General features: G+C 44.7%; 1 protein-coding gene and 1 non-coding gene across 2 annotated transcripts; one reads left to right on the forward strand and one right to left on the reverse strand.

Moving 5' to 3' along the window:
• The first annotated feature begins 23,138 nt into the window (after positions 1-23,138).
• On the forward strand, positions 23,139-86,215 carry DHX15 (DEAH-box helicase 15). The gene is made up of 14 exons (XM_062213507.1): positions 23,139-23,380; positions 30,507-30,942; positions 36,001-36,194; positions 52,589-52,748; positions 55,754-55,972; positions 62,497-62,664; positions 68,693-68,779; positions 69,979-70,128; positions 70,504-70,612; positions 71,001-71,192; positions 74,264-74,386; positions 77,453-77,643; positions 80,211-80,380; positions 81,659-86,215. The coding sequence occupies exons 1-14, from the start codon at positions 23,310-23,312 to the stop codon at positions 81,774-81,776; spliced, it is 2,388 nt and encodes a 795-aa protein (XP_062069491.1). The 5' UTR covers positions 23,139-23,309; the 3' UTR covers positions 81,777-86,215.
• Positions 47,641-47,747, reverse strand: LOC133775548 (U6 spliceosomal RNA). Its single transcript, XR_009868276.1, has one exon. It is a non-coding gene; the product is annotated as a U6 spliceosomal RNA (small nuclear RNA).
• Positions 86,216-144,179: the final 57,964 nt, after the last annotated feature.

A 144,179-nucleotide genomic window follows, 5' to 3' on the forward strand; every position in this document is an offset into this window, starting at 1 on the left:
TACCCAGTAGGCATTGCCTGTGCTTCTTGTGATGGGAGCTCCCTGATGAAGCCATTTCTCTATCGGTAAGGAATATCCCAGCATGCCCCAAGTCAGGGACTAAAAAATGACTTGTGTGACAGACTCCTGAATCGTTTGTGGTTTTACAGATTGATTTATTTATTTGAAAGGCAGAGCAACAGAGAGAGAGGGAGAGGTACAGAAAGATCTTCCATCTGCTAGTTTACTACCCAAATGGACAGAATAGCCAGTGCTGGGCCAGGCCAAAGCCGGGGTCCAGAAACTCCATCTGAATCTCCCTCATGGATATCAAGAGCCAAAATACTTGACCCATCACCCACTGCCTTTCCAGCCCAAGTATCAGGAAACTGGATCAGAAGTAGAGCACCTGAGACTTAAACCAGCACTCTAATATGGGCTGCGAATGTTGCAAGTGGTGGCTTAGCCTGTTGCACCACAATGCCAATTCCAGACTTCCAAATCTTCTAAGGTTTGTCTCCTTCAACACTGCATGTGAACTATCAAGCCTCCAACCTCCTAATGCCTTCTTGTTTATATGATCCAACTAGGAATTATTAAAGCCATGCCATGGATTTACTAGACCAGCGTGATATTCCTTCGATATCTAACTGGTCCGTGTCTTTTCAGACTATGTCATGATGGAGGACACCAGAGTGAACCCAGCTCTGCAGCAAAGTGGTAAATGGATACTGTCACACATCCCCAAAGAATGTAAATTTTTTGATTGTACTTTTGACAGGGATAAGGAAAGAGGTTTTTTGTTTTTTTTTAAAAAAAAACCTTTATTTATTTATTTGAAAATCAGAGTTACACAGAGAGAGGAGAGGCAGAGAGAGAGGTCCTCCATCCGATGGTTCACTCCCCAATTGGCTGCAATGGCCAGAGAGGCAGGATCCAGGAACCAGGAGCTTCTTCTGGGTCTCCCACATGGGTGCAGGGGCCCAAGGACTTGGGCCATCTTCTACTGCTTTCCCAGGCCATAGCAGAGAGCTGGATTGGAAGTGGAGCAGCCGGGTCTTGAACCGATGCCCATATGGAATGCCAGCGCTTCAGGCCAGGGCGTTAACCCACTGCGCCATAGTGCTGGCCCCAGGGAAAGAGATTTGCCAGATCCCTGGCCACATATCTAGACCTTAGGCTATGCTAATCTGCTCTTTTTAAGGCTAGCTAACATTGCACATCAGTGTATATGGCTTTGTGTATCTATTGATCTGTTAGTGGATACTGGGATAGTTTCCACCTTGGCTACTTGTGAGTAATGTTGCTATGAATATCGCCGTGAGTGAGTTCCTGCTTTCAATTCTCTGGGAGTATATACCCCAAAACGGAAGTGCTGGATCACACAATAATCTGTCTTGCAATGTTTTGAGGAATCTCTATATTGTTTTGCACAGCAGATAAACCATTTTTCATTTCTTTTCTTTTTTTTTTTTTTTTTTTTTTGACAGGCAGAGTGGATAGTGAGAGAGAGAGACAGAGAGAAAGGTCTTCCTTTTTGCTGTTGGTTCACCCTCCAATGGCCGCTGCGGCTGGTGCATCTCGCTGATCCGAAGCCAGAAGCCAGGTGCCTCTCCTGGTCTCCCATGCGGGTGCAGGGCCCAAGGACTTGGGCCATCCTCCACTGCCTTCCTGGGCCATAGCAGAGAGCTGGCCTGGAAGAGGGGCAACCGGGATAGAATCCGGTGCCCCAATCGGGACTAGAACCTGGTATGCCGGCGCCGCAAGGCGGAGGATTAGCCTAGTGAGCCGCAGCGCCGGCTCATTTTTCATTTCTATGAACAACAGACAAGGTTCCTAATTTCCATACATTCCTTGTCGACACTTGCTGTGTTCTTTTTGAAAAACAGTAGGCCAGCGCTGCTGTGGTGTAGCGCCGGTTCATGTCCCAGCTGCTCCTCTTCCGATCCAGCTCTCTGCTATGGCCTGGCCAAGCAGTAGAAGATGGCCCAAACGCTTGGCCACCTGCACCCATGTAGGCAACCTGGAAAAAGCTCCAGGCTCCTGGCTTCGGATCGGCGCAGCTCTGGCTGTTGTGACCATTTGTGGAATGAACCATCAGATAGAAGACCTGTCCCTCTCTGCTTCTCCTTCTCTCTCTGTGTAACTCTTTCAAATAAATAATTTTTTTTAAAAAAAAGGAATAATCCTCTTACTGGGTGTGAAGGGGTAACTGTGCTTTTGCTGCGCTTTTCATTGATGATTAGTGATGCTGTGTGTTCATGCCTTTGTTTGTCATTGCATATTTTCTCTAGCAAAAAGCCTGTTCAAGTCTTTTGTCTCTCCCTCTCTGTAACTCTGCCTTTCAATAAATAAAATACATATTTAAAAAAAATTTCATGCTATTCTTTGGTTTGTCTTTTTACTTTGTTGATTACTCTTTAATGAATATTTCTTAATTTTCATGAAATTCAATTTGGGAAGTTTTCAGACATTGTTTCTTGAAATATCTTCTGTTTTCTCCTCTGGGACTCCCATAGCATGTATATTGGTCAACTTGATGGTGTCCCAACATCCCTTAGGCTCTGATCATATTTCTTCGATCCTTTCTCTTTCTATTTGTCAGACTTTGTAATAACACCATGCGTAAGAGGTTAAGCCACTGCTTGCAATGCAGCATCCTGTACAGGTGCTGGTTTAAGTCCCGGCTGCTCCACTTCTGACCCAGCTCCCTGCTGAAGCTCCTGGGAGCTTTAACATCTGTGATTACTGCCATTAAACCTCTTTCAAAAAAAGGCAATTTCTGCTGATTTATTCTTTTACCTTTGGGCCATATTTTCCTGTTTCCTTGCATGCCCTGTGGGGTTTGTTTTTGAAAACTGGACATTTGAATTTCATAACATTAACTCTGGAAATCAGATTCTCCCCACTCCCCAGGGTTTGCTGTGTTTATTATTTGTTATCTTTTTATTGCTGGAGTTCCTCTCTGTGCCAGGGACCAGGCTAAATTGTAAATGTATGGTCCTCTCAGATCTTTTCTGGGACTTTCTCTGGGCATATGCAATCACTTTCTACTATTCCCTTGTGTGTGTCCTTTTTAATGATCTTGTGTTTGATCTCCAGCTCCAAAATGGGGGAGAAAGCAAAAGGGAAGGAAGGGCATTGGTGGTCCCTTAAATCCCCTGAAAGTACAACAGTGACCAAGTGCCCCTTGCGCCTCTGTGATCAGAAGCAACAATCAGCAATCAAACCAAAGTTCCTATACTGGGGCCGGCGCTGTGGCTCAACGGGCTAATCCTCCGCCTAGCGGCGCCGGCACACCGGGTTCTAGTCCCAGTCGGGGCGCCGGATTCTGTCCCGGTTGCCCCTCTTCCAGGCCAGCTCTCTGCTATGGCCCGGGAGTGCAGTGGAGGATGGCCCAAATGCTTGGGCCCTGCACCCACATGGGAGACCAGGAGAAGCACCTGGCTCCTACCTTCGGATCAGCGCGGTGCGCCGGCCGCAGCGTGCGGGCCATGGTGGCCATTGGAGGGTGAACCAACAGCAAAGGAAGACCTTTCTCTCTGTCTCTCTCTCTCACTGTCCACTCTGCCTGTCAAAAATAAAAAAATTAAAAAAAAAAAAAAGTTCCTATATTGGAAGACATGAGGCTGTTTACCCAGTCTGGTTACTACAAGTCATTCTAAGCTCTTCTGGGAACTTATGAACTGCAACCTGGCATATGGCTTTGGAGTGAGGAACAGATAGCTACCACCATGGTAATAGCTGAAATTTACTGAAAACAACATCAGCTTACACTCCAACTCTTCCCCGGAAGCTGCAAACCTTCAGCAGACTCCTGAGATCCAAGATAGTTAACATCAGATTCTGCCAGCACACTGTTCTCTAAGTGGAGACACTGATTCCTCAAATTGCTCACTCTGCCGTGTTCTCCACCCTGACCCCAGAGTGTTCCAGATACACCTTTAAACGTTGACTTACTGATTCACAACCGAGAGAGAGATATCTTCCACCCATTGGCATGCTCCCCAAATGTCTGCAACAGCCAGGGCTGGGCCAGGCTGAAGCCAAGGGCCAGGAATTTCATACGGGTGCCCTTTGTGGGTGGCAGAAACCCAGCACGGGGGCCATCCTTTGTTCCCTCCCAGGTGCATTAGCAGGAAGTTGAATCAGAACTACGGAGTAGCCACACCCGGCACCCTGACACAGAATGAGGGCAAGCCAAGCAGTGGCTTCACCCGCTGTCACGACACCCACACCTGCATGTTTAACGAATCTAAATCCACCCTGATTCTGAGGTCAGAGTGCCTTTTAATATTTCTTGCACACAGTTTGGTTGGTAATGAACTACCGTCTTTTTTTGACTATGAAAGTCATTACATCTCCTTCATATTAAAGGATAATTTTGCTATGCCTGAATTTCGAGGTTGGTAAGTTTCTCCTTTCAGCACTTTGGATACCTCCTCCATTCTCTTTCTGCATGCTTGGTTTCTGATGAGGATCCCACTGCGATTATTATCCTTGTCTCTATCAGGCATTTTTTGCCTCTGACGTCTTTCTACATTTTGTCTCTGCTTTTGTTTTATTGCAGTTTGAATTACAATGTGCCTCATTGCATACTTTCAGGCATTTATCCTGCTTGGTGTTCTCTGAGCTTCCTGAATTGCTCCTACCATAAACATGCAGGAACATTTAAATGGCTTTTCATTAATTTGGGAAAATTCACAATCACTTTTACTTCAAATACTTCTGATCAATTCTGTTTTTGTTCTCCTTCTGTAATGCCGGTTACACACATATGCTATACTTTTTGACATTGTCTTACCATTCTTGCATCTTCTGGCTTTTTATTATTTTTTGTTTTTGCAGATCACTTAGGGGAGCCTGTGTTGTCGCGTATTCAAGTTCACTGCCTCTTTCCTTGGCTGTGTCCAGTCTACTGATGCGTCTGTCAAATTCAGTGTTCACTAACGTCACAGCATTTTTGATGTACAGCATTCCTTTTTTTAAATTTTTGTATTTGACAGATAGAGTTAGACAGTGAGAGAGAGAGAGAGAGAAAGGTCTTCCTTCCGTTGATTCACCCCTAAATGGCCACTAGGGCGGGAGCTATGCTGATCCGAAGCCAGGAGCCAGGTGCTTCCTCTTGGTCTCCCATGCGGGTGCAGGGCCCAAGCACTTGGGCCATCCTCCACTGCCTTCCCAGGCCACAGCAGAGAGCTGGAGTGGAAGAGGAGCAACCGGGACTAGAATCCGGTGCCCATATGGGATGCTGGCGCCACAGGCGTAGGATTAACCAAGTGAGCCATAGAACCGGCCCCGATGTACAGCATTTTTTTTTATTGGGTCCTAGAATTTTCTTCTCTCTCCTTGTATTGTTCATCTGCATTTGCACGTTTCCTACTTTTTCCATTTTATCCCTTAACATATTAATCATAATTATTTTAAATTATTGTATAATTTTAAAAATTTGCATCATATCCACATCTAGTTCTAATGCTTTCTTTATCCCGTCAGAATAGATTTTTCTCTTACCCTTTAGCATACCTTGGAATGTCTTGTTGAAATCCAGGATGAGGTCTTGGGTAATTGGAACTGAAATACGTAAGCATTTAGTGTGTGGTTTTATATTAATCTGGCTAGAAGTTGGGCCATGTTTCATGTTTGCTGTGGGTGGTGGTTCTAACGGCTTCCAATTCCTTTAGTGTCCTTGTTTGGTCTCCTGTGCTGCTTAGGGCTTCCCTAAGAACACTCCCTCTATTAGAGTCTGTGTCTTGTAGCGCCGTCAGCTGTGCCTGAGTGTTATTGGTCTAGGGCTGAGTTTGGTATGGTCCTAAGGAGTGGGAGGGGAAGTATTTTGTAATCTTAGGATTACATTTTAGTCTTAATGGACCTATGTCCCTGAGCTATGACCTTCGCAAATGTTTGTCAGTTTTTATTTATTACTTCATTAGGTGAGACAAGAAAACTAGATGGGGTGAGGGTAGGAGAAATGCCCGTCCTCAAAGTCAGATGAGGTTCGGTTAGTCTTCTCCCTGGAAAGTAACTACTCAATTATGGAGAACGGTCCGGCATATTGCATAATGATTCTCCTTCCCGGCTCTGCCAGAGCCCTGAGGGCATCTTCCTTTGCTTTTTGTTGTGAAAACCTGGTGGATTTCCTGGTGGTAAAAGCCAGGAAAGATAAAAGCTTCAAATGCTGTGAGGTGACCCCTGGCCAGGCTTGGTCCAGTTTCTTGTCTCCACGTGAGAAGGAATTCAAGCAAGAGATACAGGCAAAGGTGGGCAGAGAAGCGAGATTCCTGTATGTGCAAAGCAAAAGTACACACTCACGAGGAAGGGTGGGCCAGCTCAGGAGAGAGAGCTGCAATCAACAAGGTTTGGGGCTACCCTTTTATCCCATCTGGAGGCACAGGGGGTGGTGTGTGGGGTGGGGCTCAGTTGCGTATTCAGAGGGCAGTTTCATTCCTGTGCCTATTTTTGGAATTTTGGAAGAATCATGGCATCAGGTGTCGGCCATGGTAATTTTAGCACGAGGACATTACATTGACTTAGAAGTTATCACAGGGATGCAGCCTGCACCCATGTTGTATATTTCTAGCTGGCACTGGTTTGAAGTTGCAAAGTCACAGAACTAGGTTTCCACAAGACAAAAGCAGGGGAGGGGCACTTTCCGGTGCATGCAAAGTGGACTTGGGTGGTGCCAGAGAGAGAGAGAGAGAGAGAGAGAGAGAGAGAGACGGGGTTTGGGTGGCACAGGGCAGGGAGTGTGGGTTAAAGTAGGGGCCTCATTGCCCTTCTGTAGCAGGCCAGGGCGGGCAGCTTCTCCTTGCTAATGTCACCTCCCTGCCTACACTGCTAGGAGCTTCCCACCCTCTGGGGAGTCCATACTCAGCCCCTGATAGTTTCGCAAAACAGTCACTTAAATTTTCCCAGCAGTTGATGGTTCTCATTGCTTCTGCTCCCAGTAAGCAGATCTCGGCTGTGGTTCTTTGAATTTGCCCATCTCCCCAGATTTAAATGTGGCAGTTTCTCCTCCAACCCCTGTTCTCAAAAGCGCTCGAAGGAAAGTTCTCGATGTTCAGTTTGTTCAACGTTTTCTTTGTGTGGGAATGGGAATGACAACTTCTGGACTCTTGGCATGTCAGAGCTGAAGCTGGAGATCCCTCTCTGCGTTGCTTTTATTTAGTGTCTTGGCTGAGTTTGCAGGGGTGGGAAGTGTTTCCCATCGCAGAAGGGAGGGCGGTTGCAGGAGCGAGTTCGTGGGTTCTTTTCCTCGGCTTAATATAGAAATAAAAATCCAGAAAACAGTTTGCAAAGAGGCAGAATCTTTTATTAGACAGAAAAGAAACTCTTATTTGACTGGCAAGCAACAGAAGAAGCGTCTGGGAAGCGTCTGGTCCAGGAGGAGACCAGGTGGAGTGCCCGAGTGGGACACTGCTTTTGAGGAAGCGCCCCGGGTTTTTAAGGCATTGCTGTCTGTTCATTGGGTGATCCTATTGGGGGTGCCCATTGGACAGGGGGTTTCACATACTGTATGTCTACTGGCTTGGGGCTCATGGAGATAGCGGGGGGTCTCCTGGAGGCAGTCCGTCTTCTTAGGGGCTCAGCGCCTTCCGTCTGCTAGCTCCGAGTGAAAGAGTGCAACTACCCAGAGGTGTGATTTAAAGCCACAAGGTCACATGGGCAGCACAAGAAGCTGTTAGTGGGGGAGATGCCGGTTGACCTGGAGACAGGCTTTCCAAGACAGGCTTCACAGGGAGGCTGCTTGTGAAGGACCTTCTGCCTGCTTCTGGGAGGTCCACAGGACCCCCAGCCCCAGCCCCAGCCCCACTGGACAGCCTCAGGAACGTGTGTGTGGTTCACACACTTTTACTTGGCATTCACCAGGATAGCGCATACCTTTTTTTTTTTTTTTTTTTTTTGACAGGCAGAGTGGACAGTGAGAGAGAGAGAGAAAGGTCTTCCTTTTGCCGTTGGTTCACCCTTCAATGGCTGCTGCGGCTGGCGCACCGCGCTGATCCGAAGGCAGGAGCCAGGTGCTTCTCCTGGTCTCCCATGCGGGTAGGGCCCAAGCACCTGGGCCATCCTCCACTGCACTCCCAGGCCACAGCAGAGCTAGACTGGAAGAGGAGCAACCGGGACAGAATCCAGCGCCCCGACCGGGACTAGAACCCGGGGTGCCGGCGCCGCAGGCAGAGGATTAGCCTAGTGAGCCGCGGCGCCGGCCCCGGTTGCTCCTTTTCTAATCCCGCTCTCTGCTATGCAAGCAGTAGAAGATGGCCCAAGTCCTTGGGCCCCTGTGTCAGCGTGGAAGACCTGGAAGAAGCTCCTGGCCTCTGGCTTCAGATCAGCTCAACTCTGGCTGTTGCAATCATTTGGGGAGTGAACCAGTGGGTGGCAGACCTCTCTCTCTCTTTGGCTCTATCTTTCTCTGTAACTCTGTCTTCCAAATAAATAAAAAAAAATTTAAAAAAAAAAAGAATGTAACATGGAAAAAACAAAGAAATTTCTGTATCAGTGTTGCAGCAAATATAGCTTTGTAAAACTTTGTTTTATACGTTTATCAACCCAATGGTTAAAAATGTTATACTATATAGTTTTAATGATCTGTGATTATTTTAAAATTTACTTTTTATGGACTAAAAACAAAATCTAAAAAAAAAGAATTTATATGGATATTTACAAAGAATGTCTATTCTACATGCATTTTTTGTCTTTTTAAAATATTTATTTCATTCGAAAGAGTTACAGAGAGAGAAGGAGAGGCAGAGAGAGAGAGAGAGAGAGAGAGAGAGGTCCTCCATCTGCTGGTTCACTCCCCAGATGGCCGCAATGGCCAGAGCTACACTGATCCGAAGCCAGGAGCCAGGAGCTCCCTCCAGGTCTCCCATGTGCAGGGGCCCAAGGACTTGGGCCATCTTCTACTGCTTTCCCAGGCCATAGCAGAGAGCTGGAATGGAAGTGGAGCAGCCAAGACTCGAACTGGCATCTAGATGGGATGCCGGCACTGTAGGCAGCAGCTTTACCTGCTACGCCACAGCGCTGGCCCTGTATGCTTTCATGCTGATGACATGGCAAGTGAGTAGAACTCCATCCTAGGATCCTATAAGCCCTCATTTTCAGAGAGAAGCCGTAATGACCCTTCAAGTCTATTGATATCGATGTCAGGCCACACTCCACTCAATCATCCTTGAACTATTTAGATGTTCCCTTTTCCTCAGTATACGGCTGCCTAAGTGAATGGCTACAGAGCACCAGTGTCATTTATTACTGTGAACATGTTTCAGAGTCCTTTCTCTTAAGGATTTTGTCCCTCCCTTTGTCAAGGTAGTCCAGGTCCAAAAACTAGTTCAAGTCTACAATGTAGGCAAGTGATTGGGCTTTTTATCAGGGAAACTGCCTCAGTGTCTTGATCATTTTGGTTGTTCGGATTGAAGTCTGCTCATCTGTTTTCTCTAGATGCCTCGTTCTACTTCCCATCTCCATGACTTCTGTGACTGCCACTCTTACATCGTAGTAGTCACTTGACTTTCATTGTTTGAATGTCACCATGTGACTTCCATGTGACAAGGTACTCTCATCGCTACTGCTCCCAGTGAGCCCAGTTCTGCACTGGCATCTTCTACCTTCAGACCTGGATTGTGGGGAGAGCCACCCTTAGATTTCCGAGTCATGTCAGTGCCTCTCTTGCCAGATAATTCCTCTAATGAGTGATCATTAATGCATCCTCTGAATTTTCATGGGAAATACATCCATCTTTTGGTCTTTTCAGTTTTCTGTAAGTATTTTCTTTTCTTTTCCTTTTTTTTTTTTTTTTTTTTTTTTTTTTTTTTTGGCAGGCAGAGTGGATAATGAGAGAGAGAGAGAGACAGAGAGAAAGGTCTTCCTTTTTGCCGTTGGTTCACCCTCCAATGGCCGCCGCAGCCGGCGCATCACGCTGATCCGAACCCAGGAGCCAGGTGCTTTTCCTGGTCTCCCATGCGGGTGCAGGGCCCAAGGACCTGGGCCATCCTCCACTGCCTTCCCGGACCATAGCAGAGAGCTGGCCTGGAAGAGGGGCAACCGGGATAGAATCCAGAGCCCCAACCGGGACTAGAACCAGGTGTGCCGGCGCCACAAGGCGGAGGATTAGCCTGTTGAGTCATGGTGCCGGCCCCTTCTGTAAGTATTTTCAATCCAGTATAGTTACTTCTTCATGTGGCAAAGTCTTTTTTTACACCGTCAACCATAGCCATTCTCACATTTCTATTTAACTTCATGTATGGTAGGCCTTTGATTTATCCTTGCTTCCAGATAACAATTTAAGCGTGCTCACACCATCATCTGGGGCCCTTGCATAAATGTCAAATGCTGTATCCTGGAGGAGTTTTCCCAAATTGATATTCTCCCTTATGTAGTTTTACATTCCACTGGAGAACACCGTCTTCCTCCCTAGTCCACGGATTGGGGAAGATTCAGTCCCATGCATACTCTCTGGCTGTTGCTGGCACCTATTGGCTGGGTCCTATAGCTTTTTTGGGATAGGGTTGTAGTCCCATGATGTCCTTTGAATATCATCTGTTGTGAATTGATCCTAATTATTGCCCAGAAGCCACAGGGGAGAGATGAATGTTATTCTACAGACGGGAGACCTCTGCATGATCTCAGGGAGGAGCACTAGCTCGATATCGGGAGGAGTGGGGCATTTGTCAGGCCTAGCAGGTGAGGAAGACCGAGATTCCAGAATTTTCAGGTACATCAACTCAAACAACCCCATCTCACATGCCAGAGTCCCCCTCTTTTCCAACCAGGGTGCCAACTTTGACATGTCACACCTGCCCAAGCGGAGAGTTTAGTCTTTGGAAGTTTCCATTTGATGTTCTGCTACTTTTATGTTAAGTCCTGGGACCGGCCCTCAGCTTTCTCTGTCTTTCCACTGCAGGGGGTGAGAACTGTTTTATATGCTCTCTTGAAGGACCTCTGGTTCTCACCTTTAACTTTGTGTCACAGATTAATCACACTCAGCATTTCATTATCACTTTCCAAAGTACCACTTAGCAACAGCCATCAAATTCCACTGTGTGTGTGTTTATCATTTTCCCTGTCTTGAGATCTTTCACTCTGTACTGCATGATTTTCTTCAATACACTACGGTGAAAGTTTCAACAATTGCTCTAATTTCTACTTCCCTGAGAAGCTATGTTCTAATGTCTACACTGATTCACCTCACCCACCAAAGGGTGGCCAGCTCCAAAATCCAGTCATCATATCTGCTTTCTTGGGTCATTCCTGGCACCAAATCCTTTAGGTCAGATTCCATGAAAAGTAGACTTGGGGGCAAGGATTTGCATTCTGGAAGTTTAGTAGGGAGCACACTGAGAATCCACACCAGTGGAAAAGCAAGAGAAGAAAATAAGATCGGGGTGGATGAGCAAGGATGTAAGCCTTTAGCTCCTTGCTTGAAAGCAGATCCAATGACCCAAGGGGTTCCCTAGTGCCTGCATTCTTTTTTAAGATTTATTTATTTATTTACTTAAAAGGTGGAGTTACAGAGAAGGAGAGACAGAGGCAGAGAGAGAGAGGGGGGGGGGGGAGAGCAAGGGAGAGAGCAAATAAGAGAGAGAGAGAGAGAGAGAGAGAGAGGGAGAGAGAGTCTTCCATCTGCTGGTTCACTCCCCAAATGGCCTCAATGGCCAGGGCTGTGCCATGCTGAAGCCAGGAGCCAAAAGCTTCCTCCAGGTTTCCATGTGGGTGTAGGGGCTATGGACTCGGGCCATCGTCTGCTGTTTTCCCAGGTGCACTAGCAGGGAGCTAGTAGTTGAAGCATCCATATCCCACTTTAAAGTGTCTGCATTCAATTCCAAGATCCAGCTCCTGATCCCAGCTTCCTGCAAACGCAGACCCTGGGAGGCAGTGGTTACGGCAGTGGGTTCCTGCCATCCATGTGGGTGACAGTTTCCCACCTTGATGGTGTTCTTGGCTCCTAGCTTTGGCCTTGGTCTAGCCCCAGTCTTTGCAGGCATTTGGGAGAGTGAACCAACAGATGGGAGCCCTCTCTTTCTGTCTGTCTGTCTTTTCCTCTCTCTGTTTGTCAAATAAATTAATTAAATTAAAAGGAAAAAAGAAAGTAGAATCAGACAGGGAAAACTTGACTAGTGTTGTTGCAAAATAAAGAATTTGACGGGGCCGGCACTGTGGAATAGTGGGTAAAGCCGTCGCCTGCAGCGCCAGTATTGCATATGGGCGCCGGTTCAAGTCCTAGCTGCTCCACTTCTGATCCAGCTCTCTGCTATGTCCTGGGACAGCAGAAGATGGCCCAAGTCCTTGGGCCCCTGCATCCACATGGGAGACCTGGAAGAAGCTCCTGGCTCCTGGCTTCGGATAGGCGCAGCTCTGTCCGTTGTGGCCAGTTGGGGAGGGGAGTGAACCAGCAGATGGAAGACCTCTCTCTCTCTCTGCCTCTCCTTCTCTCTCTGTGTAACTCCTTCAAGTAAAATAAATAAATCTTTTTTTTTTTTTTTAAAGAATTTGACTCTTTTTATCCCTTGTTTTGGGGAGGTAACTTCTAAGTCCCTGAGATTTCCCAAGTGATAGGTGTGTCTTTTTTATTTATTTGGGGTCCTTGGACCGCATCTGACTCCATGTTGATATGATAACTCAGGAATGGAAACTGGCCATGTCTGAAAGACCAATCAGGAGATTAAAGGATGTTGGACCACATGGTATCAGTCCAATCTCCTGACACCTAAGGAGGAGAGAGGGCTGAGAATTGAGTTCAATCATATAGCCAATTCAAGTCAAATGTGATTGTTTAATGAAACCCCAGTAAAAACTCCAGACTGAAGATCAGCTTAGTTTCCTTGTTGGAGAGGATGCTGGATTTGTAGGAGGGCCATTGTTCTAATTCAAAGAAGCAAAGACACAGACACTCTGATTTGTAACCTGTATAAAGTACCTCTTGAGGCCGGTGCTGTGGCATAGTGGGTAAAGCCACCGACGGCAGTGCTGGCACCACATATGAGCACTGGTTTGAGTCCCAGCTGCTCTACTTCCGATCCAACTCCCTGCCAATGCACCTGGGGAATTAAATAAATCTTAAAAAAGAACACTGCCACCATAAGTATAGTACTGTCACCATAAGTATAGTGCTTTCTTGAGTTCTGTAAGTCATTCAAGCAAATTATCAAATAAGATGGGATTGTGCGAAACCCTGAATTTGCAGCCCGTTGGGCAGAAGTGCAGGTGGCCTGTAGACCCTGAGCTTGTGAATGGAGCCTAGAGTGAAGACATCTTCAGTAGAGACTGTCTCCTTAACTTGTGGATTGTTCGCAGCATTGCAATATAGCAAATGACTTCCTAACAAAAGAAAGCATTAGCCAGTCCTGTAGGGAGTTCATTCAGATGCTATGAGGGGAGAGGGGCCAGGCCTTTATGTCCCTACCTTGCATTTAGCTTGCCAGGCAGCTCTCCTTCCCGATGCTTCCAGAAGGTTGTTCTAGGGTTGTCTCCAGGCACTTCCCAGCAGCTGAGGGAATCTCATTCTGGAGGTGAGACCCCGACGGCAAGTCAGAGTGCCCACTGCTCTTTGTAACTATTCTGTCTCTTAAACGAAGCAGAGAGAGGGGATACAGCGTGAAAAGTAGTGACGAACCTTCTTTCCATTGTGTAAGGATTTGGTAGCCAACCAGAATTCAAAGAGGGAGATTGCTGGATTGCTCGTGGCAAAATCCTCACCAGTGATTACATTATTTTCCCTCTTTTTTTTTTTTTTAAGATTTATTTATTTATTTGAAAGACAGAGTTAGAGAGAGAGAGAGAGAGAGAATATTCCATCTACTGGTTCACTCCTCAAATGGCTGCAACAGCCAAGGCTGGGCCAGTGTGCAGCCAGGAGGCAGAAGCTTCATCCAGGTCTCCCACATGGGTGCAGGGCCCCAGGCACTTGGGCCATCTTCCATTACTTTCCTTTTTTTTTTTTTTTTAAGATTTATTTTATTTATTTGAAAGGCAGAATTCCTGAGAGACAGAGGCAGAGAGAAAGAGGCCTTCCATCCACTGGTTCACTCCCTGGATAGCCACAACAGCTGGAGCTGAGCCAATCTGAAGCCAGGAGCCAGGATCTTTCTCTGGGTCTCCCACACAGGTTCAGGGGCCCAAGGACTTGAACCATTTTCCACTGCTTTCCCAGGCCATAGCAGAGAGCTGGATCCAAAGCGGAGCAGCTGGGACCTGAACCGGCACCCATAAGGGATGCCGGCACTGCAGGTGGTGGCCTTAGCTGCTACGCCACAGCACTGGCCCCTCCATTACTTTCCCAGGAACATTAGTAGGGATCTGGAACAGAAGTGGAGGAGTTGGGACATGAACCATTGCTCACATGAGATGCTGGCATTGCAGGCATCAGCTTTATCTGCTATACCACAAGGTCGGTCTCTGTTTTTCTCTCTCTCTCTCTCTCTCTCTTTTTTTAAGATTTATTTTATTTTATTTGTAAGGCAAAGTTACAGGGAAAGTGTGTGTGTGTGTGTGCGTGCACGTGCGCACGTGTGTGTGTGTGTGTGTATTTGAGAGGGGGGCGGGGAGGGAGAGAGAGAGAGAATTTTCCACCTGCTGGTTCACTCCCCAAATGGCCGTGATGGTCAGGGCTTGGCCAGACTGAAGCCAGGAACCATTAGCTTCATCCAGGTCTCCCACGTGGGTGCAGGGGCTTCTCTGCCTTTCCCAGGCCACCAGCAGGGAGCTGGATTGGAAGTGGAGCAGCCGGGATTTGAACCATGTGGGATGCCAGCATTGAAGGCAGTGGCTTTACCTGCTACTCCACAGTACCAGCCTCCTCTGTTTTCCCTCTTAATAAAATCTACTGTTGAAATCTTTACTTAATATATACTAAATTGATCTTCTGTATATAAAGAGAATTAAAAATGAATCTTGATGTGAATGGAAGGGGAGAGGCAGCGGGAGAGGGAGCGGGAGAGGGGAGGGTTGAGGGTGGGAGGGAAGTTATGGGAGGGGGAAGCCATTGTAATCCATAAGCTGTACATTGGAAATTTATATTCATTAAATAAAAGTTAAAAAAAATCTATTTGCCAAATTCCTATTGCTTTAAGAAGGGAAAAATCTCCGATCCTCTGAAAGGTGTTATGGCCCCTTCCAATGAGCGAGCACTGCAAGAACAGAATTGAAAGAGAAGTTTGTTTTGGTGGATTTCCATGAAATCCCCGTGGACCCCGTGGGGCAGCAGGACCTCATCTTTCCCATCTCATTGCACCCATGCTGTTCTATGAGTCGTACCTGTGTATGTTTGAGGGCCTTTGCACGGGCTATTTTTTCTCTGCCTGAAATGTTGTTCTCCCTCTTTTTTGGCCAGCATGTAATGATTTTTAGGTCTTTTTCTAGATGTCTCCTCTCAGAGAGGCTTTTCCTACCACCTGCTAGATGCTTTGATAGCCCTGCCCTTGCCTTCTGTGGGTGGTGTGGTTTTATTTTTTGGGGGCACTTATTACAGCTGCAACAACATAGTTATTTATGAGTTTAGCTTTTTTTTTTTTTTAAGAGATTATTTAGGGGCCAGCGCTGTGGCATAGCGGGTTAGCACCCTGGTCTGAAGTGCTGGCATCCCATATGGGTGCCAGTTCTAGTCCTGGCTGCTCCACTTCCGATCCAGCTCTCTGCTATGGCCTGGGAAAGTAGAAGAAGATGACTCAAGTCCTTGGGCCCCTGCACCCATGAGGGAGACCCGGAAGAAGCTCCTGGCTCCTGGTTTTGGATCAGCGTCATCTCCGGCCCTTGCGGCCATCTGGAGAGTGAACCAGTGGAGGAAGACCTCTCTCTCTCTGTCTCTACCTCTCTCTGTAACTCTACCTTTCAAATAAATAAAATAATTTTTTTTTAAAAAAAGAAAAAGAGATTATTCATTTGAAAGAGTTACAGAGAGGGAGAGGGAAAGGGGGGGGAGGCAGAGGGAGAGGAAGAGAGGAGGGGGAGGGAAGGGGAGGGAGAGGAAGGGAAGAGGGGAAGGGGAGTGGGAGGGGGAGGGAGGGAGGGAGAGAGAGAGAGAGATCATCTATCTGCTGGTTCATTCCCCAAATGGCTTCAATGGCAGGAGCTGGACCAATCAAAAGCCAGGAGCCAGGAGCTTCTTCCAGGTCTCTCACGAATGTACAGGGGCCCAAACACTTGGGCCATCCTCCATTGCTTTCCCAGGCACATTAGCAGGGAGCTGGATAGGAAGTAGAGCAGCCAGGTCTCAAACTGGCACTCACATGGGATGCTGACACTGCAGGCGGCTGCTTTATCCACTACACCACAGCAGCGGCCCCGAGGTTAGTTATTTAATTCCTGTCTCTCTTCCTTTGGCGAGTTTCATAAAGGCAAAAACTGTGGCTCTTTTTTTTCTTCCCTCTTTCCCCAGCTCTTACACCAATGCCGGACATGGAGACTTAATAGATATTTGTTGAGTGAATACAGAAATGGAGTAATTAAGTAATTAAGGGATGGGTAACCGACACCATGTAGGGGTAAGTAGTGTGGCTCTGGGTTCAAATCTTCAACATCCTGACTAGTCCACTGAGAGGGGTGTGCATCAGTGCTGTACATGAACAATGTCAGGCGAGGAGTCCTTATCTCCATCGTGCACGCTAGGAGAACCATGGGCAGTGAGAACACCTGGTTATCAGCAGCAGCAACACAGCAGAGCAGTTGAGCACACACGCTGCATGGGCTGAACTCCAGAACTGCTACCCTAGCCACAACACTTACCGCTTACAGTGCTGCCATACCATATGGATGCTGGTTCCAGTCCCAGCTGCTCCACTTCCAATCTAGCTCCCTGCCAATGTGCCTGGGAAGGCAGCGGAGGATGGCCCAAGTCCTTGTTCACCTGCACCCACTGGGAGCCCAGGATGAAGCTCCTGGCTCCTCACTTCCACATGGCTCAGCTCCAACTGTTGTGGCCATTTGGGAAGTAAACCAGCAGAAGATCGCTCTCTCTCCTTCCCTCTCTCTCTCTGTAACTCTGACTTTCAAACAAATAAATCTTTAAAAAAATTTTTTTAAAGTAAGAATAAAGAAGACAGGATATTCTCTGGAAACATTTCCAGGAAGTTGAGGGGGACCTGGCTGGTATCTCTTCCCTGGGGGTGATCACCGGCATCCACCACATCCACAGTTTCACTTTCCATGGTTTCGGTTACCTGCCGCCGACAGTGTCATGGCTGGATGATCACGCTTGTGACGTAGTGTCAGAGGGCCCACAGGAGCCTGACGCTACCTTACAATGTGCACATCACCCCTCACTTCAGCTCACACCATCACCGTGAGAAAGGTGACTGCAGTACACTAAGATATTTTGATGGCCAGCGCCGTGGCTCAACAGGCTAATCCTCCACCTGCGGCGCCAGCACTCTGGGTTCTAGTCCCGGTCGGGGCGCCGGATTCTGTCCTGGTTGTTCCTCTTCCAGTCCAGCTCACTGCTGTGGCCCGGGAGTGCAGTGGAGGATGGCCCAAGTGCTTGGGCCCTGCACCCCATGGGAGACCAGGAGAAGCACCTGGCTCCTGCCTTCAGATCAGCGCCGTGCGCCGACTGCAGCGCGCTGGCCGCAGCGGCCATTTGGGGGTGAACCAACGGCAAAGGAAGACCTTTTTCTGTTTCTCTCTCTCTCACTGTCCACTCTGCCTGTCAACAACAACAACAAAAAAAGATATTTTGAGAGACAGATAAACCACGTTCCTAGAATTTTTGTCATAGTATATTGTTACACCTGCTCTCCTTAATCGTTGGTAATTGTTCAGCTCTTACAGTGCCTGCTCTATAAATTAAACTTTACCATAGATATGCATGCATAGGAAAAAAAAAAAAAACCTAGTACATGGAAGGTTCTGCAGTCTGCAGCTTCAGCTACTTGGACATCTTGGAACTTTTGCCCCAAGGAGAGGGAGGATTCCTGCAAGCTTGAAAACCTAGGGTGGGTCATTTAGACTTGGGAATCGGCCCCTCCCCCCAAGGAGTCTGAGCAATCGGGCAGATGCCGGCTCTTTGCTCCACTCACTGTAGATTCCAGAAAGGCCACTGCCCTTTGATAAACGTGGCTTTTTTTCAGGTTACAACACAAATGATTAAGTTGCAGTTTTTGTTAGATATACCCTAGGCTCAAGGAAGGAGTCTCATCTGCCAGGTTTTACAACCAAGAGTGTACGATTGGAGCCGGCGCCATGGCTCGCTTGGTTAATCCTCCACCTGGGGCGCCGGCATCCCATATGGGCGCCGGTTCTAGTCCTGGCTGCTCTTCTTCCAGTCCAGCTCTCTGCTGTGGAATGGGAAAGCAGTAGAAGATGGCCCAAATCCTTGGGCCCCTGCACCCACATGGAAGACCTGGGAGAAGATCCTGGCTCCTGGCTTCGGATCAGCGCAGCTCCAGCCCTTGCGGCCATTTGGGGAGTGAACCAATGGGAGGAAGACCTTTCTCTCTGTCCCTCCGTCTGTAACTCCACCTCTCAAATAAATAAATAAAATCTAAAAAAAATTGTATGATTTAGGCAAAAATGGAAGGTGGGGGGCACGGGACTGTGGGTGGGGAATCTGAACTCTCTTGAGCTTGGTTTTCAGGATTTTTCAGAAGAGCTATCTTGGACATCACACTCAGACTGGGACTAGACCACCTCGTATAAGGAGTAGCTCAAGCAGCAAAAGGGGCTCACTCTGTGGCTTAGTAGGCTAAGCCTCTGCCTGTGGTGCTGGCATCCCATACGGGTGCCAATTTGAGCTTTGGATTGGCCCAGCTCTGGCTGTTATGGCCATTTGGGGAGTGAACTAGCAGATGGGATGTTATATATTTCTGTTAGGCCGTCACAAGGCACAGCGAACACCGAAGGGTTTATTGGGGAAAACCCAGCAGACCGGAGGGAAGGGGCGAAGAGGGAAAAGGAGAGTAAGAGAGAAAGAGGAGAGAGGGGAGTGAGAGAGGAGAAGAGGCTAGAGAGAGTGGCCAAGAAAGAGCGAGGAGAGAAGAGAGAGAAGAGAGGAGGAGAGGAGAGCAGACGAGAGGAGCCAAGAATGCACAGGAGAGAAGAGCCAAGTGAGAGCAGGTGTTCGGGAGCAGGCCCCTTTAAAACTTTGCTGGAGGGCGGCCAGAGAAGCAGGAGCAGCGAATTCCATTAGGGTGGGGGTGGAGCTTGACACCGGTGGTTGGGCCATGTGGCCACCTGGCTTTCAGCAATGGGAAGGGGGGAGCCAGGGCATAGGATGTAAATCAGGGTGCAGATCATGCCATAGATAAAACTGTGCCAGTTTCCTAACAAGGGAGACCTCTCTCTGTCTATAAATAACTCTGCCTCTCAAATAAATAAATACATCTTAGGAAAAAAAAAAAAACCCAGCAAGAAACCAGTTTAAGTCAGACCTTCCTAATCTAAGCTGGATTTTCCTTGGTATAACACTAAATTCTCTGGCTACAGGAGGAATTTTCCACTAATTTCTCTCTCTTCCTTTCTTTGTTTCTTTCTCTTTCTTTGCTTCAAAGTTTTATTTGAAAGGCAGAGTTACAGAGAGGCAGAGGCGGAGAGGTCTTCCATATGCTGGTTCACTCCCCAAGTAGCCACAGCAGCCGGAGCTGAGCCGATTGGAGGCCAGGAGCTTCTTCCAGGTCTCCCACGTGGGTGCAGGGGCCAGAGCACTTGGGCCATCTTCTACTGCTTTCCCAGGCCATAACAGAGAGCTGGATCGGAAGTGGAGCAGCTGGGACTTGAACCGGTGCCCATATGGGATGCCGGCACTGCAGGCGGCAGCTTTACCCGCTATGCCACAGCGCCAGCCCTGCCACTATTTTCTGAACCCGCCATGTATGAAGATGTATGTTTGCTGTCTCCCTCCTTTTGTGCTACATCTTGGACTCTAACTGTACCCTAACTCTTGCTACAAAAGCCCCAGCAAGCTGCTTGTCACCGAGGCAGCTTCCTGCGCAGCTCCGCCTTCTCCCTGTCTTCTTTCCTCTGAGCACCTCCCGCTTGAGGCCGGTTATTTGGTGATCCTCCAAGCGGACGGACCCTTTAGTCCCTAAATAATTCGTTTCTCCTTTCTCCAGTCTCCTTGTTTAATCATGAGAGGCTGACGTCTCTTTGAGAGTTAAGCGGTGCTGCTTTTTTCCCTGATAATTTTTAGGTATTTTTTAAAATGTTAAGGTTTTTTTTTTTTTTTTTGACAGGCAGAGTGGATAGTGAGAGAGAGAGAGACAGGTCTTCCTTTTTGCCGTTGGTTCACCTTCCAAAGGCCGCTGTAGCCGTTGCATCTCGCTGATCCGAAGCCAGGAGCCAGGTGCTTCTCCTGGTCTCCCATGCGGGTGCAGGGCCCAAGCACTTGGGCCATCCTCCACTGCCTTCCCGGGCCATAGCAGAGAGCTGGCCTGGAAGAGGAGCAACCGGGACAGAATCCGGCACCCCGACCGGGACTAGAACCCGGTGTGCCGGTGCCGCAAGGCAGAGGATTAGCCTGTTAAGCCACGGCGCCAGCCAATGTTAAGGTATTTTTACACCAGGTCTCAAGATGAGAATCCAAGACTGGTACCGAACAGTTGGAGTGAAAGTTTGATTTTTGGCCGGCACCGTGGCTCACTAGGCTAATCCTCCACCTGTGGCGCCGGCACCCTGGGTTCTAGCCCAGGTTGGGGCGCTGGTTCTGTCCCAGTTGCTCCTCTTTCAGTCCAGCTCTCTGCTGTGGCCAGGGAGTGCAGTGGAGGATGGCCCAAGTGCTTGGGCCCTGCACCCGCATGGGAGACCAGGAGAAGCACCTGGCTCCTGGCTTTGGATCAGCGCGGTGCACCGGCCGCAGCGCGCTGGCCACAGCAGCCACTGGGGGGTGAACCAACGGAAAAAAGAAGACCTTTCTCTCTGTCTCTCTCTCTCACTGTCCACTCTACCTGTCAAAAAAACAAAAACAACAAAAAAAAAGTTGGATTTTTTTTCTGACTTTGACACTAGTTGGCTGTGTGAACGAGGGCATGGCATAGGGGTTCAGGCTCCCTCATTTTCAGATAAGTCAGCTGGAACTCTTCTCCAGGTTTGCATTTCAGTGATTCTACATTATGAACCCTGACAAGTGTCAGCCTACACGAATGGTCTACATTTAAGGTAGAAATGTGCGCTATCTTATACACAAATACACCTTACTTTGTGTTAACTTTATTTTATTGAAGATTTATTTATTTGAAAGGCAGAGTTACAGAAAGGCAGAGAGAGTGAAAGCGAGAGAGAGAGAGAGCTCTTCCATCTACTGGTTCACTCCCCAACTGGCCACAACGGCTGGAGTTGCACTGATCTGAAGCCAGGAGCCAGGATCTTCTTACGGGTCTCCCACGCTGGTGCAGGGCCCCAAGGACTTGGGCCATCTTCCACTGTTTTCCCAGGCCACAGCAGAGAGCTGGATTGGAAGTGGAGCAGCCGGGACTGGAACTGGTGCCCATATGGGATGCCGGCACTGCAGGGGGTGGCCTTCCCTGCTATGCTACAGCGCAGGCCCCTTGTGTTAACTTTAAAATGAGGATCTGGTACAAAAATAAAGCCCACCTTTATCAGTTGCAATATTTAAGTAGTATTTAATTTTAGCTATCGCAGTTCTGGTTATGTATGACTGAGAACCACAGTATGGGGACTGAGTTGTGGCGTAGCAGATTAAGCCACTGCCAGCAGTGCCAGCATCCCATATGAGTGCCGGTTTGAGTCCTGGCTGCTCTGCTTCTGATCCAGCCCCCTGATAATATGTCTGGGAAAGCAGCAGCAGATGGCCCAAGTCTCTAGGCCCCTGCACACATGTGGGAGACCCAGACAAAGCTCCTGGCTTTGGCTTGATGCAGCTTTGGCCAATGTGCCATTTGTTGAGTGACCCAGTGGGTGGAAGACTTCTCCCTGTAACTCTACCTTTCAATAAATAAAGTGAATATTTTTTGTTAAGATTTTTATTTGTTTGAAAGAGAAATTTACAGAGAGGGGTAGAGCCAGAGAGAGAGAGAGAGAGAGAGGTCTTCCATCCACTGCTTCACTCACCAAATGGCTGCAACAGCCAGAGCTGAGCTGATCCAAAGCCAGGAGCCAGGAACCTCTTCTGGGTCTCCCACGCAGGTGCAGGGCCCCAAGGACTTGGGCCATCTTCTACTGCTTTCCAGGCCATAGCAGAGAGCTGGATCAGGAGTAGAGCAGCTGGGACTTGAACCAGCACCCATTATGGGATGCTGGTGCTGCAGGCCGGGGCTTTAACCCACTGCACCACAGCGCCAGCTCCAATAAAATGAATCTTAAAAAATAAAGAAATAAAAACAGAGTATGGTCTTCTAGAGCAGCTGAACACAGCTGTTGTATGAATGACAGCGCTCACTCTGCTAGAGTTGACCCACAGAAACTTTTCTCTTGCATTTCTTGTGGGAATGAATTTAATCGAGCAAGCACGGAGGATCTAGGGGCAGAGATCCACAAAGGTCATAAGGGTCATCTTTGTCCCATCAATCTTCTATCACTGCAGGTACAGCCCTAACAGCTTTGAAACTTCTTAGCTGCCCCAGCCACATCTCTAACACCTACCGGGCAAGGTTACTTCCAAGAATGACAGTGGTGAGGTTAACACTGTGGAAACACAAAATAGGCACACTGGGAAAAAAAAAAAGGGAGGGGGGGAATTGTGCCTTAACTGCCAATTTTCTGTTCCATATTCTGGTAACATCTACAAGCTGAGTGTACGTTGTCCGTGTTGGGTAAAGAGATCAAAGACATCAGGGCAAGTCTTAACATCTTCTCCCTGCACTTGTGGCGTTAACGACTGCCAAGTTCTGGATCTGGAGTTACAAAATAGTTCTTCCATTTCTGGCTGTAGGAGCCTCATCCATCTCTCAACCTTTCTGGGACCCAGATCTCCCGAAAGCCAAGGATCCATACGATCTCCTAACTGGGACTAGACCCTCTCCGTTCCCTCCATCAGAGGGGGTCACGCGAGCCCCAAGCGGAGCGTAAATACCATCAGACTCATTCCCCACCCCAACCCCCCTCCAGCGGACACAGTTCGGCCCAAAGCTCCGGGAAGAAGGAGGAGGCCGCGGGACGGAGGGAGCTCTGGCCAATGAGGCGCGCGGGCGGGATTGGAGTTCCCGCCTCTGGGCTGCGCGCGCGCGCACGCACGACGCACGCACGCACGCTGCGGAGGCGCGCGCGCAGGCCCAGCCCTCGTCGCCGCCGCCATTTTAGCTCCTGGTTCCGGCCGCACGGTGTGGGCTGTTGTAGCGGGAGGGGTAGGGGTCCTCCAGAGTTAAGTAGCTGTTCTCTACTGTGTGGAAACAGCCGCCAGCCTCTCTTCTTTCTCTTTCTTCCCAACCGCCCGGTCGAAGAGTGCGAAGATGTCCAAGCGCCACCGGTTGGACTTGGGGGAGGATTACCCCTCCGGCAAGAAGCGTGCGGGGACCGATGGGTAAGCCAGGCCCGGGGCGCGAGGCAGCGGCTCGGGCTTTGTTGGGGTCCCGCAGGGGAGCGGACCAAGGCCTGCTTGGCCGAGCGGGCCTGGGAGCCTGCGCTTTTGTCTTCCTCGGCGCGGTGCTCACGAGCGGCGGGTCGGGCCGGGGGGGACGTGTGTGTGTGTGTGTGTGTGTGTGTGGCGGGGCCGCCGCCCGGGCCGGCCGGGAGGGAGGGCGGCGAGGCCTGTCGGGGGCCCACGAGGGCGCCGCCTCCCGCGGGCCGGCCGCCCTGGAGCGGGTCGGGAGGCAGCGAGCCGCCGACCTCGTGGCCCGCGTCCCCGAGCGAGCGAGGCCTGGCGCCGGGGCGGGGGGGCGGGGGGAGGGCGCGGGTGCGCGCCGCCAAGGGCACCCGGGCGGCCGCGTTCTCGGGCGGGCTGGGCTGGGCTGGGGGCGGCCAGCCCACGGGGAGCCCCCGGAACGGGAGGCCGAGCGGGAGACGCGGGCCGCGACGCCGGTGCCGTGGGGCGGCCGCGCTGTGTAGTTCGGCGCCGGGGAGCGGGCCCGGTCCATTCAAACACTTGAGAGCGGATCGCAGGCAAACTTCCGCTCTCGGCCTACGCTCCCGCCATCTCCTTTATTTCCTGCTTGGCTGAGAACCGTGCGCTCACTGAGCATCCTTGCGGGTGGGAGTCGGAAGGCATTTATTCATTCATTTTAAAATTGTCTGCGCCCCGCTTTCCCTTGTGAGCCCTTTTCAAAAACACATTTTTAGTTTTCTATGGCAAAATGAGGTCCACGGGCAACTTGGAAGTTGAAATACTTAAAACAGACTGTTGGTGTTCCGAATTTTCTTTCCATTCTCTTAGCCTTTCCTTAAAGGTACAGAGGAATTCAGCGATTAAGTAGTTGGATAAAAATTATTTCTAGTGCAGGTTGTGTTTTCATTTCTAAAGTACAGAGATTTGGGTAATTTAGACCCCTTCTCCCCCAAAAAGGAGAGGCAAATCACAGAAATCCCAATATCCAAATATGTTGCTCAAGTTTTTTACCGTGTGTGACACAGAATCACTGATAGAAACTTTCTTGAATTTTTGTTCATCTAAACTTTATTTGAATTGATTTCCAGCCATCTAGTTAGTGTAGAGTGCAGTCAGGATCGGTTATTTGTTGGTGCTTTCCCATATATTATTAAATATGGGCAATGGAAGTCTGTCTCACTTTAACTTTGGAAAGTTTTAGTTTGATGCTCTACATTGTAATACATAATGATTACATCATAAGACAGCTGAATGTGACCCCGTTCTGCCCCCCCCCCCCAAAAAAAAAAAAAACAGCAAAACGCAGTGAGTCTGAGCGATAAGAGCTGGAAGTAACTTAGAGTGTAGTGAGCTCTACTCATGGGATGAAAGAGATGACAGTTACGGTGGCTGGTGCAGGTTTGTAGTTTACAGCAGCATCTGGAACACTGCTCTTGATTGTCACTCTCAGTTCACAGCCTGATACTAGAGTTAAGAGTCATTATGGCCTGTTTTAATGACTTCTTTTTTTTTTTTTTTTTAATGGATCAGTAAAGTAGGGAACACTTGGTTCTTGATTCCTGTGAAGCAAAAATAAATTATCTGGCTAAGATGCAATTGATGTCGCTCAGAGGTCAGGTTGGAACAAAGGGGGATTAATTCAATCATTCATATTTGTGCACTGTTTAAAATGAGATCTTTGAGACTACTGGTCCCAACATACTTGTATGTGATTTTTTTTCCTTGTTTTTGCAAAACAGATACTTTTAGTAAAAATGTTAACTTTTGGGGTCTATGCAGGTAATCTTAGGATTCCTTTGGATGTTATTTGAAACTATCCTGTGTGTAAAAATTCATCTTAAGTTATTAAGACATTCTGGAGAGAAGTTTTTAATCCTAATTAATGTGTGGCTTGAGTGCCATTTTCCATGGAACTGGTTTTCTTTGGCGATTTCTTAAAGTGTTTACTAGCGCTTAGGATTTTTTTTCTCATGCCTGATAATTTTGTAATTCTGTAGGATGTTTTTGTTTTAGCTCTGGTGGTAGGTGGTTTTTATCTTAAAAGCATGGGTTTGTTGATCTTGTGAACTAAACCTGCTACCCAGTACTGTCCCATTTCTCCAAGAGAGACAAGGGAAGGTAATTCAGTGGGAAATTTCACTTAGATTCATGTTCCCAGACTATATAAGGCTTTATTTACTACTAGCATATTTTAATTTTGGAGTCAGGTGGAGAAGTTGCAGGTTTCAGTTAAATGTTCAACCTTGTTCCTTCTTCCATCAATTCACAGAATCTTTGGTATAAAATTATTGCTAAGATGACCGTCATGTGTAGAACTATAGAAAAACCTTTTGAAGATGGGGCATTTTTCATTTTGACGTTGGTTTGTGATACTACTTCCTGAAAAGAGCTATTTCTGTTCATTGTGGAGAGATTGAGCTAATATGTTAATAACACAACAATTTTAAGGTGCGTCCTGTGCTCCTGAACTCTTCCAGATGCCTCATACTAGGGGACATAAAATATGCAGAATATGGAATGAAAAGATAGAATGCAAAGAACTTTTTATCCTAACATACTCCATCAAGTTTGAGACACTTTTGTGAACCTAGTTAATCTCTGAAAAACAGAGGTCCTGGCTATTTAAGCATATCAGTGCAGTGTTTTTATGTTAACTGAAGAAAAGTGAGTATCCATTACAATTTTTTTAAGATGATTAAGCAAAAATAAGCCAGGACTTAATGTGGATGCTTACCAAAATCTTTTGAAACTCTTAGAAAATTGCCCGTGTTTGATGAGAGGAATAAGTAAGGAACAACTCTCTGGTGATGTTTTCCCAAATGGCTTTTCGCTAAAGCTTGGGCTTGCCTTCTCAAAACTTTTAAATATGGCATAATTTTCATTGGCTACATAGCAGTTGAAGATGTATCATGGGACTGGTGTTGTGGCATAGCACATAAAAGCTGCTGCCTGCAATGCCTGCATCCCATCCCATAATGGGTGCCGGTTTGTGGCCTAGCTGCTCCACTTCGAATCCTGGTCCCTGCTAATAGCCTGGGAAAAGTAGCAAAAGATGGTCCAGGTGCTTGGGCCCCTGCTACCCATGTTGGTGACCTGGAAGAAGTTCCTGTCCCCTGGATTTGGCCTGGTTGGGACCCGGCTGTTGTAGCTGGGTGAACCAGCAGATGGAAGATACCTGTCTTTCCCTCTCTATCTTACTCCGTAAATAAATCTTTAAAAAACAAAACAAACAAACAAACAAAAAAAAGTATCATAACTTGAAGCAGTAGCCTGTTCATTGATGTTTAGGCAGTTTCTAGTTGTCATTAATTTGTAAGTGAAGAATATGAGTATGATGAACGTTCATGCATGAATATATTTGTATCTGGAAGTAAGATTACTAGTTAAAAAGCTATAGTTATTTAAAATATTCTAACTTTTCTGACCAGTTTACATTTGCAGTACTTTGACATATTTCAAATAAATTTTAACATGGTATTATAATTTTAAAAAAATCTTGATGATAACCAATATTTACTGGGCATTTTGAATGCGCCAGACAACTAAGCACATTGCGTGTATTAACTCACTCTTTTTGATACTTTACAAGACATATTAATAGCTGCATTTGTGGATAAGGAAAGATGACTGGTCATAGAGACAGCTTAAATGCTAAGCCAGGATTGAGCTAGGATTCAGTAGTACAGAACCATGTATTCAACAACTGTGTATTGTCTTTGCCCCTGCAGCATTGTGGCTAATTATAAATCCTGGTTTTGCTTTTATTTGAAAGTCTGAGTGGCTAAGAGAGGAAGAAGCAGGTCTTCCAACTTTGCTGGTTCATGCCCCAAATAACCTGCAACAGCTGGGATAGGAGATGGGCCAGGCTGAAGCCAGGAGCCAGGAACTCCATCTGGGTTTCCCACCTGGCTGGCAGGAATGCAGTCATTGGGCTGTCATCTGCTATCTCCCAGGTACATTAGCAGGAAACTAGACAGGAAGTGCAGAATAGCCACTATGTGACACAGAGATCCCAGGCAATGACTTAACCCACTGTGCCACAACACTTGCCCCTGTTGCTCTATTTTAGTCCAAGAAACTTTTATTAATGCTGTTCACTTGTAGATTGAAGTGAACTGAAGCTTATGCCTTTCCTGTGATTATATAACTGTGATCCTAGTTTATTTATTTATCAAAGATGATTTTATTTGAGAAGAAGAGACACAGAGAAAGAGTTCTTCAATCTGTGATTCACTTCCCAAATGGCCTCAATGGCTGGGCCAAAGCCAGGAACTCCATCCAGGTCTCCCACATGAGTGACGAGGACCTAAGCTCTTGGGCCATCTTCTGCCATTCCTAGGTGCACTAGCAGGAAGCTAGATTGCAAATAGAGCAGCTGTGACTAGAACTGACATTCATGGGATGCTGGTGTTGCAGGCAGCTGCTTAACCCACTGTTCCGCAACACTGACCAATCTTTTTTTTTTTTTTTTTGTAAGATGTATTTATTGTTTGAAAGGCAGAGTTACAGAGAAGCAGAGAAAGAGAGAGAGAGAGATCTTCCATCCATTGGTTCATTCCCCAAATAGATGCAGCAGCTGGGGCTTGGGATGATCCAAAGCCAGGAACCAGGAGCTTCTGGGTCTCCCACGCTGGTGCAGGGCCCAAGGACTTGGGCCATCTTCCACTACTTTCCCAGGCATAGCAGAGAGCTGGATCGGAAGTGGAGTAGCCAGGACCTGAACTGGTGCTCATACGGTATGCTGGCCCCTGGCTTATCTTTTTGTCTTCAGAGTGCATTCTATGCTTCCTGAGTTTTAGTTGTATTTCTCAGTAATAAAGCTTCTAATGAAGCGAAAATCATCTACACATCTTTGTTAATATAGGTATTACTTAAGCAAAGCAATATATTTGATTTACTTTGTCCTCTAAATATTCTCTTAATTTTTATTTATGAGGGGAGGGGAGGATCTCTACTAGTTTTCTTCCCAAACGCCTTAGCTGCAAACTCAATCCAGGTGTCTCATGTGAGTGGCTGGGATCCCAACTATTTGAGCCATCACCTGCTGCCTCCCAGAGTGTGCATTATCTGGAAGCCCAGGAGCTCTGATATGGGATGCTGGCCATCCCAAGAGGCATTTTAACACTACCAAGCAAAATGTGCACTGCAAATGCTATAACTCTTAAAAGGTTAGATGCAAATCTTAAATGTCTGTGCAGAAGTTCATTAAACCTTTTTAAGTCCCCTCTCCCCTTTTCTGTCCTGTGGTGGAGTGTTAGAAACATGAATCCTTTTTATTTAGACCAGATGTTTTTTGAGGGTTTTTTTTTTTTAGCTCTTTGTCCCATTATCTTTAAGATGTTTAGTCTTTGAACCATTTGCAACTTCAGTGTCTCTCTTGCTGGGCATTTTTCTATTTGCCTTATTAAACTATTTGCCATTTGCATTTTTGGGGCAGTTAAATACTTAAATAATTATTGAACACCTTGTAGCAGAGGAGGGATGAGAGAACCAAAGATGCTTGATGGCTTTTTTCAAAGATAGACCAGGATTCTCAAGTTTTGAATTGTGAGCCATTCATTGTATATTTATTAAGTTATTCTTTGGTTTTTCTTTACTGCTGATATCCTTCTCTTTATTAAGTCAGTTGAGTTGAGAGACTTCTATGCCCTCTGATTCGGCAGAAGAAAGGAGTACTTACTTATACATTCATGAAACTCCTGTCCCCTTTAAGTAAATTTATGTGGAATAAAATTACACAATTTAAACACATAGTTGGTCACCTTACCTTTATGTGAATGAAGAACTGTCTTAAAGTCAATGCTGAGTTTACTGTGTTATCTGTATTCTGCTTAGAGGAGTTACTGTTGTTCAGCTGATAAACCATTTTAGAAAATGAGTGTGTTGTCCTGCTCTGCTGTCCATATATGGCGCACAGGAAGCGTATCCTTTTATGTGTTCTAGGTAGGGAATTATGACATATTTCAGGGCTGGTAGATCTCCATGTTGCCTCACTGTTTCAAGTCTGGATCCAAACACCTGGCAAGTTAGTCTGCCACAGGGTTTAGTCGAAAGTGAACTGGGTTGCTAGAGTGAGCAAGCATAGATGATTTTTAGGTACAACTCTGTGACAAGCAGTGCTGCTTGTTAGGTTTCCTAGCATAGGTTATTTTAGAATTACCTTTGTGTTAGGGACCATCTCTAGCAGCTAGTAGTAGATGCCAGAATTGACTACTTAAGATCGACTCAAGTTCAATAAACTGACTACTTGCATAATTTTAACACGTTTTTAAAACAACTTAATAGTGTTTAGTGAAGCTCGTTTTTAACTTGGCTATATTTTGTTAATATGGTTGACTAAGCTGTGTGGGTTTATGGACTGTTTACAATATTCTGTTAAAGCTAAAATGCAAGAGTAATCAAAACAAAGGAATAAACTTTTTAAGTGTTCATTTTTGTTTATTTGAGAGAGAGATACTGAGATCTCTTCCATGTGCTGATTGACTTTCCAGGTACACACCACAGCCTGAGCTGAGCCAGGCTGAAGCCAGGAGGTGGGAACTTTGCCCAGGTCTCCCACGTGGGTGGCAGGGACACAAGTGCTTGAGCCATCAACTGCTGCCTTCCAGGGTGTGCATTAGCAGGAAGCTGGATCAGAAGGCAGAGGCAGGAATTGATAGACACTGTGGTATGGGATGTAGCTGTCCCAAGTGAAGGCTAACCTGTGCCACAGTGACTGTTCTCTGGAATAAAAGTTTTCATATTAATTTTTCTTTTCATAAGGAAGATACATGTATTTTCTTGTAAGTAATATACATGTATTGAGCAGATTATCCATTTATTGACTAAATAGGAGAGGGGGTTTTATTTGCAGGAGTCTGAATTCTTGTGTTTTCCTATGTTAAAGTTTACAGAAAAAAAAATCTTAGGCCTCATTAAGGAAGGAAAATGTTTCTGGTGGAGCTTGGACAATATTGTCATTACTTCTGATAGTTATGTAACCCATTGGATCTTATACCTGTTTATTCATTTAGTTGTTGGACACTTGCACTCTTTGTGACACTAATGCTGCCAGGAATATATTATATAAAAATTCAGATTCTGAACTCTAAATTTTTATTTTTAGGAAGGATCGAGATCGGGACCGGGATCGTGAAGATCGGTCCAAAGATCGAGACCGAGAACGCGATAGAGGAGATAGAGAGCGGGAGAGGGAGAAAGAGAAGGAGAAGGAATTACGAGCTTCGACGAATGCTATGCTTATCAGTGCTGGATTACCACCTTTAAAAGCTTCCCATTCAGCCCACTCAACCCACTCAGCACATTCAACACATTCAGCACATTCTGCTCATTCAGCGCACACCGGACATGCAGGGCACACCTCACTTCCACAGTGCATTAATCCATTCACCAACTTACCCCATACTCCTCGATACTATGACATTCTAAAGAAACGGCTTCAGCTCCCTGTGTGGGAATACAAGGATAGGTTTACAGATATTCTGGTTAGACATCAGTCATTTGTACTGGTTGGTGAGACTGGGTCTGGTAAAACAACACAGGTGAGTTAATGTATGCCATGGTACATAATTCTGTTGAAGTTTACTTATTTGTTGCTTATTTGATCCTAATGGTCATTCCCTTTGTTTGTCTTGTAGTATACCTTGAAGAATAGTTGATTTAATGTTTAGCACTTTTTGTGACTGCACCATTCCTTAAAAGTAGGAATCCTATAAAGACTACCTGTCTTCCTGCCTTTCCTAACTGTAAGAGAATAGCAGGCCTGACTTTTCTGACTTTTTTTTTTAACCTTAAGTATGACAGAGTGATGCTTTCCCACTTCCTTTAAGGGAATGCTGGTGTGGCAGGCAGCCACTTAGCTCACTGCACCACAGCACTGTCTGATCTTTGTCTTCAGAACGCATCATATGCTTCCTGTGCTTTATTATTTCTCAGTAATAAAGCTTCTGATGAAATGAATACCATCTGCATATCTGTTAGAATAGGTATTACTTCAACAAAATATGGTATGTTTGTGGGCACAAAGTATGTTTTGCCGGTGCTAGGCTAAACAGATGTGAACCACTGGAGTTTTTTTTTTTGTATTTGTCATTTCTTAAAATTTTTTTGAGCCATATAAATACTTTTTATTTAAGATTTATTTATTTATTTGAAAGGCAGAGTTACAGAGAGGCAGAGGCAGAGAGAGGTCTTCCATCTGGTTCATTCCCCATGTGGCCGCAATGGCCTGAGCTGCACTGATTCAAAGGCAGGAGCCAGGAGCTTCCTCTGGGTCTCCCACGCAGGTACAGGAGCCCAAGGACTTGGGCCATCTTCCACTGCTTTCCCAGGCCATAGCAGAGAGCTGGATCAGAAGTGGAGCAGCTAGAACTTGAACCAGTGTTCAGAAGAGATGCTGATGTCACAGGCTGTTTTAACCTGCCCTGCCACAATGCTGACCCAATTTTGTATTCTTTGGAAAAAAGAAAGTATTAGAAGGCATACAGTAAAGTCTCTATCTATGATTTCCATTTGTCTAGATAACTAACCCTGTCTGCAAAGCCATAGTTAATATAGTATCTTATTAGTAATTTATGGAATATTTTTCAATTACAAATGAGCTGTTATTAACTAGGCCTCTGCTGAAAGACATCTAGGCTTTTTTTTTTTTTTTTAAAGATGTATTTATTTAAAAGGCAGAATTAGAGAGGGAGATGGAAATCTTTATTCCCTAGATGGCCACAATGGCTAGGGCTGGGCCATGAACTTTCTCCAGGTTTCCCATGTGGGTGGCAGGGGCCCAAGTACCTGGGCTGTCTTCTGCCGCACTCACAGACATAATAGAGAGCTGGATCAGAAGTGAAGTATCCAGGACCCAGCCTGGCGCCCATATGGGATGCCGGCGCTGCAGGCGGCAGCTCAGCATGCTATGCCACAACACCAGCCCCCTGGACTATTCATAATGGTGGTTTTGAATGGGCACATACGTTAGTACGATAAATTCTCAGCAGTGGAAATTGCTGGGTCAGGAGATCATTTATAATTGTGATGCATGCAGTCAAATAACTTCCTACGGGGAGCATATCAATTTACCTTTCCATTAGCATGTGTGAAGACATGTGCAGGAAACTATTACAATGTACTACTGGACATTTAAGTTTTACAAAGCTGATAGTGAAAACTTATAAGTATAATTTTTAGTTTGCCATTTCTTATTGAGTGAGATTAATAATTTTTTCATATACTTGAGTCTGTACCATCAGTTAAACATTTTTTGGTTATAGAAGTAGTAGTCCCTGGCTGTTAAAGAAAATCTGGAAAATTCAGCAAAGCATTGAAGTGGTTTTAGTAATTATCCATCCCTGAGGCTGGTGTTACAGTACAGCGAATAAAGCTGCCACCTGTAGTGCTGGCCCCATGTGGACACTGCTTTGAGTCCTGGCCGTTGCACTTCCAATGCAGCTCCTTGGTATATGTGCTTGGTAAAGCAGCAAAAGATGGCCCAAGTCCTTGGGCCCCTGAACCCATATGGGAGATGCTGAAGTTCCTGGCTTCTGGCTTTGGCCTGGTCCAGCTCTAGCCATTGTGATCATTTGGGGAGTGAGCCAGCGGATGGAAGATTGATCGATCTCTCCCTCCGATCTCTCTGTAACTCTTTCAAGTAAATTTTAAGTTAAAAAATACCTAAAAAAATTGCTCATCATGCCATGTAGAGGTAACTGTTTCCTTCTGGTCTGTTTTCCCTGTTAATATTGCTATGGTGTATTTTTTTTTAATAAATTGTTGCAGTCAGTTTGTGCAAATTACATCAATTTGCTTTTTTTTTTTTTAAAGATTTATTGAGAGGTAGAGTTAGAGAGAAAGGTCCTCCATCTGCTGATTCACTCCCCAAACGGTCACATTGCTGGAGCTTGGTCAATCCAAAGCCAGGAGCCAAGAACTTCCTCTGGGCCTCCCACATTACTTCATGAGCCCAAGGATTTGGGCCTTCTCAGGCCATAGCAGAGCTGCCCCGGAAGAGGAGCAGTCAGGATATGAACCAGCACCCATATGGGATGCTGGCGCCACAGGCAGAGACTTAGCCCACTACGCCACAGCACCAGCACCCTTATCATGCATCTTTATAGTTGAGCATATTTTATGTACAGTCTATCTTTTTAAAGTTAACATATACCAAAATTCAATGTGAATCTTTCATGGAGACATTTAAGCTACAATCGTATCCAAAAGTGGAAGCTTTGATCAAAGTCAGTCTTAGTGGCTATGAGTTTTCTTTTTAAATGAAGAACTCAGTGGAGATGCTAGGAACAGAAATTGTTGAGGTTTTTAAAATGACTATTGAAAGGCCAGCGCCGTGGCTTAACAGGCTAATCCTCCACCTTGCGGCGCTGGCACACCGGGTTCTAGTCCCGGTTGGGGCGCCAGATTCTATCCCGGTCGCCCCCCTCTTCCAGGCCAGCTCTCTGTTATGGCCCGGGAGTGCAGTGGAGGATGGCCCAAGTGCTTGGGCCCTGCACCCGCATGGGAGACCAGGAGAAGCACCTGGCTCCTGGCTTCGGATCAGCGAGATGCGCCGGCCGCAGCGGCCATTGGAGGGTGAACCAACGGCAAAAAGGAAGACCTTTCTCTCTGTCTCTCTCACTATCTACTCTGCCTGTCAAAAAAAAAAAAAATCACTATTGAAATTTTAAAAATTTAAAGGAATACATGAAAGGCTGTGATAAAGTATTTTTATTAATTGCAAATATTTTACCACTTTGAGTAACAGGAGCACCCATTTTAGTAGTGCTTGGATAAAGGTAGGTTCTGCATACTTTACATATATGATTTCAGTTTTTTCTGTAGTCCTGCAAGAAGTTATTAATCACCCTTTTGCAGATGAGTAAAGTGAGGCTTAGATTTTTTGAGAAACTTAGAATTAATGAGTTAGTACATAGTTTTATTGATTTAGGCGGGCTTGGCATTTAAAACTATAGTCAATAATTTTTCGAGCTGCTATGTTGTGATAGGATGTGGTCAGCCTTATTTCAGATATGAGTTTATTAGCAGTTAGTATGGAGGCAGATCAAGGCAACTCACAGTAAGAGATATCTTTCTTCTGTTGGTTCATTCTCTAAATGTCCCTGGCCATTGGGACTAGGCCAGGAAAGGCCAGGAGCCAGAAACTCTGGGTCTCCCATGTGGATGGCAGGGACCCAACTACTTGAGCCATTACCTTTTGCCTTCCAGGGAGCATATTAATGGGAACTGGAATTAGAAGTAGAGCTGGGATATGGACCCCAGGCACTCCGAAATGGGATGAGGGGGTCCCAAGTGGCATTTTAACCATTGAAATGTAATATTAAACTGTAATATTGTAAAACTGTAATTAAACTGAAATGTAATAATGGTACAGCAACCAATGCTCATTAGATGTCATGTTCGAGTAGAAAAATACCCCACATTTCCTATAGCTTTAGTTATCTGATAGTTTAGGAAGCTTTGATGGAGACCAAATACAGGTGTCTTTCCTGTGGCAAGGGGATTCCTGACATGTGGGCATTTAAATTTTTCCTGTTTTCCTTTTTCTAGTTAGTGTCTAATTTCTATTGGTATTGAAACAGGGAACAAATGTCCTGATATCCTGGCAACCAACCTGTGCCTGGGGTGCCGCCCCACCCCCCCACCCCCACACACACTTTGGCTGTCCTTCAGCGAAGAGTTGCTGCTGTATGTCCTATTGAATTTGAGACTAGCAATTACTAAAATTGACTTTTTAAAGATTTGATTTATTTGAGAGGTAGAATTACAGGCAGTGAGAGGGAGAGACAAAGGTCTTCTGATTCACTCCCCAAATGGCCGCAATGGCCAGAGCTGTGCTGATCCGAAGCCATGAGCTTCTTCCAGGTCGCCCACGTGGCTGCAGGGGCCCAAGGACTTGGGCCATCTACTGCTTTCCCAGGCCATAGCTGGATTTAGAGAGCTGGATTGGAAGGGGAGCAACTAGGACTAGAACTAGTGCCAGTATGGAATGCCGGTGCCTCAGGTGAAGGATTAACCTGTGCCACAGTACTAGCCCCCAAAATTGACTTTTAAGACAGTACCTAACGTGTTGTGATTGTTCATACTGCTCCTGGGGGGAAGAGGATATGGATGCTAAAGAGTTAGGTGTTAGGAGTTAGATTCTGCTTGTTTACAAAACAAATTTGAATTGAATGAAAAGATAGAGCTTTATAGCTACAAGGGGATAAGATTTATACTTTACATGTATTTTGTAGCTCAGATTGTATATAAATTTGAGTTTTCCTTTTCATAAAATGTTTTTGGGAACATTTGTTAACAGTAAAATTTATTGTAAATTGGCCTTTGTTTTTTCTTATATAGAGAAATACTTAAATTATATAGGACATTTTACACTGTTGAGCATATCCACTCAGGAGTGAAACTATGTCATATCAGCATTACATATGACCCTTGCCTTAGGGAGCTCAGGTTGTAACTTTTTGTGTCATAAATAACTTTGTTGTCTACGTAATTGAATTTTGTTTTAAGTTATTGGAATGAGATAAAGTGCCTTATGTTAAATATACTTCATTGACAGGCAGAGAAGAATTAACTTTAAATGTGAAATTATTTGACAGATTCCTCAGTGGTGTGTGGAGTATATGCGATCATTACCAGGACCCAAGAGAGGAGTTGCCTGTACCCAGCCCCGGAGAGTGGCTGCAATGAGCGTGGCCCAGAGAGTTGCTGATGAAATGGATGTGATGTTGGGCCAGGAAGTTGGTTACTCCATTCGATTTGAAGACTGCAGTAGTGCAAAAACCATTCTTAAGTAAGTATCTGTAAAAATGGTTGCTTTCTTTGTAGGTTTCTGTCACTAGTTAAAGAGACTGATAGTAGAGGCTGAAGTTAACCAAATTCAAAACAGATTAATCCAAAGTAAGCCTTGGACTTGCTGGATGCTTTTTAATATGTAATCTTTTTATTAGTATTAATATATGTAGCTATTCAGTAGAAATTAAGGTCAGATTTTTGTTACTTGATGTTGTATCTTAGGTGAAATGTTACTGCTTGTTGTAGTTGTACTCTGATGAATTATTTAAATGATAAAAAATGTAGTGATACATAGTAGTAAAGACAGCTACTTTTAGAAAATTATGTGTGGGATGGGATATAACTTATGTGGGATAGAGGAAACAATATTATGCAGCTCCTGTTGTGCATATGTAATGAGCTGAAAGGAAGAGATCTTTGTTGCATAATACACTCTTGGTGCCTCCCTGAAGTCCTGGTTCTTTATAGTGGTATATGCAATTGACTTCCCTGTTGAGTTTCTTTGTAATAGCTTGACATTACTAGTTTTTATTTTTTTGTCACAGTTGAATTCTGCATAAATAGTGATACATGTTGCCTGGTTATTTTAAAAATCATATTTGCTACTTGTTGCTTCTGCTTACTGCCTATTTATGTTAATTGAACATAAAAAATGACTTGTCAGAGTGGGCATTTGGAGCAGCTGTTGAGATGCCATGTGGGATGCTCACATCAGAGTGCTTGGGTTTGTGTCCCTGTTTGGCTTTTGACTCCAGCTTTCTACCCGTGTGTACCTTAGGAAGCAGCAGGAGAGAGCTCCACTGCTTAGGTCCCTGCCACCTATATGGACACTTGAATTTAGTTCCTGGCTTCTGGCTTTGGCCTGGCCCAATCCCAGCTGCTGTAGGCATTTCGGGAGTGAACCAGCAGATGGAAGATAAATCTCTGTCTCTCTGCCTTTCAAATAAATCAGCACATAAGTTAAATTTTTTTTTAAAAAAATTTACCTTTTAAAAAAGCAGTGTGTCTCAATTTTCAAAAGTACATTTTGAAACAAAACACGTGAGCCAGCACATGAATCTTGGATGGCAGAGAGAGCTACAGTACTAGGAGACCGTTGTGAGAAGAGTCTTGCTCATCATTTAGTTTTCTTTAAGCTATATTTTGTAGAAATTTTCAAATGTATGCAGAAGCTGAGTAACAGAATGACTTATGAATTTATCACCTATCTTTACCCATACCAATTTTGTTTCATTCATATCCCAATCTTTTTCCTATTCCATAGTATTTCGAAGCAGATCCTAGACATCATATATTTCACATTTAAATAATTTAGTATGTATCTTTCAGAGATAGTTTAAAATAAAACCATATCACCACTTAAAAAAATTTCTTTAATCAGAATATTGACTTCCAAGATTTCTGTCATTTTTCTAGTTTGATCTCATTCTATTGTATTAATTCACTTTCATATTTAACAGTAGTTGAATTTTAAAATACCTAAGCCATTTTATGATGTTGTGAGGCTTATTTTTGAATGAAACTTTTTTTTTAGCAGTTTGTTTATTTGAAAGGCAGAGTTACGGAGAGGCAGAGGCAGAGAGGGATAGAGGTCTTACATCTACTGGTTCACTCCTCATATGGCCACAATGGCCAGAGCTGTGCTGATTCGAATCCAGGAGCCAGGAGCTTCCTCCAGGTCTCCTATGCTGGTGTTGGGGCCCAAGGAACATCTTCAACTGCTTTCTCAGGCCGTAGCAGAGAGCTAGATTGGAAGTGGAGCATCCGGGACTCGAACCGGTTACCATATGGGATGCCATAGCTGCAGGCACTGACTTTATCCGCTACACCACAGTGCCGGCCCCTGAATGAAACTAATTTCATTGAATAAATCCTTTTAATTTAATGAGAGTAAATTGTTGATCACTTGTAATTATAGAGTAATTTGAAAATTAGTTACATGAGCAAAACCATAACTTTTCTTTTTGAGACGGAAGACAGGGTGCACCTCTCTAGTGCCTCAGTCCCACAAATGTCTGTGATGACTGAGGCTGGGCCGGGGACTGTGTATTTTTGTTGCCTCCAGGATCTGCATTGCAGAAAGCTGTAATCCAGTTCCAGAGCTGAGAATGGAACACATGCACTGTCATGTGGGACATTAATGTGTTAACTGCTAGGCCAAATGCCTGCTTTCCATATTTCATTTCTTTTTTTTGACAGGCAGAGTATAGTGAGAGAGAGAGAGAGACAAACGTCTTCCTTTTTGCCGTTGGTTCACCCTCTAATGGCCGCTGCGGCCGGCACATCATGCTGATCCGGAGCCAGGTGCTTCTCCTGGTCTCCAATGCAGGTGCAGGGCCCAAGCACTTGGGCCATCCTCCACTGCACTCCCGGGCCATAGCAGAGAGCTGGCCTGGAAGAGGGGCAACCGGGATAGAATCCGGTGCCCCAACTGGGACTAGAACCCGGTGTGCCAGTGCCGCAAGGCGGAGGATTAGCCTGTTGAGCCACGGCGCCGGCCCATATTTCATTTCTTAATGCTACTTTAAACTGCAGGTACTATCATAGACTGGAGGGAAATAAAGGATGCATTTTATTCATTATAAGGGATATCATTCTGACATTTCACTTGCTGTGTACTGAATTTGTCTTGGCAAGCCACAGTTAAGAATTTGAGAACAAGATATGAGAAAGTTAGAGTGTTGGGACTGTATTGATAATCACAGGGAGTGGAGAAAGAGTAAGCTTTCAAAAATTGTATGCTTGTGAAAGATCGTGGTTTAGTTAATAGCATGTCAAGTAACATAAATTGACAGGGTTGCTCACAGCGAAAATACCTGTGGAATTGTGTTATTTATTTATTTTTTTAAGATTTCATTTATTTATTTGAGAGGTAGAGCTATAGACAGAGGCAGAGACAGAGAGAAAGGACTTCTTTCCGTTGGTTCACTCCCCAAATGGCCACAATTGCCGGAGCTGCGGAGCCAGGTGCTTCTTCCCAGTCTCCCATGTGGGGGCAGGGGCACAAGCACTTGGGCCATCTTCTGCTGCTTTCCCAGGCCACAGCAGAGAGCTGGATGGGGAGAGGAGCAGCCGGGACTAGAACCATCGCCCATATGGGATGCTGGCACACAGACGGAGGATTAACATACTGTGCCAGGGCGTCGGCCCCAGAATTGTGTTTTCTTAGGAAGCATTTCCCAGAGGTTATAACTCAACTTTTTAAAAAACTTAACTGTGTAAGCATATTGGAAATAAATGTTAGAGGTAGTTGAAGAGCTAGGAGCTAGCTGGAATTGCCTTTAAGTGATATTAGTAAGAGGATGTATTATTACTGCAAGTTATTTCAAAAAGAAGTTTAAAAAAATTTCAGGTGTAGCGCGACCACATTTTTTTTTTAAATTAATTAATTCATTTGAAAGGCAGAGAGAGAGATCTTCCATCCACAGGTTCACTCCCCAAATGTCTGCAGTGGCCAGAGCTGGGCCAGTCTGAAGCCAGGAGCCAGGAATTTCCTCCTGGTCTCCCATGTGGGTGCAGGGGCCCAGGACTTGGGCCATCCTCTGCTGCTTTCCCAGGCTATAGCAGAGAGCTGGATCGGAAGTGGAGCAGCCGGAACTTGAACCGGCACCCATATGGGGTGCCGGCACTGCAGGCCGGGTTTTCCTGCTACACCACAGTGCCAGCCTCAGCTTTTCCACATTTAATAGGAAGAGAGCTAGTAAAGAGTTTTTTTTTTTTTTTGGACAGGCAGAGTGGATAGTGAGAGAGACAGAGAGAAAGGTCTTCCTTTGCCCTTGGTTCACCCTCCAATGGCCGCTGCAGCCGGCGCATCTCGCTGATCCGAAGCCAGGAGCCAGGTGCTTCTCCTGGTCTCCCATGCGGGTGCAGGGCCCAAGCACTTGGGCCATCCTCCACTGCACTCCCGGGCCATAGCAGAGAGCTGGCCTGGAAGAGGGGCAACCGGGACAGAATCCGGTGCCCCGACCGGGACTAGAACCTGATGTGCCAGCGCCGCTAGGCAGAGGATTAGCCTGTTGAGCCACGGCACCGGCCCTTTTGTGAACAGTGAGAGAGAGAGAGACAGAGAGAAAGGTCTTCCTTTTTGCCATTGGTTCACCCTCCAATGGCCACTGTGGCCGGCATACCACGCTGATCCGAAGCCAGGAGCCAGGTGCTTCTCCTGGTCTTCCATGAGGGCCATGAGGGTGCAGGGCCCAAGCACTTGGGTCATCCTCCACTGCCTTCCCGGGCCATAGCAGAGAGCTGGCCTGGAAGAGGTTGCGACCAGGATAGAATCTGGCGCCCCAACCGGGACTAGAACCCGGTGTGCCGGCGCTGCAAGGCGGAGGATTAGCCTGTTAAGCCACGGCACCGGCCAGTAAAGAGTTTTAACTACCGGGAATGCTTTGTAAGTGCAATGTTTTATGGGTCTGTGGATATATTTTGTAGATTTACTAGCTTGCTTTTTTTTTTAAAGATGTGTTTGAAAGGTAGGTTTACATAGACAGGGAGAGACAGAGTGAATCGTCCCCTGATTGACTCCTTAAGTGGCTGCAATGACCGGGATTGGGCCAAGGTGAAGCCAGGAGCCTGGAACTTAATCCACGTCTCTCATTTGGTTGGTATAAGGGGCCCAAGCACTTGGACCATCTTGTGCTTTCGCAAGTACATCAGCAGGGAGGTAGATCAGAAATAGAACACTAGATGTGTGACATGAACCAGCACCCAGATAGGATGCTGTCATTGCAGGTGGTGGCTTAACCGCCTACTCCATGAAGCTGGCCCCTGTTATCTCTTGTGGAGAACCCAGATGTTAAAAACAGCTAAAGCATTGACTTGCTGAAGATCAGTTACATAGTCAGTTGAGTGGGCAGAGTGACTACATCAGGCAGCCACCCTCCATTAGCTGCCTTTGGTAGAGGGCATAAAATGCATAGATGTTCACTGTGTAGTCAGAGGAGCTTTAATTTTCACTGTAGAAGGATACTAAAGAGAACTAGCTTGTGAAGATTCCACTTGAGCTACTTGGAATTTGGCCATAGTTTGGGAGTGCTCTTTATATAACTCAGTGTTATTTTTAATTTGTTCCTATACAGATTAAGGGTACAAAGATAGTTTCTTCACTGTTTGGACACATGTATAAATTCTAGCTTTGATAGTGTGCTATGTACAGAGGATTGGATCTAATATCTTAGTGCATACTGTTGTAGTCTTACGTAGTTGTCTCCAATTAGCATGTTTACAAAGCTGCTGTTGGTAATTTTTTTTTTTTTAAAGATTTATTTATTTGAAAGGCAGTAAAGTTAGAGAGAGGGTTTTGTGTGTGTGTGTTTGTATGTGTGTGTGTGTGTCTGTCTGTCTTCCATCTACTGGTTCACTCCCCAGATGGCCACAATGGCTGGAGCTGGGCTGATCTGAAGCCAGGAGCCAGGAGCATCTTCCACGTGTCCCACGCAGGTTCAGGGGCCTAGGGACTTGGGCCATCTTCTGCTGCTTTCCCAGGCCGTAGCAGAGAGCTGAATCAGAAGTGGAGCAGCCAGTGCCCATATGGGATGCCAGCATTGCCGGTGGAACCTTACTGGCTACACCACAGGACCAGGCCCCCCTGCAGTGGACTTCTCTAAGAATCACTTTTTAAAGACGTTCATTCTTCAGTTTTTTGAGGGCTTCCATAATTCTTAGTAAAGAAGACACGTTGATAATCTTGAGCCTATAGGAAAGCATAGTATTTAAAGATGTTAATTTTAATTTGGTAGCTGATTTCGTTGGTATGTTAGGTGATACTTTAATATTTTTCCCAATCTGAAAAATTACTTGATGTTGAAGGAATCCAATTACCTGTGCTAGTAATGTTTAGTTATTCATTGAGCTGTTGATTGAGTCCTTTGTGTTGAGAAGTCCTAGGGATAATAATAAAAGTAAATCTAGTCTTTGTTCTCAAAACAGATTTGAAACAAAACTATAAAGTTGTGATTAGGCTTCTGAAACAGAATTTTGTGATTAAATGAATGATTCCATAATTCAATTTCGATTGGATAAGAGAAACTGGAATTTAATTTGAGGCCTGAGTTGAAAGTAATGGCTAGTTGGAACAGGGACTAAGGTCCAAGATGAGAACTTTCCAGGCATGTAAATCATTTTCTTTTTCTGAAGGGAAAAATTAGATTTTTTACTTGAGAAGGTATTTTTTAATTTTTTTTTTATTTTTTGGGCCAGCATTTCCATGATAGATCAGTTTTGAGATGTTAAAGGACTAGATTATGGTCTGAGTATGGGATGGTCAACGATAGTTATTTTCTCCCTTACTGACTAGATGATAAATCTTTGGGAACTAAGTTTGTGTCTGTGTACTATCCTTCCCCCTTGTTTTTAAATTTGAGGATATTAAAGGGATAATAGAAGAATGTGTAATTTGTTATTGCAGTGTAGAGTGTAGATGAATCTTAAGCGTAATTATGAGAAACGGATATATTTTTCATGGAAAACGTTCTCTGATTTTGTTACAAACTTAGTGCAGGAAGTTTATAGTGAGAGTGTGATTTAGTGTACTAATTAATTAGCCTTTTATTCTGAAATCTTTGACTTTGGGATACTGGATTCACTTATTTTGGAACCATTGGAAAAGCCAGAGACCCAATGTGGGGTAATGTTTATGAAATACAAATGTTTGAGCTCTTAGGATCATGTGTTAGACTATGCACCATTGTGACATGTATCTTAATGTAATTTAAGAAAATGTTGTTAGAAAGCTAAGAAAAGTTGGACAGGATGTGGCTGAAATGTATAATTGAATGGAGAAATGAGCAGTCCTAGATTTCAGGGAGTGATAACTGCCCCATCTAAAGCTTGAGGGAGAAATTTTTTTTTTTTTGGGTGGGGGGAGGTAAAATAGCAAGGTTTATTAGGAAGGGACATCTGTAAGGACGGATGGGCACCTCTCCAGACAGAGCCTGAGAGACTGAGGAGGAAGGAGTGGAGAGATTACACCTGACCAGGCCAGGCGGGCGGCTCAGCAAAGATGCAGAGAGCTGAGCGCACAGTCCAGTTGAGGCTGGGGGTTTTTAAGGAGATGGGTCTTGCTTCCCCACCTCTGCTCCTCTTGGAACAAAGGGCTTTTTGGATGTAAATAGAAAAACTTCTCTTTAGGTCTGAAACAAAGGACTTTATGAATGCAAATGTTATCAGAGGGGAGGAAGGGAGCAGGGTGTTTGAGATGCAGATACTAGGCTGCACCTGGGAGAACATACCAGTCAAGAATTGCTAATGCACAGAACCCAGATCATAAACCTGGAGATTTTTAGTAAATCTCAAAAAGGCATATAAGGTAAAAGAAGAGAAAAACAAATAGAAGAGGCTAAAACAAGCACTGCTACCTTAGGAGCTGGATAGTACAGAACCTGTTAGGGTTGACGCTGGGAATATTACTAGGGATTGTCATAACAAATTTCCTGGGGGCCCTGGAAATGACATTCCTGAAGCAGTTTTGCATAAGGACTACTTGGAGATTGCAGAGTGGGTTACCAACAGGGCAATCTCCTTTAAAAATTGATGACTTGAGAAGAATAAAAAAGAAATGGGATCGCAGGCCCATAGCCTCTAGGGTTACAGTGCCTGAGCTGTGTCCTAGCTCTACCACTTAATTAACTTTACTATGCTTATTGCTTTTTCAGTAGATGGAATTGATACTAACTACCTCAGAAGGTTGTTCTAAGACCAAATATGTTAATTTGTACAACTCTTGAAGAAATTCCTGGTTCTCAAGTTAGCAGTGTTTGAGTCAACTCTGCTGACTATTGGCTGCTGCTGGCAATAGTATTAGATTTCCATTTGGGAAATTACTGGGTCTTATCAACTCGTTAACCCAACCTGAAAGGTATTTACAAGACCAGTTTAATAAGGTTCTTTAATTGAATTATTACTAGGGCGTGCTAGTTTGAATTCATCCTTGACTTGACTTGTCACTATGGAATGAATGCATTTCAAATATTGTTTCAGGAATGAAGCTAAGAGGTGAAAACAGGTATACTTCATTTACTTTTTATTTTTTTAAAGATTTATTTTACTTTCTTGAAAGGCAGAGCTACAGAGAGAGGGAGAGACAGAGGTCTTCCATCCACTGGCTTACTCCCCAAATGACTGCTGGGGCTGGGGCTGGGCCAGGGCCAGGGCCAGGCTGAGGCTAGGAGCCAAAAACTTCATCCAGGTCTCTTAAGTGGGTGCAGAAAGGGGCTCAGGGACTTGGGCTGTACTCTGCTGCTTTCCTGGGTGCATTAGCAGAGAGCTGAAACGGAAGTGGAGCAGCCGGGACTCAAACCGTGCTCACATGGGGTTCTGGCATTGCCTGCTATCGCAACAGTGCTGGCCCCAACATGTGTACTTTAAAGACTATTAATTATACAAACCATTGTGAGTTAATTTATTGAACATCTAATTCATGTGTGGCACATAAAGGTAGAAAGAGGTAGAAATAAAGGAGGAATATGGTTACTTATCATTTAAAAAGCTCCTGCCAGAGACAGTAAAAAGTTGCTGTAGTTACCCTTGAAGTAGAATTCTATTGGCTTTTTAAATTCGTAGAAAGCTAACTTGATTTTCTGAAGTTCTGCATATATTACTGCATTGACCTTTGTGTTTGTACTTAAGCACTTGCAAAGGATTATTTATAGAAGGCTTTCTTTGTTTACACAGTGCCAGTACTTGCAAAATACTCAGTATAACCATACATGCATTCCAGCTTTCTGTAAATACTTTGAGGATAAAAGCATTTCCTTCAAAATTTGTGAAAATTTGAAGAATGGTTAGTTAGTATATTCCTTTAAAAAGATTTATTTATGTAAAAGACAGTATGACCAGGGAAGAGAGTGTGAACCCATACGCATGCTGTGCTTCCATCCAGTTCATGCCTCAAATGTCTGCAACAGCAGGGGTTGGAGCTCCATCAGATCATGGGAGCATGTAGGCGGCAGGGACTCAAGTACTTGAGCTAACATCTGTTGCTTCTTCCTAGGCACATTACCAGGAAACTGGATAGCCAAGACTTGAACCAGTGCTCTGATATGGGATGTGGGTGTTATAAGTGGCAGTTTAACCTGTTGCACAACAATATCTGCCTCAGCATATTCTGAAACAAATGTTTTTTTTTTACATTGTTAATTTCTGAGGCATTTCTATCTAACTGTGAAACACACGAAATGCATTTTAGCTATTTGCCATAAACAAAGCTGTATGACTAAATGGTCTTGAGCATTTCTGGTGTGAATCTGTACCTAGTACAAATAGGGTTTGATATTTTATTTTATTTTTTTTTTGTCTCCCTTATATTGGCAAATTAAGACACTGGAGATTTCAGAGGACTCAAAATGTTTATGTGGTCATTTACATCTAATAATTCTCATGTATACCATGCTACATACTCCTGTTACACTGGTTGTTGTGGGTGGTTATAGTAAATTAGTGTTGCTCATATTAATGTTGTTGCAATGAATATACCAAATTGATAAATTTGATTTGTATAAATCTTTATTATTCCTTTATCGATGAAAGGAATATTAAGTATAGAAAGGAATGTTAGTACCCTGTTAGTACCCCTGGCTCTTCGCTGCCTTGACTAGGAGGTGAATTCTGATGCTGGTAAGGTAGTTTAAATGTATAAGTGTCATAGGAGGAAGTATTGAAAGGTTGAATAGGATTGAATTGAAAGGATGGAGAGACTTAGAAAGGTTGACTCAAAGTGGCCAATAACATAGAATTGTTTCTTGGTAGATGACTTAGGTTTTCAGTAAGACTGAAGTGCAGGTTCTTAATTCACAGTATACTTAATGTCTCATGAATTTTTCTCATGGTACACCAGGCTGTAAGAAAGAACTCAGGATTTCATTTGTTAATAGTTGAGTCCTTGGAACTTAGTATTTATCCCTTTCTAAAGGAAAAAAAAATAAAACTACACATAGCATTGAGACAATCTATTTCTTGTTAAGTCATGTGCCTGGCTTGGTGAGCACTGTAGTTCCTCAAAGCTTGTGCTCAGATTGAATGCTGCCACGCTTACTTCCCATTGTACATGGATGTTTTGCCCACTTGGCTTTTTATCACAGCAAGTACCAAAAAATCTAGCTTCACAAATATGACATCAGAAAGAACATACGGTCTACTTGTGAAACTCTGAGCTTCCTTTCACTGTAGATTCTGTTTGTCCTATATGTTGAATATGGAAAACAGTCACAGAAACTGTTTCCACCCATTAAGACTAGAAACAAATTTATTCCTCCCTAGATTTAGGTTATCTTTTAACATATTGAGTCAACAATTTGCTGTATCTAAGTAGTTTATTCTGTTGGCTATGGATATGACTTGAGATTTGATAAAAGTGGTGTAAACCTGATATTGGAGGGACTGCAATGGGTGGCCCAGGGTAGGGAGGCGGGCTTGGGGTATTATACATAGATTCTCATCAGGAGGTGTTAATATTGGGAACAAAACGTCTTTGTTTTTGTAAACTGCTTGCTTGCATGGTTCAGGGTCACTGGAGGTTGTCTTTACATAACTTCACATAATTAAGTAAATTGATAAATATATTGTAAACTATAGAGTGTTTCAAAAGTATTTATCCCTTATAACTTAAAGAAGTTATATAACACAAAGCTTGTTTATGGAAGGCAAATTAATGCAAGTTGGCTTTATTTAGTAGAGGCATTCAGATTTGAGTGAGTCAACTTGATTGTATTAATTTAATTTAAAAAATTTAAAATATACCTTAACATAGAATCCATACATTACTTTTCAGTCTTGCCATTTGGCCAGAACCATTTTGTTGAATAGGGGCCCTTTGGAGTTCCAATTTGGTACTAAGAGTCTGGTTGTTAAGCAGAATTAAAAATTTTAAACACAGAAACACTCAGGGTTTTTTTTTTTTTTTTTTTTTTAAATTGAAGAGAATAGAGTTTTTTGTAATCCTAGAAATTCAAACCTCTTCATGTTTTGTGTGTGTGTGTGTGTGACTAATCTTTTTCTGATGTATACAACTTGGGTACGTATATATGGAAAAAATTGAAATCTATGCAGTTTTTTCATACTACTACACATTATTAACTTTTTTTTTTTTTTTTTTTTGGACAGGCAGAGTTAGACAGTGAGAGACAGAGAGAAAGGTCTTCCTTTTTCCGTTGGTTCACCCCCCCAAGTGGCTGCTCCGGCCAGTGCGCTGCGCTGATCCGAAGCCAGGAGTCAGGTGCTTCCTCCTGATCTCCCATGCGGGTTCACGGCCCAAGCACTTGGGCCATTCTCCACTGCCTTTCCAGGCCACAGCAGAGAGCTGGACTGGAAAAGGAGCAACCGGGACAGAATCTGGCGCCCCGACCAGGACTAGAACCCGGGGTACTGGCACCGCACGCTGTGCTGGCCAGGTCTTTATGGTTTTAATTTGCATTTCTTTTGTATGAGACTAAACACCTTCATTTTTTTTTTTTTTAATGGAATGCTTCACGAATTTGCGTATCATCCTTGTGCAGTGGCCATGCTAATCTTCTCTATATCGTTCCAATTTTAGTATATGTGCTGCTGAAGCGAGCACAACACCTTCATTTTTTTACCAGTCATGTGTGAGATTTTTTTTTGCATCAGATTATCGTTTCTCTCGTGCTTCTGAAAGGATTGCTACCTGGTTGACAGGTAGTAAAGCACTATTTTAAAATGCATCTTAGTTTCGTGAGACATTAAGTTTGACAAAATGTGCACTTCTGTAGAATTGACAAAATTTGTAGCCGGCTTTGTGCCCAACTTTGTGGCATAGTGAGTAGAGCTGCCACCTGCAATGCTGGCATCCCATATGGGCACCATCTTGTCTCCTGGCTGCTCCACTTATGATCCGGCTTCCTGCTGATGGCAGGAATGGCTCAAGTGTTTGGGCCAGTGCTACCTATGTGGGAGACCTGTAAGAAGTTTCTGGTTTCTGGCTTCTACCTGGCCCATTGTTGGCCATTGCAGCCATCTGGAGAGTGAACCAGTGGGTGGAAGATTTCTTTCTCTCTGGCTTTTTCAAATGAATGTCTTTAAAAAATTGACAGAATTTGATAGCTTTTCATATTTGTCCTATCATTCTATTGATTGGCTGTACTTTTTCTTATTAATTTATAGAAGCTCTTTTTTAAAGGTTTATTTTATTTATTTGAAAGAGTTATGGAGAGAGATAGAGACAGAGAGAGATCTTCCATCCTCTGGTTCATTCCCAAAATGGCTGCAGCAGCTGGAGCTGGGCTGATCAAAACCAGGAGACATGAGCTTATTCTTGGTCTCTAACATGGGTGAGGGGCCCAAGGATTTGGGCCATCCTCTGCTGCTTTCCGAGGCACATTAACAGGGAGCTGGATTGGAAGTTGAGCACCCAGGACTTGAATTAGTGCCCATATGGGATGCTGGTGCTGCAGGTGGTGGCTTTACCCACTATATCATGGTGCTGGCCCCTGTAGAAGCTCTTACAATCAGCATGAACTCCAGTTTTTACTTGTTTCTTAACTTTATGAGACATGTGATACAGAAATCGGACTTTTGACTAGGAATTTAATTATCTTTTTATGACATCTAGGTTTATTGTCATGTCCTGCCCCAGATGGCTTTAAATAATTAAATCAATGTAACCTATTCTTTTATGTTTTAAACATCTTTGATCAACCTGGAATTTGTAGGAATGGTTCTTAGGTTCAGGATAAGTTTTCAAGGAATTTTCTCTTACCACTTCCCTTACCCTTGCCCCAAATACCCTAACACAAAATTATGGGGAATTAATTCCCTACATGCACAATATCTCCTGTCCTTAGATGTATTAGTGACATGAAACAGGTAACCCTATTTGCATTATCTCAGGAGTAAACAATAATCTCCTTGTTAACTTCAACAGAGCTCTTGCTTCCTTTTACTCCACCCTTCCAAACAGATTGGTCACTGTTAAAAAACAGTATTGATGTGATAGTTACACCTTACTATTCCATTTCCCAGTCTTTCTGTATACTCAGTAACTATTCGTTTCAACATGGAATCCTTGTGCACTATTTTTTAAGACCTCTTAATTAGCAAGTCAGCTTGGTCTGTGTAATCTCAACAATTGGCATACTTATTTAAAGTTAGTATGTTCGGCTAGATCAAGTTCAAGTATTCATAGTATCTATGAATGTGACCTTATTTTAAGAATCTTGGCAGATATAATTAAATTTCACATGAAGGAAGCCTAGATTTAGGACAAGTCCTAAATCCAAAAGTTCGCTGTCCTTGAAAAAAAAGAGAAGAGGGAATTTTAGACACAAATGAGAGAGAAAAGAAGAGCCAGGGGAACCTAGAGGCAGAGACAGGAGCTACAATGCTAAAACAAAGGGATGACAAGCACTGTCACAGCCACCCTAATAAACAGAATCATGAATGGACCTTCTCTATCAGAGCCTCCAGGAGGAATTCACCCTGCCTATCCACTGGCTGAAATTCCAGCCTCTAGAATTGTGAAGGAAAGTTTCTGTTGTTAATTCCAAGCCACTAAAGAAAAAGATGCCTGATGGCTCTGCTATACTGCCAGATGTGGAAGGAAGAAAGGAGGGGAGTCACCTGATAGAGAACACAGGAAAAGGCAGAACCAGGGGCTGGTGGTCCTATAGAAACTATAACACATTTCCTTAAGATTTACTAATGAAACACTGACCCAGGTTAAGTAAGGAGTAAGTCAGGACAATAGAGAATCACAATAATAAAGCTGATGTTTTATAACTTTGAAGTCTGGATAATGCATTAGTAAACAAAAATGTTTCAGGATAGTCCAACTCTCATTTTACTGAGTGCCCTGCCTATTTACTGTGTTTTCTAACAGTTTGGGGGTCAAGATTCACTTAAAAAGTCATTAGCATCATCTGGGAACTTATTACAAATATAAAATTTGGGTCTCATCCCAAATCTGCTTAATCAGAAAGTTTCAAGGTGCTGATAGCAATCTGCTCTAACAAGTTTTCTGGTGATTTTGGTGTTCATTAAAATTTAAGAAGCTCTAGTCTAAATTAAGTTAACCAAAAGGCAGTTTAACAGTGTTGGCTGGCGCCGTGGCTCACTAGACTAATCCTCCGTCTTGTGGCGCCGGCACACCGGGTTCTAGTCCCGGTCGGGGCACCAATCCTGTCCCGGTTGCCCCTCTTCCAGGCCAGCTCTCTGCTGTGGCCAGGGAGTGCAGTGGAGAATGGCCCAAGTGCTTGGGCCCTGCACCCCATGGGAGACCAGGAGAAGCACCTGGCTCCTGCCATCGGATCAGCGTGGTGTGCCGGCCGCAGCGCGCCTACCGCGGCTGCCATTGGAGGGTGAACCAATGGCAAAAGGAAGACCTTTCTCTCTGTCGCTCTCCCACTGTCCACTCTGCCTGTCAAAAAAAAAAAAAAGTGTCTGATGTGGTAAAAACACTGTTCAGCTTTCTAACTGACTGATTAATTAAAAAAAACCAAAAACCCAACATACTTTAAGTATTTTTTGTAATAGACACATGCAGGTTACTACAGCTGATTACCACTTGACATAACCAATTCACATTTGAAAAGCACAGTAATCTCCTGTAATAGTTACTTATAGTTGCAATTTTTTTTGAAACATCCAAGTGTACAGTTCATAGTAAAATCACAAGTAAGGAATAAAGATCACAGAAAAGGGAAGAATGTTTTTCTAAAATGAAAGCCAGAAAAAAATGTTTGACTATATGTAGGGGTCGGCGCCATGGCTCAGTTCCTTTGCGGTGCCGGCATCCCACATGGGCGCCGGGTTCTAGTCCCAGTTGCTCTTCTTCCAGTCCAGCTCTCTGCTGTGGCCCGGGAAGGCAGTGGAGGATGACCCAAGTCTTTGGGCCCTGCACCCTCATGGGAGACCAGGAAGAAGCACGTGGCTCCTGGCTTTGGATCGGCACAACGCAGGCCGTGGCAGCCATTTGGGGGAGTGAACCAATGGAAGGAAGACCTTTCTCTCTGTCTCTCTCTCACTGTCTAACTTTGTCAGATAAAAAAAAGACTATATGTAGGTTATTGCTAGCTTTTTTTTTTTAAATGATGGATTTATTTATATGAAAGGCAGAGTTATATAGAAGAGACAAAGCTCTTCCTTTGAAACATCCAGCCTATGGTGGTGATGATTCATGCAGTGTGCTGCGCTATTAACAATTGAATCGTAGTTTAATGGGCAGTGTTTTTCATTCATGCTCTTACATGAAATAATTTTGCTATTAATACTCTTGTCTACTCCAGAAATGTGTAGTTTATTTTTAAAATAATACCAAAGAAGAAGAAATAGTATATTAGTGGAGTAAAGATGGACTTGTTTGCTAAAAGTCTTACTAAATTTAGGATTAATTTTAGGTGAAATAAAGAAGATTTACTTTTGTATATGGTGAATTTGCTGAACTTTCTGCTCCAGTAGATGAGATTAGCTTAAAAAAAAAAATCAGTTCTGTGAAAGTTTAGGTTAGCCCAATCATGAAAAAGAGCCAAAGTGGTGAAATCATAAATGATGATTTCAGATATTTTTGTGCCAGTTTTAAATCTAAATAAAACTAAGACTTTCTGTTTAGACTCAACATTTTAAGGCATGCTGCGTTGTGTTTTGGTGCCAGACTAAGGGGAGTTCTTTTGTATTAGTTGATGGCAGCAGCCAAAGTGGAGTGCACAGGCGAGGTGACTTACCCACATAAACTACCCTTGGTCTGATTGTTTCATTTTTACCTGAATCTTGCATATGGCCTAATTCCATATTAGCTGCCTTCTCTATGGCCGTTTTTAAGACTGGTTTTCATCTGTTTTTGATTTATGCATCACTCTGATGTCCTTTGCTGTCTGTCTTCCTCTTATGTGGCAGTATTTCTATAGTGTTGATGCTACCTTTCCCTTGGTTCAGGAATTTAATCAGTGCTTTCTTAGGATAGTTTCATGGGGGGCAAGGCAGGTTCACATTCTGTTGATTCTTTTGAACCAGGAGTTGATTGTTAGCTTATTAAGAAATTGTTAGTGCTTTTAAACAAAGTATGTATTCGCATCTGTTAACATTTAAGTAGTGTGATGCTGTGAAGCAGCTTAAGGAGATTATGGGTTTTGTTTTGCAGGTTGAAAACTGATTTACTAAAAAGTTTTAAGAATTTCATTTATTTAAATGATTAATTTTGCTTCAGTATTTCTGTGGAGCCATGTGATCAGAAACATTGGGTTTTCTTAATACATTCTCATGCTAAACTCAAATTTGACAAATATGATGAAGTGTAACTTGTTAGATGCATACCGTTATAAAATGTCTTTTTAAGCTTAATTTTACAATTGATTATGAAACAATTTATTTGATTTACCTATTGTTGTATTTCATTTCTATGGCATGCTTTTAAAATTAACATAAATGAACATGTTCTTTATAATACAGGTATATGACTGATGGAATGTTACTTCGTGAAGCTATGAATGATCCCCTCCTGGAACGTTATGGTGTAATAATTCTTGATGAGGCTCATGAAAGGACACTGGCTACAGATATTCTCATGGGTGTTCTAAAGGAAGTTGTAAGACAGAGATCAGATTTAAAGGTGAAGTAATTTCTTTTGCTCATTTAATTCTTTGTGTATGTGTATGAAGTGAGAAACACTTATTTTATAGTTAATCACTAATCATCCATTAAAAATAAAACAGCCTGTAAAAGAAGCCACCAAAAGTATCTTTGTTTCTAATCTGCCTACTTTGCTAGGTCTTTATTTTAGGATTTATTTCTCCAGAGTGGGGATGAAGAGTGATAGATTGTTGAGTTGTTCATCTGTTGGTTAACTCCCCAAATAGCCACAACCCTGGGACTGGGCCAAGGCCGAAGCAGGATCATGAAACTCCATTCAAGTATCCTGCATGGGTTAACAGGACGCAAATACTACGACCATCTTCCACTGCTTTCCCAGGAGCATTAGCAGGGAGTGGGATCAGAAGTGAAACAGCTAGGAACATAACGAGCACTCAAGTGGGATGCCAGTGTTGGAGGCAGTAACTTAGAGCACATACCGGCCCCAGTAATATATTTTTATGGCATATCTTACTAATTTCTGATCCTTTCTTTTGGCATATTAGTGTATTTATTTATTTGAAAGAAAGTTTCAGAGAGAAAGAGAGTTCTTCCATCTGCTGCTTTGCACCACAGGTGGCTGCAAGGACTGGATAGGCCGATCTGAGGCCAGTATCTTCCAGGTCTCCCACATGGGTACAGGGGCCCAAACACTTGGGCAATCTTCTTCTGGATTCCCAGGCACATTAGCAGGGAGCTGGATCAGAAGTGGAGTAGCTGGGTTTCAACCAGTGCCCATATGAGATGCTGGAGCCATAGGCAGTGGCTTTACCAACCATGCTACCGCCCTGGCCCCTTTTAGCATATTTTTGTAACTGTTGCTCACCTTGCCTTTCATCCCTTCATTAAGTACAAGAGGGCTCATTTCTTTAAGCAGTGTCTTTATTGCTCAGATTCCTGTCATCTCAGCCCTCAAAATCACTGATAATGCTGGAATAACTGTACCAGGACAAGCACTCATCAGAAGGACATTTACACTTGTGTCTTCCTTTTTTTTTTCTCTCTCTTCTGTACCACTTAGACCTTGGCCAGACTTGCCGTGTTAAGGGTTTAAAGCTGACTGAATATTTTCTGACATTTTTGTCCCCAAAGTTTATGAAGTTCCATTTTTCTGTTTTTGGGAGTGTATGTGGATACTATTTTTTGGGAACTTAGACTCTGTGCATTAGAAGTACTATTTGAGTAGTTTTACTCTTGATTAAAAATTAGTGATGAAAGGCCATGCTGTGGCGTAGTGGGTTAAGCCGCCTCCTGCAGTGCCAGCATGCAGTATGGCACTGGTTCGAGTCCTGGCTTCTCTACTTCCAATCCAGCTTTCTGCTATGTCCTGAGAAAGCAGTAGATGGCCCAGATCCTTGGGCCCCTGCACCCGTGTGGGAGACCCAGAAGAAGCTCCTAGTTCCCTGCCTGGGATCAGTGCAGCTCCGGATGTTACGGCTGACTGGGGAGTGAACCAGTGGATGGAAGACCTCTCTGCCTCTCCTCTCTCTCTGTGTAACTCTGACTTTCAAATAAATAAATAAATCTTTAAAAAGGAAATTAGTGATGAGATACCAGGATTTTAGGGAGAAACTTGATCTAGATTAGAAACTTAAGAATATTTTATGGGGGGCAGGGGGCATTCTATTTAAGGTACAGTTTTATTGGGTAGGATAATACAAGGAGTCTTAAAAAATTTTTGAAAATTATATATAGTGAAAACCTTATGCATGAATTTCAAAATTTTTTGCACCAAAATAAACTTGCCTTTAATTCCATTTTGATGTCTGGTGAAGTCTCTGGCTATGATTTATGTAGAAGGAGGGGTGATGGCACTATCATGAGTTTGTGTACTTGAACAATTTCTTATTGCTGTGGCTTTCTACAGCAGTACAGAAAATCGTTTCTGTTAACAATTTCTCAAAGCTGTCATACTCATTAAAGATGGTAGGGAAGAAGCAAGAACATTTAAAACTTACATCAAGTCTGTAGGCTTTTACATTTTCTTTTTGCTTTTCCATTGTGTAAAGTTGGCGGCAATTATATATTTTTTTTATTTGACAGGTAGAGTTATAGACAGACAGAGAGAAAGGTCTTCCGTCCGTTGGTTCACTCCCCAAATGGCCGTTACGGCTGATGCTGTGCCGATCTGAAGCCAGGAGCCAAGTGCTTCTTCCTGGTCTCCCAAGTGGGTGCAGGAGCCCAAACACTTGGGCCATCCTCCACTGCCTTCCCGGGCCATAGCAGAGCTGGACTGGAAGAGGAGCAACCAGGACTAGAACCCAGCACCCATATGGGATGCCGGTGATGCAGGCGGAGGATTAACAAAGTGAGCCACAGTGCCAGCCCCAGTAGCCATTATATTATATATAATTCCCTTATCAGTCCTTTGACATATAATTTCATATGTTTTAGTTTTGTTTTAAAATTTTATTTATTTGAGAGGTAGAGTTCAGACAGTGAGAGGGAGAAGCAGAAAGGTTTCCTTCCCTTGGTTCACTCTCCAAATGGCCGCAACGGCCAGAGCTGCGCTGATCTGAAGCCAGGAGCCATGTGTTTTTTTCCGGTCTCCTACGTGGGTACGGGGGCCCAAGGACTTGGCCCATCTTCTGCTACTTTCCCAGGCCAAAGTAGAGAGCTGGATTGGAAGAGGAGCATCTGGGGACTAGAACCGGCGCCCATATGGGATGCTAGTGCTGTAGGTGGAGGATTAACCTACTGTGCCACCACGGTGCCGGTCCCTAAGTTTTGGTTTTGAAAGTATTGGTTCATGTAAATTTACATATTTAATATTTTACTTAAAATTTTTTAATAACTTGTAATAAATAATATAACTTGCTCTATTTCAGACTTTTCTGCATTTGCTATTTAAATCACAATGTAGTTGAAATTTTTAAGCTTTATAATAGATAACAATGAAAGTATTTTTACCTTTACTGTTCTGTTTTTTGAGACCATGTAAGAACCCTTGAAGACAATTTCAAGTAGTTTACTGTTTTCTTTCAGGTGATAGTTATGAGTGCTACTCTGGATGCAGGAAAATTCCAGATTTACTTCGATAACTGTCCACTCTTAACTATTCCTGGGCGTACGCATCCTGTTGAGATCTTCTATACTCCAGAACCAGAGAGAGATTATCTTGAAGCAGCAATTCGAACAGTGATCCAGATTCATATGTGTGAAGAGGAGGAGGGAGATCTTCTACTTTTCTTAACTGGTCAAGAGGTATTGTCATTTTTTCCTTCGTTAATAGCCTTTGAAATATTATTTCTATCAAGCAGCGGCCTTAATTTAGATATTTAACTATATTTTTCTTATCCCGTTGTTTGAAGTTTTTCTTCAACCTGATTGTATTAACATATAAAACATGACCCTTTTATTTATGTACTCTGGGAAATTTTTTTTCTTCGGCGACTGATTGTGTTAATTATAGCAAGAGTGTTAAGTGCTTTTAGAATTTCAGGATTTAGCAATTGTGTCAATTTTGATGCAGCCTGGGTTGTGTTATTTTGCTGATGCATGAATTGGAATCCCAGCTGCTATGAAATCATGCATTCTTAATTCAAAATTGGTTGTTTTGGTTATGAGTGAAGTTAGGTGTCCATCCACCCTCAAAATGTTTGTTTTCTTTTTGTTCCTTCTTTTGCATGTGCTTAGGATTGAAGAGACCAATGAAGTTTCCTAGTTAGAACTTCATTTTTAGACAACAGATTTTCATGTATAGTGGCTTTTATTTTTTCAAATTTTTTTCATTTGAGAGGTAGAGTGACAGAGAAATCTTCTATCTGCTGGTTTACTCCCCAAATGGCATTAAGGGCTGGGCTAGGCCAGGTGCAAGCCAGATGTCAGGAATTCCATCCTAGTCTCCCACAGGGATGGCAGGGTGCCAGGTACTTAGGCCATCCTCCATTGTTTTCCCAGGCACATTGATGGAGAGCTGGATAGGAAACAGAGCAGCAGGGTCTTGAACTGGCAGTCTGGTATGGGATGCTGATGGCTGCTTCACTCACTAGACTACAGTGTTAGCACCATAAGTGTACTATTTCCATTTACAACAGGGCATTTATAGGTATGCTGTTAAATTCTTCAAAGGCTAAATTCAAGAAAAGCTATTTGGATAAAACAACATTTTAGGAAACCATTTCGTAGAGATTGTTATGAGCTTTTTTCTTTTGATTTCATGGGCCTTGTGAATTTTCTAGAATATAATTTTTCTTTTAACTGTTTCTTTGAAAGGCAGTGTTACAGAGAGGCAGAGGCAGAGATAGAGAGAGCGCGAGAGCAAGAGCGAGCTTCTGTATGCTGGTTCACGCCCCAGATGGCCTCAACGGCCGGAGCTGGGCTGTTCCGAAGTTTGGAGCCAGGAGCTTCCTCCAGGTCTCCCATACGGGTGCAGGGGCCCAAGGACTTGGGCCATCTTCTGCTGCCTTCCTAGGCCATAGCGGAGAGCTGGATTGGGAGTGTAGCAGCTGGGACTCGAACTGGCACTTACATAGGATGCTGTCACTGTAGGTGGCAACTTTACCCGCTATGCCACAGTGTTGGCTCCCAGAATATACTTCTGAAGCTAGTATTCATGGAGACCACCTAGAAGATGTGCAGAATCTGATTTTGTTGGTCATGGTGAGCATGTTTCTATAGGTGTCCAGATAATGCTGATGCTCCTCGGGGTTTGAGTGATTTGCTTCTGGAGTACTGTTGTCCAGCAGAACTCTGCAGTACTGGAAATAGTCTGTGTACGTGCTTTTTACCACAGCAGCCATTCCAAACCCCCGGGGGTTCTGGGCGATGAGATGGGGGTTTAGTATGACGAGGGACCAAACTCTCAGCCCTCTTCTTAAACATAATATTAATTTAATCACAGCCAAACCCACCTCTTAGTTTATTTTTGTGTGATTCACTAGTTAAGTGGTTTGTTGTTTGAAATACAGAGAGATGGAAAGTGATCTTCCCTATACTGGTTCACTCTCCAAATGGCTGAAACAGCTGAGGCTGAGCCAGGTCAAAATCCGGACCCTGGAACTCCATTCAGGTCTCCCATATGGGTGGTAGGAACCAAATACATGAGCCATCACCTGCTGCCTCCCATCCTGCATAGTAGCAGGAATCAAAAAGCAAGGGTGGGAGGTGTTTTGACACAGCAGGTTAAAGCCATGGCCTGCAATGCTGGCATCCCATATGGGAGTCAGTTCTGATCCTAGGTGTTCCTCTTCTGATCCAGCTCCCTGCTGATGGTACCTGGGAAGACCTCAGAGAATGGCCCAAGTCCTTGAAGCCCTACATCCCCGTGGGAGGCCCAGAGGAAGTACCTGATTCCTGGCTTCAGCCTGGTCTAGCCCCGGTCGTTGTGACCATCTGGGGAGTGAACCAGTGGATGGAAGATCTTTCTCTGTCACTTCTCTCTATGTAACTCTGCCTTTCAAATAAATGGAAACAAACAAAAAAATGATTGGGAACACGATTCCCTGTACTCTGTTATGAGATGTGTGTGTCCCAAATGGCATCTTAACTGCTGTGCCAAATGCTGACCCAACTTTAAAAACTTCTAAAGGTTTGTGAATGTATGTGAGCACAATGACTAATATTCTCCTGAAGGAATTTTTTTTTCACATATGGCCAATGGATTAAGTATTAGTTTGTTTTGGTAAAATAGTTTCCTAATATGTGGGAAATCTATTGAATAAATTATGCATGGACTTTAGTTTTTTCCTTATTTGTATTGGGACAGTTGGTATCATTTTGTCCTCCTGTGTCTGCTCTCTGTGGTTTCTCACTTTAAAGTGCATAGTGTTTTCCTTCCATAAATGACTGTATTTCATAGTCTTTATACTTTGATGAAGAAGCATAGGAGAATTCTATCAGAAATACTGCATTGGCTTCATAATGAGGACCTTGAAAGGCTTTTTTTTCTCTAAGCCAACTTAATACAGTTTAGATTTTGGTAACAATCCCGTTGAGGGAAAGAAGGCAGTAAATGCCCCTGTGGCTTTCAGCTTTTTTTTTTTTTTAAATTATTTATTTATTTATTGGAAAGGCAGAGTTACAAAAGGAGTGGGGGAGGAGAGGGAAAGAGGTTTTTATCTGCTGCAATGGCCTGAGCTGGGCCAATCTGAAGCCAGGAACTTGGAGCTTCTTCTAGGTCTTCCTTGTGGTGCAGGGGTCCAAGGACTTGGGCTGTCTTTCTCCACTGCTTTCCCAGACACATTAGCAGGGAGCTGGATGTGAATTGGAGTAGCTGGTACTTGAATGGATGCCTATGTGGGATGCCAGTGGTACAGGCAGTAGCTTTACTCCCTTTGCCACAATGCTGGCCCCTGAAGTGATGTTTTTCGTGAAATGAAGTAGTTATAAACTGTGAACATATATACTGTTAGGTTTTAAGTTTGTTTAGGTGCCTAGTTTGAATCTGAAGATCTTTAGGGGAGAAAGTAATAGAGTACCTAATGTGTATTTTGTGTATTTTATTTTTGTTTAGAACTGACCTAACGATACTAGTTTGTAAAGCACTGCTTATCTTTTTTGTGAAGCTTTGTTATTGTCACTTGATTCATTAAATGGCAGATTCTGAGAAATCATTACTTCATAAATGTGAACAACCTCCATGAAATTTTAAAATGGATTTTTGCAGTCATATTTACCATTTTGATCACTTGTGCAAAAAACAATAGTGCTTCTGTAGTCATCTGTTATCATTTGGGAGGGTGAGCCTAGATTAAAAGACATTTGGCACAGGGGTTCAATTGCCACTTGGGACCCTTGCATCCCAGATTGAGTGCCTGGTTGGAGTCTAGCTCCTCTGCTTCTGATGAGCTCTCTGCTCACCCACACCCCTGGAGGCAGGAAATGATGGTTCAAGTTCGTGGGCCCCTGCCACTCACAGGGGAGGCCCAGATTGAGTTCCAGGCTTCTGCCTAACGCAGTCCTAATGTTCCTTACAGCCATTTGGGGAGTAAACCAGCAGATGGGAGATCTCTGCCTGTCTCTTTGTTTTCCTGCCTTTCAAATAAAAGTGAAAATTATTAAATTTTTAAAAAGTTGGTGGAAGGTTATGGAAGATTTTTATTCTAGAGTGTTAGGTTAATGTATAAGATCTGGATTTGTGATTAAAATTATTCCTTAGTAGAAGTCCTTAGGAAAGGTACACTAAATAAGATATGAAAATGATTGTAAGTGAAATATCAATTATTTAAATATTTGAAAACTATAAGTACTTGAAATTTGATACTGAAACCCTTCATTTCTTACGCAACTTGTTCTTTAATTTTGCTCAGTAACCTGTTTTCAACATGTAATGAATTGATAAGTAAGGTCCAAAGTAATTTATTAATGTACTTGGATAATTTACTTTTGTAGCTGAAAAATTTTTCCTCAATTTAGAAATTCCTGAACTTCTGTTTTAATTCTCAGTATTGCTGATGACAGTAGATAGCTGATGGATGCTTGGAAAGTTCACTTTTAATTTCTTTTTCTGTTTATATTCTGATGAATGTGACATTCTAAGCTGATAGGGTTAATAATAACTTTTTGGAACTTTAAGCTTCAGGTAGTTTTTTTTTATTATAGAATTTTAAGACTCTTTATAGCCTTGTTTATATAAAAGGAAGCAATATGGGATTTTTGTCTCAACAGTTGAGAGGAAGCCATTATGTCCTATGCAGTGTCATTTTGTTTTAGCTCCATACATGCTTAGCACATTGAGTGGTCCACTCCCAGGTAAACTTGGGATTGCCATTTTTTTTTATTTTTTTTTATTTTTTTTGACAGGCAGAGTGGATAGTGAGGGAGAGAGATAGAGAGAAAGGTCTTCCTTTTTGCCGTTGGTTCACCCTCCAATGGCCGCTGCGGCCAGCGCATCGTGCTGATCCGAAGCCAGGAGCCAGGTGCTTCTCCTGGTCTCCTTTGCGGGTGCAGGGCCCAAGCACTTGGGCCATCCTCCACTGCCTTCCCGGGCCATAGCAGAGAGCTGGCCTGGAAGAGGGGCAACCGGGATAGAATCCGGCGCCCCAACCGGGACTAGAACCTGGTGTGCGGGCGCCGCAAGGCGGAGGATTAGCCTGTTAAGCCACGGCGCCGGCCGGGATTGCCATCTTAAAATACTGGAAGATCAAGAGTAAATGCAGGGCCGGTGCCGTGGCTCACTTGGTTAATTCTCCACCTGCGGTGCTGGCATCCCATATGGGCGCCGGGTTCTAGTCCCGGTTGCTCCTCTTCCAGTCCAACTCTCTGCTGTGGCCCCGGAGGGCAGTGGAGGATGGTACAAGTGCTTGGGCCCCTGCACCCGCATGGGAGACTGGGAGCAAGCAACTAGCTCCTGACTTCGGATCGGCATAGCTGCGGCCATGGCGGCCATTTGGGGGGTGAACCAATGGAAGGAAGACCTTTCTCTCTGTCTCTCACTGTCTATCTGTCAAATAATAAAAAAAAAAGTAAATGCATGCTTTCTTCACTTTCTTAATATCTGAAATCTGTATGTTAAGTGACTGTTTATTTTCCAGTCATGATGTAATAAAGTTAGGATAATTGCAGGTATTCTGAGTATTAGAAATTTTGGTCTTATTTTCAAGTTCAAATCTTTTTAATTTGATAATGGACCTGAATTTTGTATTTGCATGCCAGCAGGGGGCATTCTAATCTAGACACAGCATTTGAAAGCAGTTTCTAAAAATATTTGTTTCTTTGTTTTATATATATATTTTAACGAATAATATCCTAATTTCATTTTTTTGTAAGATTGAGATCTCAAAGGGCTCTATTAACACTGAATCCTTAAAAGTAATCTTTTGTATCAGTTTTCTAGACAAATAACCTTATATTAAGAAAACTGGTATGTATCAAATTGGTGAAAACAATCTTTGTTCTTTATGTACCCAAGAACTTTGTACTCTGATGTAGAAGCAAAGCTGAACTTCGATTTAAAAATCATTCTAACAGAAATAATTCTACCTTAATATAATAAAAATATTGAATAACTTAAACCAAAAATCCCTATCCTTATATAATTTTTGTTTTTAAATAAAAGGTTATTTAATGAGACTAATGTTTAATTTGTTCTTTCATTGTACAGATTGCCTAATATTTGTTTAATTTCTGGGTTTAAATGAATTATGTTTTAGAGCAAAGAACATCTGGCCGCTGTGCCTCATCCATTCCCAGAACTGCTGTGGTTCACCATCTCTTTCTTCATTGTGTCTTCTTCCCTCTGAACTTTGATTTGAATGCAAATGCATTTCTGTTGATGGGGGAAATTTTGAAGCTCCTTTAAGATTTTGGGTTAGCCTAGTTGGTAAATATCCATGTTGATACTGTAAAGGTGTTTGTTCTTATTAGACACAATGAAGCAAATCTTCCACATAATTGCATTAGTGATATGTGACATTAAAGCCTAATTGGCTTATTTAAAATATCTAGCACATCAGTTTCCTTTAGATTGTGAAAATTGAAAAGGTCATGAGTGCAGTTAAATATTCCTGGGTGAGAAGTTTCAATTTTAGTACAATTTGTTGAGAATTAATTAGGAAATCTGATTCTACGAAAAGGGGTGTTGAGTGCAAATAAGGCAGTTACAGATTCATTTGAATACAGAAATTTGTTGGGTTCTTTTGAAAATCCTATTGAATTTTGATTATTAAATTGAAAATAGGCTATGTGATGAAAGCCAATTGTATACATAAAATAAACTGCATAGAGCTAAGATTATGATAAATATGTAAAATGTTTCAGCATTTTAAGACTCAACTTGTATTTTGTAGGAAATTGATGAGGCCTGTAAAAGAATAAAGCGTGAGGTCGATGATTTGGGCCCTGAAGTTGGTGACATTAAAATCATTCCATTGTACTCTACGCTTCCACCTCAGCAGCAACAGCGCATTTTTGAGCCGCCGCCTCCAAAAAAGCAGAATGGTGCAATTGGAAGAAAGGTAACACTAGAAACTTCTCGTTAACAGTGAAAGAATTGTTTGAGATATCAAAGTGTATTAAACTATGAAGAATCAAATCGTGGTGCAAGTTTCTGTGAATCTTCTGACTCTAGCTTTAAAAACACACACTACTTCCCTGTTGCATTGCCTGCCACACGGAAACACTCCCTCTTCAGCAACTGGAAAGTGGGTTAGTGCAGATTAAGAAAAAGGGGGAGATGGCCAAGTGCTTTAATTCCTTTTTTTCTGCCTAAAATTTTCTTTGAGGCTTAACCAAATGTCGTGTCTGTAATTGTGAAATGTTGACTCTGTGCAGACCTCTAATGATAGTAGTTTTAATCGCACTGCATAAATATGTGGATTGCTTGAAGGTGGAAGCTACCTCTAGATCCTTTTGGTGGAGATGTGTGGTTGGCACAGGGAGGAGAGCAAAGTTACTACAACTCTGTATCTGAGAACACTTTGTTGGGGGACAGGGGTGGAATGTAAAAGATCCAAGTGCCGGTTTGAAATTGCAGCAATGTTTTTAATTAGTTTTTTAAGATATAAGGGTTCTAATAGATTCTTTGAAAATAGATCACATTGTTTCTAAATTTTAGAAGATCACTGGAACAACAGTGATCTTGACTTTAAAACCTAGCTGTTTATTAGTTTATGTGTGTATACTAGCTGCATGTGAATTTTGGTGATATTCTTAATCTCTGGTCTTTATTATTTTGGGAAATAATTTGGGATTAAGCTTGATGTATATAAGGTACTAACCTACTGGGCTCTAGGAACCACTATAAATTTCTTGTTCATATAGAAAAAAGCTTCTCTGACTTAAACTTCGTTAGTCAAAATTGGAATCCATTGGTTTCTTCTGTATTTATAACGGCTAATGTTGACATTATGTTTTTTGCCTTTTTTGATGATTATAGGGAATGTAGGATGTGATGGCAAATTATATTTTACATGGTTGTGTAAAACTCAAGTGAACCAGATATATTTTTCAAATTGAGGAAAGAAATTAGTGTGTGGATATGCAATACCAGCCTAGTGGAATGTAAATTAACAGAGGTTAAAAAAAAGTTTGGATTTTCTTAGACTTTCAAGTATAGTAAATTGGTATTTTTAAAAAATGATGTGTAACTTCATTATATTAAATTTTTAATTTTCTTATCATAGTGCTGTCTCTGGAACTTGCAAAAATAGTTTTGTCATGTTAGTATATCTACATCCTGAGCTTTAGGGGGGTGCTTTGATACTTTAAGTATCTGTAAAATTTTGAGGTTCATTTGTTATTTTCTTTTGACTTTATTTCCATTTCATATCAACAGGGATATATATTAACTATTTCTTATTTTTATAGTACAGAGGAATTTAATGCCTTCTCCAAGCACCATTTAAAGAGCTCGATTTGTCTAACTCATGTGTGCTTTGTATATCTGCATTTGTCAATGTTAAGTTTATTTGCCATTGAGTAAAATTGGCATACGTAAGATCTGCTGCATTTATGCTTTTCATGTAGTTCTCCTCATTCTGTTGAGTTACTATAATAGCCCATACTTACTAAATTTCACATCTGAGCCCTTTGATTTGTTAATTATTAGTATTTTGGAAATGTAGAATTATTCTGGTGCCAGTATAACAGAGGATGCATTTTGCAGAATCTGCAACTCAAGGGGCCGGCGCTGTGGCATAGCCGGTGAAGCTGCTGCCTGCAGTGCCGGCATCCCATGTGGGCACCAGTTTGAATCCCGGCTGCTCCTCTTGTGATCCAGCTCTCTGCTATAGCCTGGGAAAGCAGTGGAGGCTGGCTCAGGTCCTTGGGCCCCTGTACCCACATGGGAGACCCGGAGTAAGTTCTTCGCTCCTGGCCTCAGATTGTTGCAGCTCTGGCCAATGCGGCCAGTTGGGGAGTGAATTTAACAGATAGAAGACCTCTCTCTCTGTAACTCCGACTTTCAAATAAATAAAAATAAATTTTAAAAAAATTGCAACTTAAGCCTATGAAGCAGAATTTGATTTCTGGCCTTTTTCTTTCTTCTTCTTCTTATTTATTTGTTTTTACTTGTAAATCCTTACAGTGCTGAGGAGAATTTTATTTTACTGAAAAGAATATCTTAGCAATAGCTAGCTATCCAGTGTGGCCTCAGCTGAAGAAACGACCATTGCCATCCCCAGGGTTCAGGCTCATCTTGGGTTCTCTTTCTAATCCCTTAATTCAGAATTAAAGACCACAATGTAGCCTGACCATTCATTCATGATACTTCAGCTAAAGCTGGGAAATCATGCTTTCTCTTGGCATGAGTCAGCTTTATCCTAGAATTTGAAAAGAGCCCTCTGATAGCCTCCCTGGATGATCCCAGGAAGAGTGAGGGAGGATTTTCATGGCATTTAGGGCAACATTATGAGAAAAATCAGAGACCCAGGATGTTTAAGCAGAAAGTTAAAATTTGTACAAGGTATGTCTTTTCAGTGCCTAGAAGGACAGCTTCCTAGACAGAGTTTTAAGCTGAAACCGCGAGGAAGATGGAAAATGCTTCTGTCAAACCATTGGTTGGCAGGCAAGATGGACTGGGCGATTTTGGAAGAAAAGGAGGGGTGCAAGCTCAAATGGACTTAGGTTATGGAGAGAAAGTGGTTTGATAACTAGAGCAGGAAGAAACACCATTCAGTTGCTCTTTTCCTGTTTCCAGTGCTCTAATTTTATAATATCCTGCTTAGATTTTGAAAATAGAGGACATAGGGCCAATGCTTAATTCTGCCGCCACTAAAGAATTACCATGTCTTTTCCTGAAATGGAAATATATATATTATATATAAATATTTTATTTTAAAATAGTATATTTATATTCAATTATTAAATGAAATATAAATATATTTTAAATATATATTATATAAGATATGAAATAATAAAATCTGAGAGCAAAGCATTGCCAGCATTGGTGGCTGCTTTACCCACTGTGCCACAACATTGCCCCTTGCCTAGGATTTAGTTCCACTTTTCCACCTCTGCCTCTCCCTGAACCAGCTTCCTGGTAACAAGCTTGAGAGGCCACAGATGATGGCTCAGTATGAATCCCTTCTGGCAGCCCTGTGGGAGACCTTGATCCTTGATGGAGTTCCTGGCTCCTGGTCTTGGGTTTTCCCCAACCGTGGCTGTTGCAGGATGAACCAGTAGATGGAATTGTCTCTCTGTCACTCTGCCTTTCAAATAAATAAAAATGAATAGGTAAGCATTAAAACATTTTGATGCCTCTGTTATTAAGCCTTGTGGAGAACACACCAAAATCATATATATATATATATTTTTTTTAAGGTTTTATTTATTTTACTTGAGAGGTAGCGTTACAGACAGTGAGAGGGAGAGACAGAGAAAGGTCTTCCTTCTGTTGGTTCACTCCCCAAATGGCTGCAACGGCCAGAGCTGCGTCAATCCGAAACCAGGAGCCAGGTGCCGCCTCCTGGTCTCCCACGTGGGTGCAGGGGCCCAAGGACCTGGGCCATCCTCCACTGCCCTCCGAGAGCTAGACTGGGAGAGGGGCAGCCAGGACTAGAACCGGTGCCTATATGGGATGCCGGCGCCACAGGCGTAGGATTAATCTACTGCACCATGGCGCTGGCCCCCAAAATCATTTCTAAGGACACATTCAATATTCATATTTTGGGGTTTGGTATTTTACTGACATAGACTGTTAATAGTGTCTTGGAACTTGCTGAGTTGGCACAGTCACTCAATTCTTACACACTTGTGCAATCATACATGTACAATCAAATGAAATTGTCTTGTGGAGAGAAATCAAATGCAGTAGTCCCCCCTGCCTCCCCTTAATCTTCGGTTTTGTTTTTCTGGGTTTTGGTGATCTGTGATCAATCACCATCCAAAAATATTACATGGAAATTCCAGAAATAATTGCTAAGCCTGCAGTTATGTGCATCTGTGATGAGATTGTGATGAGATCTTGTTCTGTCCAACGTATCCACGCTGCACACTGCCCATTAGTCATTTGTTAGCATCTTGGTTATCAGATTGACTGTCCAGGTATGTGGCAGTACTTGTGTTCAGCTCACCATTATTTCTCTTGATAATGGTACCTGAAGTGCAAGGGTGGTGATGCTGGTAATTTTATTACAATGTGTTGTCCTAATCATTTTATTTTGTTAGGTTTATTTTATTTGAAAGAGTTACATAGAGAGATCTTCCATCTGCTGATTCACTCCCCAAATGGCCACGACATCCAGAGCTGAGCTGGTCTGAAGCCAGGAACCAGGAGCTTCTTCCCAGTTTCTCAAATGGGTGCAGGGGCCCAAGCACTTAGGCAGTCTTCAGCTTTTGCAGGGCATAGCCAAGAGCTGGATCGGAGCAGCTGGGACTGAAACCGGTGTCCATATGGGATGCTGGGACATTAACCCTCTGCCACAGCACTGGCCCTGTGGATGTTGTTGATAATCTGTTTCAGCACCTGCTGCTATGCAGGATTTCAGACATGTACTAGGAGTCTTAGAATGTTTATATCATGGAGAAAGGGTATTATATGACTTACTAGTTTTTAAATTTTTATTTATTTGAAAAGCAGAGTGACAGGGAGACAGAAAGATCTTTTATCCACTGGTTTGTTTTCCACTTGCCCATAACAGCTGGTTGTTGCCAGGTCGAAGCCAGGAGCCTGAAATTTAATTCACGTTTCCCACTTGAGTAGCAGAAACACAAGTACTTGGGGTTATCATCTGCTGCCACCCAGGCCACATTCTGATCCAGCCTGATCTGGATCAGAAACCCAGTGGCTGGACCAAGTGGCATTATGGTACCGGGTGCAGATTGTCCGGAGCACACGCATAACTGCACCAAACACCCACATTAAATGTTAATACTATTTTAAGTAAAAGAGGTAATAAAACATAAATCCATGAGTTTTTTAAGTCATTTGACATACAAAACTTATTTTTTTTTAATGAGGATAAATGTAAGTTCATTTCCGACATATGCCTGTAGACATTCGTGCCCATAATGCCCTGTTTAGGCTGAACCTTCTATTGCTAATGCTCTTCCCTTTTCTCTTGTTGTGAGTAGTTCTCATCTTAATTGGGAGTACTGTCCTAAATGCCATTTTCTCGGTAAAGCTGTCCTTGTCTTCTCTGTGGTGGAGGTAAACCCTTTTTCAACCTCACAGCACATCTTTGGTGTCATTTACACTCTGTCCATGTCTAATCTTCCCATACAAACTGTAAAGGCTCTGGAAGAACAGGCTATCTGATTCCTCTCCTGTGTCAACTGCTGGTATAACAGGCATCCCCAAGGAATGTCAATAACTTGTTCCTGAAAATCTCATGTTCTGGGTAAAAACACTAATGAGGAATACTTATTTCCCATTTTTAAAAGAGGAAATGAATATATGTATCACATTTTGAAGTCCTTAAACCAAGTTCCTGAACAGTTCTGAAAGTGAAACAATGCATAAGCAATCCTATTATATGTAAATATTTTAACCAGTATTCCATGTTGATAAAAAGTCAGTTGGCCTTGTATGCAATAACATGTCTCATCCATATGAAACTATTATCCAAAACATCTACATTTGATTCTGCTGATCTACCAGTTCTTACAGGATCACTAATTGAGTTTTTCCCATGTGTCATTTTGTTTAAAATGTTAATTTTCTGTGATATAAAGTACAAAGTTTTCCTTTGAATATTACCTTAAATCTGAGATACACATGTGTGTGATGTTTTGATATTAAGGAATGTGTTATATGAAAGACATTCTGTATTAGTGTTTTTCTTTTTGTGCTGTCCTTCTTTTTGAATACTTGACACATAATGTAGTTGAGTGCCAACCTGAAACAAGACTTTGTTGGAAAAGTAAATTGCTATTAGGAGCTAAATAAAAATCTGAATTCTTAGATTTTAATTGATCTTTTAAAATATTGACCACAGAAGATCAAACCTGGTCTTGTTTATTTGCAGATTTGAAAGTCCTAGTGCTAGTGAAGGTAATCTTAAATGTCACGTTAATTTTGCCTGTTGTACCTGTGTTTCTTCACAGGTTGTTGTGTCAACTAACATTGCAGAGACATCTTTGACAATAGATGGTGTGGTGTTTGTGATTGATCCTGGATTTGCCAAACAAAAGGTATGTATATTAGTGACTACATTACTGTTGCTTCCTGATAACCGTTCAATTATTTAATAAGTTAAATTTACTTTTGAGAATTGTTGCCTGTTTCTTTTGTTTTCAGATTTCAGCCATGTGAACCCTTTGTGTTCTAGATGACTCTTAGAAATGAAGGCAGTGTTTATTGTTTAATCTTAGAGTTTTAAAAATGTCCTTAGAGTCGCTTTGTTTTATGGTAGTCTGGATGAGTGTTTTGAAACATTTATGGGGTAAATTGATAGCATTTGTAAGGTTAGTCCTGTTGCTTAACTGTAGAAAGATGTCGAGAGAATTGCATTGTTAGGCAGTTTTGTCATTGTGTAAACATTGTAGTGTGTTCTTAACATAAAGTTAAGATGGTTTTAACATTACCAGGCAAAAGAATCTCACTAGGACTTGTATAGTGTGTGTGGTCAGTCGAAGAACAACATGTCGTCTTGTGATAAGTGATTGTCTGTCGGATTATTGATGGAGATCTTCCCTGGTAAAAAGCCTGCAGTTTGTCCTGGGGACAAAGCCAGAAGTATTGTTCTGTGTCCATTCAACATTAGGTGTATCCTTCACTGTCCAGCATTTAAAAATTGTGACACTAGGTAAAACTAGGTAGAGCTGAAGTTACTTTATTTATTTATTTTTAAAGTTTTATTTATTTGAGAGTGAGAGGAGAGACAGAGACAAATCTTCCATCCACTGTTGACTACCCAGATGGCCACAACAACTGGGGCTGGGCCAGGCTGAAGCCAGGAGCCAGGACCTTCTTCTGGGTTTCCCGTGTTGGTGCAGGGGCCCAAGGACTTAGGCCATCTTTCTGCTGCTTTCCCAGGTACATTAGCAAAGAGCTGAATCAGAAGTGGAGCAGCTGGGATTCCAGCTGGTGCTGCAGGCTGTGGCTTTACCTGCTATGCCACAGCACCAGCCGCTGAAGTTATTTTAAATTAGGAGTAATTTTTTTAGCCATTTCTATGAGAAGTCAAGCTTTTTTGTGTTAACTTGAATCTGTCAGAATACCTGAAAGTTAAGTTTGGGCCTGATACTGTGGTAGTGTGATTTATGGCAGATATCAATACTGTTTTGTTTATTTTGGGACCTATCATGCACTTGGGGTGTGATCCCGAGTAATCATAAACTTGGAAACACTCCCTTCAATAAAGAATCTTGCATGATTTCTGTTCTAATAGGTATACAATCCTCGAATCAGAGTTGAGTCTCTCTTAGTGACAGCCATTAGTAAAGCTTCTGCGCAGCAAAGGGCTGGCAGGGCTGGGCGCACCCGGCCGGGGAAGTGCTTCCGACTGTACACAGAGAAAGCGTACAAGACGGAGATGCAGGTAAGGGCACTGCTGTGTCTTGCCTTTTGTGTTTGCAAGGTTATGTTGAATTTGTTACCAGAAGAGAATTATTTCATTGATGTCTTCGATCTGAGGGCCATGAGTGCCTGAGATTTATGATGATCTACCAGTACAGTTCTTTTTACAGGTCTGAAGTGGGACAACACCAAACACTTAGAATACTGGAAAGATAGTTGAAGGAAAGGTTCTTGATTTCTTTAATATGGCCTGCAAGAATTTTTCTCTTCTAGACAATGGTGTAGAAATAGTGCCAATGTAATAGCTAAGGAGGCAGTAAGCACAGGTTTTATTTTCAGGAGCAGGAATATTAAGGAATATTTAACAAACAAACTTATGTTTTGTTTTGTTTGCTAGGATAACACCTATCCTGAGATTTTGCGTTCCAATTTAGGATCAGTTGTGTTACAGTTGAAGAAACTGGGTATTGATGATTTGGTGCATTTTGATTTTATGGATCCACCAGGTATGACCTATCAAGTACATTTTAACAGATCTTTTAGCCAAAATTGACTCTGACCTTTTTTTCTTCAGAACTTTCTCTGGAATTCAGGTTAATTAGCCATGAAAATACAAGAATTAAATTCTCTAACTTAACTTTGGGAAGAAGTTTAATAAACGGATTGATGAATTAGCAATTATATATTTTGGGAGAAGACAGTTTACAGGAAAATTTTGCAGTTTTATATGATTCATTGTTTGTTATAGCTGTGTAATTGAATTTGATGACAATTTGAATTTTGAGTTTGGTCCACTGTAGAATGAAAAATGAGGTGGCTTACAATCGTTTGTTTTTTTGTCACATTTTTGCTTGCTTAAGGCAAGTTGTCTGACAGATTGTATTTTCCTCCTAGCTCCTGAAACTCTGATGCGAGCCCTAGAACTTTTGAATTATCTGGCTGCTTTAAATGATGATGGAGATCTGACTGAATTGGGATCCATGATGGCAGAATTTCCACTAGATCCACAGCTCGCTAAAATGGTTATTGCAAGTTGTGACTACAACTGTTCTAATGAGGTCCTATCTATTACTGCTATGTTGTCAGGTAATAGAGGGAACAGAACTAAAAAAAGCCCAGCTCTACAAAGTTTGGGTGGACTTCACTTTTATTTTTGTTTTTTACTATTTAGTATGATAGTGGATTTTATAGCTGGCTTTCAGGAGCTCATTTTGTTTCCTAAATACCTTGTAAATAGCTGCATAATGACATAGGATACGCAAAGTCAAGTACCACATTGTGCACAAAACAGAGTAAAACATTGGCTCTCTTGTGAGTGCAAATAAAAATCAGCTTGAATACAGTTGTAGCTGAATTCTTTGTTAGCTCCATCAATGCTATCTTAGTTTATTAGAGTACATAAACTTTTTTTTTTTAGTACTTGGCGCCTATTGAGCCTGTGACAGACTCAAACTAGACTTAATTTCAACTTGAGCCTTTCTTCATGTATAGATAACATATTCCAGTGGCAGTAAAGCATGAATTCCAATAGTAATATGTAATTTCACACTTGATTTTAGTCTAATACCGGTATTCTTTACAATGACAGAAAAACACTTAGTAAAAGAAATGTATCTAATAGATAAAATTGCTAATTTAATAGAAGGAAGTTTTTTCTTTTAAAGATTTATTTATTTATTTGAATGTCAGAGTTACACAGAGGTCTTCCATCCGTTAGTTCACTCCCCAATTGGCCGCAACGGCCAGAGCTGCACCGATCAGGAGCCAGGAGCTTCTTCCAGTTCTTCCACGTGGGTGCACGGGGCCCAAGGACTTGGACCGTTTTCCACTGCTTTCCCAGGCCGTAGCAGAAAGCTGGATCAGAAGTGGAGCAGCTGGGTCTCAAACTGGCACCCATATGGGATGCCGATGCTGCAGGCCAGGGCCTTAACCCGCTGTACCACAGCGTCAGCCCCAGGAAGTATTTTTAGTAGCAATAAAATTTAATCCGCAAATGGGTAGTAACTTAGAAATTAGCTTTTGCAAAAAAGAGAAGAAATAAGTCAACATATGATGATTTTTACTAAGAATAAAAAGTAGGTTTTTACTGTTCATTAGAATGTTCTATGCTACTACATGTACAGCTGAACACAACTGATTCTAATCCCAGAGTGGTTTATTGGTCTTAATTAATGCTGCAAATAATTCACAACCTTCTATGTAATTAAAAAATAACTTGAAAAATTTCTAAATACATCATTATGGCTTAGTGTAGATGTATGAACTATTCTAATGGTGTGAATTTTTTTAATTTAAGAACTAGCTAAAATGTTTTCTTGCAGAGTTATAACTGATCAGACTCAGAGCAGATGGGCAGGGCAGTGTTGAAATATTTTTTTAAATTGTAGTTTTGTTTGCGGAGGTGGTGGTAGGTTGTTGTCTGCCTTTCTTACCAGTTTTGTTAGATTCTCCCAAGATTAGTTTTAGAGAGTGTGGGGCAAGATTATTTGTGTACTTACTTATTATCCGTCCAGTTTTTATTCTTCCAGCTTCTCTTCTCAGACATACTATATAATTGTCATTGTTTCAGTTAGAGTGCTTAGCCCTTTAAAAAATTGGTCTTTGTGTGAGGCTGAAGTCTTCAGCTACATCTTCGTCTTATTTGTAAGAGTAGTTAGGAAAAACAGTTTATTGGTGGTCAGCTTCAGCACATCAAGAGAATAAGCGTTTATGTGCAGCAATTTTTAAATAGGCCATTTGTGGGAAAAGTGTTTAAAAAATAAGGGTTGAGGAAAAGGCATAGAACCAAAACAGTTTGCTGAGCCTATAATGCATTGTTTTCCTTTCAAATTGTTTCTCTGAAGTTTTGAGGTCCTGATATAACCATGCAAATCAGGGGCCTTACGGAGTGCTACTTACGCATTCCCACTTAAATCTGGTGGCTAGTTCACAGTAACATGGCTATTAGACTTTTCTGTACTTTTATGAATTACCTTGCTTCAGTTACATTAAGCAAGACTTTTAATATCCTCTGTGATCATGTCTCGTTGTCTATTTGGCTACTCTGGCATTAAAGGGGAAACTGTATGGGAAAGAGTAACTGGATACTGTATTTGATTTTGTTGTTAATTATTCCCATTATCTTCTATCTGAACTGATAACTTATGACTTTCATTGACAAGGTTTTAAGAGATTTAAAAATGTGTTTAGAAAGTCCCAAGCTGTTAAATATTTTTATTTTCGTACTGCTTTTATGACTGTGGAATTGCTAAAGTGAATTAAGGAAAGTTGTGTTTTAAAAAAATGTAGTGCACGCTTTGTAACAAGTATTTGTGAATCAGTAATGAGGCTCTAAACAAATATTGTAGTTAAATATTTTGATGACCTTTGAAATAATGACTGTTTTAGACTAATTGTCAACCTTTTAAATACTGGATTTTGATTTAATATTGAGGTTTTGATTCAACTAAGTTTTTTTTTTTTTTAAACTTGGGACTTTTTAAAGTGCTGGAACACTAGGCTGAATATCCTAGCCTTTTTGAATTTTATTAATTCAGAGGCGGTTTTTAACCTTCCACCACTACTGCTATCATCAAAACCCAACATTTCATCATATTTTGATGTTTTCATATGCTTCTGCTCACCGGTGCTAATAGTGATACCTGCCAGTTGGTAATAGCCACAGCATTAAGGGAAAAATATTCTAATAGAAATGTGACAGTAGATTGGTTGCAAAACTGTTTTTAGCTTTACAGTGGGCAAGCGTACCTTCCTAACTTTCACAGCTATTGAGTGGATTTGATGAATGGTGTTTTGAAAAATTAGAGTTAGCTATTGATGTTGTAATTGTGTTTTTTGGTAGAGCTATCAGCACTGGTTTTTGAAATAAGTTGAGCTTCCCAGTATCTTGATGGCCTTCAGAATAGCTGTTTTGATGCCTTTTTAGATTTAGTTAAATAATCAGGTACTCTGTAGCTTTGAAACCCTCTTGTCTTACAGATGTGGTTAGGTGTTGATGTACCAAATCAAGGTAGTAAACAGTCCAAGATGCAGTTGGAGGCCATCCTGCCCTGCCCTATGCTCTGTGAACTGACCTAGCTAGGCCTTGTTCCTCTATCTGTGAATGCGTGACTCATCGATATGGGCGTTTGTGTTGGGCCCATACCAACCTTGTTTAGTCCCACAGTGTTTTGTTCGCCCCACGGAGGCCAAGAAAGCTGCAGATGAGGCCAAGATGAGATTTGCCCACATTGATGGAGATCATCTGACACTGCTGAATGTCTACCATGCTTTTAAACAAAGTAAGTGTAAATTAGATTGAAGGTGTACTCTTTTGTCTAAATGTCACTAGCAGCATGCATGTTGTTTCTTCATTTTACTTTCATTTATTATCCATGACAACTTTACATTAGGAACCCAGAGGTACTTCAGAAAAATTCCTGACTAGCATTTAAAATAGAAATTGCTAAATCTTTTTCAGACTTGTTTGTATTTATAATCAAGGAGAAAAGCACTGTTTATAGAAAACCTGGAAAATAACAGAGATAAAAAGGAAAGACTTATATAAAATGTACTACTAAAATAAAAATTTTGATACTTAAACTGATTATTTCCATATATTTTGAATTTTTGCAATCATGCAGTCATAACTCTTTAAAATTTATTTACATTAAAATACAGCTAAAAATAGAAAAATTGGTAATAGATGTGAATGGCAGTTCGTAGGCTTTTAAAAAGTATGGGGTTAAAGGAATCTAATTTTCCTATTTGCTCAAAAAATACATAATTGAAAGGTGTCATTTTCTCACTTATAACATTGAGAAGGGTTAAAGAAAAAAAAATCCCTAAACTGTGTCAGAAGGACTAGTAGAACAATTAAACAATTTAGGTGGAACTCAAAATTGATGTGGTGTTTATGAAAAGAAAATTTTATATTACTGGGAACCTTAACGACTTCGTACCCTTTGATTCAGAAATAACCTAGGAAGTTTTTTTTTTTTTTTGGTGGGTATCATTGTGATCGAAGATTTCTGACCCAGAATTACTTAGGTTACTATGAAGTGGAAACTGCCTAAATAGCCAGCAGTAGAAAGACGTTTCAGTAAGTTCTGCTGTGGATACACAATAAAATATTTTTCTAGCTTTAGATCATGTTATCTGAGTATTTAGGGCCCTAAAAAATACTTAGTTATTTGAAAATTAGAAAACATAAAAATCATCATGTCACTGCTAGTTTTTAGAGTGTATTATTGACAAAAGTTGAGCGGAAAAAAATACAGAATGAATGTGCCAGGATATGCAGAAGGTTTGATTTCTGCATGTCTATAGGCTGACCTAATGATGGTCCCTATTCAGACATTGATTGCCCTGCTTCAAAAGTGTGGTATCACATTCACTCTCACTTTGTGATTTCTGCTAGTTAGAAATTAGCTTATTGATGTTCAGATTTTGTGCCTAGTGATACATTTATAATTGATTTTTATTGTCTCAAAAATTATATTTATTCCCCTAAAATGGAACCTTTTCACTCTGGTGTATCAGGAGAAACTATATCCCTGTTTACTGCTAAGTACCATACTGAGTGGCCATGAGGCACAGTACCTATCAACAGACTATATAAACCAACCGCTCTAAGGGGGGAGACGTTGGGCAAATTCATGTCAATCGTTGTTTCTTAAAATCTCCTTTGATATTAAGATACTGTTTTAAGTGATAATGAACAGCTATTGGAGGGACAAGCATGTTTTTTTTTAACTCTGTAACTGTAAACTGATGTTTAAAAAATTAAGCTTTTGATAACAAAGCACAGCAATATATTTCAATTTCATAATTGTGCTTGAAAGTGAAATTTGAGATTGATCAGGTTTTAGAACTATGTGTCTACTTTACATTAAAATCTCAGTGTAATTAGAAGAATTTTTTTTTTTTTTTTTGACAGGCATAGTTAGAGACCGAGAGAAAGGTCTTCCTTTTCTATTGGTTCACCCCCAAGATAGCCGTTACAGCCAGCATGCTGTGCCAATCCGAAGCCAGGACTAGAACCCGGAGTGCCGGCACTGCAGGCGGAGAATTAGGCTAGTGAGCCGCGGTGCCAGCCAATATATGAATTCTAAAAGTTTAGAACTTCAAGAAAGCTACACTGCAGGCCAGAGTCACAAATGAACAACTTTTCAAAAGCCTTTTTTAGATGCCTTTCAGCTTGTTGCATAATATCAAAATAAACAAACAAACCCCTCAGTGTCTTGTTTTTAAATGCCAACAACTTCAGATGGACACTTTTTACTTTCCATTCTAAGTGGGTTAATTGGTGGATGCTTCAGCATGTAATCATATTCTTTATTTCAAACATCTGTGTCCTTCCCCATCTTTTGTTTCTCAAATGGAAGTGCATTTTATATGGCTAATACCGGATTTATACATTGTTTCTCTAAATTGGTAAGAAAAAGTTGTACATTACAAGGGGTAGAATCCTACAACCAGGGAGAAAGAATATGCCAAAGGTAAGGGTTTATCACAGTAATTGGATAAATATCAACATAGTTTTAATTTTTGTGCCTTGCTCTGTTCCCATCTTAGAATACTCAGTATTGTTTATTTTGAAACCTGAAGCAAATGATGAAGTTGTCTGTTCTGGCTGTCTTTGGGGCTTGAAGATGTCACTACAGTGTTTTTCATGAGGCTACAGTTTGAGCTTTTCCTTTAGATGAACATCACTGGGTTACTTGGAGGCTTATCAAGGATTCATTAGTAGAGAAATACTATCATTTTGATAACACAAAGTGCATAGCTTGAACATGGGGCTTATTTATTAAACATGAGTGGTGGTTCCGGATAGCCTTGTACACTTTATCACTTGTGTTTCAGACCTTGCCTGTTAATTGCTCAGAGGCATGTGTATCACAATAACATTTTAGCCTCTTGAGATTTTGGAGTGTTCTAAGTCAGGCATAATTAAAGTACATACACAGCAGTCCTTTGAAGTTTACTTCATAACTTTGATGTTCTATATGATCTTAATCTAATACTGTGTTTTCTTTGAAAATGAGCAAGACAAACCCACTTCTGTTAGACCATCTATTGGAAACAGATAGATATTAATGGGTAAAATAACTAACTAAAAAAAGTTTAGTTAGTCATTACTTTGCTATATTTAATAGTCAAGAACCTTGATAGTATTTCTGACTTTTGAACTATATTACTGATTTTTAGGAATGTTGGTAATACTATAGTTCATTGAAAGAAAATGATGTGAGTAAATCTACTTTCTGGATTATTTAACTTATTTTTTACAGTAGTTTTCTTGATAATTAGAAAATATTCCTATATGGATGATTCATGACCATTCTCTCCTCCTCTCAACTTTTTAGATCATGAATCGGTTCAGTGGTGTTATGACAACTTCATTAACTACAGGTCCCTGATGTCTGCAGACAATGTACGCCAGCAGCTATCGCGAATTATGGACAGATTTAACTTGCCTCGTCGAAGTACTGATTTTACAAGCAGGGACTATTATATTAACATAAGAAAAGCTTTGGTTACTGGGTATTTTATGCAGGTATGTGGATAATACAGAAATATGTAATGAAATGTTTGTATGGTAATTGTTCGATTCCTATTAAGAGATTTTGGATTTACTTAAAACACAAAATTCAAAACACCTATGAAAATCAATCTTTAATGTTTCATCCAGTTTTTTATTTTATTGTTTTTATTTGAAAGGCAAAGAGATAGAGATCTGGTTTACTTCCCAGATGCCTGCAGTAGCTAGGGCTGGACCAGACTGGACCAAGTACTTGAACCATCACCTGCTGCCTCTCAGATTGTGCCTTACCAGAAAGCTGAAATCCAGAGACTCAAACCCAGGCATTCCAGTACGGAGTGATTGTCATAACCGCTCCATCAAATGCTTGCCCTCCTCCAGTTTCTTTGAATGAGTTAATTTACTCCAAAATTGTATGTTTAGTACATAGCAAAATGATGCCTTTTGTGGCAAAAATTTGAAATCTAGTTAAGTAGGAATCAATTTGAAAACAGTGTATTTTGTAGTAGGTATTTGTTTATTATTGAGGTGGCAGTGTTTGACAGTGTGTACTTTCCTCTTAAAAATATTTTATTTATATTTTTGAAAGAATGATAGAGAAGGAGAAAGAGAGAGAGAGAGAGAGAGGCTACTTCCATTTTCTGGTTCACTCCCCATATGTCTACAGTGGCCTGGGAAGCCAGCAGCGTGGAACTACATCTGGATCTCCCACATGGGTGACTGGGATCCGAGTACTCATGTCATTTCTGATGCTTCCCCAGCATTTTAGCTGGGAGCTGGATTGGAAGTGGAAGTGGAGCAGCTGGGAATCAAACCAGTGTTCCTACATAGGATGCTGGTGTTGCAAGCTGTGATTTAACCCACTGTGCCACAGTAACATTTATAGTTCTACAGACTAATCATTGGCATTTTAAGTGTGCTATTATTGGGATTTATAGGAACTGAAGTAATTCTTTTAAGGGGTTTAGAACAGAATTATATTTTACAAAATCCAGAATTTTTTGATGATAAGGTTGAAAAAAATTCTTTTCTTCTTTATATTCCTGGTGGGTCATTCTCTGTCTCTAACTCTGGCTGTGTCTGTTAAACAAAATGTGACCAGCCATGACCAGCCTTAAGGCCAAATGAGGTCAGTAGATAGAATGTGGACCTAAAGGTATCCTATTTTTGAAAATCAAAGTTCACTGAGAACTCTGTATTTTAAGTAAAATTTTGTAAGAATGTTGATCTTATGCTTGTTACTTAGGAGAATAAAACAATTAGGTATTAAATTTTCCAGTATTTGGTTTTGGTATTCATTTCATATACTAGTATGCATGTTTTTGACATAACTTAAATTTGCTTATAACCATCAAAAAACAACTTTTTAGTTTCAAGTATTATAGCTTTCTAATTCTTGAGATTAAAATTTGTGGCGATAGCCTGCAGATTAGTTCCTGTTAGTAAATTTTTTAAACTGCTTATTATTTATTTATTTACTTACTTTCTAAGATACATTCATTTATTTGAAAATTAAAGAAGGAGAGACAGAGACAGAGAGAGAGAGAGAGAGAGAGAGAGAGAGAGGTCTTCCATCCGCTGGTTCACTCCCCAGTTGGCTTCAACAGTTAGAGTTGGCCTATCTGAAGCCAGAAGCCAGGAGCTTCCTCCGGGTCTCCCACGTGGGTGTAGGGGCCCAAGGAGTTGGGCCATCTGCTTTCCCATGCCACAGTGAGAGCTGGATTGGAAATGGAGCAGCTGGGACTTGAACTGGAGCCCATATAGGATGCCAGCACTGCAAGTGGCGTGTTTGCTCGCTATGCCACAGTGCTGGCCCCAGTAAATTTTTTAAAGTGAAGTTAGTTTTCTATTATTTATGCACATTGTTCATGTAACAGGTTGTAGAATTGGAGAAGACAAATTGTCATCTGTTTCAGTGTTAATTAAATATTAGCTTGGTGTCACCAATCAAGATGGGAAAATATGGGAAAGAATCTCATGCACCTTTTTTCTCCATTATTTTATTTACTTTGTTGGTTGCTTCTCTCTTCATTTTTGCTCTCTAGTTTTCTACCTTAGACATGAATATTATAGTAATTGTTCATCTACTTTGTAGTTGGCACCTGGTGCTAAAGAGCTTGCTTGAGATCGTCTAAGGAAGAATCAGACAGTAAATGTGAGGCTCTATAAACCCATTAGTTCCCTGTCACAACTACTAAACTCTGCCTGCCCTTGTAGCATGACAGCAACCAGTGACAAATGGGTGTGCCTGTGTTCTGGTGAGACTTTGCTTATGGACACTGTAATTTGGATTTCATATCATTTTCATGCTTCATTAGATGTGTTTCTTTTGATACTCTCTTTCTTCCAATTGTTTAAATGTATCTCAACCATTTATGACTCATTTGAAGTAAAAGTTTGAGTTGGATTTGGTGCTGAGGCTGTAGTTTGCTGATCTTGGGCAGTGCTAAATGAGTATAGACATAGAATATAAAACAAAACATGGGACAGGTCTATTTCTAATTATATAGGTTTCTTTATACCACTTTTGTAACCTAGTGCATCTGAGGCATTGCATTAATTTTCCTGGGCTTTGATTTCAGGTGGCTCATCTAGAACGGACAGGGCATTACCTAACTGTGAAAGACAACCAGGTGGTTCAGCTGCATCCCTCTACTGTTCTTGACCACAAGCCTGAATGGGTGCTTTATAATGAGTTCGTTCTAACAACAAAGAATTACATCCGGACATGTACAGATATCAAGCCAGAATGGTAAGCACACCTTTTGTTCTTTTTTTTGGGACAGGCAGTTAGAGAGACAGAGAGAAAAGTCTTCTTTTTCTGTTGGTTCACCCCCCAAATGACCGCTACGGCTGGCGCACTGCGCCGATCCAAAGCCAGGAGCCAGGTGCTTCCTCCTGGTCTCCCATGCGGGTGCAGGGCCCAAGCAATTGGGCCATCCTCCACTACCTTCCTGTGGCACAGCAGAGAGCTGGGCTGGAAGAGGAGCAACCGGGACAGAATCTGGCGCCCCACCTTTTGTTCTAATACCTTGTTAGTGTCTCCTTCAGAGTGGAATCTGACTCTCGGACCTCTGTTCACTTATTGGGGAACCTGGTTTCCTCCTCAGCTAGGGAAATACGTTGTTGTAATCCAGCATGTGTACAGGTTAGGAATTGGCTTGGTGGTATGGCTGGTAGTGTTCGTCTTTCTTTTAAGAGGACAGTTATTAGATACTGATGTTTTAGGAGTTATTTAAGCATAAAAATTAAAACTCTTTGTATCTTTTTACGAAATGTGTTAGAACTGATTATTTAACCAAGTAACTTTTCCTCCTCCATGGTGTTTCTGTTTTTAGAAATTTTATTAGAAATCATTCTGTCTGTAACTTAAGATGGCAAATGTCAGGCAAGAGTTGGTATAACGGAAAGCACTGACTTATTAGGTGATGTCACTGTATACTGTGGGGTTTCTTTCATACACTGATTTATGACTTGTGACATTTAAATTGTGTAGAGTATTACCATTTTATCTTGAATGATTTGTTGGGAAAAAAATTGCATGTTAAACCTCATAAAAGATTTCATGTTTCAATATATTCTTTGAGACTAGAGTTATATTTGTTATTAAAACATTGAAAATGAGATGATCCAGTCATTCAGATATGAAGATATTTCTTATGGAGCCTATTCTATCACCGTAGCAAGTCGGGTCAAAATAGTATGATAGAGTACAACGAAGAAATCAGTGATCCTAGGTATTACTCTCGTTACATTAACATAAAGGAAGGGTTTTTAATTAATACAGCTCTAAGGAGTGGTTTTTTCTTAAGTTTTTGTAAACCCATCAAAAATGCATATCTTAGTAAAAAATACGTAACACATTTCTAAAAGTGGCCTTTGGAAGGATTGAACATTTGTGTTTTATCATTGAATTTTATTTATAGATTTCCTTTTTTCATCAGTGTGTTAATAATGCCTATCCTTTTAGCAACTCCAGTACTTTCGATAAATGTTAATTTAGTAATTTTTCCCCCCCCCTTCTGGACAGGTTGGTGAAAATTGCCCCTCAATATTATGACATGAGCAATTTCCCACAGTGTGAAGCAAAGAGACAGTTGGACCGCATCATTGCCAAACTTCAATCCAAGGAATATTCACAATACTGAATTCAATGCTTAGAACTGAAGTTATTCAGAGGACAGCTTTAAAAGATGAATGAACTCAAAAGTTCAAGTTGTGCTCTTCACGTTGGTTCAATAATGGCCTTTATTTGAAAGCTTTTTAATTTTTCTTTACAGTAAATATTCCATTCTGATTTCATAAATTAAACATTTATGCCTCCCTTTTGTGTTGACACTGTAGCTCATACTGGAAAAGTCGATCAATGTTTTGCAGTTTATTGAAAGTAGTTCTATATATAACAATGTTACAAGCATTTCTTTAGAAATGGTTGAAAATGCTTCTAAAATGTGATTATCGACCATGGTATGCATGATCGTTGTAATTGTTGACATTCCTTTTAGAAGTTGTGAAATGTTACAACTTGTGCTTATGTAGACACAATCTTCTGTCTCAGTACAGAGGCACTGACTTCAATAAAGTCTATTTATACTAATTTTGGTTAAAGCCCCCTGGTATCTTTGTTGTAGTCTCTGTAGTATAGCTGCTTCTCTTCCCTAGAGTGGGGCTTTTTTTTTTTTTTTTTTTTCTTATACTACGATTACACATGTAGCATCTTTCTGCAGAATACCCCTTAGATAGTCATTAAAAAAATATTAGAGCATAGTTTAGTGCTTTGTTAGATAAACCAGGACGTGATATAACGTGATAAGTATATAGTATTCATTTGAAATTGGATCCCTAGAGACTAATGAAAGGATAGCATTTTCTTTTTTGCCTTTCTTAAAGTTCATATTTTAACGTTTGTAATTTATTATCTTGTTGCCACTTTTAATGAGGTCTTATTATGTTTAGATATACATTTTAAGCACTCTAGCCTCTAAAACATATTTGTTTCTATTAGGAGGGAACCACACATAGATCTCAATCTGTTTTATTAAACTCATAGTGCTGAAAGTTGCATTCTATATACAAAATCATATGATGTGTTAAAAATGTGTCTTTGGCCTTCCATTCTCTATATCAGGCAGTAGACAGTTTTGGAACAAAAAAATGGGGTATTTAATGAGGCCCATTTAAGATTTTGTAATAAATCACTTGTTTTCACTTGGAAGACCAAATAATGTGCTGATTGATTTCTGGACTCTATTTAAAAGTTTTTAAAGTGTTAATGGAATAAGATTTAAATATATTCAGAGGCATATAGAATTTTGGATAGGTAGAACAAAGTTTGTGATTTGTAGGTTCTAGGAATTCCAAGTGCTGTTTCCATTTTGAGTGCACATTGGGAGTGCCCATGGAGTCAGAAGAGCAGATGCAGCTTTGTTCTTCATCTACCCCAGTGTGGGCAGTTTTGCTAGGCTGATATTAACCAGGGTATGGATTTTAAAACTTCTGTTCTCCAATTCGGCAGCTGAACACGGTTGTGGCTACCAAATAATCTCTTTGTGGTATAGATCAAGAAAACGACATTTCAAAATTTCTTCTGAGATAATATTTAGAAAATATTTTTGAAGATTATTTTAAGGGGTCTATATCATTCTTTTAGAATAGGCAAGCTGAATTTTGCTGTGAATATGACAAGGAAAGCCAGCTAAGAATAACCATTGAGAAAGCTGAGGAAATTAACACAATTTCTGAAAAATGGGACAAGATAAAACCTATCCTACAAACAGTACAGCCATTAGTTAGCATCCAAAACACAAGATGCAGTCTACACTCAATTCTTATATTCATTATGAGTTATTCCTAGAATTTTAGGTTTATGGCCTCCCTATAAGCATTGGGGAATTACTTTAATGGCCACCTTTCTGCTCAGATACTTAAGAAAAATCTTTCATTGCCTTTGAAGTCTTAGTTCCATTAGAAATTATGAGCTAGCAGTATTTTTCTGTAACTACTTATTTCTGTTTATTATTATTATTATTATTATTATTATTATTATTTTGTTAGAGCAAAGGTGGTTCAGTAAGGCTGTTTGGGGGGTGTTTGGAGGTGAGTAGCCATTCCCTCAACCTTCCTCTTTAACGTGCTTTTAGATCCTCTCCACACTCCTGGTTAACGTTTGCCAGATGGTGTCTGGACTGCTGTCCACGCTGTGATCTGAGCTGGGCCAACCTCAGTTGGACGTATGTTTCCCAGGAGAGCAGGCCTGCCATTGGCTTCTATTACTGCAGCACAATGTGACATTGACACTTCAAGCTACCATAGCATAGTTTTCAAGAGTTGAAGGGATCTAATTACTACATAAAAGTTTTTGATCCTTGTGGCTCAGTGCTGAGAAAAAAGACCTTCACAAACCTTCAGCAGTGTTAATTTTTGGAGACTTCACCCCACATTAAAATGAAGAACAGTTTTAAGAATTAAAGGTGCAATAGGAATGTCTTAAGTATATATGTTTCTTCATAGTCTTGGAGTTCTTATTGTGAGAAACTAACCTACATTGTTCTTAAATACAGTTTTTATCATTAAGTTTAAATGGTTTTGGAAGTTACTTGATTTGAATTTTAGTTTTTCTTTACGTTAAATAGAGTTGTTTCCTAATCTCCGGCATTTTTAGTGGTCCCTAAGAAAACTTACTGAGAACCAATTTCTGTCACTCGTAATTAGTATAACCATGGCTATCTTACGGGAACATTTTTTCATTTATTGCGAATTCTTTGGATGAACTCTTTGTAGGGTTTCATCATTGGGGTACGTGAACTAAATCTAGATAAAGCAGCCCGCTTTAGCCACCTCTTTCACTAGTTAAGTTTAACCCAAACATGAAACATGGGAGTTATGTTTTGGCAAGTTTCCTAGAATTTTAAAAATTTGTTTGAAAGATGCTACGTTGTGTAGAATATTTGTAGGTAATTATATTTGCTGTTTGAGATCTCAAGTCATATATGGGAACACCACATTTAGGTAACCTTGTTGACAGTTTTTATTTTACTTGGTGCTATTTCTTTGTAATATTTCTGTATAAATTCATGAGCGGTACTTATTAACTAACTCTGGAAGGCATTGTGTGAAAATGTAAAGATTGGTAAGTTACTTAAAATCTGGTTGGAGTTTTTAAAAAAATGCAGAGAAATCTGTAAATTAAAGCAAGGTATAATGAATGTGGTCTGAAAGATGAGAGTGCTATTAGAAATTGGGAAGGAAAGACATAATTAGGTAACTCTTGGAAATTCACACCCCAATAGCTGCCAGGACAGTGTTGGAAAAAAGTAACCTAACTTGTAAAGTGTGAGCCATTGAGTTGTAGAGCCTGACTGAGGTCTGGGAAAAGCTTCCATCCCTGTGTACAGCCAGTTGTTGCCCTGTCTGACTACCAGATAGTACTGAAGGCAAAGCTGGGAATTTTTGTCTGTAAAATTTCCATAGAGAGTTGAGATTTTTTTCCAAACTCTTAAAGTTGGATTGTGGGTGGCCATTTGCCATTTCTGGGTTAAGTGACCAGGAGAAATTATGTGAAGAAGGTAGTGCTTTGGTTGGACCTCAAACAATTCCTAGGCTTTCAACAGACTCAGGATTTCTCAGGTGATGAGCAGCATTTCAAGCCAAGACACATGGTTTGGAAACAGTTCTGCTTAAATCTACATACAGTGAACTGTACCTTTTAAAAGAGATTTACTGCTTATGAAGTGTGAGGAAATGTATATGGTTTAATCACACTTAGTACTTCCGTCACCCAAAGATCTACATTTCCCTTTGCAGCTAATACCTTCATGTGGCAATCACTGAACTGCCTGTTAATTTTGCTTTTTCCAGAAGTTCATAGAAATGGAATCAAACTGTGTTTAGTATTTTTGTGTCTGGTTTCTTTCATTTAATAATGCTCTTGAGATTCATCCATGTTGTGTATGTAAATATGTTCTTTTTTATTGCTATATAACAGTACTCCATTGTAGACCGTATTTGTTTATACATTTACCAGGTGTTAGAACGTAGGCTATTTGTGTACAGGTCTTTATGTTGACATCGATTCTTGTTTCTCTTGCATAAATAACTGAATCAAGATAATGAGGTTTTGTGATTTAGTGTGTGCTTATGAAAACAAGCCAACAGTTTTTCCAAAATACTGTACTGTTTTGTTTTTCTATTCCAGCAATGTATATGCTTCCATTTCCTGCATCCTCACCAACATTTCATAATTAAATTTGTTTTATCTTCAGTTTTAGCCAGTGAGTAGGTTTGTGGTTATGCTTCATTGGGATTTTAGTTTACATTTCAGTTAGATTAAGCATTAATGGTGTTAAGTTTTTTTTATGTTTATTTGCCATTCATAGTTCTTAGATTAAGCGATCACATTTCTGTCCTTTTATAATTCATGTTATTGCTGAGTCCAAGGTTGTTTATTCAGAACCTTTATGAGAATTTTGAACCTTTTTGAGATATGTGTTATAGAAAATGTTTTGTAGTCTGTTGGCTTGTGTTGTCATTTTCCTAAGTGTGTTTGGATAACTTTTAAATGCTGATAAAGTCTAATTTTTCTGCTTTTTGTTTACTTGTTTGCTTTCTTAAATAGTTTGTGGTTTTGGGCCACTTTTGGTGTACGTTAGGAGGATAGCAAGGAGTCTAGTGTGACTAAAGCACCAAACCTCACTCCAGAGTGAAGGTGTCTGAGGCTGTGAATTTCGATTGGAATTGAGTGACGGTTAAGAGTGAATCCAGTTTCTAAAAGCAGGACAGATTACAGAGGGGAGGAGACACTGAAGCCGTTAAGCAAGAAGTCTTGTAACAACCCAGGTAATGGGATTGAACCAGATGAGGAATTAGCCAAGAGCAAGAGATGAAGTGGTGGCAAAAAGCTAAGAAGTCTTCCAAGATAGCTGGTTTAGTATTTACATACATGGTATCCCACTCCCAGTTGTGAAGTAGGCATGGAGAAAAGCGTTTCGCCTTTCAAATCTTGCCATTGAGAAGAAAGACCAGGCAGAATAACTGTTCTTTGTCTGTACTTGGGGTTTAATGCACTCAGTGTATTTAGCTTTGCATGGTAATTATACCCGCAAACTCAGCCGGAACCAGGGGCATTTTTATGTCTAGGTTCCTGTGACTTCTGGTTCGTGGCATTGAACACATATTCTCTCATTAATATATATGATGCCTCTGCTGAGAGGTTTCATTTCAGCTCTGGGTTTGCTGTTTGTATAATGAGTTGTTGAGTGGTTTGAAGTAGAAATTTTGACTTAGCCAACTCTTGTAGGATCACAGTGACTTGTAGCACTCTCAGTTGTGGGAAATGATTACTGTTAATGAGTGGAAATTTGTTTTAATAATTACAGAGTTGTGTATTGCTTCATTTTAGGTTGTCTGAAGTACAATTACTAGTCCTAGATTCTGGGGAATAAATTCATCTCTAGGGTACTAGCACCATTCAGAGCCTTAGCAAAGAATCTGATAGTCACTGTGCAGAGGACACTTCCCAGCGTTAAACACACTGATTGTTAAGGAGTAAATAGACAGCTTTGGGCAGTAAGCTAACAACAGTTCTCTGATCTGTGGTGGTAGTAAGCATATGCAGCAGTAGCGTACTTGTTTTTTAGGGTACAGTCTCACTTCAGAAGCCTCCTAAACACTGGTAAAAGCCTTAAAATTCTTACAAGCTTTAAATTTGGCTGTGGTGTGTAGTCACGAAATTTCATACTTTAAGTACAGTTTACATTTCATTTTCTTACTGTTTACCCTTTTACATTTAAGAGAGGCTGCAATGATGATTTTTAGGTTATTTTCTGAGCATTAAGTGTGTGAGTTTCCTACAGATTTCATTACCTTAGGGAAAGAGTTGATGCAGATAGTGCTGACTGCTTAAATGTGTCTCAGAAGTGATACACAGCTCAAAATGTCACCTTTTGTTCATGTGTCAGAGATGGGGAAAGCATTCTGATGTCCACGTTTCCCCCACATTCTGTTTCCTTAGCACAGAAAAATGTAGGTTTAGTTAACTTCTGGTATAGAGAACTTTTAACAGTATTAGTAACTTTTGGGCAAAGTCATCTTCTAAGAAAGATACAGGAATACTCTAGAAGGGGGGAGGAATCGAGAAAGCAGCCCTAGCAGGAAGTCTTCAGTGTTCATCACAGCCGACCCTCTCAGCTCTAGGGCAGGTTGCATTGTTTCCTTAGGCTAGGGCAGGCTTGGCTTTCGGCACAGCAGTTAAACTACTGCGCGTGTCCTGCTGGCATCCCATATTGGAGTGCCTGGGTTTGAGTCCCAGCTCAACCCTAAGAAGTGCTGATGGCTCAAGTGCTTGGGTTCCTGCCACCCTCATGGGAGGTCTTCCCTTTTTCCTGGCCCATCCCTGGGTGTTGTGGAAGTATCGGGGGTGTGAGCTAGCAAGTGAGAGGTATCAAGTAGAAAGAACGGAGGCCCACGACCACAAGGCCGTTTGCCAGCAGAGTTGGCATTCTTTGCTGTACCTAGCTGTTTTCCTTAGGCTGGGTGTCAGCTTGGATCTATGTATGTTGGAGGCTTTGATTGCGTGGTTCTAAGATTGTGATGTTCATCCCAGGTGTAGAAAGGCACATTCTGTATTGAGCATGAGCACTTTGAATAGTGTGGCGCCGGTTGTTTTCCGTTCTTATTTAATGTTAACATGCAGATGGGCGTGAAGGGCAACTTGGCGGTATGTCTGTTTCTTCTCTTCCTTAAGTGGTTCTGCCAGGTTCTAACATGTTTTTGGTACCAGTGACTTGCTTCACTATAGTAGAGGTTTTCAATGCCATCATTCCTTGATTGTGTTTTTTAACATGGAGCATTGATCTGGTTAGTCTGCCAGTGAACCTAATCCAAAAGTCACTCAATTTGGGGGTTAAAAATATTTCCATTCTCTGCTTATTTACACTGTATTGCTTTTACCCATGACTTGGGACCATCATGATGATTGGTGATCTTTTCCATCTCTGTACTTGGAGTCCGTTCAGGTGTTTAAGGCTGTTTTCCTCTGCTAGGCTCCAAGTTCCTTAAGGGCTGGAGCATTGTCACATATCCCTAGTATAGCACTAGGCCTAGTACGCAATAGCTTGTAGCAAATTTTTTTTAAAAGATTTATTTGAATTGCAGTTAGAGGTCTTCCATCTGTTGGTTCACTCCTCAAGTGGCTGCAAAGGCCTTTCTCATCTTCTCTGTTTCTGTCTGTATTTGTTGCTCTTTCAAATAAAACAAAAATAAGCTTTTTGTTAAAACAGTTTTAAAAATGAATGGTGTTAGGGAATTAGCATGTGCCATTTCATATTAAAAAGTGGTACTTTCCTAGGGATATGAGATCTAGAGAACCTCTTTTTAAAATCATTCTCATTGTTAGGAGTTAGATGTCTTACTAATTTTGTCTACTTAGTAATTATTGTAAACAGTGTCCGTTTTAGCTTTATATTGCCATTGAATTATATGTGAACAAGGCAGAGACCTAGTAGAGATCAGAGTTTTCAGTGGTCATAGTTTCCTACAGAATTTATTTGTATGGTAAGTCTTTAACATTTTGTTTTTTACCAGCACACAGGAAACTTAGGTGAGTGGCAGTTCATCATATTCCCCCTTTCATTTCCAAGTTATTCTAAATATGGTATTGCAGCCCTGGTTTTCTACTGTTAGTGCACAAAAGCCTTTGAGATAAGCCCTTCAGTGTTCAAGAAATCCTGGATCCTAGTGCCGGGGCTGCGGGTAGAGAATACAGTGACAGGCTATGAAATAGTGTTGTCATAACTTATCAGTGGCTAGTAAATAGGCCACTATTTTGAGTGAAGGCAGTTTAATTGCATTGCCTCTGTTTAGATAAGCATTTGGAATCCACAATCAAATGTGCGAATGCTGTGGTGAAAGTATGCCCATTATATAAGATTTGATTTCTTAAGTGATTTTTTTTTAAGTTCCACTTTACATCAAAAGTTATTGAAAAATGTCTTCCCTGTGTGTACACATGGAAAAGTTTTGCCTGCAATTGTATGTAAATCCAATGACGGTAAAATATTGCAAGTTGCAGGCCCTTAATTGGTAGCTTGTGATTTATTCCCATTCAGCTCTCCTCTCCCCTAAGAGCTCTTGTTGAAACAATTAAACGCTTCAGATTGACTTTGTAGTTTCTAGTTGTGTTATTTCTTCTTGAAGAAGTCTCTCTTGTCTTCTGGGTGTATCACATTCTTGTTTCTAGCCTCATTGCTTCGTTAGTGTAAACAATAGCACTTGAACTACTGAGCATTTACCAGGGTATTCATATAGGAAGGCTGGAACTTTTGGAGCTCATTTGTGCATGGTTTGCCGAAAAATCAACTTTGATTTCCACTGGTGTTGGGCTTTATCCTCTCATTGGTTTTTGAAAGAGTTTTTACCTCAGCAGCCAAGTTCAAAGCAAGAATCTCATTGACTTAAAATGATACTGTATGCTTTGTTTTTGTGAATGGGAGGGCCAGATGAATAGTTCTTTGGTGATTGGAATAACTCATAAAATTGGAGAAAGTGCTGAAAAGGACTTTAGCAGTCATTGATTTCAGGTTACCCTTTTCAAGGAAAACCAAGGCCTAGTGGTAACCAAGTTTTGTTCAAGGTCACTCCGTTTTGTGTCTCCGAATTCTAAATGGGGGCTTTCCCTCTCTGCGAGGTTTTGTAGAACCACTCAATTTCTTGGATCCCCCAAATAAACAAAAAGTGATTTTGAACTGTGCTAATGACATTAAGATAATGGAGATCTGAAACTTGATGACAGTTATCAAAAGAAAATTTTTTCCTCGTTATTTTAATGACTTAACTATGGAAATGCTAAATCTTTGCTAATTTCAGGCTATTTTTTTTTCCTAATCACTTGATTAGCATCCAGTAAGGCTGTGAAACTCTGGTTCCTTACAACAAAGGTGAAGTACATTTCCTTGTCATTAAATTTGTCTATAATGCATAACCATATCCTGACTTTCTTTGGGAAACATCTGTTGGACTCTTGGAAAAGTACACATTCCCAGTTTTTAGTTGTCCCTTCCATTTTTTTAAACATTGATGTAGCAGCTACTATGCTAAGCACTTGAACATGTACTAAATTTATGAATTCCTTACATTGGCACAGCCAAGGCAAATGGGGCATTCTGCAGTCCTGTAACCTCCCACGGTCTAGGACTAGTGAGGAGTGGGTTTCAAATGTTGGGGACACAGTGGCTGAGATAGGAAAAACAGCCCCCGGAGCTCATTGACCTCAGCAGAACTTGGTGGTCATCCTCTCCCTGTTCCCCTTGCAGTGGGGAGGACTGGGAGGTAGACAGGTCACTTCTTGAAGACCCTGCCTCTGTGTAGAGCGTTGAGCTCTCCCCTTCTGCCCCGCCCCCCTTTATTCCTTTGTCTGTAAGTTTGACAAACATCAAAGCATATCCAGTCACATCACTCTTCCTCTGAATTTTCGGCTCTACCCACCCTGGGATTTCAGCAGCTGGGTTTAAAAGATGGCACATCTGTTTCCCTCTAATTCCAGATGTTCTGTTGCAGGGGCGCTTTCACATCTGTGGCATTGCTGGATAGAGAAGCTGACCACTCCCTCTTAATCTTTAAGTCAAGAGAAAGGATTGCAGTCCTATCACTGTGCAGCCTACTGAATTACTTGTACGGATGTAGGAAAGATAAATATTTATTGATGTAGTCAAATGAGTGACAGTTCAGTAAGCTTTCCCTGACATATTGACATACCTGGCCCAGCCGATTTTCTCTCCTTTAGCAAATCTCACTTGAATTCTATTGGCATAATTAAGTGGGGTTGATAAACCATCTCTATTTATCTTCTTTCCCTAAAGCCTTGTATTCAGTGGTCAGGATCTGAAACCAGAACACTCCTGTCAGGGCAATAGGGAGGGGGTCATTAAGAGGGACAAAGATGTCTGATAAAGCCTCCTGCTTTGTCATTTAAAATATATTGACAATATTTTGACCAGCCGGGGAGAGCCGCGCACAGTTCTTGCGCTACATGTAAGCCAGCCCTTCACAGAGGTTGTGCTTTGAAGAGAGGAGGATTTTTTGGAACTGCTTCCATGTTCAGAGTCCTTACTGCTTGCCTGCAGAGCTGTGTTCATGCCCTCACCTTTTAGGGGAGGGGTGAAGTCACGTGGCTTTCGTAGGGATCAGACTCAGGTTAGCCTTAGGACAGATACAGCCTTCTGTCCACAGTGAATCTCCCCAAGATGTCAGTGTGTTGGAGATGCATGCCTGGACCATTGCGAGGAAAAATTCATGGTCACTTTTCTCTCTGATACCATGGAGTCTTCATGGGAACAGGAATATATCCCCTGAGCTCCCTGCACAGACGACAACACACATCAAGAGGCGAGCGAGTTGAGATGGGTGGACTGCGGCCACCTCTCATCTCACACACAAGAGATGCTGTCACTCGAGGGGGCGGAGTTGCCCAGGCTTAACGTGGAGTTTTGCGTTTTTGTTGGTGTTCACTGACACCTTATAATTGAATTATCACATTTACTGAATTAATTGCTGTCTTGTGAAGATAAAGTTGGGTAATCACTGACAAATGCTTTGTGAATTGTCCTGTCCCTGTGGTAGTCATTCATGCTAGTCTCCAAATATTTCTGGTGTGGAGGTATGTGCTGAGTTTGCACTGCGCGCTTGAAAGTGGGTATGGTCAGGTGACTTTCCTAGGCCAACAAGGACTGAGCAGAGGTGATGTGAGTCGCACCTGGGGATGGGAGGTAGAAAGCACCCGCTGTCTCAGGCCGCCATGGCAGAGCTCCATAAAGCATGCATAATTGACCCTTGGTGGGGCTGGATCTGTGTTGTAGAAATCCCTGGGGTCTGGGGGCTCTCTGGTATTACAGTATAATTTAGACCGTGCTATGCTGTTTGGCCAATCCATGGGCCGCAACCAGTATCTGGACGCAACAGAAGACAGCACCAAGATCATTTGCAGATAAATTTTGTTTCAGTCGAGCCCCATTTCGATTACCCACACATGAACGTTGGTGGACAAGGTGGAGATGTGAAGTGTAGTGAGCCCTTTGTCCGTGCCTGGCACTGTGCACAAATCAGCTCAGTCAAACCTAACTCAGCCCTGGGAAGAGCCCTATGTAGTTGTTGGTTTTTTTGTTTTGTTTTTTAATTTGAAAGTTATGGAGAGAGGTCTTCCATCTGCTAGTTCACTCTCCAATTAGTGTTGCGCCAATCCGAAGCCAGGAGCCAGGAGCTTCTTCCAGGTCTCCCACGCGGGTGCAGGGACTCAAGCATTTGAGCCATCTTCTACTGCTTTGCCAGGCCACAGCAGAGAGCTGGATCAGAAGTGGAGCAGCTGGGACTTGAACTGGCACTCATGGGATACTGGCACTGGAGGCGGCAGCTGTAAATGCTAGGCCACAGCGTTGGCCCCGAGCCCTGTGTATTATTCCTGTTGTGCAGTATACAGTAAGGCTGGGAGATAGTGCGTGTCCCAGGTCACATCACCAGTGAATGGACAGCTGGAGAAATGGCCTGTAGAGATTGCTAAGTGCCCTCCTGTGGCTCTAATGTGGACACTGCCAATTTTGGCTTCAGCCTCAAGATCTGATAGGCGTTTGTGCTTGCTGAAGATTAGCTGTCCAGCTGAAGAGTCACTCGCCCTTCTCTGGATTCTGAAGGGAAAGTACAGGTTTCTCCACTGGCACTTGACCTTTCTCGATGACCATGACCTTGCAAGAAGTCCCCTCAATCCAGCAGAGAGCTCTGACTGGCAAGAGGTTTGAAAGTGTCAACTCAGTCCACTGTGGCTGGACTCTGTTTTCCCAGAGCTCTGTGTTTAAATTGCTTGATTCATTTTCCTGATTTTGTAATATCACATCTCTTCAAAAAGACCCCCCAGCAGTTGGAAGTGATCTGAGTTACAAGTGCTGCACTTGGCAAATTCAGTTTGTTGAAATCGCAAGGTCAGATACATTGATTCGCATTGATTATAAGCGAGAGTAGCTGGAAGTTAGCAACACTTAATTGCTTAAGAATATCATTTACCACAGTTTATGAATCTATCTTGATTGATTCTACAGCTGTATTTATTTTGTGCATTTCTGTGCATGGACATGGAGTGTGAGCAGTTTGCACATTTCAGAGGGCTGGGGAGGCTGCCAGGTGCTTCCTCCTGGTCTCCCATGTGGGTGCAGGGCCCAAGCACTTGGGCCATCCTCCACTGCCTTCCCTGGCCACAGCAGAGAGCTGGACTGGGAGAGGAGCAACCGGGACAGAACCAGCGCCCCGACAGGACTAGAACCCGGTGTGCTGGCGCCGCAGGCGGAGGATTAGCCTAGTGAGCCACGGTGCCGGCCAAGGATCTTACTTAATCTCTGTTTCCGTTTTCTCTTGTGTAAAATGAGGGTAGCGCCTGCATTGTATGTGTTAAGTGTGAGATTATCTAACAGAGGGGGAAAGAGCGTAGGCAAGATCAAGTGTTGAGTAACTGTTAGTGAGGTTTGCGTCATGCGGTGGGGCTGGGAAGAACGCGGTCCCCATGTCAGCCCTGAGAAGTGGCTTGCCCGCATTTCCTGTCTTCTCCAACTTTGAGCCGGACACAGCTTCCCTCCTGGAGCCTCTGGCAGGCGTGCAGGCCTCTGACCTCCGGAACTGTCAGAAATGTTTTCCTCAAGCCCTGATCCTGTGGATCAGGATCTGTGATCCTGTTAGAGCAGTCCTAGGAGCGGCGCACAGCCTGCAGCTTCAGGGACTTGTCCATGGCGTCCCTCTTCCCCCAGGGCCCCTACCTGCTCCGCCTCGGTTCTCGCTCCAGGTTCCTGTTCTCGGAGAGGCCTGCTTGAAATCACATACACCCTTCGAGGTGCTCCGCCCTCAGCCTGCAGTACTCACCTTCCTGACGCCGAAGACCCGCTGACCGGACAGTGAGTGTGTATTTTTGTTTCTCTGTGGGAGCAGGGAGAGCGTTTTGCTCTCTTCACCTGGCACAGAGGTGTCGAGGCAAAGTTAGGCTCCTGTTTGTGGTAGGAATCCTCCAGGGCAGGGGTCCCTCCGTGCCGTCTCCGTGGAGCTGATGCAGCTGAACGAGCACTCCGCGAGATCGTGGGAGGCTTCCGGCATGCCGCAGGTTGCCACCAAGCAGTTGGAGCCCATTCTACACTGCAAGCAAGAATCACAGAAGTGCTGGTCCAAAGCCGAGGACTTTTTAAGACTACTCGTAGGGTTTGGGGCCACCGTGTGCTGGGCTGAGGGTGAAGGTTGAGCGATGAATCTGAATGACTGGCTCACCTGGGCTGCTTCTGGCAGGTGCACGGAGCTGGGCTGGAGATGGGGTCTTCTCTGCGCCCACACCGTGCTTTTGCCACGTTGACTCTTGGAGCCTTTCCTGGGCTTCAGGTGAACAGTAGCCCCTTGGTTGCCGCATCCCCCTCCCATCCCCCTGTCTGGTCCCACCTTTCCCGGGCTGGGATGCTGTCGGGGACACAGTCCAGTCACTCTTGGTCAGCACGAGGGCTACCAGGTGGTCGCGGCAGACCCTGTGGGCCCAGCACCTGTGCCCGGCTGCCTGAGGCTTTCCCCTGTTTCCCAGGGCGGGCTGTGGATGAGCCCTTGGTGGGGATGGGTTCCAGCAGGATGGAGCTCCAGGGCTCTCACGGAAACGGGCTTGCTGACGCCCCTTTCATTAGCTGCTGTTGGCTTCCTTCCCTCTTCTGTCCCCACCTCCCTAGGACTATTTCCAGGGATCATCTCAAATGCAATACTTGCCCTGAGTAGTTGGCTCGGGTCTGCCTGTAGAAACGGAAGCTGGGAATCCTTCCTCGTTTCCACCAGAACCAGCTGGGTTGCTCTGTGCAGCCTGTGAGCGTCTCCTCCTGCCGCTCCTACATCTGGAATGTCACCCCAGGTCTCTCGACCTAGTCTTGCTTATTTGCCAGCTGCCTCAAACTTGTCTCTAAGTCCCACCCTGATTGATGCCCCTCCCTTCCTCAGCAGTTGATAATCCTCTGTGCACCTGACACCTATCCACTGGCCATCCTAATATCATTCAGCTTTTGCTGGTGTCAGGGTGGGTGGCAAAGGCACATCCCTCCCAGTGAGACCATGAACTTGTAGTAGGCACTATGCCTGGGACTTTTTTTGAAAGATTTATTTATTTGAAAGGCAGATTTAGAGAAAGAGAGATGTCTTCTATCTGCTGGTTCACTCCCAGATGGTCTCAATGGCCGGAGCTGGGCTGATCAGGAGCCAGGAGCTTCTTCCAGGTCTCTGCCATGTGGGTGAAGGGGCCCAAGAACCTGGTCCATCCTCCGCTGCTTTCCCAGGCCATTAGCAGGGAGCTGGATGTGAAGTGGAGCAGCTGAGACTTGAACCTGTGCCCACGTAAGGTGCTGGTGCTGCAGGCAGTGGGCTTTACTCGCTACACCAGAGTGCTGGTCACTTGGTGCAAAAATTAAAGGAGGCGCATACTCTCTGGTGCTGATCCTGCACTTCCCTGGTCCTGAGAATAAAGGCCTCCTTAAATGTTGCTCCCCAACTCTTGACTTGAGTCACCCAAGTGCCCACCTTGCAGTCTGGGACTTTGGTTGACTGGAATTTGTTGTCTGACATAGGCCACACCCTGAAATACAGCACCCCTCCCCCCTCCACTCCCCTCATCTGGAGTCTGCAGCTTCAGCAGTTGCAAGGTGGAATTCCAGATTTTTACCATTTCTTTGAATGCTTAAGTTTGGCCCATGTCAAATTCAATAGCATTTTGCTAGCAGCTTCTATTCAGTCATGAATAGAAATATTCAGCTTGACTTTCTTAGAAACAAGAACTTCTCCCACTTGGTTTATTAGGTTTCATAATATGTAATTCAACTCTGGGACCAAGGAAATATAGCTAGAGTAAAGCTCCCTGAGGACAGACTGCTGTTTCCAGAACCTAAAACAGTGCGTACCCCCCCAACACACACACACACACACACTCAGACGTCCGTCATGCGGATGGATAAACCAGCACTGACAGGTGTGCCGGCAAAGGGTCGACTCCGTGGATATGTGGGCGTGCTGAGGTGGAACGTGCTAGCTTCCAGCATTTCATGGGCCATGGGCATCAGCAACATGGCTTCTAGAAGTCAGTTTGGTCTGCAGTCAATCCAGCCAGTTGGTTATGAGGTAGTTGGTTGAAAAAGCTATTACCATATTATGTATATATTTAGGGGAAGGGTTTTTTAAAAATATATATTTATTTGAAAGGCAGAGTTAGTGCACTTCCATCCTCTGGTTTACTCCCCAGATGGCCACAACAACCAGGGATGGGCCGGGATGAAGCCAGGAGCCAGGAGCTCCTTCCAGGTCTCCCACGTGGATGCAGGGGCCCAAGCATGAGGGCCATCCTCTGCTGCTTTCCCAGGTGCATCTACAGGGAGCTGGATTGGAAGTGGAGCAGCTGAGATTCGAACCAGCGCCATATGGGATACCCGTGTCACAGGTGGTAACCCAAGTTGCCAAACCACTCAGGGGCCCCTGCTTTGTTTCTGTGGATAAAGAAATGTCTCTCTTCAGCCAAAGACATACCATGCACCTTGACCGGAGGGCAGAGGGTGGGCAAGGGGGTGACATTTCCATTCCAGCAGGAATATAGAGACAGAGTGTGGGGAAAAAACAACTTTTGTATAATTATCATATATTTGAAACTACATTTAACAAATTATAGAAACCAAAGCTCAGGAAAATACCGTGGTGGAGACATGCAGACGCTCCTAGGCAGCAAGTCCCATGAAGGCTTGTTCACCTGTGGATCCAAGTTCCCTTCAAGTCGAGCTTGCTCAGTGAAGCCTGCAGAAGAATAAAAATTCTCAACAGGAAGTGCACCTTTTAAGGGCCACAGAACAATGAAGGTATAGATTTGGGAAATGTCATTTGTGCTTTTTAACAAAAGAAGACATCTTTTAAAATATTGAACACCATTTTTGAGAAATAAAAATAGCCCTAGCTTTCCAAATAAGTTTCAACAGGATTCTTTTCATGTGTTTCCCCTGTGTCACTTCCAGCGTGGGCTGTGGTGGACAGTTGATCGACCTCATGAGTAAAGCCCATGGGTGGTCTTCCCAGTCCAGGGAGATGGGGTCGCTTAGCACTTGGACAGTAGATGCTCATGGAAATAGGGCACGTGGTGAAGTTCATGGACGCTGCAGCCATCGAGTGACCAAGCAGTTGACACTGTGTGTAGCCAATGCAGACTGTGCAGTACTTTCTGGAAGGGTGGGAGACCCTGACAGAAGAACATCTCTTGTACACGTGACCTACACAGTGGTGGAAGTTGCTGGGTCTGGCTTCCTCCCCGCCCCCAGAGTCAGTCCCCATAGTTTCCTCCCTGCTGCCTGCCGTGGTGGGGACCCGGTGGTATAGCAGGAGCCCAGGTTGTATGATCCTCATGGGAAGTTCAAGTTCTTTGTCAGCCATCAGAGCATCCTCTTCTTTCCAGCGATTTCCTTTTGACCACTCTCCATATGTCTGCCTGTTGAGCTCAGTATTTCTTCATCAAATTGAAACCCCATTTGCTTGACTCTTCCTCAGAGACTCTAAACTGAGGAAGGAAAACAGAATCAGCAGCGCTAGACGTCACGGCGTCTTCAGGACTCTGCCCTTCCCAGGTTCTGTTCCCTGCTGGCTGTGGGATGTGGTCTTTGAAACCTCTGGCCACCCCCAGCTCCTACACAAGCTTGGGGACTTCGCCCAGATGGTGAGCAATGTTGCAGCGAGCTTCCACTGCTCCCCTACCAGACCCCACCGTGGGCAGAAGGAGCTGATGTCTTCTGTGATCCCGCACTGCTCGATCCTAACTGTCAGCGCTCTTAACCCGTTGGAAGATCATTGTTCAGAAACTCCCGGCACATGCTGTATCCCAGTGGCTTTCACAGTCTGGACGGTGACCCACAGTAAGAAACATGTTTTACACGGGAGCCCACTCTACACACTCCCAGACGAGTCCAAAGGGACTTCAAAAACAATCACAGAAAAGTTGAATTAAAGGAAGCTGATTTTGTTGCAAAAAAATTTGAAATCCATGCAGTTTTTTTTCATAATCCACACTTTTCATGAACTTTTGGAAGACTCCTTGTCTCAGTGGATTTTTTTTTTTTTTTGCACTACATTAAACTTACAATCTAATTCCATTTTCCACGAGCTTTATGAAGTACCCTAGTAAATACGAAAAAACGGAAAGCAAAGTTTCACAAAATACTGATTGCCCTTGCTTTGCAGGATGCTCTGGTATGCATCATGTCCACTTTATCTGTTTGATCGTGCTGGGCCCGACCCACTTACAACTCATTTCCCAGCTCCCAGCAGGTGGAGGCTCGTGGTTTAAAAACACTGCTCTTGTATTCCGTGCGTCTGGGCACTTACCACAGCATCTGTCGCAAAGCAGGTACTCAGCGCGCTCTCTGGAACTGGCCATTGAGTGACGGGTAAGTGGCAGGCCCTTGGATTGCCTTTTCTTCTTCTTCTTTGGGTCTTTTCAAAGTTTGCCATGTTGTTCAAAAGCGAACAGCCCCAAATCGACCCAAAACCTCTTAACGTCTTCTTTTGCAATAGCAAGCTTACTTCTGGCTCCGGTGCACAATTTTCTTCAAAACACGGCAGTATCAAGCTGGTTTTTTCCCATAAGCACAGCAGAGCAGGGAGGGATGCACGGAGAAGGAGTCTCTGGCCCCGTGTGCGGTGGTTGTCAGGTATTCTTCCCCATCTGGGTCGTGGGCAGGTCCGGTGAAGGTGGCTTAAACGCTGCCGCACCACAGCGCTCATCCAGGACATCAGTCGCTAGTGTAGGTGTTTCTGTGAAGGTCTCGTTTAGGTTCCTCAGGGGACGTTGAGGTACTGAGCTTCCCGAATGTGATGGGCCTCATCCTGTCAGGTGATGGCCTCAAGAGAAAGAGGTGTCTGGCTAGAAAGCCCGTCTGCAGCACTTGTCTTGGTCCGTGTTGGAAACACTGAGCAATGGAGGCAGGCTACAGGTGATGGGGCTGAAGAGAAAAGCATGGAGGGCGTGTTGGGAGCTTGGCAGGTGCCGGGGAGGGGGACGCGTGTCTCAGACGTACCCTGGAAAAGGTGGGTCTGGCTGAGAAGGAAGCCGCCACTGGGGCTGCCACCAAGCAGCAAGGCTGCTGCTTTGCCAGGAACCTGACTTCAGAGTTGCCACTGTCCCCAACACCAGGGGCGGCTCTGTGCCATGCAGCAGGCTCTGTGGCCACTCCCAAGCTCAAAACCCAACCTCTTCAGCAAACTGGATTCCATGTCACATGTCACTGTCTTGTGAGTGGGAGTCTGTGCATGCATGGATCGGAGGGGCCTGGGCCATCTGAGGAGGCTGGGGAAGTAAGTTTTCAGACTGTGAGCTTGGGGTGGGCAATCACATAATGTGGAAATTGTGTTGCTAGGTGTAGGAAGGGTGTTTGGTGGCCGGACAGCCAGGAAACATGAGGACCATCCGTGATGCGTGCTCAGCGGGTGCCACTCCCCACCACTCACCTCTGCTGGGATTGCTCCAGTCTAGGGGGCTACTTCCCTTGGAACAAAATCTGGCTCATCCTACTTTTTTTTTTTTTTTTTAAGATTTATTTGAGAGGTAGAGATAGCATACACAGACACACACACACTCACACACACACAGATACACAGATCTTAGACCTGCTGGTTCATTCCCAAAATGCCTTGCAACAGCCAGAGCTTGGCAGGCTGAAGCCAGGAGCCAGGAACTCCATTCAGGTCTCCCATGTGGGCAGGTCTCCCATGTGGGCGGCAGGAAGTCAAGTACACGTGCTGCTTCCTAGGCTGCATTAGCAGGGAGCTGGATGGGAAGTGGAGAGGCTGGACCTGGAAGTGGCCCTCTGAAACCCAGGCTGGGACTTAACCCCTTGTGCTACAGTGCCCACCCCCTGGCTCAGCCCTAATTCTGAACAGAAATATGTCTGCTGGGCTCAGATCTGATCCTTGACTCATTCCAAACTGCATGGAAAATGGGTTTGGTGCCGTGCTGCTGCCTCCTGTTTCAGAGTTGGGCAATGAGGGACCAAGTGCCAGCTCCCTGTCTTCCGAGTTGTGTGCTCCTGGGTGAGTCCCTCAGTGTCTCCAACCTGTTTTCCCATCTGGAGCGTGAGGACAACAGTGCACAGCAGGTGAGTGTGGGGGGGACAATGAATGAGCTGCCAAGGGGTTGTCTTAGTGCAGTACTTGGCGCACTCAGAGCCACCATCCTCAGGAGGCCAGTAATTTACCACTGTGGCCACCACCATGGTGCCCTGTATCACTTCAACTCCCACTTTTTATTTATAAAATGTATTTGTTTTCATATACTTGGAGGGCAACACACACACACATAGACAGAGAGAGAGAGCGCAAGAGAGCTATCAATCTTCCAGCCACTGATTCACTCCTCAAATGTTTGCAATAGCCAGGGCTGGGCAAGGCTGAAGCCAGGAGCCAAAGAACCCATCCAGGTCTCCCATGTGGTGGCAGAGGCCCAAGCACTTGAGCCATCATCTGCTGCCTCCCATTAGCAGGAAGCTGGATTGAGAGCGCAGATGCTGGGACTCAAACCAGCCCTCTGATACAGGATGCGGGTGGCGCAAATAGTGTGTCATCCCAGTGTACCACTATGCTCTCACCGCCCGTACATTTTTAAAATTTTTAATCTGTGTCTCAAATACAACATTATGTACATAATTATGTACATAGTAATTCTTTCCACTGTGCCTACCTTCCCATCCTCCCCCATCCTGTTCTCTCTCGTTTTATCCAATAAAGAGAAATAGAAAGAAAGAGTAAAGAAGAACAAATGGAATAAAAAAAACTAAAGAGAAGTGTTTCTCAACTGTCTACACAAAGGCTGATCTGTTATTGCTTCTGGAAGGTGATCATGCTTTTCCCCCCCTTTCCTCTTTTCCCTTCTTTCCTTTTAGAAACTCAATTGTCTTTTTTAAAAATATTTATTCATTTATTTATTTATTTGAAAGTTGGAGTTACACAGAGAGAGGAATGGCAGAGAGAGAGAGAAAGAGAGATGTCTCCCATCGAATGGTTCACTCCCCAATCAGCCGCAACAGCTAGAGCTACACGGATCCGAAGCCAGAAGCCAGGAGTCTCTTCCAGGTCACCCACGTGGGTGCAGGGGCCCAAGGACTTGGGTCATCTTCTACTGCTTTCCCAGGCCATAGCAGAGAGCTGGATGAGAAGTGGAGTAGCCGAGTCTTGAACTGGCTGCCATGTGGGATATTGGTGCTTTAGGCCAGGGTGTTAACCTACTGTGCCACAGCACTAGCCCCCAAGAAACTTAATTGTCTTTGAAGAAGAACCCAAGGATGTTACTTCTTTTGCGAGCACTTGGACATAACTATAACTTCTGAGACATAATAATATCCTCTTAATATACTAAAAGGAAGTGATTCTTGAGAACAAGTTTTACTATTAAATTTTAAAGTAAAACTCTTTGGGGAAAGAGATCCTGCATGGGAAGTTAGTGCACAGAAACTCTTGTTTATTTAACAAGTAACACTCTTAGGTATGACATCAGTAATTGCCCAAGGTTCTTGACATGGTCTCTCTTGGCTATGAAAGCCTTTTGGATCCACTAGCTCGACAGAGCCATAAGCAAAGTGGAAGTTCTCTCCTCCCTTCAGAGAAAGGTACATCCTTTGGTGGCCCCTTCTTTCCACAGTCTCACCCTTTGTGGTCCTTTGTGTAAGACGTCTTTTGCCAATGTGTTGGCTTTCCATGCCTGATATGCTCTTCCAGGGCTTTTCAGCCTGACCCGGGCTGCCTTAAGTGCTGATTCTGAGGTCAGAGTGCTACCTAAAACAATTGCCCTTCTATGAGTCTGCTGTATGGACTGTTTCCCATGTTGGAGCCTTCTCTCCTTTTTAATTCTGTTTATTATTGTTTCCATACACTTAGTCCTATTTATGTGATCACTTGTTCACTTGATTCGATCTATACGGTCACTTTAGTACTTCACCCTATCTGTTTGGTCTTTATAACACATAAGCTGCTATTTTTATCAGCTAGCTTAAGGGATTTTGGCCACTGCCCCTATAAGTAAATGTGTGTGTCAAGAGGACCTCTGCTTCCTTGGTTTGTGTTTACAACCTGCCCTTCCTGACCTGACTACCTTTGTCCCTCTGTGGACACTCCACTGTGGCCTGATGCTAGATTCTGCAGACCCAGTGCCCCTGGAAGTACCCGCCCATGGCCCCTGCATGGTTGTTCTCCTTCCTTCCCCCACGGCACATCCCCCAGCCTCCATCTGCCCATCCAGGCCCAATCCTGCTGATCTCCCTCCATCTTGAAACCATCCCTTAATGCCCTGCTTGCTAGTATCTGCAATAAGTCTTGATGCTTGGTAGGGTTTGTTGTCTTTCATTTCTCCTAAAGTGGGGTCTGGGCACCTTGAGGACTGGATAGTATCTTCAATGGATCATTTTTCTTCCTTAATGCCTATTTGCTGACTTTCTGATGCTTTTTTCTTTTCTTCTGGCTCTTCCCTCTCCTCAGCCTCCTTCTGTTGCTGCTCTTCACTGCTACCACTTCTGAGCCATGTGTTGGCTGCTATGGAGACCGGTTATGGGCATGGTACCATTTCATCCCCAACACGTCTATGGAAGTAACACAATCCTCGTGGAGAAAAGTTATGTGCCTGGCCCACAAACACGTAGGAACATAACAAGGACTGGGTGATTCTATGAGTATTACCCACTCTTAGTCACTTTACTGTACATACAGTCCTTTCATCCATCCACCCATCCACCTGCCACCCACCCATCCATCCATCCACCCACTTATCCATCCACTCATCTCACCAGCAGTGTTTGACTATTCTTTCCTAAATACTACACTTCAGGCTGTTGGAAAACAAAAGAAGCTTATAGGCACATGAGGGCAACAGATGCAAACTATCACACTACAAACTGTTAAGTAAAAGCAAAGGGGAGCAAGCAAGCAAGTGGGGAGGAGGTAGCAAGGAAGAGTCACATTTCTGAAGCACATAGGTGGTGCCTGATAAATATTAATCATTTCTTGATTAATTTGGCCCTGTTTGTTCCCCAGGAAAAGCATCTGCTCTCATGATGAAATGAAAACGGGTGAGTAAATGTACTTTGTAAGCTCTAAAACCCTTAAAAATGTGTAGAAATATGGCTGTGGTTACTTTACCCATAGCAGGTGCTGATCCATGAGTCCTGTTGGTCAAGACAAACACCAAGGGCCCAGCGAGTATGCTGACTTTGCTCATTGAACGGGGAAAATATCTTGGCATTGTGAGAGCATTCCTGTGCCTCTTGGGTCCCGCAGAAGTGATGTTATTACGAAGTGAAGATGGAGGGGGAGCACTTGAGTGCTTTCATGAGCATACTCCATTGTCTACGGCTTTTGGTTTTGTTGTATGCCAGAATCCAAGTGCATTGTGGTACCCACATAAACTCTTCCACCCCCATTTTTCTCTCTATTCCTGGTCACTAATGATATTAGAGATTGCCAAAACAGGGGTCCTGTGTGTGTTAGCTTTTTGTGCCTACAATGAAACACTGAAGGTACTTATGAAGGGAGGTTTATTTCGTGGTCCTGAGGAGACCTGGAGAGAGCATCACAGGGCAAGAGGAAAGGCACCTTTTGTCTCTGTCCTTATAAAGCCACCAGAATCCAGTCACAGAGGCCACACCCAACAAGCTAATCCAATCAAACCGCTTTCCAATGTTAAATGCCATCATGGAATTGAGTTGCCACCATCTCAGTGCCATTCACATAAGACTTTGGGGACCGAGCCTTTGGGGACTGCCTGAGCTAATACCCAAGCCATGGCACTGTGCGACTTTAGCTATGTTTCTTAATTGGCCCAGGGTCCAAGTCTTTATTCTCACACTTGTACAGTTAGAGTAGGTTGTGACGGTTCTAGCAGAGCACATACACTGTCATATAGCAGCAGCCAATGAAATTGTGTCCCCTTATCTGTTTGTGTCCAACAAAGACCTCACAGGTAGTGGCTTACAGCAACTCTTGGGCTGCATTTCATGAAAGTGGAGTCAGGTTATTTGAGGGGCCAAGGAGGCTGGATGGCTCGCTCCGGGCTGGTGAATCCCCTTCCAAGATAGCTCACTCCATGGCTGCCAGGATGGTGCTGGCTGTTGGCTGGAGCTTAGCCAGACTTCCACATGGCCTCTTCACAGGCCTAAGTGGTCTTTCTCACAGAGCAGGGACTGGGGTCCAAGGCTCAGTGCCTCCAGGACAGCAGCAGAAGCTGCAATGCTTCTTGGGATGTAGCCTGGGAGCTCCCCGCAACAGCGCTGCTGCCACGTTTGCTTGGTCAGGTGGGCCCCGAGGGCCAGCTCGCATCCAAGGGCAGGGAAAGTGAATCCCACACCTTGAAGGAGGAGCATGAGAAGTGTGCAGCTGTCTCCAGCCCACGGAGAGCAGGGGATGTCTGTCCGTTTCCACCGCAGGCTGTCCTGAGGCGTGAGGTCAGCGTAAGCCATGGGCTCCTGTGCTGACTGAGGTCTAGTCAAGGTCAGTCCTTGCAGCTGTTCCAGCTGGGGGCACAGCTGGTTCCTTCCTCATCTCCACTGGCCTCTCCCTGAACTGGAGAACTCAGCTTTGGGAGCCAGCCATGGTCGAACCATCTGTCCCTGTGGATTGCACTTTCTAAACTGTTCAGTGCAGCTGCTGCAAAAGCTTGCCTGATGGGGTGTGTGTTAGTGAACCCAGCAAGATCACGAATCAACTAACAGTCCATGCCTAAGATCTAACTCTGAGAAAACCATTTATTTATTTGAAAGGCAGAGGAGAGAGTTGTAGCAATCTTCCAACTACTGGTCTATTCCTTAAATAGCTGCAACACCCAGGCTGGGCCAGGCCAAAACCAGGAGCCAGGAACTCCAGCCGAGTCTCCCACATGGGTGCAGGGGCCCAAGGACTTGGGCCATCTTCTGCTGCCTTTCCAGGAGCATTAGCAGGGAGCTGGATTAGAAGCAAAACAACTGGGACTTGAACCCAGGACCCTGATATGGGATGGTGGCATTTCGAGCAGCTGCTTACACTGCCTTGCCACCTGAGCCTACTTTTGAGCTCAAGAACTCATATGATGGGGCTGGCGCTGTGGCATAGCAGGTAAAGCCTCCACCTGTGGTGCCAGCATCCCATATGGGTGCTGGGTCGTGTTCTGGCTTGCTCCACTTCCGCTACAGCTCCCTGCTAATGGCCTGGGGAAAGCAGTGGAAAATAGTCTGTTTGGGCCCCTGCCACCTGCATGGGAGACCTGCATGAAGCTCCTAGCTATTGTGGCCATCTGGGGAATGAATGAACCAGCAGATGGAAGTCTCTCTCTCTCTCTCTCTCTCTCTCTCTCCCCACCCCTCCCTCTCTCTGTAACTCTGACTTTTGAATAAATAAATAAACCTTAAAAAAACAAAACTCATGAAATACAGACACTGTCTCTTGCGGTGTGGCCCGTCTTGGTTGCTGGAATAGTTGGTCTTCTGGGTTCCTCATGGGAGTCTTCCTGACTGCTGACATGGATTCGCACATCATAAACACTTCGGTTTTCCTATGGCTCTGCGTGTGGTTTTGTTTCCTAACTTAAGACTCTTGCAAACACCATGCCTTGGCAGATGTCCTTCTGTCCAGAGACATGCAGGACAATCGTTCATTCACAAGTGTGAAGTCCCATTTCTTCACCGTCAGCACGTCCCTTATGTTCCCAAGCCAGCATTTCTCCAAGTGACCCCGTGTGTGGAACAACGCAGATGCCACCTCGGCCAGGGGAAGGCTGGCTGGCTTCAGTAAACTCAGCACACTGGTCTTTCCTGCAGGATTTCTCATAGCGAGAACAGCAGATGCCATAGTTCGCGGACTGCTAGGACCCCCACACCCCTTACACAGAGCACCTCGCAGGGCTCGTGTTCTGTGGGACACGTGTTGGGAAAGGCAAACCTTGGGGAAGATGCACGGGGCCCATCGTTTGGTCCCTGTCTGTAATTCTAGGCTCTGCACACCTTGCCTTCTACAGACAGCACGGAGCGCTGTCCCTTCCCGGGACCCTGCGCAGGCTCACCTAACCCCTGGGCTCTCACTTTTCCTCGGCATGAAATGGAGATAGTGCCACCCCTGGGTTGGGGCCGTGGGAGCATTGGAAGTGGTGGTGCACATGGGTTCTGGCGTGGGAGCATGCTCACTTTCCCTCTTAGTGCTGGGACCGACAACCCTCCATGGAGAACAAAGGATGACCGTGCTCGCCCCCTAGTGGGCACTTCTGCCTCTGCCACCTGAGGCGAGGCAGCCCGGCAGAGGACTGGATGGCTGCTGTGGTCCTGAACTGGCTCGGTACCGCGGGCTGCCTGGGCGACCCGGTTCAGACGAATAAGGCAAGCGATTCTTGAAATGAAAGGGGCAGGGTTGAGAACAGGGGTTGCAGGTTCCGTCCCATTTTACAGATGCTCACACAGCAATGACAGGATGCTGTACACGCTTTGCTGCCTGGACCAACGTCCTCTTGCCACGGTAGTTTTGAGAGGAGCAGGGAGGTGTGGCTCGCCTCCTGCTGTCTGTAAGCCTAGCTGATCCCTGAGATCTCAACGCAGTCAGTGAGAATGAGTTACTGTGTATTGTCAGAGCGCGTGCAACAGGCCTGGGATGAAGGTAGATACGCCTCACTCCCGTGCTATGCCTGAGGACTCTGGAGACAGAGCATTTGAGTTACAAGTTTAAGGTCACACCGCTAAGGTGGGTTCAAACCTGCCGCATCCGGTTTTGCACCTGCGTGTTACCCGGTCCCCCAACCAGCCTCACTAGTGGACTCTTCTTCCCCACCAGGGACCAACCACCTGCTGTGAGCCCGCTCCTGTGCCAGAGCCGTGGAGGATACAAAAGATTCATGAGACCATTTGGTATCTATGATTGCTCCAAAATTGGTTTTGACTTCTTAATAAAGGGTAAAATCCCCGAGGAAATACTGAATGATGAAATTTAAAAGAGCGAGTTTTTCAAAGTAGGAAGAAGCTGGTTAATAGCAGGCTGAAGGGCAAACATGCTTTAAAAAAAAAGAAGCGCCAAGCCAGGGAAAATCAACAGTGTATTAGTGACACATATGATTTGTATGCCTGTGAGCAGGAAAATGTAAAAGGGGGAAGCGAGACATCTCCTTGAGTAAATGAAGCATAGAAGTTCATTAGGACTATAAAAAACTATTGAGAGAGGGAACCCTGCCTGCCCGGCATCAAGGGAATGCAGGATCCACTGTGCCAGGCAGGTGCAAATTGGAAACTGGATATGCCAGGCACGAGCTGAGGAATACATTTACAAAAATATCAGATAAATAATAAATTATTAAATATGTTAAAAGCTAAAAGGAGCCTTGTGTCGGCAAGGCTCTTCAATTCAGGAGAAAGCAAACAAGCCAGGTTGGTCTGGTCTGCGAGGGTAGAGGGAGGCATGGAGACGGCTTGGCTGGGTTAGGTCTTCCTGGCAAGGTGCAGGAAAACACCCAGGCAGAACTTGCACGGGAGATCGCGCGGCCCAGGGTACGATGCTCCTTCCCTGGGGGAAACGCAGGAACAAGTTCAAAACACTGGGGCACCGGAGAGATGAGAGGTCCCTGTCCTCACTCTGACCCTGGGAGACAGGGTCTGGTGGGAGGTCCCACTGCCTGGGACAGGGAGATCTGGGCCCCACCCAGGTCCCCCAGGAGGGCTCTGCAGGCCCGCTGCTGCCCTATGCTTGCGGCTGGGCGCAGCGGGCCCCAGGCAAGTTTCTTCAGGCACAGGGGGACTTGAGGGAGAGAGTGTGAGGATGCACCTGCTAAGTGTGTCTCCTCCGTAAGCTGCTGTGACCCCCTGCTGCCCCTCCTGCCCAGGCCACAGGATTGTACCTGCCCACACACAATGAGAATGACCATGACCGTGATGGAACCTCCCTGCGATCCACGGTGTTTGTGCAATGCCTCTGGGGCTGCACAGAGGAGGGTGCTGAGCTTGGGGAGCCACGGCATGGGCGCTGCCTCAAGGAAGGGACCCACACACTGGGATCTGAAGATGAGGCCCTGGTTAACCGTGGAAAAACCGACGGTGGAGCGACGCAGCCTTCTGGGGATGGGGTACATGGGAAACCAAAACCCTCTCTCTAAATTTTCCAGGTCTCTGGTGAGACTCAGCCAGTGATGTGCAAAGTGTTACCTGACTCCAACCGGTCTCTGGGCCTTGTACTACTGTGGGTTCACACTGTTGTCCAGATCTGACCCTTCAAAACCCAGGCTGACTAAACACGCAGCATCCGTGTCAGCAGCAGTGGGAGCATTTGCAGCTTTCCCTGGCCTGGGCGTTCACAAGGAAATCCCTTTTCTTGTGCCCAGCAGCCCAGCCCCGCAGTAGGTGCAGTAGGTGTCGCAAACCCATTGCACAGATGAAGTGACTGAGCCTGGGAGACCACAGAGAACAGAGTGAGCGCCACACCATCAGCCTCCGGCTCTGGGGCCTGCGGTTGCAACGCCACTCGCTGTCTCCATTAAGCTTTAGTTTTGTGCTAAGAGATTTCAATCAGTCCAGTGCTGGGATGCCTGAGGGGTTGCTTCCTGCTTGCTGATTGGGTAGCGCTTCAATTCTCACCTCCTCACACTCTTCCTAAATCGTCGCCATCAGTATACCCATCTTGGCGCGGGGCGGATGGTTTTTCTGGCACGCATACGTAGACGATGCTGCTTGGGATTTTGCTTCCTTACTCTCTGGTGTGTCTGGACCTGCGGACCAGTGTGATGAGGTCCAATGTAGAGCAGCGCTGGGTGTTGGTGATCCAGGGGCCGCGTCCCTGGCGAGGCAGAGGCTGGGCTTGCAAGGAGGAGGTGGTCATCCCACGTACTCTCTTGCCAGCCTATTGAGCTAACAAGCCTCACTTTTCTCATCTGAAAAACGGCTCGATAATAATAGACTGAGTTCTATGCGGCCACCAAACATGACGCAAAAATGCGGAATGGCGTGGACCGAGGTTCGTGGTGTGGCTGGTGGGGCGGTGAGGCCACGTGGCAGGATGAACGCAGGAGGAAGCAGCTCAGAGAGTCAGAGGCAGGGCTGTGCCCCGAGGCTGCCCGCTTTCCAGCCTGAATTCTCGGCTTAGCGGTTGTGCGAGCTGGGGCGAAGGATGCTTTCTGTGCCTCATTTTGTAATTCATGAAATGCGGATGATGAGAGTCCATTTCAAGGTGTTGCTGTGCAAATGAAGGAGTTCATGTGCTCCCAGGGCGTCAGAGGCGTCCTGGAACACACTCAGAGCCCAAGAAAGGCTCGCTGTGGTCGCTGTCACTAAGGTGGTTCCCATTGTGGTTGTGATGAATCCGGTGGAAGTGGAAGACTCCCAGATATTGTGTGCAGTGTAATTCCCCTGGAAACGCACGTGCATAGATGACCGGAAGTGTATGGATACAGAGGATTGTCTCATTTGGTTCTCTCCTCTCTTTCCATCTTTACCCTATCTTCCTTCCATTGCTGCCTTTCCCATACACATATGACTTTGTGCAATGTGAAAACAAAAGCAAGAAAAGCCTAAGTAAGTATGGGGAGGCCGGCGCTGTGGCATAGCAGGTTAACCCTCCACCTGCAGTGCTGGCATCCCCTGTGGGTACCGGTTCAAGTCCCGGCTGCTCCACTTCCAATCCAGCTCTCTGCTATGGTCTGGTGAAGCAGTGGAAGATGGCCCGAGTGCTTAGGCCCCTGCACCCACGTGGGAGATCTGGAAGAAGCTGCTGGCTCCTGGCTTTGGCCTGGCCCAACCCAGGCTGTTGCAGCCAACTGGGGAGTGAACCAGCAGATGGAAGATCTCTCTGTCTGTTTTTGCTCCTCTATCTGTAACTTTGCCTTTCAATAAAAAAACGCAAAGAAAAGTCTAAGTCTGACAAGTCATAGAATCATGAAAGAGGCAAGGCTCGCCACTTCCCAGGCAGTGGAGGGAGGCAGGTTCTGGTCCCCATGATGTGACAGTGGACATGCCTAGAAACAAGAAGCATTTCAGCCAGAGAGTCACCCAGTGTGCCTCAGGACAGGCCCCACCCAGGCCCGTATGCCTTGGGGCCTGCCATCCAAAGCCTCATGGCTTGAACAGTGGACCCTGGGGCTGGCAGCATCAGCATGCCAAAGAACTTGCTAGAAAGTGCAGAGTCCCAGGCCCCAGCCCAGCCGTCCCCAGCCAGAACCTGCACGGTGTGAGCAGGTGCCCGGGTGATCGACAGCCTCCATCCACCCGGAGCAGCCTGGTTTGTGCCACTTGTACGATGTTTCTAGGTTGCTCTGGTGGTGCCAAGTCCCCAATTCCTCCCCCCACCCCCTCTCCTCTCTCTGATGGACCTGACACGTCTCTCCAGGTCTCGGCAGAAGAAGTGACGTTCGTACCGCTCTCCTGAGCGACTCTCAGCAGCTCCTAGACTGACAGTTGAAGCAACGTTTGAGCGGCAGAAGGGATTCTTGGTGGAGGGCACATATCCGTGTTAACCTGTCCAAACAGCGATTGCAAACAGGAGACGTGTTCTTGGTTAAGGACCAATAAACATTGCAGGCACCATAACCATAGGCCTCTCCAATTTACACTTAAATACAGTTCGGGGTGCTCTGATGGGAGAGTCTAGTGACAACTCTGCAGAGGTGAACTCTGCTGGCCCCCGGGGGTGTTTGTCTATGGTGATGGGATTTGAGCAGCAGCTCGGGGCTCCTAGAACAGAAGCAGGTAAGGATTGCATTGCACAGGGCGAAGTGGAAAAGGGACTTTGTCGCCCTGCTGGCTCAGGGTTGGAAACCCACAGGTCATTCCACGTGGAAAGGCATGAGCTTGCCTGAGAAGGAACTGGAACAGAACACCCAGCAGTCATTTTCTGCCTTTTTGGTTGTGTTGTTTGGGACCTGTGCCATGGGCACTCTGTAATGCACAGCTGTGGCCGTGTATGGAGTTGGATAACACTATTACACCCCCCCACCCCCCCCACCCCCCCACAGGGCTCTTCAGGGCATATGGCAGCAAACAACACAATCGAATATGGTAATTTGGGGTTTAATTCTGCCTAGGTAAAAGAAGCATTGGAAAGGAGCATCTTCACCCGCGTTTGTCTACCTGGGTCGTACAAGCGGGTAGGTCGAGGAACCTGGCCATAGCTCTTGCTTTTGCCAGTTTCTTACGAAATATCAGGGCTTTCTTATGGCTGTGTGAGCCAAGGCAGAGAACTAGAAAGATAAATGATTTAATTCGGGCTGTCACATTCTGTTTGTTTGGAAGGAAGGACTCACAAGGAGCGAAGTACATTAATTGAGGTCTCGAGGTGGCTGCAGAACACATTTTCTTTATTACTGCTCTGTGTAGGGGGGGCTGCCTTTTTGTTCCCCCTTCTTCTTTTTAAAGTTTATTCAGTCTTGCTCAGGCAACTTCTGCTGCCTGGTCCTGGGGCATGTGGGAAAAGCCAAGGTAAATACAAGGTTTTGGGCAGGAGGAGGAGAGACACAGGGGATTGCCCAAAATGGTGACTTCCAAGCTAGACCTCTAGGAGGACTTAGCCAGGAGGGGGCGGCAGGAAAGGAATTCTGGGCAGGGGGAAGGGCGTGGGCAAAGTCAGACCCAAGCAGGTGAATCTGATGTCTCTGAGAGCTTGTGCTGCTGGCTGTCCCGGGGCTGCGAGAGAGCTGGGAGGCCTTTGAGAAGGAGGCTGCAGAGGGGCACGGTGGGACTCGGAGAATGGGGTGCCTGGGTGCCAGACCTTGGGTAGGCGCCTGGATTGGAAGAATCAGAAGAGCTGTGTGATCCGAAGGGCTCTGGCATTCACTGGAGGGCCGCCATGACTCCATTGAAATCAGTGTGCTTGCAGGGTGATTCGGGGTGCTGGAAGACCTGGTAGGAGTCTGCTGGAAGATCCTGGTGGAGGGGAGGACAGCCTGGCCCCGGGCGACTGAGTGGCCAAGTGGGACGTGGAGGCTTTGAGGAAGGGGAGATTTGGATGGGGTGGTGAAGGGCAGGGGGCACGGGGTCGGTTCTCGCCACCTGTTCTTCCTGGTGGCCCTCCTTTTATTACGATTTGACATCAATTACGATTGAAATAGGTTCATCAACATTTCAACTACAATTTGACATCATCAGTCTGCCAGGCCCTCCAAGTAGGGTCCACGTATGGCTTCTGGGGGCGTTTCATCCTCTGGCCTCTGAAGCCTCTCATATGTCCACGGACGTCAGAGCCACGTCAGACCGTGGTGGTGACGAACGATGGACTCTAGAGTCCGTCTTTGCCTTTTCTCGTCTCCGAGGCTGCTCTACGGTAGGTGTCTTGAGGGACTCCCTTGGGGTCCACTGCAGCACTCTCTCAGTGACCCCTCAGGTACTTAGAGGCCAGAAAGCTAAAAACTACATTCCCCAGATTCCTTTGCGGTGACTTAGGTGCGCTCAGCAAACTCACTTCTCCAGACCTAGAGACAGCAGTGAGCAAAGGAGGGAGATGGGGGGACAAAGCTGCCTTTTCCCCCAGGGCAGTGGGTGGCAGAATTCCTGGTGTCTCTTCCCTACTTCCAACCAGCACTTGCTTGACAGCCTTCTTCCTATTTGTAGCATCCACACCCAGTTCTCTGATTCTCCAAGGAATTGTTTGACTTAAGCCAACACTACGTGCTTAAAGTATCTTGAGTGAATTCCTTTGCCTGCAAAGAAAAGCCTGCAATGTGTACAGCAGTTAATGTTGTTTAGTAAGAGAGGTTTCCTTTGTTGTTTTTCTCTGTAGAGATACTTCCCCCGGAACATAGCGTGAGCTCCCTCAGGCCAGGAAAGAGAGCAGTGCTCTCCGTCTTGTCAGCCCCAGGGCTGAGCAGGTAGCAGGTGAGAGGCGACACCGCCATTTTTTACCTAGTTGAGGACCCACTGACATTGTTCTGGATTAACACCTCGTGCCCCACTTTTCCTCTGTGAAGCTACATCCTCTTCGCTCAGTTCATTTGGCTTTGTTGGTACTGAATCCACTTCTGGAGCCCAGGGAAGGGGGGGACTTGGGTCCACCTTGGCTACTCAGAGCCTTGCAATCCCCTGGCTTCCATCATTTGGATAAAGATGGGCACATGACCCAACCAGGGCCAATCATTGGAAAGCTCAAGAATGTTGCCTGGACTGCTGAGAGAGTGAGAGCGAGAGCAAGAGTGAGAGAGGTAAGAACTTTCTTTCTGGTAGAATCATTGGTCCAAAGGAAGAGGTGAGCAAGGCACTGCTGGGGGCTCCAAGTAGAACTGAGAATGGGGTCAACTCCAAGGCAGGCAGAGGCAGGACACTGTGCTGTTGATGCTGAGATCTGCACAGACCAGCCTTGCCTCAAATTAGCCCTACTCTTGGGCTTTCCAGACAGGTGAGCCAGTACTTTTCCCTAATTTTTTTTTTCTCACTTTGGCTAATGGAGTTAGGTTTTGTCATTTTGACCAAGAGTCTTGGCTAATACAGAGATTGTTCCTGAGCATCTAACAACCAATTCATAAAAAAGAGAGGCAAGGATTGAAGGTATTAATTTTATATATATATATATATATATATATATATATATATATATATATATATATATAAAGACTTTCTGTGACCTCCATCAGCCTTTCTCCAAGGGATCAAGACTGGCCACACTTTTCAGGATTGGCTGAAAGAAGCAACTCAAAGCTGAGATGCACCCTGACGCACTGTCTTCTTAACTAAACTTTCCATTGCTTCTGGAAGGAAGAAGGCTCCCAGTGAGGCCAGACAATGAGAAGTATGATGTGGCTCTGGGCTCCGTCTTGCTGTAGATGCCAATGGCCACTGTGCAGCATGGAGATCAAGCATGTGAGCCCTGGTGTTTATGGAATTAGAGTTATGAGAGTTTGAGGATTACTCCATACTCGTTAGATCTGTGATCTTGGCCGAGTTGCTTAAATTCTACAAATCAGGCCCAAACTGGCTTCAAATAAAAGCGAAGTTTATTGGCTTGTGCCCCTGAAAAGTCCAGAGAGCTGTCTAGCTTCAGGTTGGGCTGGATCCAGCTGCTCAAAAGCTGTGTTGGGCATCTGTGGTGCTTCTCAGCACTGCTTCCTCCAGGCTGGGCTCACTCTCAAGCAGTTGGCTTCACTCTTGTGGGAGGAACATGGCCTGGAGGGGCTCCAGGCTCCCATTCTCTCAGCTTTGGCCTCCTGGCAGAAAGAGCACACCTGTCTCCCAGCGGTTCCAGTGCAAATCTGGACAGTGCCTTCACGGGGTCAGCTTGGGTCCCCTGTGCATCCCCGGGGCAAGGCAGATCTGTCAGATTCCTGAGATAAGAGAGGGACTTTAAAGAAGAGGAGGGGGCTGGGGCTGCTCCAGGAATTGATGTAAGCTGGGTACCAACAGGTGCAACTCCTCACTTTCATACCAGGTTCTCCTATATTCTCACAGCTTCACTGTTCCCACCTCCACTGCCCCTAAGTCTACCTCTGGCAGGTGCATCCCTTTTTCTGACAACTTTTTCTGGCTGCCATTCTGGCCACAGGCTGGATGTGCTGGGGAGTTAACAACTCCTGGGCACAGCCTTCCTGGGGTCCATACCTCAGCCACTGCATCCCTTAAGTAGGGCAATCTGGAGTGTACATTCTACTCTGCCTCCAGGAGGGTCCCAAGCAGTGTGAAGCCCCCGATACCAGCAGTTGCACCCATTGCAGCTTCCTTCAGTCTTCTTCTCACTTCCACTTTCCCTTCTGTGTCCAATCCTTGTCTCAGGGAAGCCCAATGTAAGAAAGACTGTCAAGTGCTTAACATCATGCCCAGCGTGTTTTAAACATTCAGCAGATGTTTATTATTATTGTTGCTGCTGTTTTGAGGTTCATGTCTACCTTTATTTTTATTTATTTATTTGACAGGTAGAGTTACAGAAAGACAGAGGGAGAGTCAGAGAGATGTTCCATCCACTGCTGGTTCACTCCCCATATGGCCATAATGGCTGGAGCTGGGCTGTTCCGAAGCCAGGAGCCAGGAGCTTCTTCTGTGTCTCCCACGGGGGTGTAGGGGACTAAGCACTTGGGCCATCATCTTACTGCTCTCCCAGGCCATAGCAGAGAGCTGGACTGGAAGAGGAGCAGCCAGGACATGAGCCATATGGGATGCCAGCACTATAGGTGGAGGCTCAGCCTGCTACGCCACAGCGCTGGCCCCTCATGTCTTCCTTTACTTTCTCCATCAGCTGGAGAATCTCCGTCCTGCCCTTATCTTCCTGTGCTTTTCATGGGAGACCCTCTTTTTCTTGGCCACATCATTCCTGCCATGCTTTCAACTCTGTGTCTCACAATGTCTTTTTTTTTTTTTTTTGACAGGCAGAGTGGACAGTGAGAGAGAGAGAGAGACAGAGAGAAAGGTCTTCCTTTGCCGTTGGTTTACCCTCCAATGGCCGCTGCGGCCTGCACGCTGTGGCCGGCGCACCGTGCCGATGCAAAGGCAGGAGCCAGGTGCTTCTCCTGGTCTCCCATGGGGTGCAGGGCCCAAGCACTTGGGGCATCCTCCACTGCACTCCCGGGCCATAGCAGAGAGCTGGCCTGGAAGAGGGACAACCGGGACAGAATCCGGCGCCCCGACCAGGACTAGAACCTGGGGTGCCAGCGCCGCAAGGCGGAGGATTAGCCTATTGAGCCGAGGCGCCAGCCACTATGTCTTAATTTTAGCCTTTCCCCAGGTTAGTTACAATTTTGATGAGAGAACGCATATTTCGTGACAATTGTTTCTTAACAATTTAAAGGAAAAAGTGGCAATTAAGAAAACTGATAGAGACTATCACCTTCTTGAAGGCAGGGGTAATACTGGTTTTCACTCCACCTGGCTTTAACACCTGCAGGTGTGTTCGGAGGGCTTTTAAAAATAAATTAACAGACTTTATTGTAATAAGGGCAGGAGACTAATAAAACCTGCTTCCTCTGTGCATCACAACTTGCTTCCCATCTGCAGTTTTAGCCGAAACAATTGTTTTTTTTTTTTTAAATCCACATCTGCAAGAATTTGGCCTCTCGCATCTGCAGAGCCGGGCAGCCATTGTGTAGATGATACCCTAGTGGTAGAGGCGTGGTACTGCACCTCATTTATAAGCCAGGAAAACACCCCTGGCGTCATCCGTACTATTAACCACTTTCCAACAGGCAATTAACGCAAAAACTTATTTCTTGGGGGGAAAGTGTGGATTTCTCATTCATGGGGTGATATCAAGTCACCAAATCATGCATCTTCCGTGTGACAAATCGTGACTTGGCAGTAAACAGAGAAAGGCACAGAGAAGAGAGTGGAGTGGTTGTCTGGAGAGAGCCGACCACAGTGGATTGGAAATCAAAAGCTTTCTGTCTGGGGTTTGCTTCCTCAGACTTCTGAACACTGCACAGCAAGGAATTGGCAAGGTGGCTGGAGTGATCTTTTCTCAATGAGCTCGCAGCTCCCTCTGCTTCCCCAGGGGCTGCCTCCATCTGTTCTGGCCCCAGTGGAGGTGGGGCGGGTGGCTTGTTTTTATGTTGTTGGGAACTAGCAAACAAATCTCCATGTTCCTGCGCTAACGCCAGGTGAACAAACCTACCGACAGAGGCAGAATTCTTGCAGGGGGTGGCAAAGCTGCCCTGGGAGAGGGCAAGCTAGGCGGGGAAGGAGGCATTGGATCTGAAACCTACTCAGGTGGCCCTCTTTGAGGCGTCCCTGTTTAAAGAAAGAGCTGGAGAATTGATGGGAGCCAACTGTTTGGGGCTGGAAGCCAGACTTGCTCTGTACAAACGTTCTGTTTGTGTTCAGACAGGATCCATTTCACCTGTTTGTGCTTCTGCCTCCCCCTACCCCCATGCCTTTGCAGCCCTGGGCCTGCTCCCAGCATGCATAACAGTCATTTTGCTGTGTGCTTAGCAATGGGGAAGACTAACTTTCTGGGAAGGAGAAGTTACCAGCCGGAAGTCTTCGGTTCAAGTCCCAGCTCTGCCGCTTGCTAGCTGTAGGTCGGATGGCAAGTCCAAGGGATTTGAGCCCAGAGCCCTCATCTATAAAACAAAAACAATAATTGCCTGACAGAACCCAGGGCAAAGGCACGCTTGCTCTCACATTGGTGCAATTAGAAGATTGGGCTTGCTGGCCTCATTTGTGGCAGGTGTGTGTGTGCGCGTGTGGGCACGAGCAAGCTAGTCAGCTAAGAGCAGAGCTTGGACGGGCTCAGATCTGGAGGCGAGAGGCAGGTAGGGCCAACACGTTTGGTTTCAGGTCCTGCCGCTTTGTAGCTGTGTGACCTAGGGCTGGTTACGAGGCATCTCTGAACCCGTTTCCACGACTGCGAAAGGAGGATTCTCCCAGGATTGTTGTGAGTAACAAAATCATTGACTCCAACAGGAGAGGGGATAAGAGACTGACTTACCTTCCATCGGCGTGCAGGTGGGAGCCAGACTGAAATCAGGGAGGCGACGGGTGATGCTAGCTTGGGCTAAGGGACATGGGAAAAGTGTGCAACAGCCTGTATCTAACATGCTCTGTATCCCTGTCCTCGAAAGGACTCTATCGACACGAACCCTAAATCCCAAGCATTGGGCCTAATTTTCTTTTTGCCAGGCCCTTTGCATTTCACAATGTTCATTGGGGGGGGGGGGAGTGGAGGCAGCACAAACAATGCTTGTCTTCTCTCTCTCTCTCTCACACTCACACACACACACACAAACACACAGCCAAGACAAACAAGAAACAAGAGAAGGATGGCCACGGGGAAGCCCCTCTCTTCAGTATTGGTGAGATAAGCACTCATTCTGATAACTGAACGGGATTTCTGAAGGTCTGATACTTAAAAAAAAAAAAAAAATTGTAGTTTTGAAGCTAGGGTCTGTCAGCATTATTTGGACCTGAAAGTAGCCCATTAAATTTTATCTCTCAATGTTCTCTCTAACATCATTTTTTAGGGAAAAAAAAAATCTTCCTTACCCCCTTAGTAAAATCTTTAGTGGCCAGTACTGTTTGAGACTACAAATCTGAAACACTATTCGTCAGGAGCTCAGAAAAGGGGATGTGACCTAGTTTTTTTTTAAAGGGTCCTCGGACATGGGTTTTGAAAAATAAGCCTATCGCAGAAGAAGAAACAGGGCTTAGGCCAGAAACCTAGGACGCCTTGTGACTTTCCTGCCCAAAGCCATGCTCTTCGGCCGAAGCAGGGAGCCGTCTTTCCAGATGGATCCCTTCCTCCTGCTTACTTCCCCCCTAAAATCTGGAGCCAAGGCTCCTGACATCACTGGGTTGCTGTGGAAATGTTTATTTCACAGAGGATTTCAGCCTCCAGTGGGAATTTACGAGAGGAAGTGCGAACCCTTGCAAAACACACACTTGGCTGGAGCCACAGTGGGCAGCGTGTGGAAAAGGGATTCAAAAAGACCATATATGCTGTCCAAAGGAGCCTGCTTCAAGTTCAAGTTCAAGTTCTCCTGCCAGGCTTCAGAGGCTTGCAAGAGCAACTTACACAGTTTTGCCGATTTTTATTTGAATTTTACTTTCTACAGATAGCTCTATAAAAAGTGAGGGACAGCAGTAAAGATTTTTTTTTTTTTTGGCAGAAAAAAAAAATAACTTCCAGTTGCTCAGTTATTAAGACCGAGAGAAGGGTTTGGTTCTGAAATACCATTTCAGGAGGGAAGGGGGAGGGAGTTCTATAGTTCTATCCATTTACATTTTTTTAATAGCCTATCTGGACTTAAGGAGAATTGCTCCCTTGAAAGAATTGTGACCCAAAGGGCCCGAGTGTTCGTGCAGAAGCCGCAGAATCGGTTTTCGTTTTAAACTGTTAAATCAACACAACGCCAAATCAGAGGCTTTCTTCCTGCTGGGGCAGTGTTGTCCCCTGAATCCACTTTCCAGTCCTCTCCGCCTAGCCTAGTTTGATGTAGCATTGACTTAGCTTAACTACAGCAGCCGGCGAGAGGAAGCGGGTTTGCTTTTGGGATGGAAGGCGGGGACGGCGGCGGCGGCGGCGGCGGCCCCGGGAGTGTGTGTGCTGCGTGCGCGCGCGCGGGGCAGCAGGGGCGCCGCGAAAGCAAGCAAATCCAGACCCGGCAACTGTGTGAAGATAATGTCCCCGTGGCTGGCAGACGGGTCTCTGCATCGGAAAGCAATTTTAGGCGTTAATCTAGAAATCTTGCAGCCGGGAGGAAGGCTTGCCAAGGCGGTCGCAGGGGGGCCTGTGCGTCCCCACCCCGTGCATCCTTCCTCCCCCTCCCCGGGCTTGGCGCTCCCCCCTCCCCACCCACCTGCCCGCGGCCGCACCCGCGCCCCCTGCCGTCCCGGGGCGCGCGGGGCCGAGCGGCGGAGGCGGGGGAGGTCTCGCAGGGCGGCGGGCCGGCCGCAGGGGCTGCAAAGGTCTGGTGGCGCGGGCTGATTTAGTGGCTGGGGCTGTAGTACAGGCTGTCCCCGGCAGCCGGCGGAGTCAGGGAGCCCACGTGACGGCCCCGGCTCTCCGGTGAGCTCCCCAAACAGACGCACACCCAGCCACACGCGCGCACACACACACACACACACACGCACCCCCGCGCGCACACGCCGGCCCGCCCGCCCGCTCGCTCCGCTCTGCGCCCTCCATCCCGGCTCTCATTCCCTCGCCCTCCCGCTTCCCCTGCGGTCTCTGGCTCTGCGCGCACACACAGCGCACACGCACACGCACACACGCGCGCACACACGCAGCCGGCACAGGCGGCGGCGGCGGCGGCGGCGGCCCAAGTCAGGACGAACCTCTCTAGGTACCGGCTTGGGAAGGCGGCGGCGGCCCGAGCATCCCTCCTCGCCAGAGAGGGAGCCGCGCCGAGAGTTTCCGTTCCCTGTGCCATTCCCTTCCCCCTCCTTCTCGTTATTTTCGAGAGAATCTCTTCTTGGCTTATGGGTTTCATTTGATTTTTGAAAAAATTTTGGGTTGCTTTTGTGTGTGTGTGTGTATGTGTGTGTGCTTTTTTTTTTTTTTTCTTTCCTCATTTTATTTGCATCCAGAGCATGGCGGGCTGCGGGCTGTCGGAAGATACATTCTCTTCCTTCTTTTACAACTACGGCTCCTCCTGGGAAACCCCTTCCAACCAGGTAAGGGGTGGCTCGGTGCCGGGCGGCGTCGCGCCCGGTGGCCCCCGCCGCTCGCTCACTGGGCACTCGGCGGGGAGGCAGCGGCTCGGGAGGGGGTGGGGAGGATGGGGGGCCAAGTGGGTCGCACTGTCTGGGTCGGCGCCAGCCGGCGAGAGGAGGTGCCCCCTTCCCCCAGCGCCAGCTCTCGGGGCTCCGGGGTCTGTGTGGTCCCTCCCGTGCCCAATCTGCCATGGACACCTCCCCCTACTCCCCACCTCCCAGCCTAGCGGGAGCCCGAGCAGGAGGCAGGAGCCGGCCGCGTTACCCCGAACAACTCCAGGCAAAACCAGGGAACTCGAGCGCAACCTTCCCCAAGTCGCCGCGGGCGCCGCGCCCCTGTGCGCGCGGCGCCCGCCCGCCCTCCACTCGCGCCGAGGGGCTGCGGAGCCGCGAGCCCCCTGCGACGTGCTGTCCCCGCTCTACTCCCCCCGGGGCTCCGAGCCACCTCTTTCCCTAAAATGGCTGCAATCGCAAGTGGAGGCGTCCCCTGACCCGCGGCGGTGGCGGCGGCGGCGGGGGCTGGGGGGGGGGGCGAGTGGAGACTCCGCGCCTCCTGACCCCGCGCCTCCCACGGCGCGCACAGCACCCCACAAAGACACACACTTAACTTTGATGACTGTGCAATGCAGTCCGGCTGCATGGTGCCCTACCCCTTCCCCGCCGCGGGCCTGTAAGTGTGCGTGTCGGGGTGATTCGGGGGGCCTGGGGGCGTGGAAGGAGAGGGGTGTCAGCGACCCACGGGCAACGTGGAGAAGCAGGCATGTGCTCGGGGACCGGGGAGCGGGGTGAAAAAGCTATTCTCGGAGCCGGAGCGAGAAAGAGGCAGGAAGAATGCCTTTTAATTAAATAACTGTTGTAGTCTGCTGCCCCCACCGCTTGTTTGGTGAAAGTCTACAGGCATCTGTCATCTCCAAACTACACGGCGAAGTGGAGCCGGGGTCGAGGGAGGGGAGCGGGGCGTGTGCGCGCGCGGGCGTGTGTGTGTGAGTGTGAGTGTGTGCGCGCGTGCACGGGGCTGGGAAAGTTGGGGCCAGAGGCGAGGTGGATGGAGGAGCGATGGTGAAAGGCAGGAGAAAGCGCCTCGGTGGGCGGTCCGGGCTGCCGGGGATTCCCGGGCGCCTTCCGCGCGCCGCGAGGGGGAGCGGGCCCTGCAAGGTGTGTGTGTGTGTGTGTTGGGGTGGGGTGGGGGGGTTGTCGAGGAAAAGAGCTTCATCGGGCCCGGCTCTGCTGGCCGCCGTGGCGGCTTCGCTCCGGAGCCAGCCCGCCGGCCTCGGCTGCTGGCCCGGCTGCCCGCCGCGCTCGCCGGCGCTGGCGCGCTCCCTCCCGGGCCCCGAGCGCAGCGCGCGCCTGCGAGCTCCGGGCCGGAGAGCCAGCCCCCCACCCCAACCCACAAGCCCACCAGCCGGGAAACGTGCCCGGCTGCCCTCGCAGCACCCCCAAGTTCCCGGGAAACAGATCGGCCAAACTAGTAGCGGCCAGGTGAAGAGCTCGCCTCCCTGGCGTGGGCTCCCGGGAAAGCGCCGCGGCCGCCCGAGTAAATAATGCATCAGGGCAGCCGGGGAGCCCAGTGGAGAGGCTCCCGCCACCGCCGCGGCAGCAGCAGCGGGAGGCGGCGGCCAGCTCGGGCCCGACCTCGGGGGCCGGGAAGTGCGGCGGCCGCTGGCCGTAGGGCAGGGGGCTGCCCGGGCGCGTGCAGCGCGGGTGCGAAGGGAGGCAGCCTGGAGAGCGAGGCCCCACTGCACGGGGAAACTTGCGGGAGCAGCCGAGCTGGTCAGGCCGGCGCTGGAGTTGGGGACCCTGGAGAGGCACAGGCGGAGTTCCGGGGGGCGCCTTGCTGCTGGGGCCCTGTGCTGGGGGGGGGGGTGTCTTTTTTTTTTTTTTTCCTCCCCTCCTCCAGATCACCTCGCCCGCCCCGCCTGGAGAGCTCCAGGTGCTCTCTCCACGCCTCCCCGTGCTCGCTCGGGATTGCCAAGAGCCAACTACCCCACCGGCTCGGCAAACTCCAGCTGTCCAGGAGCGGGCGTCCGCGCGCCTTCGGGAGTGTGCGTGTGTGTCCGCGGTTGCAGAGGAGTTAGGGACCAACCCCAGCTAGCCTCGGAGGACGAGGCGAGGAGGAAAGCCGGGGAGCAACGCGCGCGCTCGGCTGCAGCCGCGCGGGCGCCGGGGATTCCTTGGCAGCGCCGCGCCCCCCACTCCCGGAGTCCGCTGCGCTAGGATAAGTTTGCAGGCACGTGCCTCCGACCTGCCCCCCTCGGGGCGGCGAAACTCGGGCACTTTGGTATTCCTGCAGAGCGAGGGAGGCAGGCGACAGCAGGCACGCCGCGAGACAGCTCCACGGCGGCGCTGGGCGGTCTCGTAGCATCTTTAATGAGATAGGGAACAAGTCGTTGGGGAAGCGGTTAAAAGCGCAGGGCTGCGGCCGATTCCGCTAGACAAGCAATCACGTGCAAACTCCTAGGAAACCGGAGGAGGTGGGCGAGCGCGAGGGGGTGCGGGGCAGGTTTGGAGTAGAGGAGGTGGGGGAGGAGGGCGTTTTTAAAAGAGGAAAACTACTGGTTTCTCTGGGTAAAGTTTCACTTGATTTGGAAAAGCAATCCCTCCCTCCCCGCAAAGGCCTCGTCTTTCTTCTAGAAAAGGAGGCTCACGCTGCCAAGAAAATCGAAAAGAATTTGGGGTAAGGCAGCTGGCGCTGCTTTATGGAGGTTGAGCAGCTCCAAGGCTGGCGCTGGGCAGCCTGCTCCAGTGCAGTGGACTGGATGCTGGGGAGAGGCGGATCATTGCACGGATTGATTTCTCCTTCCAGTGGTGCGGTGTGAACTTTAAGATAAAGTACAGAAACCCACGGGAGATGCCCGTCGCGAGGGGGAGGTGCCCGCGGATGTGCCCGAGGCTCCCGTCTCGGGTGGCAGACGCGCCTCGCCGGCGCAGCCACGATCACCACTGGCCGAGATCAAGCCTTTGCAGTGTGTGCAGAAGGGCCTGGCTGATGGCGGGGTGTGTTTTCAGCGTTGGGGTATGGGCAAGTGACTGAGAAACCTGCTCCTCACAGCCCCTGCAAAGAACAAGGAGATGGCAGAGCCAATACTCTCCATCCCGTGTCGGGCTCCGGCAGAGCAGCTCTGGGGAGGCCCGGGCCAAATTTTTCCGAGAGTGAGACTTCTTTATGATTTTCCCTGAATTGCTGCCAAAAGGCATACAAATCCTCCATTCCCTAAAAATAGCCGTGTGCTTCAAATATAATTTGTTTACTGTACCTCAATTAAAAATAACACCCCTTCCCTAGTGTTATAAAGTGCTTATGAAGGTAAGGGTTGGCTGTGCTAAAAAAAAAAATCAAGCTTCTTATTTCTAGATCAATATGATGTGCTCTCACCATCTAATACCATGTAAAAGGAGCCGTTTTACAACATCAATAGCAGGCAGGCAGGCAGGCCTCCCTGAGAATCTCTTTTCCTGGAATCACAAGGCATTTTGATTACTTTCATTTTCACAAGAAACATGATTATGACACCTCTTGTTATAAACAAGCAGGTGAAAAAAGCTAACTAGCACGGAAGTTCTTGGTGTGTAGACCTGGAAGTATGGAAGCGACTGGGGGCATTTATTTATGACTGGAAGACAGAAAGCAAAACAAACAACCCAACCACAAATCACTCTGGACTGGAAGGATTAGCAATTCTGGGATATTTTATTATGAAAGCTGGGGAGGGGGGGTGGCTTGGTTTTTTGTTTGTTTGTTTGGTAGGTTTTTGGAGAGAGCCCAATGTGTATCGGAGCTGAAACTACATCTGTTCCCACTGAAACACTGGGAAATTCCATCTTCTCTCTGAGTGGACCAGGTTGCAGGTATTTTGTAGCCATTTGCCAGTGTGCAAAACCATACCCTGTGTGTGTGTGTGTGTGCATGCATGCAAGCAAGCGCATGCATGCCTGTGAGCATCTGCTTAGGTGGAATTTATTTCTCCAGTTAGAATGACCCCCCAATCAAAGGGTGTGTGTGAAATGTCTGTGACTTGGCTCAGGGCAGCAGGCAGCAGACCATTCTTTAATTTACAGTTTCACGCCTAGGGATGGCAGCAGTGCAAGCTTCCCGAACCCAGCTTCCTCTTTTTATGTTGGGCTTTTGCAACCTGTGATTTTCCTGCCGGGGTGGTGGCAGCCCTTGGTCTCCATCACGAAGCTGATGGTGGAGCGATCCTTACTGATGGCATTGTGGACCCCTAAACCTAGTTAGCGGTCCCTGGGTGAGCCCCAGTCGAAGCAGGCCAGGTCTGTATGATACAGAATCAGTCCGTGGAGAGTGCAAAGGGGAGCCGATTAGCAGCTTGCTTGGGCATCCCTGAGGCCAGGTATGTGACTTTAATTACCAGATTCATCAGTTCTTTGGTTACAAGCTGGTTTAACCCAAGTCCATGAAGAAAGACTTTGCTGCCAGCCGTGACTATACTTTCTGAACTTTTCTTTCTCTGAAATGCAGCCCATTGGATTTTCCAGACTAGAACTACACAATGGCATCCTTAAGGCTCTCTGGTCTTCTTAGGGTAGGCATTGATTTTTTGAATGTCACTCTGGACTTTTGTTAACCAGGAACTGTAATTCTTGGTATTTACTCTGTCTTTCCAAGCGGGGTGGGCATTTAAATGCAGAATTACTAGTGCCTGTGGCTAAGTTGCTGAAAGCCTGTTTGGCCTGCCTGTTTGTGGTGGTGGTAGGGGCTATGACTTGGCACTTCCTCCGTGCACAGGGACAGCCAAAGCAGAAAGCAGTCCAGGGAAGAACACTTCTTTCTCCATGTAGTCCACGTGCTATGAAGAAGTCAGTATCCTTTCCCTTCCATTCTGTGTACTTCTTGTGTTTCCTTCCATAAAGCAGTTACACGATTTAGATGCACAAAGATGAGCCAGGACTTGGGCATGGTGTCCACTTACACAGTCCTTAGCCAGTATTTCAGGTAGAAATGGGGCTTCCATACATTTTAAACACTTCTGTTTCCCTGAAGATGTGTGTATGAACTGCAAAGATAGTTTTTAAGGGCCTTTCTGAATATTTACTCTCTTTAGAGATTGGGAAATCCACCTGTAAATCCCGCTCGGGGTCCCCAGTTGCGGTGACTTTGGGTTTCTCCCAGGTAGGTGGAAAAGAGAAAGAGCTTTTGTAACCACTTAGGTTTGCTGTGGATTTCCCAGTAAGGAAGGTGCCCTCCTTAAGGCATCGGCTTGAGACTATTACTTGCTGTTCTCTCCCAATTCCTATGCAGTAAACTCGGGAATGAAACAGCAGAGATGGTAACTAGCACTTATGAACGCTGTCCCAAACACTTTCCATGTATGTGATTCGTCTTCATAACAGCAGATGAGGTACAGGCTGTGGTAATCATTCCCATTTTACAGATGGGGAAAACAAGGCACAGAGAGTGAATATCTTGCAACAGTCTCAGGTGGCTGGGGAAACCTGGGTATTCTTCAGGCAGCCTGGTGCCAGCTTCCTCCCACCCTCCCCATCCTGTTGCCTGCTGGTACCACACACAGATGTGGTGTGGCCACATGTACCCTTCTAGAAAGTTGGGGAAGGTGCCATTTATTTGCCAATGAAGATCTACTTCATTTACCCAGGTTTGCCCGTTTTCCTTTGTTTTGTAGAACCAGATGGAATTTTCTTTCGTGAATGAGGTGAAGTTATCTGGGCAGAATCAGCCATAACTACCTGATGCTTTTTTATTTTTTTCCCTTGGTGCTGGACCAGATGTTTGAGGTTAGCATTCATTTGGTTTGAATGGTTGGTCCACCTTGAGAGAGAACAGGGTCTTCAAATCGCCACCTGCCCAAATCACATAATTATGATGTAGTGGACGGCTTATTCGAAATGTATATGAGTATTGGTAAAATAACACTCGATAGGAGAAATGTAATTTTCAGGTACACAAGTAGGGTTTTGATGCATCTGATTTTTATAAAAATTGATCATCTATATAGGTAGACACTGTCATTTGATAACTTATATCGCTTTGTACTTGCAGTACATGTAGCTGGGTTTGAGATTCAGCCTGGAATTTGCCTTTCTGGTCACGACCGTGTTATAACAGGTGTCTTCTGTACCAAATCACGCACCTAACATTTATGTCCATCACGGACTAAGGCCTTTTAGTGCTTCAGCCCTTGTGTTGTGATCTCCCAAAATACAGTTATGGGAAGGGGAGGGAAAACACTAAATGTCAGTAGTTACAGCAAGACAGTCTCTCTGTAGAGGCCAGAGAGTTCCCTGTGCCTTTCACATTCCTGTGGCCCTGGCGGAGATGGAAAAGTGCAGGGTTTGCATTGGAATGAGAACGGGGTCACCTCGCCTTTGTAGTCATCATCAAGGAAGCAGAACTTCCTTCCAGAGAGACCATAGGAAATCAATGATCACACTTTGCCAGCGAAGACGTAAATGTGTACAGCAGATGGCATTAAATAAAAGGGCAGGAGAAAATGGAATCACTCTAGAAGGCACTGTGCCTTTTTTGGTCTCTTCAAAGAATTCATAGTTTGGGTGTCATAATTACATTTAAATATTTCTTTCTGTTGGGTTATTTGTTTTTGAAAAAGCCAGGAGAGGAATAAATTCCATTAAGTGCCGTTACGGTCTTTTTACTGGAAGACCGCTATTTCAACAAAGCAGAGAGCCTAGGATATGGGACCAGGTCTGTGCCTTACCCACCCCGTTTATGCTAAGAGTGGACCTGATTTATGGAAAGTTACTGGGTTTGTGTCCACTTATTTATGGCTTGGCGTATTCCTTGGGGCAGCGGAAAAGCTGTCCATTGGGGAAGTCTTACCCTAACCGCTGCGGGTTGTAGAGGAATCTTTATACCCAAGGATGAGGAAAAGGGGCAGGGGCGGGGCTGATGCGCAGGGAGAGGTAGGTGTAGAAAGTTTAATGAAATGTGCGAAAGCAGGTGTGGGCTCTTCCCCTCTTGAGTGTGCACTGCTGATTGCTTCGTGAACACGTCTCCCTGTAGATTTACGTAGAGCGCTGCAGGAAGCAGCTTCAGGGGCATAGTGGATCTGTGGCTTCTATCTGGAAGAAGACGAGACATCTGTGTCAGCTCTTGCCGGAAAGAGTCCCAGAAAGTGTGTTGGTTGTGTAACAACGACACAAAACGAGCAGAGAAAAAGAAAGAAAAATCTAACCAACAACCCCTACCGCATTTTGTTTCAATTTATTATTTCCAGTAGCAGTTTAGTCCCTAATGTTAACAATGAGTGATTATGATTCTGTAGTTTCGTTTACAGCATAAATTAGCATTTTGTTTTCTGTTACAGCTTTTGAATGAGGAATTATAATGTATAATTTGCTGAAAATAGATGTTATCATCTCTTAGGAAGAGAACAACCACATAAACTTGAACAAATGATAAAAATGGAATCAATTACATTTCAAATGGAAGTAGTTTACAAACCTTCCAATACAAAGTGGCAGTAGTAGCTGGTTATTGTAACAAATAATTAGTTTTTTTAAACAACATTTATTGAATTCCATTGGCAATTTGGTAATTGTTCACAGTTGGCCGTGGCCTCCTTCTTCCAAAATGAAATGTGGCATGGAACAAGTGCATTTTAGAAACTGGTTTCCCTCATTATTGAGTGTGGCGACCAGAATGTGTGTTTATTTGCAAATGTAACCCTTTCTGAGTAATGGGAAAACACCAGCTTGAACAACACTGTGTCACCAAGCGAAAGTGACAGGTGAACACCCAAGGGCCGATGATGGCAGAGTGTTTTTGGGTTCCAAGAAAAAAAAAAAAAAAGATGCGAATACTCGAAATGGGCGCATGGGAGGGTATAGTGAAAGGAAGCACTTTGAAGGGTTTAGTCAACAGGTACATGGTATGTTTAGTTCCGTAGAGACTGACTTCTCTTTCCTGCTTCGGTGACTCGGCTTTCGGAAAGCAGCTTCTGTCCCATTACATGTGTCCCTGCAGCCATTGCTCTTTGTTCCGAGTCTTAGGACGACGAGGACAATCCTGCAGTGTCATTTTTGGAAATGGGACCTTGACATGGCCATGAATGAATCCTGGTTTCCATGTGTGCATTCCCAGTGAAGAACATGGTCGGGTCACCATCAGCTCGCTAAACCTCTTAATTTGTAAAATGAAAAATGAGGAAGTCTCTGCCTAAATTAGCAAATTCAGAAAGGGTGCAGGAAGAAAAGTAGGAATCTGAGGGGTTTTTGCTTTTGGCTTTTGGTAACTTCTGCATGCTGAGTGGATCTTTCATATTTGATTATTTCTACAAGATTAATCTTTTTCTTTAAAGTTAATATGCAAAGAAATATGTTCGACAAGACTTTATTTTTAGATCCCACGATTTAGTCTGAAACAAATCAGTGGTGCATTATAAACACACAAGAATGGATCTAATGACGGGAGTCAGGCAGAACAGATGCTACGAAAGACACTTCGCGTGAAGTTGAGGGAGCTGCAGGAGGCAATGGAAAAAGTCTGGGGAAGTAGGAGGACTTGTGACGTGAGCACCGTGGGGACTTGTCCCTCGCCAAGTAGGGCAGGCCATCACAAGGGCGCTGGGAAGATGCACGCACTAGGCGAAAGCACACACGGATGTCAGTGCTTTTGTGCCCAAGTGCATTGATCTCTTAATCCCATTTTTTTCCCTGCAGACTTTGTGAAGTCCGTCTGTGTGTGTGTGTGGACAGGTTGTAGCAGAAGACGCTCTGCTCCTGTGGGAAACTGGAGGCCATGACGCCGGCCCCTCCAGTGGTGGTGGGGATTTGAGACCTTAGACCTGGAGGCTTTGTTTTTAAATTTCACATTTCATTTATTTTCATTTTATTTGAAAGGTGCCAATGTGCATGCGCACACACACACACACACACACACACCGTCCCTGTCTGTCTACTAGTTCACTCCTCAAAAGCCTGCAATAGTCAGGGCTGGGCCAAGCTGAAGTCAGAGGCCAGAACCTCATTCTGGGTCATTCATGTGGATGATAGGGACCCAAGTCCTTGAGCCACCATCTGCTGCCTCCCAAGACGCACACTAGCAGGAAGCTGGACTTGGAAGTGGAGCCGAGACTCAAACCCACACACTCTCATGTGGGATGTGAGCATCTCGACTGGCACCTTAACCTCTGTGTCAAATGACCTTTGTTATTGGCTAACAAAGGGCTCAGTCAATGTTAGATCTTCTCTGTCATGATTCAGATATTTTTTGATGTGGCAGGTTCCGTACATAGTAGATGCTCAGTAAATTACATTGAGTCAACTGTGATAGGATCCATGTATTCAACACTTAACTATTATTTCCAGAAACCCTTGGAAGTGCCTTACATGGATCAACTAAATTACTGATCAGATAACCCAGTGAGGTGGGTACTAGTACCAGTATTACAGATCACTAGTTGGGGAGCTGAGGCACAGAGAGGTGAAGTGACTTAACAGCAGTCACACAGGTAACAAGTGGGAGAGCCGGGATTTGTATCTAGCATATCTGGCTTCCACACCCATGACTTACCTGTCAGCCCCAGCTGCCCTCAGGTGCACGAACTGATGGATGATTGAGTCCATCAAAGATGAATCAAAGACCCTGTGTTTGCCAGGGGCCTGGGTTACCAGGAAAGCTTCACCTTGGTGTGGAGAAGGGAGCAGGTGGCTTGTGCTTTTAGGAAGGAGCAGACAGCAGCACTTGGGTCAGTTGGAGGGGAAGAGGGTTCCTTTTATGGGTGAAGAATCACAGAAAGTTTTAAGAAAGTATTTGAGTTTGTTCTGAGTTTTGAAAAGTGGAGAGGACGTGGGCAGGTGAGCAAGAGGGTGGGAAGGGGCCAAGAGGGGGTCTTCCAGGCGAGGAAGCGATTAAGGAGGACTTGTGAACTGTGGTCTGAGTCTGTTCTGGACAACTTTTTCATTCAACAAAATGTGTTGAGCACCTGCAATGGGCTTGTCCTTGCCTTCAAGGAGCTTTAAGTTAGCTGGAAGTAAAGAAGTCACATTATTTATCCATCTGTAGATGAAATTATATATCTATACATATTGCTGTGTATCATATCTAAATGATAGGTACATGGATGATAAGTGTATATATGGAGATGTATATATATATATATACATACATACACACAAAAAGGTCATGAATATACACATACTATTTGTCTATTAGCTATATTCCTATCATATTTATTTAAGAAAAACCATTAGGGAGAGAGAGAAAGAGAATTGACATCCACCGGCTTATTCCCTAAGTGGGCCTGAGATTAAAGCCAGGAGCTGGAAATGTAATCCAGTTTTCCCATGTGGGTGGCAGGAACCCAGTTACCTGAGCTATCACTGCTGCCTCCCGTGGTCTGCATTAGCAGGAAGCTTGTATCCAGCCTGAGCCGGGTATCAAATCTGAAGTGGGACACGCGCATCTTAAGCAGTAGTCTTTTAAACCATGTGTAGTACCAGCATGGAAAACTGTAGACTGTGCCTAGAGAGAACAGGTGCGCCTGGAGCACTCAGCCTTACTTCTTGTTTTGAGTTTGGAAATGTGTAAGTAGGGACTCTCAGGGTGAATCTACAGGCCTCCTTTGATGTTTGCGATCGACCTACCAGCAGTTCCTCCTGCCTGCCCCTTACTTATTAGAGGGAAGGAGCGAGCAGGGCTGGGATCGTGGGACTCGATGGCATTTACTGGAGAGTACTCTCCATCCTGGTGGTCCATGACAAGCCAAAAAGAAAGTTAAGATCTTTGCATCATTTAAGATCCACTCTGATGACAATGCTGTAAGAACAGTTTAATTAGTATATTCAACATGAGAGTTTGATTTTGGATTTTATTGCACTTCAGTGGATTACTAAACTTTTACAGGATTATAATTAGTCACTTCATGGGGGTGACGCTTGGTGCAGTGGGTGAGCTGCCCCAGGGGATGTCCTCACCCCATAGCAGAGTGCCTGGTTTGCAACCCAGCTACTCTGCTTTAGATCCAGCTTCCTGTGAGTGCAGCAGATGGTGGCTCAAGTCTCTAGGTCCCTGCCATCTACAAGGGAAATCAAGATAGAATGTTGGGTTCCAGGCTTCGGCCTGGCGTAGCCCTGGCTGTTGTGGACATTTGGGGAGTGAGTCAGTGAATGGAAGATCTCTTTCTGCCTGTCTCTCATCCTTTCAAATAAAAATGAATAAATAAAAATTAAAAAATCTTAAAGTTAGTCACCCAAGCTAGACAGTCTGATAGCATCAAGAGTTGGGGACACACTCTGAGGCCCCTGCAATGGTGCTAATGAAATCTTTGACATCTTTTCCTCGCATGGTGTCAAACCAAATGGGTTACAGAACTTGGTGAAAACAGCAAAACAAAAAAAAATTATGAAAGGGAATGCAAGCATTTTTACAATATTTATTAAAATATTGTTACTTTAGAAAGTAAGACTCAAGGGTACAGCATTGTGGTGTAGCTGGTAAAGCTGCCACCTGTGCCGTAGGCATCTCATATGGGTGCCGGTTTGAGTCCGGGCTGCTCCACTTCTGATCCAGCTCCTTGCAAATGCTCCTGGGAAAGCAGTGGAAGATGGCCCAAGTGCCTGGGCCCCCGCACCTGGCTTCGGTCTGGATGAAGCTCCTGGCTCCTTGCTGTCTTCTGGGGGAGTGAACCAGCAGATGGAACATCTGTCTCTCCCCTTTATCTTTAGAAGATAAAGAAGAAAGTAGAACTCAATTGCTAATTAATTTTTTGATCTGAGAGAGTTGCATTAGGAATAATTTTTAAAAATCTCTTTCAATTTAAGTGGTCCTGATAAACAAGTGGGTAAGGAAACAATGGCTTGATTTGTTGTTTACACGTACTTGAATAGTCATTGTTTATTTTTCCAAAACGTTGGCCACATTCATTCTTTGACCACACTGGGGTCATCAAGCGGGGTGATATTTTGGGGAGAGTTTGCAAACTGTGCAGTGCTCTCCTACCCATTTTCAGTGTTGCAGAAGAACAAGTTGCCTGCTGACCACGCACAAGGAATACAGGCACAGAAATTCAGCAGGTGTTCAGTAAGTCCACCTTGCACTCATTCAGGTAGCCACGGTGAAATCCTTGTTTACAGTGGGGTCGACTGCACTGTGGTCACCCCTCAACAGTGGCTGAGTTTCTTTTCTGTCTCTGTAACCAGTTCTGTCAAGTGACCTCTAGATGTCTACAAGCTTTGCTGGAGGTCATTCAGGTTAATGATTCTTCCCCAGGCATCACTTAGTTGTGTACAGAAAGTAATGAGAAAATGTTCTGTAATGGGAGAGTCTTTGAAAATACTCAGATATTCTTCCTTTCCAGAGAATTTTGGGGAAAGTCTTGTCTTATGTTTGGGCCACACACTGTTTTCTTAAGGAGGCTTCATTGAGCACTGCTTGGATATTAGTTGTTTTATTACTTTTGTGCCTATTGTATTTAGAGTAAATAACCAGTTATCAGCATCTTTCACAGAGTAGAGTATAAAATAAGTGCTAAGCAAAATCCTTATTGATCATTTGGAGAGTGAATATTTTAAAAAACATTTATTTATTTGAAAGTCAGAGTTACACAAAGAGAGAGGGAGGGAAGGAAGGAGGGAAGGAGGGAGGGAGGGAGAGAGAGAGAGAGAGAGAGAGATTGTCCATCTGCTGGTTCACTCCCTAAGTGGCCGGAGCTGGGCCAGTCTGAAGCCAGGAGCCAGGAGCCTCCTCCCGGTTACCCCCACTGAGTGCAGGGGCCCAAGCACGTGGACCATCTTCTGCTGCATTCCCAGGCACATTAGCGGTAGCTGGATCAGAAGTGGAGCAGCTGGGTCTTGAACCAGAGCTTATATGTGATGCTGGCATGGCAGATGGTGGCTTTACCCGCTATGCCGCAATGCTGGCCCCATAGTAGAGAATTAATTTTTAACTCATTCTGAGGGTTTAAGGACATAAATCTCTAATAGCTATGTGATGAGCAAAGTCTTACAGTTCAGAGGGGCAGGAATATTCTTTTAAGTACCTCCTATGGGGACATTTATTAATTTTTTTAAAAAAGGTGTTTTCCCTTTGAAATTAGGATTAATGCCTCTTTTGTTCTGCATTTTCATGTAGAGAGAATACCATCTTCCTTTATATTTTACTCTTCTTTTAAAAAAGCATTTTTTAAAAATATTTATTTATTTATTTTTGACAGGCAGAGTTAGACAGTGAGAGGAGAGAGATATAGAGAAAGGTCTTCCTTTATCCGTTGGTTCACTCCCCAAGTGGCTGCTACGGCTGGTGCATTGCGGCCGGCGCAATGCGCAGATCTGAAGCCAGGAGCCAGGTACTTCCTCCTGGTCTCCCATGCGGGTACAGGGCCCAAGCACTTGGGCCATCCTCCACTGCACTCCCGGGCCACAGCAGAGAGCTGGACTGGAAGAGAAGCAACCGGGACAGAATCCGGATCCGGCGCCCCGACCGGGACTAGAACCTGGGGTGCCGGTGCCGCAGGCGGAGGATTAGCCTAGTGAGCTGCGGCACCAGCCTATTTTATTTATTTGAAAAGCAGAGTTACAGAGAGGCACTGGGAGAGAGAGAAAGAGATCTTATCTGCTGGTTCTCCCCCTAAATGGCTGCAACGGCTGGAGTTGGACCAATCTGAAGCCAGGAGCCAGGAACTTCCTCTGGGTCTCCCAATTGGTGTAGGGGCCCAAGGACTTGGGCCGACTTCTACTGCTTTCCTAGGCCCTAGCAGAGCTGGATTGGAAGTGGAGCAGCCGGGACTCAAACCAGTGCTCATATGGGTGTCAGCACTGTAGCCGGCAGCTTTACGGGCTACACCACAGCGCTGGCCCCGTATTTTACTCTTTAATTTAAAAAATATATTTAAACTTGGTTTTCTAGGGCACTGCTTTTGAAAATCACATAGCAGGAAATGGGTAAAGGCATATTAGCTTTTCCTATTACAGATGTGACATATTTTTGTTTTAGAATTTTTTTCTTAGCAAAGTTCAAAAGAAATAGGAAAATCCAAGCCTTACCTAATTCAAACTCCTAAGATAATTACAGATCATGTTTTGATGTATATCCTTCCAGTCTTTTTTCCAGGCCTACACAGTTAATGTTTCAATTGGCATCACATGTAAATATTTTTATAACTTTGCCCACTAAGTCATGATGAACTAGCCATATAATACTTTATATGCTTCTGTATGTTCTTTAAATGGTATGATAGTGGGGCTGGCACAGTGGCAAAGCAGGTAAAGCTGCTGTCTGCATGCCGGCATCCAATATGGGCACAGGTTCGAGTCCCGGCCGCTCTGCTACTAATCCAGCTCTCTGCTATGGCCTGAGAAAGCAGTGGAAGATGGCCCAAGTCCTTGAGCCCCTGCACCCACATGGGAGACCTGGAAGACTCTCCCAGCTTCAATCTGCCTAGCTGTAGCTGTTTTGGCCACTTGGGGAGTGAACCAGCAAATGGAAGACCTCTCTCTCTGCCTCTCCTTCTCTTTCTGTGTAACTCTTTCAAATAAATAAATCTTAAAAATAAACAGATAAATGGTATGATAGTATCTCAAAGTATAATACCATTAACTTCCTCAACTTCTTTTATTGAGTATGTAGATGATCCCCAATTATGACTCAGCCTGGTACCTAGCTATGCTTATTTCTTTAGGAGTAAAAGTATGGGATTAAAGGACATGCACATTTCAGACTTTAAGTTAATTTTCTCCCCAAGAAGATGTGGCAATTTATACTCCTGGCAGCTACATGTAAGGGTACCAAATGGAAGCTATTGCAAAATGAATTTTCATACTACAGTGTTTTCTGTTCATTTGAAAACCCTGGAATAAGCCTTTTTGGTGACCATATCAGTCAAGAGGTCATGCTTATAATAATGGGCCCTTTATTTTTAGCTTTTGCAAATTCTTTTGCGAGGATGAGATGTGGGTCAATTGATCCAAGCAAATAGTTTCTGCTAATAGTTTTTTTTATCTCCACGGGCAGGCATTAGGTGCAGTGCTTAAGCCACTCCTTGAGATGCCCACATCCTTTGTCTAAGGGCTTAGGTTCAAGCCCCAGCTCTGCTCCCAATTCTAGCTTCCTGCTAACGTGACCCTGGGAGACAGAGGTCATAGCTCAAGGACTTAGTTCCATGCCGCCCATGTCAAGGACTTGGATTGAGTTCCAGGCTCCTGGCTTTGGCCTTGCCAGGTCCAGGCTGTCGTGAGCATTTGGGAAGTAAACCAGCAGATGGAAATTTGTGTGTGTGTGTGTGTGTGTGTCCCTCCACCCCCCGCCTTTCAAAGCAAATAAATAAATAAAAAAGGCTTTACCTCTGGTTATCAGATAAACATTCTTCTTTTCTTCCAGGCCATAGTATTTCTGCAAATACACATCACCGTATGTTCTCTTGAGATCTGCAGAGAAAAGTCTTTCCTGTTCTATTCATAGAACTACTTAAACATCAAGGCAAGCAATAGGCCTGGACTCTCAACAGTATCTCTTGCTGTTCCTCCGATAATTCCAACAGAAGAAGAGGTTGGCTCTGCACTCATGCATCATTGTTTTAGGTCTGGTCTGGAGCCCAACGTGAAGGATCTTGGAGGTATTTGTGAACATACATCTCTCACACAGGCGAAAATGTGATGAGTCTCACGGTGAAGGCTGTTCTTGTTTCTGTCTGGCTTCTTCCTTTCTCAGTTGACTTCCTCACAACTTTCTCAACAATGCACTTGGCCCCCTGGTCCAGCAAAAATTAGCTACCACCTAATCCCCTGATCTTGCCCTTAGTACAATCTGATTCTCCCCTTTGAACCTGTGTTTTCTTGGGAGCAGGGGTTTTCATCTGGCAACACCTCTTCGGCCCAGAGGGGCTGTGGTCACTGTTGCTTTTCGAACATTACTTTGCCACCACCGCACGTGACTGTGCAGTCTCTGTTCTCCCCCTGAGAGCCCCATACACTCATCTGTCCCTTCTTCCTGGAGGCCTCGTCGTCTCCCTGCTACTTCCTTCTCTCCCCCGAGGGCTCAGCTCCTTGGCTCATGTGCTTTTCTCCACCCGAGTCGCTACCACCAGAGCGGTTTGGAGCATGCGTGCCTAGAGGATGTATCCAATGACCTGGCTTCAGGATTGCATCTTCAGCCTCACTCACTATGCTTCAGAAGTCCAGTCAAATCTCTTACACCCTGGTCTCATCCTTTGGAATATCCCTGCCTCCGGAATCTTAAGCTCCAGTGTAACCATATCTGGTTCGAGCCTCATAGCCTTTCTGCCTATTCTCTCACCTATTTATCTCTAAGGTCTCTGGTCTCTCTACTGCTCTCACTTTTTCCTCAGTTCACACACTATATTCTTCCCTTCATTTCTTTCTTAGTCAATAGAGAGATCCCATGGCAATCATTTTAACCCCTCTCTTGCCAAAGCCTTAAAGCTCTTAATCTTTTACCCTTCTATATCTGTCCACAAAATTCCAGTCTTGGGTTGGTCCAGTTGGCCAGCTCACTGTCTCATTTGTTTCTGCTTGCAAGCTCTCACCTGCTGTTTGAAAAAAGCAATCATGCCAAAGTAAACCACTGCAATTTTGTTGTCCTCCATGTCAGTGGCAGTCATCAAGCTTCTTTTGGGACATTATGCTCACTCACTGTCCATATCTGTAACTTTGAGCTCTGCCCAATGCCCTCAACTGCCCTGCCCACCACTGGGCCTTCTCTCAGGAGAGAATGCATGGTCATGTGCTGTGAATCCCCACCACCTTTTGTCTCATCGGATGTCTCCACCTTCCCATCCACCTCTCCTTCCACCTGCTCTGTGACTATCATCCTCTTCTGTCTTCTCTTCTCCAGGACATTGAGCCACCATTTACAGCTTTTTGACACAAAAAGTTGGGAATAAGTGTGCCGAAAACCTCTCTTAACAAATTCCTCCACCAACTTTTCCTTTCCGTTAGGGGTAGCCCCTTTCCTTCTTTCCCTTCTTGCTTGACTGAGAGGTCTAGTTGATGTTGGGAACTATGCATTGCAATGGCACAGATCTGAATGACTGTGAGGTTGGTTGCTGTCAGTAGCTCACAGATTCCCAGAGCAAAGAGACAGTTAGTGTCCAAAACATGGTGACCTATCTGCCGGCTCAGCAAGAGAATTATATACACTCAGTGTTTCCATATCCTACCTCCAATTCACTTTTAATTACTCCAATAAGAGTTTTGCCTTTAACACTTGCTGAAATTCTCCTGGCAGTAATTTCATAATTCCCAAATGCTGGAGACTTTTATCAGCCTCATATCTTTTCTCTTTAGATATTTCTATGACTTTGACTCTGCAAAAGAATTATTTTGACTTCTGTGATAATTCCCCCATCTTTCATCCTGCCTCTTCCTCTCCCTTTTCCAGACCTTAAATGTTGGTGTTTCTGAGTCTGCTCACCTTTCACTCTCTTCTTGCTCTTTTGTGGCAATCTGTTCTCCTGGAAATTAGTCATGTGGCTTTCAGATTTGTATGTCCAGATAAGCTCTTTCATGAGCTTCATAATGGATTAACCAGCTGGCTTCTCGGCAGTCTCATAGATGTTGCCAATGTCATATATCAAAGACGGAATTTGTCATCTGGATGGCTTTGTTCTTAAATTCCTTATCTGGATAGAAGGCCATAATGCTCACCCTCCATACCAGGTAACTTTTCTAGTATAACAGAAGCCACCCAAAAACTTTGTAGCCTTCTCCAGTAGCTGTGTGTAGCTGAACAATTAGACAGGACAGCAGTGTGGGTTGGGTTCAGCAGGTTGGTTCTTCTGCCATTCTCAGCTGGGCTCATATCTGTAGTCAGCTGGCAGTTGGTGGCCTTGCTCATGTGCCTGGTAGATGGATAGCTACTGGCTAGGAAATTGGGACTAAAGGAATGAGATATCTGTGTTTATATCATCCAGCAGGCTAGTCAAGGTCCATTCACATAGTTGCCATTGAAGGATGACCAAGAAGAAGACAGAGGAAGCAGCATTTGGGGCCTGGAGTAGAATTTGTAAACTGTAACTGCTGTCTCATTCTGTTGATCAGAGCACATCACAAAGCCATCCCACATTCAGGGAATGGAGAAATAAATTCTACTTCCTGATGGGTGGGTCTTTAAGGCCAAATCATGGGGAAATATTTGTGTGTATGTTGGGAGAGGAGAAAATTAGTGGCCACTTTCATAATCCTGGCACTTCATAGCCCAAGTCAGCCCATAGCTTTTGCTTTCTTTCACTTCTGGTCAGTCATTGCATTGTGGTTATGATGCGTTTACAATGAAACACTTTTTGGTTGCTATGTCCAGCTCTGTGTCATTGTGAAGCTTAGCCTCTGTATGACTTATTCAGGCTGCTGTAACCACAAACCATAGTCTGGGTGTCTCACAACAGAAATTCATTTCATCACAGTTCTGCAGGCTAGAAGCTAAAAGCAGTCGTCAGCAGGCTTGGGTCCTTTTCAGGGCCCTGAGGGAAGGGACTGTTACAGGCCTCTCTCCTTGGCTTGTAGACTGGCATTTTCTCCCTTTGTCTTCACATGGTCTTCCTCTGTGCATGTCTGTGTCCAAAAACTCCTCCTCTTATAAGGATACCAGTCAGCTTGGGTTAGGGCCTCCCCTAGTAATCCCATTTTAATGTGACCACCCTGTAAAGATTCTGCCTTCAAATAAAAGTCACATTTTGAAGTATTCAGGGGTTAGGACTTTAATAGAAATTTGTTTTGAGGGGACACCATTCAGCCAGTAACAACCTTCCCCTACCCCATCCTCCACCTCATTCCAAACCAGCAATATTATAGTGATGGGTGAAATCTCAGGCCCTTTGTTAGGGTGGCTAGAACCAGGTAATATTATATTTATGGCCACTATTTTTATTTTGTTTGAGCGGGAGAGGGAGCATACCCATCTACTTGCTCACTTTCCAAGTTCTTGTACTGACTGGGTCTGGGCCAGCTTGAAGGCCAGAGCCTGGAACTCAATCTGGGTCTCCTGTGTATGTGGCAGCAACCCAGCTACTTACAGCATCACTGCTCTCTCCATTGGTAGGAAGCTAGAGTTGAAAGTGGAGCTGGGACTCAAACTAGACACTCAGGTAGAGGATCTGGGCACCCCAATGGTGGCTTAACCACTAGGCTAAATGCCTACTTCTCACACTGCTTTTTATGTTCCCCCTTCTAGGCTGTAATATGCATGAGGACAGCACATTTATTTGATTTTTGTCTCCAGTGCATGGGGCAAGCAGGCCCTTAGTAAGCAGCAATTAACTTGCATGAATTATGAAGAAATTCTGCTTATGAAAAAAATAAGTACAATGAAAAGCCCTGGGGAGATGGTCCTCCAGACACAGTGATCTCAAGATTTGTAGTTTAGAAAAGAGTGGCGAGTGCCTAGCTTTGTGTTGTGTCATTGACCATCAATGATGAAGTGACATGATTCCAGCCTTCACTCATTCGAAATCAGATTCCAACTACTACAGCATGATGGTTGAGAGTAGAACTTCTTAGATTGATCAATGAAATTAGAACTGTTAAGAAGCTGAAACTACACTGCAAATGGTAACGGTGTACTTTTGTGAAATAATCTGTATTGCCAGAGACCCACAAGAGGTGTGTGTGTGTGTGTGTGGGGGGGGGTAGAAGAAGAGAGAGAGAGAAAGAGAGAGTACAAGATTTTAAGGAATTGACTCCTGTAATTATAGAGGTCTGATAAGTTCAAAATCTTCAGGGTGGGTGGGCAGGCTGGAGACCCAGGGAAGAGTTGCTGTTCAAGTTGCAATTCTTCCAGAAGAATTTCTTCTTGTTGGGGGTGGGGTGGGAAGGAAGGGCCATCTCTTTTCTTCAGGCTTTAACTGATTGGGTGAGGCCCACTCCTAGGGCGAGTGATCTGCTTTCCTCAAAGTGCACTAATTTAAAATGTCATCTAAGAGTCATCTTCACAGGGACATCCAGAATGATGTATGAGCAAATATCTGGGCACTGTAGTCCAGCCAAGTTTTGATACACAAAATTCACCACTTTGGAGTCCCATGAGGCACTTTGAGGTATAGAATGTAATGACTGTAACACAGGCAGCCGACTGGACTAAAATAAATCAACAACTGACCTCAGTACCTGTGCAGAAGAAATTCTCATGGGAAATGCTGTTAGGTCTCACTGATTTCGATGCCAGTGCTTCCATTGTCTAAAAGGAAATAATATCAGGATTTTCTATAGCCTAGGTAGAATATATGGCAAGTCCCAAGTGTTTAAGAAAACTTTAAAATGCTTATTTGATGGCTAACTTAATTCCAAGTCAATAAGCTACAAATGCAACCTAGATACAGGAATCATTTTTATGCAAACATGAAATCAAAGTTAATGGGATGTTCTGAGAAGTGGTATCACAGATTAAACAAAATAATGACAATCAAAGACTTATTTGATGAGGAACCCAAGCTGAAATGCTGATTTTCTGAGCTTGGTGATCGTCCCTTACTTAGATCTCTTTGTGACTCTAATCGAATTCCCTGTAGCTCCTTGTCTGTGTGAAGACACAAAGGAGTTCTGAACAGAAACAATTGTTTTCTTAGACAGTTTTTGGCTTCTGAGAAAGTCTTTCCTCACAGAGGATGCACCTGTGGGTGATCATCTGAGGGGAAAGAAGACACAGGGAGCTCCATGTCCACTGAGCCTTGAAGACACTTGGATGGGCAGGAATTTGGAACAAGCTATTTTCTTTTCTTCAAATGGCCAAATATTCGGATGATGAAATGCTGTCTTCAAACATGTCTTTAGGCATCTGTCCCAGACTTAATATGCAGTGTTTATGAAATTAGGGACGAGAGAAAGGTTACTTGTTATGATGAATTCAGCAAGGTGGTTATTAATCCTGTCATCGTCTTTACGAGGGAGTATATTCCCGGCTTCAGAGTCCTTCATTTGTACTGGGAAGAAGCAGCATCTTTCAAACATTTCTGTCTCCCCAGGCAGGTTAGAATAAGAATTCTACGTTGCTTTAAAGTTTTGACCTCTTCAAATTGAAGTCTATCCATGTGCACGTTCAAGAAGGAAATCCAAGTTATTCGAAGGTGTTGGCGAAGGTCTTGTGTTTGCACATTACAGGCACTGAGCTTTCTGCCCTGTAAAATGGACATTGCAGCTTCTACTTTCTGCAGTTATTGCAAGAGTTAACAGAGGTGATACATCGGCGGGGAGGGGAGGGGGGGGAGGTTAGGACTGCGCTTGGCACATGGGAAGGAAGCCGAAGCTACCGTGATGGTGGCCGTATATAGAGAGAGAGAAAGGAAGGGACATGACACGTGTGATCAGATGCTAAGCAACTTTACAAGAGCCTGTTTTGGAGAAATGATAACATCCACTTGATCTAGCTGTTTCTCCATTCCCTCCGAGGTTTCTTCCACATTGGGGATGAGGAAAATTCCAGTAAGATATTTCCTAAGAATACATTTGTTTCTTTGTTGAGAAATCTAGTGCCCTAATAAATACCCATTGGGTCATTTCTTGACTATTGGTTTTCTGATTTAGATTTGTTATTTTGTTCCTGATTTGCACACAAAATAGAAAACTTGTCCATGTATTTGCAGAGAATAAAAAACATATAATACCAAAGAAAATTAGAAAGTTAAACTCCAGACTAACATGATTCTTCAGAAAATACAATCCAATTATAAGGAACAGGTAATATCCAGTTCTTTTTTGGTTGACCTATAATAAATGCAGATTGCATAGGTATTTAATATGGAGTGGTATTTCAGAGCCAAGTGGTGACTATTATTTTCATTATCAGTGGAAAAAGTAATATTAAGGTGGAAATTAGTACTTCGGGCTTATAAATGGGGGGAAAGTCTTTTGAGCAAAATTATCTGAAAAGCAGTAACGCACACTCAAGTTTCAGGATTGTTCTTTCAACAAACATTTTTGGTGCCTCTGTCACGTGCCAGTCATTGCTTTAGAACTTGGATGTGCAGCCTCTGAGCCAGCAAGAGAGGCCTTTGCTTTGATGGAACTTGTCGTCTGGCAGGTGGAGACAGAATAAACACAATAAAATTGAGTGTGTCTAGACTCAGGTTAATTTCTGAAAGGGAAAAGAACTATGCAGATTACAAAAGACCAGTAACAGGATGGCATGCATGTGAGGTGTGGGGGATGAGTAGGCTGATGGGGGTTGGCATAGGAAGTCCTGCCTGGGGAGGGCTTGGCTGAGTTCCCATTGGGCAAATGACAGGCATCACTGCCTATGTGGTTACAGATCCACTAGACTGCAGGTGCTCTAAGAGATTTAGAATTTATTCTCAGTGACATTGGAATCCACGGGAGATTTTTAAGGAGGGGGCATTACCATGGTCTGATGGATGTTTTCCAAAGATCACTCTGGCTCTTTCGGGAGTTTGGGTGTTGTGGGGGGGGGGTGCAAAGATGAATCAGGAGGACAGTTAGGGACTCTTGGGTGTGACAGGTGAGAGACAAGGGTATTGGCAGGGACCAAAGATGGCGTGCCCAATCACCTACACCAGGAAGAATCCGGGTGACTGTCTTTGCTTACCAGCACTGCAGGGACATCTGTGTGTTTGCTAGGAAGTGCAAGTGATACACCTGGAGTGGGTCCCTGCGACGTTAAATGTTGGCCGCTTCTAGGCCAAGGCACAACCTGCAGATTCATGAGGCTAGATGATTATAAACTGCTAAGTAATGACAGGAATCTAGCACACAGATGGTTAAATGCAATCCATTCACCATCACTGGCATCCTGAGAAGGGAAGCAGGTCTTCTCCACACACCCTCTGACACCCAACAGCACCTAGTTTTGATGCCTGGCATATACCAAGAGCAGGATGAATAGGAAACTACTGTTTGTTTGGGTTAAAGGAGAGAGGGAAGAAGATGCCACGTGACGAAGTTGGGCGGCATTTGGAGGGCAGATGTGTGTGGTTCTTTGTCATAAGCTGGATTGCAGGGTGTAGATGCAGTGGTGCACCTGCTGCAGGCACAGTCTGTGCACTCTGTGAGCCCTCTGGTGTTCTTAGAAATAAAAGTTTCAAACGTTCAAGTCAGCAGACCTGTGCTGGTTGAGGGCTGTCCAGTTGATGGGCTTGCTGGTGACCTCTCTAGAAGTGGCTGGGTGCCATGGCTTTGTGGGAAAGATGTCATTTGAGATGGTCTCATGCCAGTGTTTCCTCCCATCATGGGTAGGGGTGGGTTGTATTAGGGGGTCTTTGCAAATTTGTGGGCAATATATATCATGAAAAAACTACTGGTAGATTTTAAGATTTTTGTTGCCTCCAAAGAAACTTATCTTTTAATTCCATTTTTTCCACGAACTTTTTGAAGCACCCTTGCACAGGGAGCCTAGGGTTTTTGTCGCAGTCCTTTGTTTTGTTCAAGCTCTCTTTGTTGGCAAGGAAGAAGATCCGCTCAACCCCCTAACCCACACTCCTCACGAGCACAGAGAGGGAGCCTTGGCGGAGGCTGATGCCCAGTAGGGGCTCAGTGAGGCATGGGATCTGAGGTTAGGAGCGG

This window comes from Lepus europaeus, chromosome 16, assembly GCF_033115175.1.
Source record: "Lepus europaeus isolate LE1 chromosome 16, mLepTim1.pri, whole genome shotgun sequence".
Taxonomy (NCBI): domain Eukaryota; kingdom Metazoa; phylum Chordata; class Mammalia; order Lagomorpha; family Leporidae; genus Lepus; species Lepus europaeus.

What these genes read in the sequence shown, in the direction of transcription:
- DHX15 (XM_062213507.1), top strand. Translation starts at nt 23,310, where the DNA reads ATGTCCAAGCGCCACCGGTTGGACTTGGGGGAGGATTACCCCTCCGGC. An exon ending in CGTACAAGACGGAGATGCAG is followed by an intron (nt 70,129 to 70,503) that starts GTAAGGGCACTG and finishes TTTGTTTGCTAG; the next exon opens with GATAACACCTATCCTGAGAT. An exon ending in TTACTGGGTATTTTATGCAG is followed by an intron (nt 77,644 to 80,210) that starts GTATGTGGATAA and finishes CTTTGATTTCAG; the next exon opens with GTGGCTCATCTAGAACGGAC.